The sequence below is a fragment of the Plectropomus leopardus genome, chromosome 12, assembly GCF_008729295.1.
Source record: "Plectropomus leopardus isolate mb chromosome 12, YSFRI_Pleo_2.0, whole genome shotgun sequence".
NCBI lineage: Eukaryota > Metazoa > Chordata > Actinopteri > Perciformes > Serranidae > Plectropomus > Plectropomus leopardus.
In genome coordinates this window covers 2,732,732-2,875,206 of record NC_056474.1, presented here as the reverse complement: position 1 = coordinate 2,875,206, position 142,475 = coordinate 2,732,732, and the positions used below count along the sequence as shown (strand labels likewise).

At 38.9% G+C, this 142,475-nt stretch overlaps 2 protein-coding genes and 1 pseudogene across 2 annotated transcripts in view; 1 reads left to right on the top strand and 2 right to left on the bottom strand.

The window, feature by feature from the left end:
• Positions 1–27,904: 27,904 nt before the first annotated feature.
• On the bottom strand, positions 27,905–36,623 carry LOC121951348 (annexin A13-like). The gene is made up of 11 exons (XM_042497636.1): positions 36,462–36,623; positions 34,565–34,640; positions 33,499–33,593; positions 33,257–33,427; positions 33,055–33,088; positions 32,320–32,399; positions 31,718–31,786; positions 30,093–30,194; positions 29,912–29,987; positions 29,685–29,797; positions 27,905–29,302 (listed from the first exon to the last, which is right to left on the bottom strand). Exons 1-11 carry the CDS (start codon positions 36,474–36,476, stop codon positions 29,183–29,185), a joined length of 951 nt encoding a protein of 316 aa, XP_042353570.1. The 5' UTR covers positions 36,477–36,623; the 3' UTR covers positions 27,905–29,182.
• Positions 36,624–42,789: 6,166 nt separating this feature from the next.
• LOC121951701 lies at positions 42,790–131,574 on the bottom strand (annotated as a pseudogene).
• Positions 131,575–140,412: 8,838 nt separating this feature from the next.
• Positions 140,413–142,475, top strand: part of dis3l2 (DIS3 like 3'-5' exoribonuclease 2) — a 16,191-nt gene continuing 14,128 nt past the window's right edge. Inside the window, exon 1 of the mRNA XM_042498235.1 lies at positions 140,413–140,478. The gene's annotated coding sequence lies outside the window, so the exon portion shown is untranslated. The remainder of the gene's footprint in view (positions 140,479–142,475) is intronic.

The window sequence follows — 142,475 nt, the reverse complement described above, 5'->3', positions numbered from 1 at the left end:
GGCTTGTCATGCAGCAAACGGAAAAAGTTGGGATATAAACTGTATAGATAAACCTGCATAAGGCCACCAACTCCTGCACAACAACATTTTTGTGGTATGGGGATACAAACACTCTTGGACACTTGCATGCAAAAATACACAGTTTGGACATGTCTGTCACAACTGTTAAAACAGATAAACAATATGTAAAGAGCGCTTAATCACTCCACAGAAATCCAATCTCTGTGTCTAAATACGTTTAAAGTCGCCGCCACTGTAATGCAACGTCTCCACAAAATGTCACCGCAGCGTGTGTGGCAGGTTGAAATAGTTTCCATGTTGCTCTGGCTGTGAAGTCGCACTAGCTGTTTTTATGGCCATCCAGCAGACAAATGAAGCACATACTGTATAAACTGTGGAAGGATGTGGCTGGAGAACGCAGGGCTAAATTCGCCGAATTCTGCTAAATATGTCACAGGTGGAGAGAGCAAACAAACCTCTCTGAACATGATTTAAAATCTGCATCATTTGGCTCCACATTTGAGGATACAGAATTCAAAATAAACTGCTACTTTCATTTCGTTTTGTTTTTGTTTTGCTTTTTATGCCTTAATTTCATTAGGATAGTTCACCCCCTGAAACCTGCATCGCCATACTGTGTACGCCTTTTACAAGCGTTTTAACCGCTGAACCCTAAAATCATGGTTTAGTTTCTTTCAGAAACCATGGAAAAAAAACAATCAGCAGCTTGACATGAAATGTCCCAAAACTGAGAAAATGACCTGCAGAAAATATACATTTAAGACAATTGAAATTTCTTCTGCAGGAGCCTAATCACTGAATAATCTGTGTATTACGGGTGACAGCTCAAGCCCATGTATGTCACATTCTTTGCACTAAAAATTGATCATTTCTGAAAACAGGGTTTCACCGAGATCAAAGATTTTCATCAGGCAGCACTTTGTGGTACTCAGCGTCAGGGTTTGTCCATATGGAGGCGGCAAATAGCCAGCTTTAGGGTCGAAAATGCATCTCGCATGTGGAGCGGCTTAAAAACCAAACTGAAGAATGAGCTCTGTGCCTTGTGCCAACTCTTTGAGACTGTTGCTATGTGCGGTTATCATTAACAATAAATATCTCTATAATGTAAAGCCACAGCAGCATGCACAGAAACAAGAAGCAGAACATATAAGGAGGAAACAGCAAACGTGGAGGCGGCAGTGGTTGCAAGATATACATACAGCAAGAACTTTCACATGCTTCTTGTTTGCATGTTAACCCTTTGAAATCTGGATCAGCGTCACTTTTCGTGTGCTGCATTTAGATGCCTTTCACAAGTCTTTAAATCTTTGAAAAAAAGACGGGGGGGGAAAGGTGATGAGCAACTTGGCAAGAAGTGTCCTGCAAATTGCAAGAAATTTCAAAAAAGCTAGAGGAAAAAATTCCAGAGAATTTAATGTCTAATTATTCTAATTATATATTTAAAATTATTATAATTTTTCCCATTTTTCCTTTCTTTTCTTTTTTCTTTTTCTGTGTGCAAATTTCCTGGTAATTTTCTACCAATTTCTTGCAATTTTTGGATCATTTCCTTTTAAGTTGCTCATTGCCTTCTTCTCATTATATTGAAAAAATAAAGCCATTTGTCCAGGTTTCAAAGGGTTAACATATCACTTCACGTTTATTCTGATAACTCCTATGGGATGCAGACAGTAGCACGTCCAAGATGGACATGTTGCCGTCCTGCAACAACAAAATACCTGGAAGCACACATGGTCGACAGACTGCCTCGCTGATATAAACTCTGACATTTAAACTCATAATATGGTATTTGTTTGCAGTATTTTCTGGTCGTAATAATTTCTTTCTGTGCATTTTGTGCAGATAATTCATAAACACATTTGCATTTTTTGTTCGTATGGTGCAACTAGATATAACTCGACTGTAACCATCTTAACAATTTGACACATGTTCATGCATTCTTTCTTCATGTGCTAAAAACATGTCGCCTCTGGCCTTTTTTTCCTGTATCTCATTAAGTTGTTATGTTACGTTGCACAGCTTAATTCTGTGATCCATTAACCGCGGTCCTCTTCACATATCTGAGCGCTCAGTGGATGCTGGAAACGGCTCCAACAACCCGTGACCCCGAATGCAATTAAATACATATTTAAGCTGTCAGTTTTATGCATGTTTCAGTCTGTAAAGCCAAGCCTCGTGTCTTGTTAAACCTGCATTGACTGACTTTTTGGCCACTTGGGACACATAAACACATAACTCATATTTTATTACAGATTATAATTTAATGTGGCAAACATGTCGGCAAAGAGGTGTTTATTAACACATCTAACTAACATAAGGAAACATTAGCTTTCATTTGGAGTTGTGATTCTGGTCATCTGGAAATTGCACGCCCAATATTTACTCCTCTTTTGGCTCTGTTTTTGGTCTCCACCAACTCTTGAGGGAAACATGTAGTTGTTTAGTAGCTAAGTGCTCAACTCTGTTCAGCAGCTTATTTCTTTTTAAAGTATTGTTATTGGAAGAATAATGCAAATCACAGAGCATCCAAGCATTCTTCCATTTTTTTCCCCTTGCCCTCCTGCCTCCAAAAAGAGATCATAACAGAAATAAAGGCAACAGTCGTGGCAAAACCTACAGGTTACAGTGACACCAAAATAACCAAAACTCTACAAACATAAGATAGGAGAATAATATTAAATATTTAAATGAAGATGACTGAAAAATATAGCAAACAAATGGGAAAAAAGAAAAGCAGCTAGTTTCTAACTGTGGCTGTCTACCATTTGATTCTGAGGTTTTGTTATGTTTTTCAAAAAACAGCTGCCTACTGAGGTAGCAAACGCTATGACTCCAGTAACAGGGCTTCCCACACATTCATTTACTTGTAGCAGACCGTGCTGTTGTTCATTGCACCACACTCTCAGAGCGCAGTGCATGCTGTTGGCACAGATGGAGCAGCAGAACACTAGGTTCATTCAGAGTTAAACTCAACTGTTCATTACGCCGGGCCTAAATGTTTGCTCTCACTCACTCTGCACTCTGCTTCTCCTCTTATTAATCCATCTGATCTACTCTGACCGGATCAACTGATAAATCATCCACACCACAACTAAAACTGCTGCTGAGGGGTGAAAAGTATCTCATGATGAGTTTTGCCTGCGATGTGTTCATGGACCCTGGGGCACAGAATTTAGTTTTTATGTATTTAACATTAACCTGCCATGGGACTTAAGATGGAAATTAAACTCTGACTATAAAAAATGAAATCGGAAAAAAAGAAAGATTAAAAAGATACAAAAAGATACACAAAGATACACAAACACAAAATCCCCACCCCACATAAACACTGAAACAGCGACCGCTACAGCTCTGCCTATGCTCTGTGAATCTAGGGTTAAGCCAACCAAGTAATGTTGTCGTTATGGGAGCGCTTGTCTGGACGGCACTCAAAAGGGCCAAACTTTTAGCCTCTGAAGCATTTAAACATGTGACTCATATAAAAATCCCACCCCAACACCAATTGTCATTGTTGAAATTAGCTATAGAGCAAGCAGCAAGCAAGTTAATTTCTGTTGTAAAGTTGAGTATTTTAACGAGGGGCCATGAGAGGAACTGCAGTTTTTTGCACTTCTGCATTGGCTTCATTTTTCAGCCTCGGAGGTTGCTGCTTGTAAGAAACTCAACAGAGTGGCATGAAAAACCCTGGCCTCTGGTGTTTTCCTGGCGGTGTAATCGCAGAGCTCACAATGGCGTAGGCGTCTTGCGCAGGCTCGAGCTCTGTGTAGAGCCCACGTACAACTATTAATCAGCCTGCACCTCAAACGTGGGCGACTGAAACTGACCGGCTCATGTTTTTCTCTCCATGTTAACATAGAAGAAGCAGCCAGAAGTGCATGGGAGTAAATGCAATGCTACCAAATGTCACAAATGTCTACCAAAATCACAGCTGTTGCGATTTGCATCACCACAACGTGTAGTTACATTTCTGTTGTGGTGCACATCAGGCTGCTGGCTATACTGTAGGCACACTGTGTTATGTGGAAGCATAAACCAGCCTTAAGGTGTCAGTTCTCTTTGGGCTGATCACTATAAGGAACTTCTTTCAAAAAGTCATGTGATCCATTATTAACATAAAAATATTGATTATAGCTGCATCAGTTTTATATGTTTAATAACCTTTTTTTTTATTTTTCTTAATACTTGCTGAGACAGTTTTCGATTTGGATCACACAGCGATATTTATCATCTGAGGAAGAGTGAATAAATTCTCAGAAGTGACTCTAAATATGTTGGACCACAGCAGACGTGTGTTTGGCTTTGTTTAACTTCACACTGATGTATTTTACACATTACAGCTGCAGCTCGAGGTACGCAAAGTGCTTATTCTGCTCTGTATACGCCAACTCATCTGTGGTGTTTTTGACATAAATTTGGAGCCTCGGCCCCCCGCTCGTTATCGCTCTCTGCACCACTTGGTTCTTCTTCATACACTGATATATATGTATACGCACACTAATGTGCATATGCACAAACACATACAGTACTCAGTCCTGCCTGTGCTGCTCAGTCTCATTCTGTGTTTACGCTGAGTGCTAAACAGACCATCCATTAAACTGGTGATGAGGTAGAAGGGGAAGTGCAGAGGATGGTCGTGGACTATTGCTTCCATATGAAAGTGAACTTTTTTATCAAGAGCTCTACCTTTGTGGCTTCTCGGGACTTCTGCCTCACACATGTGAAAGTCGATCCTGACTTCTGTTTCCGTAACTCTCTCTCGTACACAGGTACACCTATTTACAGTCAGTCATCCCGGGCATGTGCTCATCAAAGCACGTTTGTTTATGAATTCCATGCTCTCATCGGGCATGTCCGATGGCTGCTGCCGTCTCCCTCTGTGGTCTCACACATCAACAAAGCGGAGAACCGCCAGGAGACAGACAGCAGGCGCGGACGGGCCAAAGCCAGAGAACAAAAAGCGATTTATTGAGACTTATATGCATGAAAGGAATCAGAAAGCTTTGCCTGCTGACAGTAAACCAACATGCTTTCTCTTTTCTTGTGGTTGAGAGCTTCTTACTGTTTTCTAATTAGTTGCACAACCATCCACTGGCAGGAGGACATGTGTTTGTCCTAAACAAAGCTGATGTAGCTGCTCAACTATTTAACTCTTAAAAGGACGAATAGAAGGGAGAAGTATATATTTTACACAACAGTTTTTGATTTTAGATGAGCATATTTGTATTTTATTGATTTACTTTACAAGTGATGCAGATCTATCACGTATAAATGTCTTCAGGTCTTACCTCGTCTGTCTCTTCCACACATGGGAGCATCACAAAGTGTGTGTGAATTTCTCAGGGGGGTCAGTTTATGAGTAACCACGAGAACATGTGACTTTGTCTGAACGCTTCTGCAGATACTACGTTTCCTGTGAAATCAGGAAGTGGATTAAACTACACAAAGCAGAGTGAGGTTTACACGTCTAATTATGCTGCATATATGCACTGCTGCACAGCTACTGACCACGATGTTCTGGTCTCTTCGTTTTTGTTTCTCACACCTACAAACCAACAGTAGAGCAGCCACAAGTGTTGCCACCTATGTGGCCAATTAGACCTGCGCTCACGACTTTTTGGGAATGTGCGGGACATAAGCGGGGGACGGCTGTGGCTCAGGAGGTAGTGGTCGTCCACTAACTTGGGCAAGGATCTGAGTGGCCATACTGCGCCCATCAGTGCGTCACTGTGCATGTGAACGGCACTTTTGGTGGCCGAAAGTGTGTGAACGGGTGAATGCTGGCCCGTGTTGCACTTTAATACCATACTTTACACTTTAAATTAAAAAATATTTCTTTATTCTTATCCTGATTGATTGTCAACTTTATTCATTTTTTTTAAATTTATTTAGTTATTTTCTGTATTTATTTCAATATTTATTTTTTTTATTTTATTATTCTATTGATCTATTTTAATATTTTTTTATTTAGTTATTCTTGTGTCTATTTATACATTTATCTCCATAGATTTTACTTATTCCTGTATTTATTCACACATTTATGTGTATATTTATTTATTTATTTATTTATTTACTACTTTAAGTCACACATATTTAAGCTATTTTTTGATGTTTTTTACTTAATTTTGTCCCAAATTTGAGGGCAGTGAGATAACTATTTCAAATATATCACCTAAAAAATTGTCACCATATTTTTACATTTGGCGCCCCGTACTGTTGCACCTGTCAAGACGGGATATTAGACATCTTTGTGTGAAATTTGAGGAGTTTGTTGACATCAGCAAATCTCTTTTTCTTTGCCAGCACTTAATGTAACATCTTTTTTAAGGTGTTTCATATGCGTCCTCGGTTTATTTTACATCTTGTATCAATGCCTTTAACTGACTGATGTAGAGCACTTTGCATGGCCATGTTACTGAAAGTGTTCTGCTAATAAATTAGTGTCGCCTTAACGAGGGAAAATCAATTAGCACAAGTGGAAACATCTGTGTGAGTTTCAGCGGGTCAGCTGCAGTAATGCAGCATGTAACTAAGAGACGACCTACAGATTTGATGAAAAGAAAACAATATTATTATGACTATTGTTTTTAAATGAGCACTGCAGTTCTATTAGAAAATCATATTTATTGGACTAAACGCTCATACTTTATCTGTCATATAGGACAAAGTGACTTGCAGGACAAAGACATTTATCCTAATTAATAAGTAGAAAAGACTGGGCGTAATGGACACAAAAACTCTGTAGCTGTTATCAAAGTACTCTGAGCTAAAAGTTATGCAGTCTTATACAACAGTCCTGCAATCAGTCCCATTTTCATTTGTGGATTAACCCTTTAGGACTCGCTTCAATACTCCACACACTCGTATCCCTCCGCGCGCACAAAATGCACTTTTCAAAATCAAGCTTTTAAAAAATAATATACATTAATATTATTTACATAAAATGCACCAAACAGTCCCTGAGGGTTACACTTTGAGATAATTTTGAAGGCTGCAGTTTGAATATGATGGCACAGTTGATGTGGAAAGATACAGAGATAATAATAGCACATTTTTGAATAAAGCAGATGGTGTGAAAGGAAGGTGTGAAATCCCACAGTGTGAAAACAGTCATGCAGACAGTTTATATTACTGCTGCAGGGCTAAAAGACATGAACAACATCAGACGCTCGGACTGTGACTGTGGACACTTTATCTGGCCTCCATGTGTAATGTAACCGAGTAATAATACTTTGCTAAAGTACTTAAGTATTTTGGAGGAGCATCTGTACTTTGACTTTTTATATTTCTGTCAACTTTTACTCAGCTACATTTCCTAAATAAAGTGTATACTTCTACTCTGATACATTTCACCTAAGCAAAATAAGGAATGAAGGGATGAATGAAAGAATAGGAAAAATGGATTTTGTTCTTTAAACCCTTTAAGTTTTAACAAGATGTTTTTTCTTTAAGTGTAATGCACGCTTTATTTCAATGTTATAAGAAAATAAAGTTCACGATCCTCAGAATTCAGACTGCTTTCTCTTATTAACAACATTTACTTTTACTTTCAATACTTAAGTACATTTAATATCATAATACTAATACTTAACTCTTTGAAACCTGAGAAATTGGCTTGATTTCTTTCAAAAAACATGGGAGGGCGGCGAGAAACTGAAATGGCCCAGAAATTAGCGCAAAATTTGTAAGAATTGACAAGATATATGGTGGAGAAAAAAAAATAAAAAAATAAAAATGGTAAGTGAAAAACAAATAAGCAAAAGAAAAAAACAAAAACAAGAAAGTGCTAAAAAAAAAAACTAAAACAATGATCAACAATGTTTTCCTTTTTCTGTAAAGTAATTTTAAATATTTTAAGAGAGTTATAAATGTAGTTTTTCTCTTTTTGTGAATTTCCTGGTCACATTTTCTTATTTTTTATAAATATAAATAAATATAAATTTCAGAGACAATTCAGAGGTAAAATGGCTTTGAAAAGCTGTTTTCATATGACTTTATTTTTATTTCCTTTCTATTTCTTTTTTATGTCCCTTTTTCATTTTTTTTCTTTTTGTTGATATTATCTTGTCTTATTATCTATGGACCTCTCTAAAAACTGAGTCCTTAATAAAGCTTTGAATAATAAATCATCTGAATCAGCACAAGAAAACTGATGTTGATCCAGGTATTAAAGGGTCAATTACAGTAAATATCTGATACTTTCAGACTTTTACTGAAGTAATATTCTAAAAGGTAACTTTAACTTCTGCCAGAGTCATTTTCTGGTGAGATATCTGTACTTTTACTCTCATGGGCCTCTCTCATCCAACACCGCTGTTAAACACAGAGTTGACGTCAGCAGCGACTCTCAGAATCATGTGTGGTCTCGCTGTAAGTGAGTAAATTAGTAACCGTGTCTAAATGTGACCCTGCTATCACCTGCTGCATGTGTGCATCTGTCCTTCAAAAGCACAACTCTCAATAAAACCCCAAAGTTTCCGACTCCATTCAGTCATTATGTGTCTGTTTATAAAAAACTGCTTCTGAGAGGTGGAGGATTTACTGACCTGCATATGTTCAGTGTGTGTGTGTGTGTGTGTGTGTGTGTGTGTGTGTGTGAGGGAGTTTCATTTTGCCCTGAAAATGAGAAGAGGGGAAAACGGTTAAATGGTTCTAATGTGGGTTAAAGCTTTAATCAAAGCCATGCGGGGTCAGGGAGGGAAATGAGAGTGCCAATATAGTGTAATAAAGTTGACGTTCTACAGGGAGAGGCAGTTTTTTGGCTTTAAAATATCACCACTGCACCCTAATCTAGTAATCCAGAGGAGATCAAAGCTTTGGTGCCATATAAAGCAGAGATTTTAATTCTGACAGGGCTTGTTAAACCCCTGGAGGGCTGATCCTGTTGTTAAAAAATTATGGCAAAAGAAAAAAAAGAGAAAAAAGAAAAATAAAGAGCTATTTTCCTTTGAATAATGTGAAAATCTCTATAAACTAAATATCTGAAATTCCACTGGAGCATTTGCAGTTCTGGTAACTCATGAACTACTCATGAATGACCCACAGGAGTGTGAGCATAAAAATAACACCAGAATTGTCCAAATATCTACCACATGCACAGCTTCAATAGGAATAGTGACTCGGCAGAGTGGTATGTCCGGGAAAGCTAGGGGTTAATTTAAGACTAGGAGCAAAGCCTGTTGCCAATTAGGAGCAGTGAGCCACATGTGGGCTAGACGCAGCTACAGTATCTCCAGAAGGGGCAACGGGGGCAGAAACCGCGGTGCGCGCGATGGAGACAAGCTGAATGTTTGTGAAACCACTTGTACAAGAGCAACTGTCACTTACATGTACGACCAATAACTAATTTAAAGGATTTTTTTCTCTTAATGAGATGATCATACAAGATCAGGACTGAAGGATTGATGCGCAAAAGGGGCCGCCACTCACACGTGGCCTGATTCCGTTTTTACCGTTCAGCGTTGCAACATGGCACGTATCGCTGCTATTTTTTTACTTTGCGTAACATCTTTAGTCAGCGGAGCTGAGAGCGTGTCTGAGGTGTGCCGCGGGACGCGTTGCTACTCAGGACAGGACTGGAGCAGACCGTGCGTCGGAGCGCACTGCCAGGGGCGCATGGAGGCAGCAGCGACCCGACGACAGTTTCACCACTCCGCGCAGTCCAGACAGGGACAGGTCTACACGGGTTACCAGCAGGATGCTCATTTCAGTCATCAACAAGCCCAGAGCGCGCCGTTAGCGCCGTACACCATCGTCCAACCTCAGCAGGGAGGCTTTGCGCAACAAGCGGGCGCGGATGGCACCAGGAGGACGAACCCGAGGACCATCACGGCGGAGGTGTTCCATCCTGGCTGCGCCGGTGGGACCTGTCCGACCACGGGCTCCCAGCGCCCCACGAGCGATGACAGTGCAGCGCGGGAGTGCAAAGGCATTGGATGTAAACTTCCACACCGGATGCGCCAAAAGTCCAAACCCTGTGTCGGAGACGGCTGCGGTGCGCACGCGGGAGACGACGGGAGAGGACACTCTTCGCCGGTTCATGTGACAGACAGAGCGGCGCAGTTTCTGGATGAGCTTCCAGACTTTGGGTCGGAACGTGGCGCATGGATACAGCTGACATGTGACATGAAACCAGGTCAGTATCAGCATGTGTGTGATCAGCCAAAAAATGGAAAGAGAGATAAACTAATTTAACCCTTTGAAACAAGGACCAACATCAGTTTTCTGGTACTAGTAGCAGTTGTAGATTAAGATTCCTTTCACAAGCATTTAAAGCTTAAAAATCTGAGCAGATCAGCTGGATTTCTGTTTAAAAAACAAAATCAATGAGATAGAAATTGGCAAAACGTGAGTATAAAACGACCTGAAACATAGTTTTTTTCTATAGATGAAGAGAGAAAGTTATAAAAGTTATATATACATTTTTAATATAATATATATAAAATTCAGATTTCTGCTTTTTAGCTTGTTTATTGTTTTTAGGTGTTTTTATTTATATTTTATTAAATCATTACATAACTAGGGAAACTTACTTTTCTTTTCCTTTTTGTGCAATTTTCAGGTGGTCTTTCTTGTAAATGTTTTGCTCATTTCTTGCTAATTTTTGGGTAATTTCTTGTAAAGTTGCTCATTTTCTTCTTTCCATGTCCTTGAAAGAATTAAAGCCAATTTGTTCTGGTTCAAAGGGTTAAACTGCAGCCACCTCAGTGAGAAAATAGCTCTAACTTAAATTGCTATGTGATATTATTCTTTCTTTGGCGCAGGGTCTAATGAGCTACCCTCAGAGGACGCTCTTGTGCTGCAGCTGCAGCTGTCGAAGAGCCAGGAGAAGCTCGTTGAGGCCCTCAGGGGCCAGCAGGACGAGGTCAGGGAGCTGCAGAGGCTCCTCAGTGAGCAGCAGGGGACGCTGGTCAACCAGCAGAGAGAAATCCTGGAGCAACAGAGGAGGATGTACGAACAGATGGAGCAAGTAAGGCTGCTGTGGCTGATGATGAGGGAGACGCTGACAGCTGGTGGATGGAAAACACCTGACCCGCAGAAGTTTCCTTCTGTTAGATGATGCTAACCTCCCTGTGGAGGATCTACTGCATATGGGGATCAGACAAAAATATGTTCTGCACCAAAACCCATCTTAAACCAGGCCACTTCTGCTTGGAGCAGACTAACAGTGCACAAAATAACCCCACATTTTGCAGTTTAATTTGTGCACTCATCCACAAAGCATGACGGTCATCATCATGATCACACAAAAATGTTGTTTTTCTGCCTCCAGGTTAAAGCCCAGTACAACATAATGATGGACAGCATCAAACAAACATCTTTCCAGAACCTGCAGGGGGAGCTAGACAGTCGCATGGAGACCATGAGCGGGCAGGTTCGAACCCACCAAGCACAGCAGGCTCTGTCTCTGCACAAGGTGGACATGGAGGCCAGCGTGATGGAGGTGAGCTGCATCACGAATACAGCGTAATCAAAGTTATAATTAATAAAAAAGCTCCTTAGCATTGACCAAACATTGACTTTTTCCCACATAAAAGTTAATGCATACGATGTCAAGTTGGCAACTTGTGTTATAAAATAACGTTATCAGTGTTAGTATACTCGCCTGGCATGCTTTATAGGTAAAAGTTTGCTTGCTTGCTACAACTAATAGTTGCAGATAAGGCTGGGCGATACGGAATAAAGTCTTATCACAATATTTTTTTTCACGATATACATATACATAAAATCACTATTTCTGTCAAGCTTAAAGGTTCCCTTTGACTCCCAAGTGAGATATCAAGATACCATAAGGTTAATTTGATTTAAATATTTATTTTTGGTAATTAAACATGACAAATATACTGTAGAACAGGCATCACCAAGTGGCGGACCTAGGTCCAGTTACTAAAATGTCCTCCCAGCAAAGGTCCGAACCTCAAACCTAAAATCAATATCATGATTACTTGAACATTTTACTTCAATTATGATTATTTCGGTTTTTGCCTTCATAGTTCACAGACAGTTTCGTTTGACCATGGTGTGTTGGACTGTAATAAACTGATGATTTATTAATATTCATTAAACTTTCCAGCATTATATAAATCTGAAACAAACTTCAGGTAAATTGAAGCACATTGTGCTGATAATAGGCCAACCTCTCCTGACTGCAGGACTCTGACTTCAACTTCTGTCAAACTTCTGTGCTATTAATCATTTTCCTCAGGAATTAATAACTTTTGAGTCGGCCTACTTCTCCCATAGCTGCCAACAGCCTGCCAACATTCCCAGTTAGAGAAAAGCTGAAAATAAGGTCATGTGCTTGTGGCCCCGGGCCCCTAAAACATTACATCTGCCCCTGGTAATAATAATGAAAGCTCAGCGCGAGCGGCTGGATGAGACACGGAGCGATGCGTCCTGGTGTTTCTAAATAATTCATCCAAAGTCTGATTAAACCTGAAACTAACACAAAGTGGTCTGTAGAAGTCTGAAGAAGTCACTTTCCACCTCTGCATATCTGGCTGTTTCAACACTGTGGCTGTCAAACACTCTGCTGTTCTAATTCAAAAATTCAATTCAAATTCAAGCGTTGCAGCAGTACAAGGGTAAGTACAAGGGTAGAAAAGTTGCATGCATGAAAGGTTAAATAGAAACTAGGAACAAAATAACAGAATGTATAATTTTTTATCCTCAATTGTTGACATTATTTTAACATTTTCTGTCATTTCTGCTGCCCTGAAACATCACGTAAACGTCACATTACGATATTTCTTAAGAGCACATGAAGGCTATGTGCCTGTTTTTCTTCTATTTCTCCAAATCCTTTTCAGTTTGGAATAACTTTTATATCCACAGATTATCTCCTGCAAAAGCATGCACTCTACTATAGAAGAATTTCGAATAATTAAGTAAAGCAATAACTTTATCTCGTCTGATTTAATCTAACATATTAAATGGTTTGGACAAGTAAAACTGTATCTGCAATACCTGACAACTGGTTAGCTACTCTACAGTGCTTCTTCTAGTGGATGTATTGGCCCGATTGTTATGTTAAGTGACGTGTTTGATGCCACCAGGTGGGGCGCTCCCTGTTGGCTTGTGGGAGCTGTGGACCTGATGAGTATTGCGGCTTCAGCAGCGGATATCCTCGCTGTGAGAAATGTACCATCTGTCCTGCCGGCTTCTTCCTGGTCGACCAGTGTTCAGTCCACACAGACAGAATCTGCCAGGTTCGCAATATCATCTTTTTACTTTTTGACATTTTAACTCGTGGACATAAACAGGACTGGACTTATATGTTAAAGCAGAAACACTTTCCACTGTTTCACCACTTAATAATATTCAACTACAGTTTTCATGTCATAGCAAAAGACTAAAGACACAAATAGCAGGAGACAGGATAATAAAGCTATCAGGACTGAATTTAATTGGCCTATAAATATCACTGGACTTTGGTGACATGTTGGTCACAGTTAAAACTGCAATTACTGATTTTTGGCCAGTTGGGGGCAGCAGAAACGAGCTGTAAACACAAAACTCGTTCACAGAGTACAGACAGAAGGCTCTATTTGTTTTCCTATACCTATCTAACATCGAGCATAAATGATCCTAAAAGTTATTATTATGTGGGTTTATCACGACAAGGGACACCTTTTACATACACATCATGTCATTTGATTATAACAGCTTTAATTGTGCAATTTGTGGAGCTTTTTGGGGTGAAAGTAGCTGCCCAAAACTACACCATGAAAGTGCACCAAAACAGAAAAGTAATAAAACTTAAAACAAGAGCTAAAAGACGCGACTCCCTTTAGCCATTTTTGATATAAAATATTATAACTAAGAATTGCTTTAACAGTGCTGATTAATTCATCATTACAGGACAGAGATGAATGCCTTGAAATAGCTGATCTGTGTGGAGATGTACAGAAGTGTCTCAACACTCCAGGTAACATGAACTACTGAGAACTTTTGTCTATTTTTTGCATTTTTTTATTTCAAAGTTTTCCTTTTTAGGCATTTGTTGAACTACTAACTGATTGTTTATGGTTAGAAACAGTGCAGTTTGACATTTGAACTCTGATCTTTTAAATCATCAGGTGGATTCAGGTGCCAGGGCATGACAGAGCGAGACGCCACCTCGGGAATGTGCGGCCACGGTTACTTCTTCAACCCGGACATGGACGAGTGTCAGGCCTGTGCTGAGTGTGACGGGGAGCCCGTGGCTTCACCTTGTACCTTCCTCACAGACACCATCTGCTCCGGCCCTGCTGCTGCTGCTGCTGCTGCTGCTGCTGCAGGCGACAGCGCCCTCTCTCTGTCCTGGGCCGCAGATGTGAGCCTGCCTGGCGCAAGAGGCCACGTCCTGGCTCACGCCTTCCCCAGCGTGCAGCTTCACATCCAGGGGAGGGGCGATGCGGGTCTGGTGTCCATTGAGGACGGGCGCCTGGTGCTCAGGCAGCACGGCTTGGTGTGGCTGGATGAGAATTTGTCGGTGAGCCACGGCTGTCGCAGCTTCATCCAGTTGTGTCTGCGTCTGAACAGCACAGACAGCTCTGAAGGTCGCGACCTCAGCGGTGTCAGGATCGAGCAGCAGGAGGGAAGGTCGCTGCAGAGCGTAAGCACCAGCGCGGTAGCAGAGGTCGCCCCGGGTCACAGGATCGCCCTCTTCCTCCGGAGCGCCAGCCACCACTGTAACCAGAGCAGTGAAGGTCTGCAGCTGTATGATCCATTAGCGCCGCCGTTTAGTCTCCTCTGGCTTTCCCATGACACCGGGGCTGTTGCCATGACAGCGCAGGCTATGGTGTCTGCACACTACCACACAAACTATCGCCCTGTCTTCCGCACCACCTCCACATCGGACCCTTACGTGGTGGGGCTGACTCATGACGGACGAGGGATCCGTTTTGCAGAAAGCGGCACTGTGCGTTTTGTATTTCAGCAGGCGTTGTACTCCATGGGCCAGGCGTGCGTGAGCGAGGGCTTCCAGCTGTTGGCGTACCTCAACCGTAACGGAACCGGCACTGAGCTCTGCCGTACCTTCAAACCAGGCGTCCACTACCGGGACACATCTTTGTCTCTGTCTGGAGCGGCTCGGGTCGGCTCTGGGGACACGCTTGGCTTCGAAATCCTCTCTCCTGCTCAGTGCAACGTACGTTTCTTCGGCGATGAGACAGGCATCAGCGTCCTCAGCTTGGTTTGGGTCCCCGCCGCCATCTCTTCCTCTCTTTCTGCCGCCGTGTCTCACACCGGACTTCCCTCAGGAGCAGTTCGAAACAAGCCGCTGTTCTTCCGCCAAAACAGCGCTCAGGTGTCCCAGATGGGGCTGCTGGGGAAGGGATCCACAGATCAGGGACGGGATTTCGTCTTCAGGGAGGGCGGCACGGTCAGTGTGGCTCTGGATCTCAAACTCATTCACTCTTGCAATCTGGTCAAGGTGACTCTTCTGAGGCGGAGTGACCCCGAGGGGTCGGCAGGTGGCCGCGAGGCAGACGGAGCGCGTCCCGTCCCTCTGGCTCAGCAGGTAGGCGGTCAGATGCCGGAGGGCAGCCGCTGGGCCAGTGTCAGCCTGCGGGCGTCCTTCAAGGTTCATAATGGCACAGCGCTGTTCTTCACACTGGACTGCGTACGCGGACGGGTCAACCAGATCAGCCACCAAACAGGAAGTGGAGTGTCAATCCTCTGGGTGGCGGCGTGACATTAAGACATTCCCATGTTGCTTTTTTTATGGTTCTCAGTTCAGACCAGATGTTAATCCATTTATATGATGAACGAGTTTCATTGGTTTGATTTTAGAGGTTAGTTTGACATTTTGAAAAGACACTTTTTGACTTTCTTAACGAGAGTTAGAAAAAATTATTGATACCACTCTCATATCTGTCTGTAAATCTACGGCACCCTGTTAGCTTAGCTTAGCATAAAGTTTAGAAACAACGGGGAAAAAAGCTGTCCTATAGCCCACAGCTAATTTGACTTTGTGTAAGAAAAAATAAAATATTGACTTTAATTTAAAAATGTAGCATTATGCATCAACCATTGTATTTATATAAATGCAAGTATTAATCGTGTGTAATGATATCGACAGAAGTACAACCCCATTCCAGAAAAGTCAGGACAATGTCTAAAACATAAATAAAAATAAATTGCCATGATTGTTTTGACCTATATTCACCTGAATTCAGAATAAGGTCAAGACATTGAATGTACAAACTGATAAAATGCATTGTCATTTGTAAATACACACTTACTCAAAATATGATGCAGCACAAAAGACTCGGAAAGTAGGAAAATTCTCAAAAAACACCATTTTGGAACAATTCACTGGCAAACAGGTTAATTAGTTACCTGATTGAGTTTTAAAGGCGCTTCCTAAAAGACTCAGCTGTTTACAAGCAAGGATGAAATACAATTCACTAATCTGTGAAAAAACTATGTTGACAAACAGTCCAACAAAAGTTCTCAATTCACAATTACTAAGAATTTCTGTATTTCACCATCTACAATCTGTAATATTATCAAAGATTCAGAGAATTTTCAGAAATTTCTGCGTACAAGGGGCAAGGCTGAAAACACACACTGACACTGGCCATCACTTTGACCCCTCAGGTTGCACTGCATTAAAAGCCAACATGATAATATAAAGAATTTTACTACATGGACTCAGAAACACTTTGGAAAAGTTAAGACTCTACCATGCAAAGTACGAGTCACATTTCAACCACATCCAAAAACACAGCCGACTTGTCTGGACCTCAGCTCATCTGACATGGACTGACGCGAAGTAAAAAAGTGTCTAACAAGACAAAAATTCTAATTGTTTTTTGGAAATTATTAACATTTTGTCCTCCAGACTAAAGTGGAACAGGACCAACCAGCTCAAAGTTAAAAAGCCAGCAGCTGTGATGGTATAGTGGGAGTGTTAGCGCCCGTGGCATCATGGGTAACTTGCACATCAGGTGAACGCATCTTGAATGCTCAAAGCTGCATACAGGTTTTGGAGCAATATATGCTGCCATCCAGACTTCTTTTTCAGGGACATCCCTGGTTACTCCAGCAAGACAATAGCCTGATTCCTACAGCACAAAAAATCTGATAACAACCGCTAACATCTGGCTTTTTAATGCCATGAGAATGAGTACAAAAACCTGGGTCAAATGATTTTACAGTTTTTATAGGGTTTTTATCGGCACTGATGGGAACACAACACCCAAGTGAAGACAGAAATTTCAGCACCTAAACCACCGAGATGCAATGACGTGCCATCATTAATAACTGTCTGCCTCCACCTAAGCAACTAAAACACTGATCCAACAACATCTGCACCAAAGAGACTGAATAAGTATATAAAGAGAAGAAACCACTGAAAAGTTTTCAAAGGCTGCTGTTCCTGCTGTTGTCTGCTGTTTACCAGTTCTCCTGCCAACAAAACAAAACACACACACAAAAGCTGACAGAAAGGCAGACTCGTGCCGCAGCGGTGTGTTCACTGGCAGCGGGAATGAAGTCGATCGCCTATGTTTAGCGGCTTTACCTGTGTTTGAAAAACATGCGCGTATGTGCTAATTTTGATGGGAAAAGGGTAAATGAGACTCATTCTGCACATGATCCAACAGTGTGCAGAGACTACAGACTGGCCTGCCTGCAGTCCAGACCCGTCTCCTTTTGAAAATGTGAGGGGAATTATGAAGCACATAACACGACAAAGGAGACCACAGACTGCTGAGCAACTGAAGTTTTACATCAACCATGAATGGGACAGAATTTGACTTTTAAAACGTCAACAATTAGTGTCCTCAGTTCCCAGACACTTACTGAGAGTTGTTAAAGAAAAGGAGAAGCAGAAAAGTGGTAAACACGCCCCTGTCACAACTTTTTTGGAATGTGCTGCAGGCATCAAATTCAGAATAAGTGAATATTTCCATAAAAAAAGACAAAATTTACCAGTTTTTCACGTATCTTGTCTTGGTACCGTCTTAAACTAAATATACGTCAAAAAAAGATTTGCAAATCATGGCATTGTGTTTTTATTTACGTTTTACACCGCTTCAGTTTTTTTGGAATTGGGTGTTGTAAATAATTGCTCTAAATAATTTTCTCACGCTCGAGTTTCCTGCTTTTCGGTTTAGAAATGCCATGTGCTCCACTTCTGTCTTTTATTTATGTATTTCAGTTATTCTGTTGACACCAAAGGACCTTCGGCTCATTCCCACTGTGACTACAGCGTTTTCTGCTGTCGCCAAAAAGCTGTTCGTTCGGCAGTTTTTTTAAGAGCATGTGTTTCATGTTAGCCGCCATTTTCTAATGTGAATATCTACTGCATGCCTTGTTTAATGACCACTTTGTGCATATTATGGACTTAAAGAGATTCATGTGTTTCCCTGAGGCCCTGTTGACATAAAACTGTCCTGGAGAGACAATATGCTATTTTTTAAATATTAACACCTTAAGATATAGTTATTGTTTACTCAAACTAAACTGTAATAAAGTGTATATTTGATGTTTTATATTAAATTCAATAAAAATAGGTTTGTTTTGCCAGATATTTTTGCTGCCTTTGTGTGCAGCGTTGGGCTGCCAGTTCATACAGATCTATGTCGTCGTCTTGATTAGGCTCAGGTAACAGAGCGATCCTCACAAGATCGCGCCCCTGTCCAAAAAATTTAACAAAGAGTGAGGTCAACTTCACATTTTCTATTAGCTCACTGTATGATGGCTAATATTGGCTCATGTTATCAAATGTTTACATAGATTTTGCTGTTTAACAGATATTTGAGCAACTGAGTTAGCTGACTGACTTTTTGATTCATATCTACTTGAGCTAATAACAATGTATGTTATAATATTTTAGCATTTACCATTATTAGTATGTTTTAGCGTTAGCATTCAAAGTTGTTATTGGAATAATATCTACATTTTTAAAAAATGATTTACCGAATGCCTCTCACATTAACGTCACGCAGATCAGGATAATGGAAGCGACAAAGTCGAATTTCATGTTATTTAACCAAGATTTCACAGCATTGATGAAAGCGGTAAAAGACAATGCACGTGAGTCACGTATATCGAATGCAAAATGTTTTTTAAAGTCTGCACGACAGATTTCAAGGCAGTGGAAACAGACATGCACAACGAGAAACACAAAATCACCAAGAAAACCCGCCAACAACCGCCAGCTCTGTTCCACCCGAGTCTCTGCCACGCCTATAAAATATCATGTTTTCTCAACATTTGAAGAAGATCATCTGCATTTTTAATAGACCATAAAAGTCATGTTTTGTGTTACAATAAACATTTGGGCAAAATTGTCATTTAATTCATGGTGACATCAAAAAGTCTTAAAACATCTAAAACCAAACTTGCCAAACTTGTATAATTCTAGTTTGTTGCAACTGCAATTGTGAAATATATATGTATATAGAGAGAGTTGTGTAATGTAATGTAATATCAAAAAATAAATTTAAAAAAGGTAAAGGTTACAATAAAATTACCTAAAATTAGCAGGAAAAACATAAAAACATATACTATTAAATATAGATATACAGAGATATATAGATATTATACAGGAAAAATTCCAGAAAACTGCATTAATAAGTCTAATTAAAAAATTATTTCAAAATTAATAATAATAATAATAATTTACTGTTTATTTATATTTTAGTTTTATAATTTAATATTTCTAATAATAATAATATAATTAAATATATAAATTATGTTACAGAATATATATATATTTTCAGTGCTCTCTCAAGGATATATTCTTGTTTTATTTTTTTATTATTTTTTTTCACTACTTCATTAGTTTTTTGTTGTTGCTTATTTCAAGGATATTTTCTCTTTCTTTTTTTTCTGTTTATCACTTGCTAATTTTTGGGCCATTTCTTAAGTTGCTCGTCGCCTTCTTTTCATGTTTTTGAACGAAACCAAGCCAATTTGCACAGATTTTAAAGACTTATTGGGTGTCAGCCTGCCGAAGGCAAAATGAACTGAAAGTGACATCCGCAGTCTGACCGTGGCCCTCGGGGACCGATCATCTTCAGTCAGAGACGTTGAGTCAAACATGTTTTCTCTTGGCAGAAGCTGCCAGGTGTTTCCTATTACACATCAAAGAGCGCAGGTCCTTTATCACGAGTTTTAACAGTCGAAATTATATTAACCGGGTAGTTAACCCCCTAATAGCCTTCCTACGCACGTCCCCAGTGCGCCCTCTCGCTCCCGGTGTGCTGCTCCGCTTTGGCACAAGATCAGAAAGCATATTACGATCCCGGGCATGTGTTCTGTGAAAAGCAGTGGACCAGTACATGTTATTATTTCAGCCTTTTGAAGTCGTGACCCCCAGGTTAGTGTGTGCTATAGATTATTCAATAAATCATGACTTTTAGGGGATTAGTGCCATTAATATGTAGCTTTGTGTCTCAGAGGTGCTGGGATCAAAAGACCATTTTCACTCGTCTAATTCTCTGCAGTTCGAGGCTGTTTGACCGGACAGTCGCGGTGAAAGAAGCATGAGCAGCACAGTTTGTGAGCTCTTGCGTCTGAAGACAATGAGCAGACCTGAGTCGACTCCAGAGCTGAGAGAAAGCATGTCTCGAGACAAATTGAAACCACCTCCGGGCTGATGGATGGCTGGCTGGGTGAGTTATGGTGGGCCGACGATGATAAAACGTTTAAGGAAAAGGTCAGAGCCCCGCAGCTAGGAGGGCGGAGCTCCGTCTGGCGGGACTAGTTGCCCTTACGCATTAGCACTCGGGATAATAGAGTGCAGATGGAGAGAAAAACGAGGGCACGAGTGTGTCGAGTTGGTGTGAGTGTGTCTTTAGGCAATGTGTATGTTTGTTTGTCTGTGTGTTGGAAAAATATACGTTAATGTATATGTCCCAGAGGCATCATTTTAATGGCTTTTCAAAAACACAACATGTAATAAACCTAATTTGATGCCATAAAACTAAATGGTAACATCTTAAAAGGAACGTCAGTTAAACGCACTGATTGGTGATGTTTTGCATCACGTTAATTTGGGGAATGAACAAAACTTATTTGGGGAATAAGGACTAAATACTCAGCTTGCTTTGTTTGGGGGCCACTTTTGCAAAATGGCAAAAGGCCAGGGGCCAGTCGCAACCGCTCCATACATGTTTGTAGGATTTTAGGACATATCACGAATTTTAGGACATTTTTTAGGATTTTGAGACATTTCTCGTATTTTAAGACTTTTCATAGATTTTAGGACACTTTTCAGATTTTACCATTTTTCCAGGATTTTGCAAGGTTTCTAGGATTTTAGGATATTTCTCAGATTTTAGGATACATTCTACTTTCATTGACTTAATTTTCCTAATACCATAACTTTCATTTTACAGGACAGGTTTTTGTCATGATGTACGTATGTTTTTAGATATAAAACAACACATGATGAGCAGCTACACTGATTTTTATGCACCTGGAAATAGCATGTATTTACTCCATATGCCAAATATAGTAAAAATGACGTCATCAGGTGGAAAATAGTAAAAATGACAACTTCCGAAAGCAAAAGCCCAGAATGACACCCAGATATAATACAATGCATGTTTTTATGGTCCGGGTACGATCCGTTCATTCATTATTCAGTTCCTTCTGGAAAACTAAAACACAAAAAACGTGAGATTTTCGTTTATTTGTTTTTCCGAAAAAAACAAAATATTGAAAAAAATACGTTTTGTTTTCTCATTATCTGAATAAAAGTTAAATCAAATAAAACTAGGAAACAAAAACACAATAACAAGTCAAATTAACATTTTCCTTTATTTTCCATCAATTTCCTCGATTGTGTCATTCTGCAGCGGCTGCGCGGTTATCGTGTACCCACCAAACACGTTGAAAAATCAAGATTACATACAAAGTCAATGCAAAGACGCGATTTGACGCGTCACGCGATGGACGCGATTGCGCGGCGCGTTGGACGCAAAATTCGCGTCGCGTCCAACGCTCGAGTGAAATAATTGAACTTTTGCGGCGTCGTCGCGTGAAGACGCGCGCGACAGCCTATCAGCGTTGAGATCGTCATCGACGTTGACGTATGGACGTCCTGGTGTTCCCTTGCAAAATCTAATCAGATGCATTAGATCAAAATCTAATGCAGCGATCGTGGTTATCTCAGGCATGGTCAACGAGAGAAAGTGAAATGGCGGAAGAAATGTTGTTTTTGCGGGCTCGCGATGGACGCGATTTCGCGCGCGTCGAGCGTTGTACGACGCGCGTCAAAACTGGAGCGTCCGGCGCGACGCGATTTCATTTGAGGCGCGATGAAATAATTTTCATCGCGTTTGGTGGTGTACACAGAAGATTGGCGCTCAGAATTAAGAACATGATGATGATGATCTCAAAAATATTTATATATATTTACGGTATTACCAGAGCCGAGGTCACCAACTTTGCGTACGCCTGTAAGTGTCACTTTTGCGCACAGTTTGGTGCAGTGGAGAGCCCTTTATTCTAGTGCACTAATGCAGCCAAAGCTGGAAAGTGAAACAAGTAACCATGGTAACAAAAGCAGCACACAACCAAAAAAAGTGAAGAGGATGGCAGCGCGTCTTGAGCATCATAAAAAGAATAGTTGTGGATTTTGGAAGTGGGGCTGTATGAGATATTTATGTACAGTCTATACAGCTGGTGGTCGGCGCGCTCCCGGTTTGCAGAAACAGACGGTGCGCGCACCCCACAGGGGGTATTTTAAAACGTGTTTTAAGCACTTTAAAAAAAAGGCATATCTAAAAAATCAATAGAGTATTAATTAGGGTATGCTCTCCACTTTACCCCACCGTCAGACAGCCCTTTTTCCTTTGGCACTACTTTTCTCATCCGCCGCTATCAACCTCTGCATGGTAATATGGAGCCGTGCGCACCGGCCTCCTCACACAGTCTGACACCATTATCTCATACAGCTGAGTCTTGTTTTGGGTAAAAACTGAAACTGACCCGCCCTCACCACAACAATCATTTTTAACATTTCCTTATTAGCGCCTCATTAACGGATCCACCGACCCCAAAAACCGCATGTATGCGTGATTACTCACCGCAGAGAAGACGCTGTTTCCGGCGTTACCTCCTCCACGGATCGATAATCCAAACGGCGAACATTTTCGACCGAGTTTAACCGCAAAACTGTCTCACAACACAAACTTTCACGCTGCTCGCGCAGGATAATCCAGATTTCGTTGATCCAGTCGGACGCTCAGCGTTTCACGTGCACAAACATTTCGGCCAAAACGTTACGATTCAAAATACTTCCGCTCTAAACTGCGCAGGCGCGATGCTCGACCATGCGCACTGACGTTTTAGCCAAAATACTGTAGCGTCCACAACCAACGATGTATCCACGTTCATGACTACATCTAAAGACGTCGTGAGTCTTAAAACGCGGAAGTCCGTTAGCCTTTTAGCACTTCCGGTTCCCTTGTCTTAAAGTCTCTGGGTTTTTTTTAAAATGGGTTTTTGTTAAAATGCCTTAAAAAGGTCTGTGGTTAACACAGGCTGAAGATATTCAGACATTTAAAATACGTACGTATTCAACTTTACTCATCTTAAAAAAGGCGGTTGCTAACAAGAAGCTAAATGGGACTTCAGTGTTTGTCTGGGATGTTAGACGTCATCACACCAGACACAGAAACTCATTAAATCCACCTGTCCACCTTAATAATAATAATAATAATAATAATAATAATAATAATAATAAATTTTATTTATAAAGCGCATTTCAAAAACTCATAGACACGTGCGACCACGACGTGGTTCGTTGGTGGCCTAACAACAGCTTTTTGCTTCTGGCAATTTTATTTACATTTCAAAACACACAAAAGTGTTCGTCTGTGAAGATTATCACACTTAAAATGTGTAAGTCTCATGAACTCATGTTTGTCACAGAGTGTATTTTTTGGCGATAATCGAAAATCCCATTAAAAGATCCCATCAGGTTTTTGACGAGGGAACCTACAAAAATACGTCATCCCTTCACCGCTCTATTTGGGATGATGTTCCAAAACAAAATGGTGAACTCTATTGTTATCTATATTTATTTGCAAAATTTAACAGAAATTTGAAATTATCCCCCAAATTTGTCATTTTTTTATAATTTAATTAAAACTATATAAATGTTGAAAACTGATAAAAGGAATGAAAGCACAAAGCTGTATGATTTCCAAAAACATTTTTCCACTGTATCAAAAAACTTAGTTTATATTTCCCCTTGTGTATTGAGCTATTGATTTCATTTTGTAAATGATTACTATTATAGTTCTATATACTATAATATCTTGCTTTCTGTGGAAAATATGGGGGCAAAAAATAAAGAAATAAACCAGTAAAAGTGATTTAAAAAGAGCTGAAATCTAACTTGAAAAAAAGAGAAATATGAATATATATATATATATATATAATAAATATATGACTATATATTTAAAAGCAACATACGGAAAGTGTATATTATAATTATATTTTTTTTTTCTAGACCTGTCTTTTTTTTAAACTTTTTTTTGTTGTTGTTGCTGATTTCAGGTAATTTTCTTCTAACTTTTTATTACCTCCATGTAAATGTTTGGGCCATTTATTGTTAAGCTGATCATTACCAAATTCCATATTTTTGAAAGAAATCACACCAATTTTTAACATTGCATTTAATTTCACGACTTACAATTAAACACATGTTCTTTTGTTATCAGTTTTCAGTGTTGTCCTGTTAGTTGTTTACATTTGTTTACTTCACCGTTTGCTCACTTTTGGCATTAACATTTGTGCGTGTTGCCGTACGTGCTCTGTTAAACTGCGTGTGCATGTGCGTTCAATCAAAGAAATGTTTCAATAGGTTTGATTTCCCTCCAAAAACTACAATATACGAAGACAAATGTTTCACTTTAAGGAGTCTGACACATCAGTCTTGTGTCCACACTCTGCGTGGATTCTCCACTCCCCTCCGTCCGTCTTACACGCCTGTTATTAACAGGCATGTGTGGCGCATACGGCCTCCTCAGCCTCAGATAGGCAGCCTGCCAGCGTGCAGCACGCGGAGGACGCGGAGGCTACTGGGCTCCAGATGGCGCACAGACCGACTGTGGATGCACAGGTAGCCAAAGAATGTGCAGAAAACTCTCCACTCTTTGCCCTTGAAACAGAAACAAGCATCGTGTCGAGGAATAAGAGGAGAAACAAAGACGCAGAGCGAAGAGCGGGAGAAAGAGAAGCCGTGGGAAAGAAAGTGAGAAATGTGCTGCTCCTGTGTCGGTGCATCTGGAAGCAGTTCTCACTTGTTTTGAATTTTTCTCCTCCTCTGGAAGTCGCCCGCAGGAGGCCCACGGTCTAAATGTTTTGGGCTAGATGTTGTTAAAACTAGCTTTTGTATGGCTTTGGATCGCACAGCACAACCACAAATATTATGAAAGCAACCTAATAAATCCTCTTGTTTAACATCAGAGCAAAATATTGTTTACATATGATGCCATAATGTTTATAATGCTGCGTCTTAAAGCGTGCATGGGTTATATAGTTACACAGTATATTCTATAATTGATCTCACTCTGATTTAACCTAGTTATCTTCACCCCCACTAGAGGTCACCAAAGCTTTTCGGGGGTTAGGTTGATGTTAAAGTTTTTAACCCTCTGAGTCCTGAACTAACATCAGTTGTCCTGTGCTGCGCGCACCTTCAACACACATTCAGACCTTTGAAAGCTTAGTGAATTTGTTTTAAATACATGGAGGGGAAGCAGTCAGCAACTTACCATGAAATGTCCTGCAAATTCAAAAAAAAAAAAAAAAAAAAAAAAATCATGAAAAAAAGAGAAAGAATCATTAGAAAATGTGCACATAATTAGGGAAAATTTATTATTATTATTATTATTATTATTATTATTATTATTATTATTTTTATTACAATTATTAAATTCTGTTTATTATTATTATTAAAAATATTCCTTCATAATTCCTATTAAATTCTGTTTAAAATAAGGTTACAGGGAAAAATTATTAATTATTACTACTATTCTTGTTATTATTATTATTATTATTGTTTTGCGCTAATTTCAGGCAATTTTCTTGTAATTTTTACTAATTTGTTGCAGATTTCTGAGTCATTCCCTTTTAAATTACAGATTGCCTTTTTTTCTCTCCATATTTTGAGAGAAATTAAGAAAATTTGCCCTGGTTTCAAAGGGTTAAACTGCATCCACCTCATATAAATACAGAAATACAGAGAATCCTAAATATTAGAAAAACACATCTCTGATGCGACAGTCACAGGAATTATTATTATTATTATTATTTTATTAGGTCACTGTTTGGGTTAATTATTCACTTTTTTCTGTTGTGTCCATGAACTGTCTTATGTAATCATACATTTACTCAATTATAGAAAAATGAGTCCTTTGAGAAATAAAGTTGGGAACCACTGATTTAATCAGCTGTCATCTAATTTCACCCTGAAATGAACCAGCTTGCTTGTGATACAATCCTGCCCCCTACAGGATACAAGGACAATAACAATTGTTTTGATTCAATTAAAATTTATTATCACTGCAAACACCATTACAACAGGTTAACAATGACTTCCTTCATATAATTTAGTGTATTTATTTGCTACATGACAATATAACCGTATATCTTGGTCATATACATTACTGTGACGTTGGGTTAAGTAAAGTTATTGTAGATATATAAATCCATACATGAATGCAGACAGAGTCCATTGTCGGTGATTGTACTACAGAGATTACATGGTTTTTTTTTTAAAATACTATTATCATCTAATGATCTTAAATACACATTTATTTCAAAGTTTTACACCATCTTCATATAGGATAATATAACTGTAGTAAATTCAAATGTAGTAAATTTAAGGAGAACAGTGAGAGGAAAAAGGCAACAGTCTGATAAAGTGTGTAAATGTGAGAGGCGGGCCAGGCGCCACGATGAAGGGACTGAGGGGGCAATTTTTTATATGCAAAAAAAATGAACGAATAAATAAAATAAAAATTTAAATGAAATAAAAAATAAAAAATGATTGATTTTAACATACAATATCTTCAGAGGATATAGAGCAGAGCACTATTTTTTTAAACTTATTAATTATTTTATGTCAAAATCAGCAAAATCAGGAGTAGGTGCGTAGAATCTCTCTTTACTGTCCCTTCATTTCCAGTCATTTCTATTCTGTTTGTAAAACCAAATGTCACCAAACTAAGTGACATTTTCTGTCTGTCTGTCTCCTCTGCTCCTTTACAGCACTGTTTCCCAAACTAGGGATCCCAGCCCCCACTATGGGTCGCCAGAGTTTCACCAGGGGGTGCGAGACCTTGATTTTAAGGGGTGTAAGAACACTTTAAAAAAATAATAAATAAACAGTGGGCCCATAACTCATAATTTCCTAGATTTCTTTACAGAAATCAAGGAAAATATTTTAAATTTTTATTATTATTATTATTATTATTATTAACCCTTTGAAACCTTAGCAAATTGGTCTAATGTCTTTCAAGAACAGGGAAAAAAGGCAACAAGAACAGGAAACAACCCAAGAAATTACCCTAAAAAAGTTGCAACAAAAATAACAGAAAATTAACAAAAATAAAAGTAAAAAAACAGAAACAAACAAGGACAGTAAAGAATTGCTAAAAAAATGAAAAAATCTGTAAAAAAAAACCCAACAACAATACAATAATAATAATACATATAGTTGTCTAGACAGCCCCCCCCACCCTGCCTTTTTTTTTAAAAAAGTGTTTTCCTCATAATTTTATGTCTCTCCCGCTGTATTTTTTCTTTTTAGCAATTTTTTTCATTTTCTTGTCACATTTTGCTAATTTCTTGCAACTCACTTATTGCCTTTTTTTCTACATTTGCAAAATAAATTAAACCAATTTGCTCAGATTTAAAGGATTTAAATGCTTGTGAAAGGCATCTCAATGCAGCGCAAGAAAACTGACGTCAATCCAGGTTTCAAAGGGTTAAAAGTATAAAACAATACACAATGCAGACAGAAAAATGGTACGTAAAAAGTTGCTAAAAATATTGGGAAAACTCATCTCAGATGCAAAATATGCATGAAATGATCTGCTCAAAATTCATAGAAAAAGCTTGAATGCAAACTATTTGGGATAATTTTTCTGTCTGTCAGCTGCTCTGTGCTGGTGTTGTTGTTGTGCATTGAATTTAATAAAACATTCATTAAATATGCCATTTCACTCAATGATAAACTCGCGGTCCCTTGTGGAAAACGTTTGGAAATCATTCCTTTGCAGAACTATGTAAAACGCTGCACCTACAGCTGAGGGGGTCACGTGTATCTCGGTCAATAATTTTGTCATTTTTGATATTTTTCTAAATATGCACAGAACTTACACAGAGGGGGGCGACTATAAGCCCCCTTAGGTCCCGTCCTGGCGCCGGGCCCGGTGAGAGGCAGCATGTTAGCTGTGACAAAACACTAAAAATAGTCCGAGTTAAAAATCCCACGTAGCATTTCGGGGACGTGACTACAAAAACCCAATATTGCATACTTAAAGTGTTCAGGTTTTCAATATCAAATTCATGTATAATTAATACTATTCAGATATCAGAGATCAAACGTGATAATTCGGCACTTAAGTGTCGCTATCAAAGGCATCTTTGAGGCAAACAGTGGCGAAGTTTATGGATGATTGTGAGATAAATGAGCCAGGTGACATATATATATATATATATGTACATACATATATATATATCATTGATGTTAAGCAGCAGCATCTGAGAATAAAATAGTGAACTGAAATACAATAAGATTGTAGAGCTGCTGATTGTGAATAAAGAACTGGATCTATTTCTTTGGATAAACACGTTAACATGATGCTCAGCTGCACAAGCTCCATATAAGATTAAAAATGCTGTTATAATATTGTCAAAAGGATAATAAACAGTCAATGTACCTAAAATGTATTTCCACTGAGTGTAATTTTTTTGGCAAAACTGTATTTAAAGCCCAAGTAGTTTATCATGTGTAAAACACCGTATAATATAATAAAGATTTGGTTTTTGGTCCGTGCTGCAATGAAAACTGAAAAAAACAAACATCCACAGAATGAACGAGTGAAACTTAAAAGGAGAATAAAAAAGGAGAAGGGAGGATGAGTGGGTAGAGAGACTGTGTCACGTTGGTTAAATGAGGCCTGCAGGAAGGAGGCGGGAAGTTTTAGTGCAGGATCTCGATGAGGAGGCGTTTGAAGTCGCCTCCACACTCGGAATCCAGAGCGTCTTTCAGGGTGACGTCGTATTTCTCCAGGTACATGTCCTTCACCGTGTCCAGGTCGATCTGCAACACAACACCGCTGTTAACACAATAACCATCTTTCAGTGATTATTTTTTGTCTTTGGATTTAACATTTACATGGATTTAAAGGGACAGTTCACCCTAAAATCATATATATTTGTGGTTGTTTTGTCATTTCGTAGTCATTTATATCGGAAAGAAGGCAGATATCTCGATGGATGCCATCTCCAAGACTCATCCAAAAACTATCCAGACGTGTAAAAAACACCACAGGTAACGGGACAAAAATATCTATTTTGGGGGATGTAGATTTTGGGGTGCACTGTCTCTTTAAATTTCAGCTAGCTCACATTTAAAAGCAGTATTTCTAACACTGATCTGGAAGTTAGACATCTGGCTGTGCTGTTACGACCCAGAGACTTGCCTCAGAGCGGCTTACGATGATGCGAATGAGCGTGTCCTCATCAGTGCCCAGTCCCTTCATGGCGGCATTAAGGCGTCGGGCAAAATACAGCTGCGGGTTCTTGGCACACCTGACTATAAAACACACACACACACACACACACACACACACACACACACACATTAAGAAAGCAGGCGTTGGTCTTGATCTTGGCTTTGATATTTCGTGGCTGCTGCAGGAAAACGTACCCAGAGTAACGTAGCAGTCCTTGAGAGTTCCTGTTGCTTCAGAGTCAATGGTGTCCAAAATGTCTGTCCCTGAAAGCTACAAGACAAGGACGATGAGTCAGCATGAAGAATGTCAAAAAATGATGAGAGGCCAAAAGTAAATAACCATGGAAACAGCCGTCTTTCTGCGTGCAGTCCTCACCGACTCGTAGGCCTTAAAGGTGGCCTGAAGCTGCAGGTAGTTCCTGTGCGTCAGGATGAAGGTGAAGGTGGACTCATCGGTGCCAAACCTGCCCTCTCCTGCCTGAAACACGCAGAGAAAATAATCCCCCACCGACACTGCTGAATATTAAGGATTATTCTGCTACAACCAGCTGCACTGACATCGTTCCTGTCAGTAACATTAAGACTAGTGTGGAGGTGGAGGTTGCACATCGAAAAGACTTTTACAGCATTTTTGGGAGAGTAATATATTACCTTTCTTTATTTTTTTCATATTTTTCGACTATTTTTCTACTTTTTCTAGATTGTGAGTTTTTATGACCGGTGTTTTTGGATGATATGTGACATATACTGTAACTTTTGATTTCAACATATTCTTGTACAATACTGGTTCATTTTCATGGAGACGTGTTCTGTCTGCCATTTGGGAGAAAATGATCATAAAAATAAAAAAAAATAAATTAAAAAGACCTAAAAATTAGTACAAAAAAGACAAAAAACCCCCAAAACAAGAATAAAGCAAAAATTAATGACTTGAAAAAAGTGCAAATATAAAAACACATGCACATATTTCAGTGACATGATTTTAAACATGTCAATATTATTATTGTATTTTCTAAAAATTTCCCGAATTTTTAATACACTTTTCATCTCTCCTTTTAAAAAATAAGCAAACAAACAACAGATTTTCAGGTCATTTTTTCCCCCTTAATTTCTTACAGTGTGCCCGTCGCCTTATGCCAAGTTGCTCATTGCCTTTTTTTCAAAAGTTTTTTTTTTCAGGTTTCAGAGGTTTTAATGATGTAAAAGGTGTCTGACCGCAGCACCAGAAAACTGATGATGGTCCGGGTGTTAAAGGGTTAATGAGGCTAAAAATAACTAATAATAACTTTATTTATATAGAAGAAAGCCAAACACTTGCACTGAGCACGAAATGATGGTAAAGTAAAAGTAAAACACGAGGAAAAATAATGATGCAGGACATAAAATGTCAATATAAAATATTACAAACAACAAAAGCAAAAAAAGGGATAAAATCGCAAATAATAGGAAATAAAATAAATAAAAAATAAATAAAGTGAAATAAAACATAAAAAAATAGGTAAAACAAACAAAATAAATAAGAGAACAATATTACATAAATGCATATCGATAAAAATGTGTTTTAATGGCGATTTAAATGAGTCTTTTCTCCTCAGTTGAGGGGCCCAAAAATAACATGAGGGTCATTCTTATCTGAGCACTAATTGTATAACAATGACTATAAAACCTCATTATAATATTGTAAAAAATATTCTCACAGATTTTGTTTTATCCGTACAGTATTACTGCGAAACTTTAAATATAAACCTTCACGCCTTCAATGTGAATTTCCACAAATATCCCAGAATCCTGCACTGAAATAAAAACCCCGGGACAGCGGCACCACAAAAACAACCTTCGATTTAACCAAATCTGTGAGATTTGCCAGTCGGCCCGGCTCACGTGCTCAGACATCTAAATCTGGGATCACATTTCCCAGCAAACACTGGTTTTATTTAAAAGGGCGAACTGTGAATGAGGCCCTTTAATCTGAAGGGAATTACGCAGCATCTGAGAATTTACCTCAAACAGGGACGCTGCGTCCTGTTCGGCTAAAGCCTCGTCCACTTCATAGCCCTCGTCTCTGCCCGCCTGTGGAGAGAGGGATCAAGGAGAAGAGGGGGATACGGGGGAGAGAGGGTTAGGAGGATGGATGAAGGAGACGAGATGCAGAGAGGGAGACGGGGGAAGATTTAGCGAGTGGAGGAAAGGTCAAAAAGATGAATTAACGAAAATAATCTGGGGCATTTAACGGGGATAACAATCATCTGCTACACATCAAGGCGAAATATCAGAGGGCCCGTTTGGTCGTCGCAGCAGAACGTGAGTCACACCGTGTTTGTCTTTTCTTTCCGAGGGGAAGGAAATAAGAGGGGAAGCAGAAATGGGCGGGAGCGCTGACAAACGCTGGCGACAAACGATGTGACGTGTGACGAAGGCCTCACAGGATGGAGAACAATTCTGTGAGACGCCATCAAAGACAGAAAAAAGAGACTTTTCTCTGCTTCTTTATGGCTTCCTGCCAGAGTCAGGACTTCCACCCAAACGTCTAATCGCGCCTGAAGATGTGGTGACTCTTTTTTAAGTATCGCTAGTTAAATAAAGTTCGAATAAAGAGACGTCACCTGCAGCAGAGACATCAGCAGGTTCCTCACGTCTCCGCTGGTGTCGTCCTCAACGTCCGCCTCCAAATCACGCTCGTGCACTGAACGGTCAGAGTCAAAAACACCATTATTACTGACACCACGGAGACTCAACTCGCTGTGTTTGGGGGCCCCCAGGGGCCCTTCACAGCAGCCCTGTACATGTTTCTGTGATTTCAGGACATTTTTAGGATTTCAGGACATTTCTCAGATTTTAGGACATTTCTCGAATTTCAGGACATTTCTAGGATTTAAGGACGTTTTGTAAGATTTTAGGACATTTCTAGGATTTAAGAATGTTTCTAGGATTGAATGTTTGAATATGAATATTTTTAGTCCCATTCAGGAGAAAATTAACCTAATTTAAAAAAAAGTCACCCTACAAACTTTGGCCAAACTTTGTTTTCACACATTCTGAAGTCGTAAACGCAGGAGAGAAAACCATTTAAATCAGAATTAAAAAACACATTACAAGATTTCATTTTCCTCTCATGACTTCCACAGAAACGTGACCCTGACAGGGATAAAGTCGGACTGTATTTGTGGTCAGCGAGTGAGGAAAACATGTCTCATCACACCATGATTCACTCCTAAAACAGAAACACCCATGACATTATGACTAATATAAAACTTGCATGCTGGTTTAATTTCACTCTCCAGTATGAGGGGAACATCTGATTGTTTCTGCATGACTCAGAGGAACGGAGGAAAACTCACCCTGGGCATAAGTCTTCTTGTAGCTTATGATGTCCTGTTGGAAGTGAGAGAAAAGTCAGTCAGCTGCTGATTTTAAAGCTGCTCTCATCACATCAAAAAGCTCAAAAACACTCAGTTAGGACAGTTACTTTGTTCCCAAAATGGAGTTAAAGAGTGAAAACAGAAACGTGCTGTACCGCAGTACTTTTGCACATCCACAGACCTCATTGGTGGCGGTGCACAGGATCTCGACCAGCACGGCCTCGTCCGTTCCCGCCCCCTTCATGGCCTTCCTCAGCTCCTTGGCGAAGAAAACGTTAGGAGGCTCCAACATGGCCATCACGGCATTTTCAAAACTACCCGTCAGCTCCTTCTTCAGGACCTCCTCCAACTCCTGAACAAACACAACATTTACTGCACGAACGTGTGTGTGAGAAACAGGCGGGGTGGGGGGGGCGTACTTACGTCATCGTACTTCTCAAAGTAGGCCTGTTTGATCTCCACGCGCTGAGCTGCAGAGCGATTGGCCAGGATCTGAATAATGGCCTCCTCATCTGTGCCTGAAGGAGACACACACACACACATGCACACACACACACACACAGACACACACACACACGCACGCACACACACACACACACACACACACACACACACACACACACACACACACACAGACACACACGCACACATGCACGCAGGAGCTGGCATCAGCATCCTTCAGATTACAGTAAAAGTGCTTAAAAAGAACTTTTTTTTTCAATCTGGACTCTATTTTCCCGTGTTTTTGTGTTTGAATGACTAATGGAGACAACGATTTCTTAATTAATCCAGTACTTAACGAAAGCGCGGTAAAACCACTCTGGACACACCTTTTATTAAATGTTAGAAATGTTTCACTGATGGTGTTTTAATTCAGTCACACGATACAATAAGCATAACGAACACAACAGAAGAAACAAAATCTAAAGTCTGAGTAATGACTGAAAATGCTCAGGCCGAAGCAAAAGCTTAGAAATGCCTATCCCACACCCCCATTATTATCTATTTAACCCTTTGAAACCTGGTTCAACATCACTTTTCTCGTGCTGCATTCAGACACTTTAAGCTTCAAAATACGAGCAAATTAGTTTACTTTTTTTTTTTTGAAACACCATAAAAAAGGTGATGAGCAACTTGGCAAGAACTGTTCCACAAATTACATGAAATTAGTAGATTTGGAAAATTATTTTCAAAGAAACTAGTGGAAAATGTCCCAAATAACTATATTTATATTTATCATAATTATAATTATTGAACACTTTTTGGGTAATTTCCTTGTTTTTCTTTCATTTGTTTTTTTTCTTTCATCTGACATTTCTTTTGTTTTATTTTAAAATTTTCAGGTAATTTTCTTGTATATATATTTTTTTTTTGGCTGATTTTTGGGTAACTTCTTAAGTGATGCGGTTGGAGGGTGTATGATGGAATAAAATGATGGAAAACCTCACAGTAAACATTTGCCTGAAGATGAATGATACTGTTCACTTACCTAAACCTTTACATGCTTTCCTGATGGCTTTAATATCAGCTGTGACATCGAAGTCCTCACACGGGACGATGGTGGGCTGCAGAAAAGTGCAGGATCATTAAAAATATATAAACATTTATACAGCTAAAGCAAACATATAAAATCTACATTTTTATGATAAGGTACAGTATAATTACGTAAAGACTGTACACACAAAACAGCCTGCAAAATCTTAGAAAGCAATAAATATATAAAACTGATATAATTTTTTAATATATTTACATTAATATATTTTATGATATTATTATGATTATTATTATTATGTTAATTATTATTATTATTATTATTATTATTATTATTATTACATTATTTCCTTACTTTTTGGGGTCTGGGGAGTGTGTGGCATGTGTGCATAAATGTATATTTACTGAAAAAACATATAAATAAAATAAGTTTTGGGGAAAAAGTATAAATTAGAATCAGAAATACTTTATACAGCAGAATATTGTGATTTGTGACTGTTGCACTGATGTAAGGTATGAAATGAAAAATAAGTTAAAAAAAATAAAAATAAAATAAAAATATAAAATAAAACAACTTATGAGCGTTATTAAAAATGTAACAATGGACATAAAATAAGAAGCATGAAAATAAGTAAAAAGTAAAAATATAAAATAAATTTAAAAAGTAACTTATGTTCATTAAAAAAATAGAAAATTAAAATGCATTATGGTTAAATTCTTAAATTTCACACCAGCATTTGTAAAGATATATTTATTTAAAAGATGTATACTATTCTGAGCATGTGCCTTTTGCAATATGACAATAAACATACTAGTACAGGCACAGTATAGTTTTGGAAAAATAAATTGTACAACACGATATATACATGAGAAGTCACTAAGAATAAAGAATTATAGACGTAGAAATAAGAAGTAAGTAAGAAATATAAAATACATAAAAACTTCTATAACTTATATTCACTAGAAAAAATATATAATTAAAATGCATTATGGTTAAAATTTTAAATTATGCTTACATTTCACGCCAGCATTAAAAAAATAAAATAAAATTATGTATGATATTCTGAGCTTGTGCCATTTGCTACATGACAATGTACACACTTGTGTAAGTATGATATAGGTTTAGAAATATAAAATATATGTGCTACAGTGTACAACACAATATATGCATGAGTAGAAATAAGAATCAGATATATATATATATATAACATTTATGATGCTCTCCGCATCATAAACATTTAACAACATTTAATCACTATTTCCTCAAACAGAATAAGCTTTGAGGCTGCGGAGGATTTATTTTCCGTCTGTGGATGCAGGCCGTGTCCTCCCGCAGGAAAAGGGTGCAGCCTGCTGTGTGCTGAGTCATGGGGCAGCGGCTGCAGCAGCAGCAGCAGCAGCAGTATGCGGTCTCTCTGCTCTCCTCGCCCACCCTCCCTCTCACACAATGCGGCCTTATTGATCAGCATTTCTCTGAAATCCCCCCTCGCTGCTGCTCGCAGGGCTCACTCCCTCTGACTCCCTTTGACTCCCTCTGACTCCCTTTGACTCCCTCTGACTCCCTTTGCTCAAACTTAACTGCGCAACTTTTTGTCCCTCAGTACTTTTGCGCACAAAAACTCTGGTTTTCACCTCTTTAACACAACAATTAACCCATTATTCTCCTCTGAACGCTGCCTGTGTCACAAAATGACACTTTAATGATCGATTTCCTGTTTATTTCTAACTGCAGCTTCTGTTTTTGACATTTATCTTACCGCACAACTACAAACTCGACTGAAAAAAGTGGCTGAAAAGTGACTTTCTCAGCCCTCGCAGGCACTTTTATCAGTTTAACTACATGCAGCTGGAGTTGCTGTGTTGTTGTTTTCTGCAGAAGTTTCCGCTTTTCTTACCTGCACGTTGCCCATGATGTCCTCGAGCTGTCTGTCCGGCTCTGAAGTGTCAGATGAAGGTGTGCTGAGATGTTGAGCAGCTCTGGAGTTGATGTGAAGCGTCAAACTGAGACACTGAGACACAGAGACACAGAGAGGACGCAGCCGTGTCCGCTGCTGCAGGCTGACGTCACTGCCGCTGATTCATTTAGCAGGGTGGAGTTAGGTGTGTGTGTGTGTGTGTGTGTGTGAAACATCAACATTTCATTACACTGATTCTGATAATGGCTTTTTGAATTATGAATGAATTATTTGTTGTGCATTTACTCAGTACCTTATTAAATTGTTACTTTTATAGCTTTTTTTTTAGATGACTTTTCTGGAATATTTTCATGTCATACAACTTTACATTTATTCTCAAGTCTTTTCATTTTAAGTTTTAATTATTTTCTTAAAATTCTGTCTTGATCCTTCCTATTATTATCATTATTATTAATGTTCGATGTTTACTGCCTTTATTTTGCTATTGTATTTCCTTTAAAAGCATGTTTCTGCCTTAAATCTTTTAATTAAATCTATTTTAACTCATTTTTTTGGCATTGTTGACTAACTTCTGTTGTTTTATTAACTCTGGGTACTTTTTCTGTTACATATTAACCCTCTGAAACCTGGATTAACATCGCCGTTCTTGTGGTGCATTAAGACGCAGTTCACAAGCGTTCACATTTTTTAAACACAAGAAAAAGTCACTGATCAACTTTTCAAGAAACAAAATTAGCACATTTGGAAATATTTTTTCAAAATAGCTAGGGGAACATGTCCAGAAAACTATATATATAAGTACCACTATTAAATATTTAAAAATACTTTACAGGGTATTTATCATTTTTAAGCACTTACTTGGGCTATTCTCTGTTTGGTTTTTTTTCTACTTTTTTAAAAAAAAATTTAATTTGAGGTATATTTTTTTTACAAATATCTTGCTTTTGTTTTTCTTTTTTTGGCATTTCTTCTTAAATTATTCACTGCCTTCCTCCCAAGTTTTTCCAGGTAATTTTCTTGTACTTTCTACTAATTTCTTGTTAACTTTTGGGTCATTTCTTAAGTTGCTCATTACCATGCTCCTGTGTTTTAGAAAGAAATCAAGCCCATTTGCCAAAGTTTGAAAACAAGCTAAGAGGGGGTGTTTCTACGACAAACATGTGACTTCATTCTGGTGATTTTTTAGGCATCAATTTGTACCTTTCCTTTTTTTTGTAAATGTCTTCAATTTAAACTAAAAATAAAAGTCCTCTGCAACTTCAATGTCTTTATTTTTTTATTTACTGAATCCAAAAAGTAGCTAAACTAGTAGTGGAGCTGAAAATTGCAACATTTCCCTCTAAAAATGCCATGGAGTAAAAGTAGAAAGTACCATAAAATACTAGTACAAATACCTAAGATACAATACTTGAGCAAATGTACTTTGTTTTCTTCCAAAAATGTCTAAAATGAACATGAAGGGTCTCAGTCTCCACATGGTGGCAGTGTTACACAGACGGCAGAATTACTGCTAATTTACAGAGAACTAAAATGTATTTAGATGAACTGAAAATACTGCAGAAAGAAGTACATATTTTAGGGTTAAAAGAATACAGTATATGCTGCATAGTGATAAATAAATAGATATTTTACCTTAATAGTAGTAGGTTAAAATAAAAGTTTGTATTTTAAGAGTATTTTTGAACAGGTTGTAATGTTTTGCTTTTATGCTTATTTATATTTCTCTTGTAAATTTCAGCATTTAAAACCACAAACAAACAAATGTTAAACAGAACAAAGAAGTACACAGTCCTAAAAGCGTGCTAGGCTTTTATAGAAAGATTTAATCCAGAACTGAGATCAGGGTATTTACTGTATGTACATGCAACACAATATGAATGTACAATATAAATACTCCTGCGTGGATGCTACAGCATTTTGCAACGTTTTGGAGCAACACTTTACAGTATAACAAGCATAAAATACATTTAGTGGGCAAGTTACAACATTCCAATTCAAACAGCCGAAAACCATCTGAAAAAACAAACGTGTGAACGTTAGAGTGGTGGGTCATGTTTATTCATCAACACTTTATAGATTTTATGAATGCTTGATGAGCAAAATAGATTTTTTTTCCCCACAGGAAGTTCTTGATAAATACATGAAAACATCTGACATCTATATTTGAAAATCCCACATGCTCCTCAGTCCTCTCTTCACAGGATGAACGGTTTTTTTCAACCTGGACTCCATTTTCCCATGTTTTTATGTCAAGGTGAATAATGGGAAAATATTGAGTGAGAGAGCTGCAGCCAGCAGCTGCAAACTAGGCTGCGATGTAACCACTCAGAGCGTGTTCACAGCGTCAGCGTACGTGCCTTTTTTCTGTGTTTTTGGTTTACGTTGTTGTTTTAAGTGACAGAGACAGAGCTCTTAATCAAAGAGCACGATTCTCTTTGTTTAACCAGAAACCCTGAAAATCACTTCCCACAAACCAATCTACCTTTAACCCTTTAAAACCTGTATGGACATCCGTTTTTCTTGTGATGCATTCAAATGCTGTTTTTAAGTATTTAAAACTTTGGAGCCAGAACAAAAAGGTTTAAATCTCTTCAAAAACATGGGAAAGGCAATGAGTAAATTGCAAGAAATTGGCATAAGGTGATATGAAAAAACGCCTGAAAATACATCACATTTAAAAATAGGAGAAAGAGAGAGAGAAATGATTTTATTTACCAGGTCATTTCTGTGTTTGTTTATTGTTTGTTAATTTATTTTTTGCAATTTTTGGGTAATTTATTGTTGAATTGCTCTTTTTTTTTGGAAAAAAATCTAATTGATTTTACTCAGGTTTCAGGGGATAAATGAAAAGTATTTTTTTTTCGTGTATAGAGCCAGGATATCTTCACACCTAACTGAGTGAATTAAGAGTTTACATCAAACAACTAGAGATGTCATTGTTCGAACAGTGGAAAGATCAACTCAGATGGTTTGTGCGTGTTTTATTTTTTTCCGTCGACTTTGAACGGAGCGTGTTTTCTGATGATAAAATGAGTGATTATCTGAATGGACAGATCTCCCAGATCAGGCCTATCTGTCGCCATAATGACAGTCCAATGGTGTGCAGACTCGGCTGCCTCGGTGCACCAACAGCAAACTAACGTTGCAGATATCGGTCAACAATTTTGGGCCCGTTTCTGGTTAAACAAAAAAGACCTGGTGTCTATCTCTGTAGGAATCCTCCCATAAGCAGTCGGACACCTATAATAAACAACCTGAGCCTGTCAGCAGCAAAACAAGCACTTTTAGTGGACGTATACTGAAGGTGCACAACTGCCCTGAGTGGTTACATCGCAGCCCGTTTCTTCTCCTCAATAATGGACCAATTTCAAAAGTTGTTCCTTTTGCGATTAATTTAGACAGCAAAACATATAAAAACAGAATCCAGGTTAAAAAATACAAAAGTTATCCTTTAAGCAGTTCATCAATGCTTTTTTTATGCCTCCTGGTGAATTTGAGTGTAACATTACTCCTGTATTGTCACTGTCATGCACACACAGCCGTAATGAAGCTGAACCGACTACCGTGTGCGACTGCGTTTCATCAGGTGTCGTTGGTGGGAGGCTGATCACAGGACAGAAAGGCTGACTGTTGTTGGAGATGATGTTGACGTGCTAAATTACTCATCTTCTGTTAGCGAAAAAAAAAAGCTTTGGTCATGCATAGTCGCGGTTTTAGCGATTGAATATGTGCAAAAATTTGAAAGAAGGTGCATTCAAGCAGATGCAAAATGGGCGAATAAGTGACTGAAAAAAAATGCATTATTCACATCATCCACCCTCGTCAGGCTCGATTTGGGCCCTGAAAGATTTCTTTTAGACATGTGGAAACGCTGCAGCCTCTTTTGAGACGGGACATCCAGAGCATGAATGTCAAGTAAACAGTAAATAAATATCAACAGAAGGGAGAGCCTCATGGATATTTTAGTACTGCGCAACTGTACTGCAAGCCATTTGAAATGTGTATGTACATTATTGATGGCAATGCACATCATTTCAAAAGCATCACATGGTACACGAGGAGACAAATACCATAAGCAACATCAAAAGTTCCACTGTCATATCTGTGTACAAGGTAACCAATGAACATTTTGGATGCCACATGCAATGGCGTTTTAGAAAAATACATCCTGTATACAGAGTATTTTTACTGAAACATATACCGTTTTTCCCATTTGGAAAATGAAGCCGTACTACAATCGTTTGTTATTCCCATGTTTCACTAATCAAACACATCATTTTTGTGCCATGAATTATGCATTTGGCCTAAAGCTAAGGCATCACATCTGTGTCTGGGGCTTTGGTCCTGCTTCTCAGAGCTCACATCCTATTTTTCCCTTCAGCCTGTTTTCCCTGCCGCCTGCTTGTTTTCATCATCAGCATCTGATGCAGTTAGTCTCTGCTGGCTTACTGCGTAATGCAGAGTATCATCAGCGTAACAGGGAAACGCATTAATATTCAAGCAGCTCCAAGCTAGAGTTGGGCCGATGTAAAAATGTCCAAACCAGTTTGATATTAACTGGCAGCATTTTTTCTGGTACTGTATTCAGATGTCTTTCACAAGCATTTAAACCTTTAAAATCTGAGCAGATCAGTTTGATTTCTGTCAAACACATGAACAAAAGGCGACAAGCCAGATTTTGATAAAGCGTGAAAATAACACAACCTGAAAATTATGTTTTTTTAAAAGAGAGATAGAGAGAGAAGGAGAGAAAAAAATCAAAAATTGTAACTAAAAATAGGTAAATGTTTTTATATATGATGTTTGATATTTAGATAATCAAATTAAATAAATGACTTTTGTTAAATTAGTACATAACTTGGGAAAATATCAAGAAAACTGTTATGATTATATATTTAAAATTATTGACAAAAATATTATTATTATTGTTGTTGTTGTTAATCAATTTCATCAGGTTTTTTTCAGGTAATTTCCTGTTATTGTTCTTTTACTTTTCTTTTCCTTTCTGTGCTAATTTCAGCTAAATTTCTTATAGATTTTTACTAATTTCTTGCTAATTTCTGGATAATTTCTTATTAAGATGCTCATTGCCTTCTTTCGATGTTTTTGACAGAAATTAAGCCAGTTTGCTCCAGTTTCAGAGGACTAAACCAAACACAGGACTGGATCAGTACACCGAATTTTACCAGGTGTTGAGCTTGATTCAGCTCCTGAATGGAACATAATCATACTGTGTCCTAACAGCAAGCGAGCATTCATTACATTGCATCGAGTAACATTGGAGCTGTTCACACAGAGTCAATTAAATATGCACTTTGCAGTTGCAGGCATGATTGTTTGTCATGTAAACAAAGCAGTAAATATCAGCTGTGCACTTGAGATCAGAAGAGAGATGTAACCTTTAAAAAGATGGATGAGTACTTGCTCTCTTCCTTCATTTGTAATGTTACTTTTTTAAACAGAAAGCTCTTTTTATGTATTGTGATATTTACTGGAAATGACATACAACGTAATCAACAGCAGGCGGATTATTATTAGCGATCGTTATTTACCAGAAATGTGCAGCTCCCTGGTGATCTCCTACCAGCCAGCTGACGCCTCATTTACATTTTGGTGAAAAAAGGTGTCTATTGTATAGATAATTCAAGAGACCAAAAACTAAAGTCTGCACATTAGACTATGTTCCCATAAATATTTAATAAAATTACCACTGGGGTGACGTTTTGAGCTCCACGCTCTAAATCAGACGTGCGTGAAGCTCAAAACGTCCCTTTAGTGGTAATGTAATCAAAAATTTATGAAAGCAAAGTCTAGTGTGCCGACTCCAGCATCTAATGTTCAATGTCTGTATGTGTGTGTTTTTGTAAACTTATCGCATAGATAACTCCGCATTTCAACTTCACAATTCAGACATTTATCGTCTACCGTGACGCTTTCAAAGCAAGCGACAGGAATAAATAAAATCGACGACCGACAAAAGTTCAGCTCAGTGTCATTTGAAGCCAGTTATGACACCTCTCTTGTCAACTGCAAATCCAAAATGTTGCCATATTTGGGCACTTTTTGTTTTCTTGAGAGACTAACTCTGCCATGTCTCATCTTGTGACTTCAAAAAACTCAAACTTTTACGCAAACAAACATGACTCCCACCTCTACTGAAAGTCTATCTCAACTGGCCAGTAAATAAGACATGCTTGTCAGACATTAGTGGCTCCGTTAGTCCATTTGTAATGGACAATGTGTTAATCACCTTGTCATATTTTTTATTACTATTGCAACACGAGCTGGATTTATCACTATTGGCACAGGTTGCTGATGTAGGCTACTTTTCAATTTGTTAGAAAGTGTCATAAAGAAAAACGCTGGTTCAGACAGTTTGCATAAAATTAAACCAGTTTAAGCTCAAACACCAGACCGGACCGACAAAACCAGCATAGATCCAACTTCACTCGTAGCCTTGACCTTGTTTGTGACAAATGATTGTCTGATCTGCTGGTAAATACAGGTATGATTCATTTTTAAATTACTTTCATGTAGTCAATGTGATAAAACATACATACGATGAAAGTTTGACAAATGTGCAAGCAAAAGTGCAGACTAAAAATTCCTCTAAAGTGACTTCAAGGTTGCATTCTCTGCAATGTAACGACGAGATGTTTTCTATTTCTCCGACGGTTTGGATCGCATCAGTGGACAGCAGGATAAATGTTCTCTTTGCAAAATCTTTTTTTCACCTTGAGAAAAACATTCTTATCAAATGCAGTGTTACATCTTTATCGTTCGCTCGTCTTCTGTGCTGTCAGTCTGTGAATACAAAAAAATCCTCACACCAGTCATCATGCCCTCCCCCCAGAGTCCTGCTCCTGAAAGTCCCAGGGGCAAACATCGGCCACCTTCGGCGCGCTGATGACCGCAGGTTTGTAACTAGTACTCAGAGAGCTCTCTTTCTTCTTCTCTGGTGATTTTTTAGTCTGAGCAAAGCTGGTGTGTGAGGACTCGGTCTCCCTCCTGATCTCCATCAGCTCTGGGTCTCTGGTGGAGCTTCTCCGCCGCTCAGAAACCGGACCGCTGCACTCTGACGACTGGCTCACGCGTCTCCTCTCTGACGCCGGCTTACTGGAGGAGCTCCGCCTCTCTTTGCTTTTCTCCCGCGCTTTCTCCTTCTCGGCTTTGTGGTTGGACGAGCAGGAGCCTTTCCGCTTCTTCTTGTGCGCGGTGGGGCTGTTGCACGACTTCTCCTGCTTAGGCGAAGGTGGGCTGGTGTAATCCCACGGACAGATCTCCACCATCAGCGAGGGAGGCTGCAAAAGGCTCCCCGTGGACTTGGAGTGGTCCGAGTGGAGCCCTTTGGGTTTTCCATCGGTGGGCGTGACGCTTTTCTTACGCCTGATCCTGTCTGGGGAGATTGAATCCGAATCTCCTCCCAGCATGGGCTGCTCGTCGAACTCCCACGGACAGACGTCTGGCTTGAGAGGGAGAGGTGACCTGGGTGGCCGAGATTTCCGCGCCTCCCTTCCTTCCTCCCTTTCTCCTCCTTTATCTTTGGAGCGACGTCTGTTCGAAGGAGACTGTCCCGCTTTCTGCCTCTGCTGGGACCGGCTGCCTTTGCTGATTCCAGAGCTGCTGCTGCCTCGCCGGCCTGTGGTGGTTTCTCCAGGAGCGATGGAAACATGTTTCTGGGTCTTCACTTCAGAGGGAGTCTGAGGTTCCTCCATCTCCCAAGGACAAACCTCGGACACGTCATACAGGTTCCTGCCGGTCTCGGAGCAAATGGATGGCTGGCTGCCGCTCACCTGTTGAAATCAAGCAAGAAAATATCAAATCTGTCAGTCACTTGCTGTGTTATATTTTGATTCTATTTATTTGGATGGAAAATATTACATTCATAAATGTAAAGAACTCAAAAGGCACCAAATCTACAAGAATTCAAAATAGAAACAGGACATTAAATCCAAACCATTATGCTCCTGTGCCTCCTGATTGTGCTCCTAATGGCATCCAAAAGAGTCACAAAAACAACCAATCGGAGCCAACGACTCTCTGTCAATCACTGCTCGTGAACTGCGGTCACGCTGTCAAACTAGGCAGCGCTGATGAAATATGGATCACGATTCTAGTACTGCATTGCAGTAATTATGGTATTTACAGTTTGTTTTGCTGTCCTTAAGTGACCCAAAAAATCCATTCAGTCTGGCCTTTGCGTCTTTAAACCAGCAATAATTGCTGGTTTAAAGACTCGAAGGCCAGACGTTCCAACAGCCGAGCCGCTTAAGGAAGTCCTAATGGGATGCTTATGGTACTCCTCGTTGATTTATCAGCTTCCACCCTGGTCTAAAATCCAGGTGGGGGATTATTATCCACCCCTTGTCCTCAGTCACATCAGTCTCTTTATCCTCCTCTAGAGTAATAAGATGTGTTGCTCTTCACAGGAGGACCTCCATCCAGACGAAGCTGGTAACTGGAGCTCAAGTTAAGAGTTTGAGTTTAAAACTACTATTTAAGTTAAGCACACATCTGAAGGGGATTTTATAATTAAATGACTTATTTTTAATGAGGCATGTTGAGGGAATACAGATGAAATGGTATCAGAATCCTGTTTATAGTGACCAAAATTCTCATGGTTATCAGTGTTATGGCAGTATTGTTTAAATGTGCTGACAAAGGTCCAAGAGGTTCTGATACACACTGAAATTAATTAAACTCCCAAAAAACACCCCCCCCCTTTTTTTCATAATCTCATGAAATCTCATCAAATCAAATCAAATCTAAAAACCTAAAATCAAATCAGCTGTGCACTTTTTGATGTATACTGGTAACCATTAAAATGAAAACATAACCCATATCTTATGTAAAGATATTACAACCATATCAATGTGCATAAATTAACATTAAAGATAGCCTGTCTTAAAACTCCTCGTGTCTGTGTTTTTACTGCTGCACGCCCACTCTGTAAACAAGGGAATAACAAAACAAACCCACGCTGCAGGCTGAGCCTGCGTCTGGGAGACTGTTACTAACTTTGGTTTATGCTGGACAGTTTTTATTTACAAAGGACGGAAATCAAACATGGCTTAAATCATAATTAAAGTCTTAAATGGTAATACAAATCGTCAAGAATATTACCACGGTTTTCCTAAGAAACCAGTATCCACTTCATCCCTACACGAGAAGCAACAGTACTGTAGCAAGCTGAAGCCAAAATTCGTAAAACCTGACAGTATTACTTTTACTTTTTCTCCAGCACTGTAGGTATCAGGGATGCAATTCTTCCGGATCTCATGGGGAACCATAAACGCCTACAAGTGGTCTAGTCTGCAGTTTAATGCCAAAGAAAGACGAGCATTTACCAGCATGAAAGAACAATAACACATGGAAGATGGCAACAAGTGCAACTGCAGCGACAGCTCCACTTTGACTTGTCGAAACGATAAAAGCATTTTTTTCCTGAAGCCAGTGTATTTTGTTTATTCTTTGCAAAGAGAGTGCTGCATATTTACACAGAGTCTTTTGCTGCAGGTTTTGTTTTTTTTTTTTTTGGTTGCCGAGAATTGAAAAATTTTCAACTTTTTGGGTAAAACACTGAGCTCTTCATTGTCTCTTTTTAACCAGCCAACCAATCACAGAGTGGGAGACGTGGTACAAACAGTATTCCACAAAGACCAACTATCTTACATGTACAAGTGCTTAAAAGCAACAACAATGGAGGAGAAAGATGTAGTCGGCAACTTGTGTTATAAAATAACGTTATCAATGTTTGTGTACTCGCCTGGCATGCTTTATAGTTAAGTTTGTTTGCTTGCTTCAGCTAATAGATGCATAAACTAAAATGTGCAATACTAAAAGTAAATGATAGCTACTAGGAACAAAATAATGAAATAGAAATTTTTTTTACCATCAACTGTTGACACTACTGCCATTTCTGCCGCCCTGAATAATCACGCAAAGGTCACAACTCGGGTATCATCGAAATTTTCCAATTTGCCACTTGTAATTAGAACTTTGGAGGGCCGCTCATGTGCTCGTAACTTGCAAATATGGTAAATACGACATTTCCAAGGAGCATGTGTAGGCAGCATTGGAGTTGAAATGTAAAGATTTAAAAGCGTACCTGTTGTTTCATGATGCCCATCTTCATGGGGGTCTTGGAGTACTCCACTGACTGGCTAATAATCATTTTGGGGTAATGCTCAGGCGTCTCATCCACCTCAGAAAGCATCCTCTCCTCCTGTCCCTTCAGACCTTTCTTACTGGCGTCCTCCACGCTCTGCGTCTTGTTGGTCAGCCCGGGCATCTTCTCCTTGGCGCTCGCAATCACACTCAGAGACTTCTGCATGATGGAGGTCCGCAGGTGGACGGGTTTCTTCTCGTGCGTTAAGTTGTGAGCGCTGGCTGATTTCCAGAACAGTGGGACAGACTCGGTGGACTCAGCTGGTTCAAGTCTCGGTGGGGTTGCGGCTGGTTCCAGCTGCTTCTTTGTATGTTTCCGACCAATCAGGGAACCCAGGAGAGACCCCTCCCCACCACCTCCAACAGGAGTCATTTTGTCCCCTGCAGTCGAGCCAGTTTGGCTCCCAGTTTCCTCCTCCTGGTCGCAGACATGATCGTAGCTGAGCGACTTCTTCAAGCCCATGACTTTGTTCTTCAGGGAGTCATCTCGAGGTTTTCCTGAGACATTCAAACAATCAGAATTACCGCCTTGTGGTTGTATGCCATCACTAACCCAAGTTGCAGTTTACAGATACATCTGTCCAGACTCATAAAATATATGTCAGATGTTCTTAAAGTCCGGACTCTGGTCCAAATCCAGATCGGACAGCAAGTCAATCTGGGCCCAGCCCACACCTCATATTAGGAATGCAATAATAAAATGTAATCAAGTGCACTTTTCCAACTTTGAAAAAAAAGTTTTATATTTATCAATAAATTGTTAGTTTTTTAGAATCTTATTTGGAGATTGTTTCAGTGATCCCGGCCTGAGATTAAGACTTAAATTTAATTGTTTCCCTGTTGGACATTGTCATGACAAAGTTGACAGCCGGTGTGATTATGACATTTAAGTCATCATGTGTCAGAGTTCAAGGGTCGGCTAAGGGTCCACTCTTTTTTTTTTTTTTGACCTGGTACACCCAAACATGAGAAGATTGAACCATTTTCTCTTGATATGTCAGCTATTTTTGTAGAAAAGTTTAAAAAAGAGTTTTACAATAAAACCTCAGTCTTGAAAAACGGTCATTTTAGACAGAAAAACCTGCTGGCCTAAACTAATCTAACAACTCAGTGCTAAATTCTGAAACTCTGAGAGAAATGATCTTCATGTCTATGCTGCTGTTATCAGCATGCTCAGATTAAATAGGTTATGTTACCATGGTGACTTGGCTCAAATGGGTTTCTCCTCAGGGTGCTGCGGTTGCTACCGTGCTCGCTGCCGTCCTCACGACTGCACTGCCGGTGTATGTGCATGGTCTCTGGGATCTCCGTTATCCGTTTCATCAGGGAGCGACCCAGGCCTTTCTTGGAGTTGCGCTTCTTCTGTAGGTGAGGGTTGTTGGCGAGCATCTTCTTGCATTTGTAGACTTCCAGCTGGGCGTACAACTTCTTCAACTCATCCTAAAAATGAAAGAAGACTTTAAATGTACTGCAGCTCTTGAATAATTTCATCTTGCCATGATGTCAAATGTTATTTTACCCGTATGTCTTCGGGGTCCAAGCTGTGCTCGCTCCAGGCCGAGGTAATGCTGCTGTTGAGGTAGGAGCCGGACCTCCCCATGTCCAGTTCCTCCTCATAGGCCTCGGTGGCAATATCGTCCCTGGCCTGAGTCCCTTTGGACAGAAACTGAGACAGATGGACAGCAAATGTTAAAGAATGGCATCGCCAAGTCTGCTGGAAGAGTGAGAAAAAGATGTAAAACTGGAAATGTAGTTTCTCAAACAACATTACTCTGACTCACAGGATGCCTCTGATTAGATTTACTGTATGACAGAATGAATATTTTGGATAAAGGGGTCACTGGAGGTGAAAAACATTTTCTTGCAGCAAAATATTTACTGATATAGATCTTATGAAAAGTTACTTTCCTGCACATGAAAGAGTTTGTTAAACAAATGACTGCCAAAAACCACAGATACCTCCGTGCACCAGTGCAGTTTCACTTACAGTTTAAATCCAATGTTTCGCACACGTCTCCCCCCGAGCAGCACAGAAGATCTCCACAATCAGCAAAGTTTCAAGATAGGCACCCAAGATCAGTGTCACAAATTCAGTATCTGACCAAATATCTCCTCTGTTCTGTTCCTGAGATATGAGGTTGAATAATGGCCAGAAAAGTGTTTTTGCTGATGTCTGATTATAATGTCACAGTGAAGTTGACCTTTTTGATACTAAATGTCATCACGTCATCATCATATCCTATCAGATGTTTGTGTGAAATTTTGTCATAATTAGCGTTGGAATTCTTGAGTTTTGGCCAAAAACATGTTTTTTGAGGTCACAGTGACCTTTAACCACCAAATTCGAATCAGTTCATTCATGTGTCCAAGAGAACGTTTGTGCCAAATTTAAGGAAATTATCTCAAAGCTGTCTTAAAATGTTGCGTTCAGGAGAATGAGATGGATGCAAGGTTACAGTGACCTTGACCTTTAACCATCGAAATCGAAATAGTTCATCATTATGTCCAAGTGGATGTTTGTGCCAAATTCGAAAACATTTCCTCGAGGTGTTCCTGAGAAATTGTATTTATGAGAATGAGACAGGTCCAAAGTCACAGTGACCTTGACCTTTGACCACCAAAATCTAATTCATTTACTCTTGAGTTTGAGTGAATGTTTGTGCTAAGGTGCTTCAAGGTGTTTATGAGATATTGCATTAATGAGAATGAGACAAAACAGCTCACAACTAACACACTAATAACTTGACCTTTACCACCAAAATCTGATCATTCATTGTTAAATCCAAGTGGACGTTTGTGCCAAATTAAAGAAATTCCCTCAATGAGTTCTTGAAATACTGTGAATGGAAGAATGGAAGAGACGAACACATGGACAGATGGAGGAACAAACCAAAAAACATATTCTTTTCGCCTACAGCTGCCCTGGCCGTAAGGGCAAAAAAATGTACTGCAAAACAGGAAAAAATGAGAGCTCTAGGAGATTTATATTTTTCTATATTACTTATTTGCTGCATTCAATTATTATCACTAAATATTTGTTTAACTCCAATTCAAAGTATTGTTAATTCTCCATCTGTTGACTTTCCAAGAGTCTTATTAAAATGGGCATCATGAAACAACAGGTACACCTTCAACAGAGCAAACAAGGTCAAACCCAGCAGTAGAAACATTTTTTTTTTTCCCTAAAAGGATCTGATATCACAATTAAGAGCCTAGTAAATACACTCAAGTGTATGTTACCCTCCGAAAAAGGTGTCATGAAATTGTTAAATTCAATGCAACTGCACAAACTGCATCTAATAAATTCAAATTTATGCAGCTTAGTTTTCTCCGGCACTAATCTCCTCCTTACTTGGAGAGAAACAAAAGGTGAGACGAGGTTGCGTCATTACAATAACACATTAAACTGAGAAGTGATTTTGACTTTTCATGGCTGTATTATTTAGCTTAAAAAACAAATCTGGAAACACAGAGAAAGCAAATATTTATTCCGGATTGAGGAACAGACGCTGTGTGAGATTAACGTCCTCCCATTGTGCTTAATTATCCCAGTGTTCTCGACTGACTCGCACTTCTGAGGTGCCTAATTAAGAAAGAATGAAGGAACGGAGAGTGCTGATGGTGTACTGCATTTCTTACACAGCAGGAGAATTAAATGTTTTCCATCAGACTTGAGAGATTGCACATAAAGACACCCGCGGGAGTGCTTAGCTAAATTACAGAGAGCACTAACCCAGTTTGAACGAGTTTAAGGTAATGGTGGCAAATGTGGCTGCGTGCATCTGTGTGTGTTCTACATTGCTAATATCAAATGAACTTAAGATGATTAATGGACTGTTGTGTGCACAAGCTACAGTACAGCAGTGGTCATTATGGAGAACTCTCTGTACTCAATATAACCTTCATTTAACCCAGTCACCAGAATACATGATGGCATTGCACATTTCTGCAAACCACGCATACATTACATTTGCACATTATTATGTAGTAGTTATGTTATGCTTCTTTACATCTTAAGGTAAAAAGAAACATTTGGTTGTTTAAGAAAAATTATGTTTTGGTCTAAAATATCTGGTTTTGGTGTCACAATCCCAGCAGAAAATGCAGTGATGTCTTGGTTAAAAACAACCACCTTTCTAGGGCTGTCCTGAATGCAAATTTGCGAATCCTATGACAGCGAAGGAATGACCTAACCTTGCCCTACTCTTCCTATGACTAAATACTACCAAAGACTGAATATAAAGATGAACAACATGACAGCTTCCCCAAAGTGTAACTTTTTTTCATCTTGATTGCCCCCTGGTGTCTGTCTGCAGTATAGTTCATAAAGCCCACCCCTCCATATTAGTTCAATTGGACATAGCTCAAACTAAAAACTCAAAGTACACCAAATAAAGTCTTCGTAAAGATGGTTTTTGTCACTGAAGGTAGTTCTCATCACCCTGATGTTTGTTCATGTGTTTGTTTTTATGATAATTTTGGTTTTAATGAGTTATTCAATTCCAGAAAAAGGGGATTTTCCACCATGATTGACAGCTGTGGCAGTTAATCCGTGTGCTCGTGTTCAATGGGGTTGCTACCGATTGGTCGGACGGGTGTTTTGGCGGGAACTCCTCCACTGCTTACTACGCAGACTCCGGCCCTGAATGACATCACCAATGCAAGATGGCAACGGTTGTATGCGGGATATTTTAGCTTCACCTAAGCATAGTGGAGGTAAGTGGTTGTCCATCTTCATATGCAGTTTGCGGATAGTACTCATTGGATTGGCGAGGTTCAGCAGGAAGAGTGGGATTAGTTGGGGTAAGAACAACAGGGTAAGCCAATCACAAGATTAGTAAGGCAGAGCAAGGTGGACCAATCCTTCGCTATCCTAGGATTCGCAAATTTGCATCCTGAATGCCTGTTTGGGAGCATCAAAGCTTCATTGACAAATATTTGCAATTAATCAAAGCTTTGAGGGGCTGTGTGTCAGTCGTTGCACCTGAAATAACGTGACAGTTGGCCACTTTGTTTGCCTCTATTTGTTAAGAGTAAAGAAAGTATTCAGATCCTTTTCTTCAGTATACATACAAAATTTAAAAATACTCAAGTACAAGTAGATTTACTGCGTTCAAAATCTACTCAAATGTTACTTCTAGTAACAATTCAGAGGTATAATCAGCAAATTATACTGATAAAAGTGTAAAAGTTATAATAAATATATATATTCATAACATTAACTATAAATACTTAAAGTAAGCAGTATATGACCCTTGCAACTGATATATTATTGTATATTACACAATTAGGTATAATACCTATGCATCCATTGTAGCATTTTCGTGTTGCAGCTCGTTAAGATGGGGCTTAATTATCTCCTTCGGCACAGTCTGGTAGTTTTCTCCACTGGTTTCCAGGGTTCACATAAAAGGCCACTCATTGACAGTCTAGTAAACTAATGACCAACACGGTTCATGACCCACAGGTATGATGTGTTACCTTTGGAACGAGCAGCAGGCCCAGAGTCACAGTCACAGTCAGATGAGTGTGAGCAAAGAACAACATGAGCATCCAGTCAGGGTGCAGCCCCGGCACCAAGGAGAACCTGCAGAAAGGGACAAACATCTGTTCATTTACCAGCACTTTATTAAAGTTAATATTTGAAAGACAGGTAAACAGAGCACTTGGTATGTTCATGAGATACGCTCAGGCACATTAAAAGCAGCCTTTGTGTGGACGAGAACAAAATGTACAACCCTGAAGCACTCTCCACTTCGAAACCTGTAAACAGAAACATAAAAGGCAAAACGAAGGGTAAATTATAAAAGTAGCAGTTTATTGGAACCAATACACTGCTCCATCTAAAGGTTGTGAAGGATTTCTTCACCCACGCTTAGTTGTGAGTGACATGTAGTTATTTTGTGCTGAGGCAAGATGCACTTTGAATAGACCTGCTTCACACTGTAGAGTCACAGGTGGCTGCCAAAATTTACCTTAGAATACAAAACATGTTTTTAGAAGAATGTCCTTCCCCTTGTTAGTACAAACAGCCAATACTGTTTACTGTTTAAAAGCTGTATATTGTGTGTTTGGTTGTGTGCAGGTTCAAACACGTATGTATGTACACATATTATGTTTAATATTTAGGAATATGAATGTATGTGTAGGCTATATGTGTAGATTCAGTAGGATAAAACAGTGTGTATGTTCATGTATGTATATGATATGTGTGTGTATGTATTTGAGAATGTGTGTGTGTAAATATGCAGGTGTATGCATATATGTTAGAGATGAAGTTCAGAAATTAACTGATTAGCTAAGAAGTGGTAGGAAATAATAACCTTATACCTCCTTCTTCTTCTTTTCGAACATTTCTTGTTGCTTATTTGAATCTATTTGTTGAGTTTAAGTTATCATCCTTTTTGTTATTGCCATTTTGTTTTATTTTTATGTATAAATGTATTTTTATGTATATTATGTGTAGTATAAAGTGTTGCAGGAAAGAGTCCTAAAACCCGGAAATGAGTTATCCTTTTATCAATCCTGGTTCCTATGTTCTAAAGTCAATGGGTTTTTTTGAATGAAAAGGGGTCTTTGGCTGAAAATAAATACCTCCCTGTGAACTCCTAAGCTTTAATGTTGCTTAATAAATGGCATTTGCTAACAAATAAATCAGACTACAGGACGTCATCACTCCGAAAAACAGCTTTACAGCCTCGTCATAGTGGCAATTTTCCTTGAGTTAAGAACCGTCCACACCAAGAACGAAAACTATAACCATACTTTAAAAAAAAAAAAAACGGTGGAGTCCACGCTACATCTACAACAACAACCAAAATTGGGAGCAATTTCATGAACGATACAAATACTAACAGCCCATCATCTTATTTAGACATCACTTCTAACATAGATTCTCACATCTAATTTGCACCACAAAATGTCTGTTTTCATGTTGAAAAACATGTATGAAGCTGGGGACTATTTTTTTTATCCCTGTGAATTTAGTTATCAATAATTGATAAGTCCTCCTGACTGTACCAGACTCTGGCCAGAAGATGGTGGTGTTAACTGGAATAAGGAGATGAAGATGAAAGAAATAAATCCTAGACACCACCTTAAAATTATGATTTATAAGCTACATAACAAACCTTGAATTTAGATCTAAATCCTCTGAATTTAAAGTGTTCAATCTGGGTGTCATCAGTACATTTCAGGGCCATTTTTCTACAAAATGAAGTTTCAGGAGAGCTAACAATATTGACTTCTTAATTGTAGCTAATTGTTGTCATTTAGGATTTAGGAACAACTTTTAGCTTGGTATAATCACTTAATCACGGACTTTAACGGCTATTCTTGTAATAGTGTTTAATTCTCCCATTTCCTGTTGTCTGGAAAATTTTGTGAATCTATATCTGTCTAGTTTTCTGTTTCTCCTCAACCTCCTCAAAATATACAACAGTAGCAGCTCATCAACATCCATTTTTAGCGGAGTGCGTAGCGCGTTCTCTGCGCCACTGTTTACAGAACGTTATTGTCTATCATTGTGTATGCTCACATCGTTATCATAATCATTATGGTAATGGTTATTAGTGATTGGTGTGGATAGCCCTTGATACCTGGATTCTTTAAAGTGAAAATATTGTATACATATCCTCAAAAAAGATTATCCCAGATGATTGTATAATGAAACTTAATGTAGAATATAGACTGGTGTGATTTTGTACATTCCTCACTGACTGATGACTTTAAAATTAACTATATTGCTGTTATGTTAAAGTTTGATTTATAGTTTGTTCACCATCTACCAGCCTGAAAGCTTCTTGACACACTCTGGTAGGCAGAGGATTAAGTATGTGTCCCCTTTTGAAACATAAAAAAAAAAAAAAAAACTATTGCGTTTTTCCAATCATTATTTAATCATTAATCATCCATTTGCTTCTGCTTCACCTTATTCATTATTTCATTTCATTTAAACCATCTGTTGCTGATATTTTTTAATTTCATAGCAATTTGTCACATCGTTTAAAAAAAGAAAGTGCCGCATATTAAAGAAAAAAGTTTAAAGACCCAAGCAAAGATGTTGTTTTCTGCGAACATCAGCAAAACACCAAATCAAATAATTTTGCACAAAGGAATCGTGTCCCATTTCTGTCACCACTGAGTCAATCCAGACACGAGCAGAATCTATGTCAAAGCTCACAGCAGCAACTTTAGTAGCTGCTGGTTTCTTTTAAACATTTGTCATCATTCCCATTATTGTAGCACTTTTGAATCACAGTTTGTATTGTATTCAGGAACAGCAGCACAGGTAATAATCGCTCCAATTATTGCTGCAGAACGTGTACACAAAAAAGTACACAAAAGCCTAAGTGGGCTTTGATGAGCGGCTGCATTTTGGCAAAATCCAGACACCATGACAGATAAATCAATGCAATCATTAGGAAGTAACAAGCTGAGGGTTATATTGTGCAAAATCAGTGAAAAGATTCCTCTGTGCCAAAATGCTCCAGTGTATATGTGTGAATCTCTGTGTGTGAGTACTTGTGTTTGCCACATAGTGAGGACCACAACACATTTTTTACTCAAGTGGGGACATTTTGGTCAGTCCTCACTTCTTCATAGGGCTGTTTGAGGGTTAAGATTAGGTTTTGAGGTTCAGGTTAGAATTAGGACCCTGAAACACCAAGCCTGGGGTTGGCACTTGGTTAATATCGGGCTGTTGATGAGTGTCTGGCGCCTTGGTGTTTTGATGGTCTGTCCCACACACGACATTAGTTATCCTCATGTTCAAGTTCAGCTCAGTGCACGAGAAGAGAAACATGAGAGAGGAAAGTAGGGTCCCTGAAAGTCTGAGGTTCAAATCATAAGTCAGAGTCCCCTCAGTTGGCTGAGATCGCTTCAAGTTGAGGAGACTTTTTTTTGTTTTTGGTTGTTTGTAGTGTACTTCTGGGAACATTCTCGCCTGCAAATTTATTTGCAGAGTGAGCAGCTTTCACGCTGCTCTTTGCTACAAACAGCAGCGGTCATGAAGGCAGCTGCCTGTAAAAAGAGAAGATTCGGTGGTCAGGCTCCAAGTTAATCTCTGCCTCCTGCTGAGAAGTAATGAATTTATAGCTCACAGCAACTAAATATGACACAGTCTCTGGCTTTTGTTTGATATCTAGTGTCTGCAAAAAAATGTTGTCGCTCATCATTAGGATGGTTGGCTTGGCTACTATGTCACATTAATTTCACTGTCTTACTGATTGTCCCATTGAGCATTGATCATACTTTTAAACTCTATATGTTAGAAAAAAAGGAACACATAACCAAATATTCATAATAAACAGCCAAATTCAATTTGACTGATATAATTCTGTAATTCGGGTACAGCCCTAAAGAAAAGACAACAAGTGGCTAAAGTCAAGAGTGTGTGAGATAAAAAAAAAAAAAAAAAAGTTATTAAACTAGTTATAAGTTGTTTTTTTAATTTACTCTTTTTTAGCTATTGAGCTCTTTAGCTAAAACAGTTTGTAACTGTCTTATTATTTGCTCGTGCTAAACGGTTAAGTAGCATCTTGGATTTGTTCTGTTGATCTTTCAGTTTTAATATTTCTTTTTCATGATGGATACAGACTACTACTGCCTGCTGGTATAGAGCGTTACATATGCTCATGCATATGCAAAACGTACATGCTCGCCGGCTTTTGGCTGTAGTGTTTGCAGTGTGTTCAGAGGCCACTTTTTGGCTGGGAGACAGGCGACACGAGGCAATGCAACGGTCGGCCTTTGTTGCCACTAATTGTTTGATGTCACTTTGGTATCTTTAGGTTAAGGTTAGAGTAAGGGGCTACGGGATGCTTTATATCAATGAAGGTCCCCACAAAGACAGAAGCACAAGGATGTCTGTGTGAGAGATGTTTTCTCATTGTTTGTCAAAGATCCACCAAGGTGGCTGAGAGGTTGTTGGTCCTTTGTCATCACTCCCACTAATCACATTCACATTCATAATTCACATTGGATATCCAAAATCACAGTGTGTGTGCGTGTTTTCATCAACCCTACGACACATACACACACACACACACACACACACACACACACACACACACAAGTCCAGCCTTATCTCTGGGCCGCAGCGGCAGACCGACTCTGTCAGCTCACCAAAGAAATGCCTCTCTTTTTTTTTCCCTCAGCAAGCGAGAACAGCTTGATTTATAACAGTTTCGCAGCACTGATGAAGGTGTACCCATCGGACTTTTCAGTTTCTCAACAGATTAAAAGAATGTGATCTTTTTCTTTTTATCCAACTGAGCACAATAGGCCACTGCCAAAATGAAAGAATATTCAATCACCAACAGTTTTATCGGCGAAAGTGTGACAAATGGAATTTTTTGCCCCAGGCGCCTGCGGGCGGACTTAAAAAAACACCTGACCGGTTTTATTCCCGCTGCAACAGGACTGACAAAGTATTCGTTGCTTTAGGAGTCTTTTAAAAATTTGTATTACCGCCAGTTTGTGTTTTTTCAACTCAGTCAAAACCCACATTCAGACATGGGCACATTAAAAAACAGCTTTAACTGTAAATAAGCTCCTTCCAGGCACATAGGAAAGCAGAGTTTTCAGAATTCAGAGTCGAATCGGATTTTACAGTTCAACACCATGATTCAATCGTTTACAATATCATTCACAGGTGAGGCAGTAATGCATTCTTCCAAATCTCCCACATGCATTTAATGCTAAACAATTAAGTTTTTCTTTTTCCAAACACCTCATCTGTGTTACTACCAAACATGACTATAAGATTTACATGTACTGTAAGACACATGAAAGGATGTGTTGTGCATTTCAATCATGTTTCAAGTCTCTGCAAGCTGATTTTCTTGCAGCACAAACATGAAAAAGCTGCCTGAAGGTAGAAAAATCACATTCATCAAAGCAGCCTCAGGTCTCCTTTGCAAAGCATCTGACAAAAGTTTTCAGATGTGTGATAAAACGAGTGCATCCAAAAAATGTTTAAGACAATGAGCTTAATCTTGAATCAAACTAAACTTGTAAAACTTTGTAGCCCAGGCTGTTGCTGCATTGTTTTGTGTAAGACATGACACATGATGGAAAACAATGGCAGCAGATGAATATAATCTTTTTGGGCTAAAAAAGCTCAAAACACAAAATTGGGTTTTTATCACATTTCATTTTTGTCATGGAAAAAGTATTGGCAAACAGTTGCCTAATTATACATCTTGCAGAAATGTGGGACCATTATCTTTCATTTTGAATCATATTTCTACCCACCAGTCAGTCCCTCCAGGAATTCTCGGGCTTGTTTTTGTGATTATTGCGGCCAAAAATTCCTACTCTGACATCAGCTTTTCTAAAAAACTGCAATGCATGTTGTAATATAACCTATCTATAATAATCATGATATGTTGCATTGTAAGAGCCAATAATCGCATTAAATTAAATTAAAAATGCAGCAGGAGCTACAGGAGCTGTTGTTGCACCACATAACTCCTTACTTAAAAAGTTGAGTGGATCATCTGCAAGTTTTCAATTAACAATTCCTCCGTGAAATTGTGGACTATCACCTCCCAAAAATCCCTCATACTAATGCAGACTGACAATATGGTTAGGTTTAGGCAAACAAGACACACAAAAAACACACATCGAAACGGGAAGTGAACTTCAGACTCCCACATGAAAATCAGTTGTTTGTGAGACCCATCCACCTACCTGCCCTGTAAGCACACTCGCGGTCCTTATATTATGTCATTACGGCAGCATTATTATCTGACGCTGTGCTTTAGGGTTTTATGCCCATGTGACCGGTTCTGTCAAGTGACATCACCCATGCCAGTTGCATGTGGACGCACCCTGTGCTGTCCGGCTGTCCGCGGCCTACAATAACGGCACTACCGGTTCTGTCTGAGTATGTTCTCATATAACGATGTATGGCGGTGTTCCCGTTGGGTGTGGAAAGTGGCTTTTGGCATCACACTCGTACGCCAAAAAGCACTGACAGAGCAAACATATTTGAAGAGTTCAGATTGAGAACGGGCTGAAAATACTTGATTGTCAAATTAACGTTAAGGCTGATATTTAGTCTCCTTTTAGCTCTATTTTTGGTCTCCACCAACTCCTAGGCTAAATATTAAGTGGCTGTTTAGCTGCTAAATGCTCCACTATCCTCACAAGCTATGACGACTACACAAACAAAAACACACTGAAAGGTTGTCTGAGTACGTAACGTTATTCACCACCTGTGACAGAAAGGCATACAGTCAGTTACAGGAGTTTATTTTGGGGATCCGGCACAGTAAATCTGTGCTGCGTTTCTGCCAGGGAAGACATTTTTTATTAACCTCCTTTGCACTGGCTCACCCAGGCGCTCTGCTGACACTGTTCATTTCCCTGATGAAGGAGGCGGGTGAACTCGCTGCCTTTCATCTGACATGTTCAGCTCTTGTAAAGCCCTGCACTAACACGCAAATATTCCTATGATTTTGATTAAACAACAGCTCGTGCAGCAAGAAGCGGAGAAGTCGTCTGAGCCCCGTGCCACCGTTCACACTACTTCCTCATTACTGTCACAAAGAGGATTTCATCGTTTCACAGTCTTAGCTCCGTCTCAGGTCTCTATTATGTCTTTTCCTGTCCCCTCTCTCAGTCAGCATACAATACAATTTAGCCGAATCACTTCTGACCACACATCTTTTACCTTTCACACCCTCTCGACTCTGTTTCACCCCGTTTTCCTCACCCACCTGATGATGTGGAAGATAGCCGATATGAGGAGCTCATTGTAGATGGCCACCGCCATGTAACGTGGCTCGTGGAAGGCCGAGGGCACGGTGCGGACAGCGTAGCAGAGGTACACCCCCCACAGCAGGAACAGGAACTCCGCTAAACAAAAGAAAGAAAAAAAGATCACAACGAGAGGACTGATTTAAAGTCTTTCTTGTGTTTAATTTAATTTTAATAATTAGGTCTTTAAATAAGTCTCTGTATACCCCTCAAGCTGGGACAAGCCTATAAAATCCATAAAGTAGTATTTTTTTTTGTAGTATAAAATGCCTCCACTGAGGCTGTAAACTTGTGTCTTTTTTCAAACTCAATCTAAAGTTTTAACATTAAACTTTTTAAGAAAACGCACTAATTTGTTTTCTTTCTGAGGGTGAGATGAGAGGATCGATAACACTATCGTGTCTCTGAGTGAGCTGGGAGGCGATTTGTTTAGCGTTGCATAAAGACGGGAAGCTGGGGGACACAGCTAGCCTGGCTCTCTCCAAACTTACAAAAAACACCCACTAGCACCATTAAAGCTCAATAATTAAAAATCTGTATCTCCTTTGTTTAATTCATACACAATGGCAATGTACAAATGAAAATATCTGCCCAGCAAACAAAAAAGCAGTTGGTAGGCACTTAGTTTACTGCAGGGCTCTGTACAGGCACGACGATGGTACCAGACTGTGACAAGAAGGCTCTGAACTTTGCTTTTAATTGTTTATTATAACTTTCTGTATGGATTTAACAAATGAGACAGACGTTAAAGTCAATTTTTGAGTCCATTTTCCCTCCAAGCGTAGCAACTATCAACAAGACAGGACACACTGCACTGTGTTTTTCACTGTTACCTTGGTTGTTCCCACATCTGCTGTTACTGCTGGTTATAGTGACAATAGCAAAGAATGACACTGATATTCTTTGGAAACTGATAACTGATAGCTACCTGGAAAACAAAAGCCCTATCCTCTTCCTGTGTTGGCTCAGCAATGGTTGACATCTTTTGTGCCGAAAGTTTAGACTTTCTGGTTTTTAACTTGTTTTAATTGACTTGTTGTTGTTTTACATTGCTTTATGATAATTTATGATTTTTTAAAAATATATATATTATTTTCTTTACTGGTATTCTGATGTATTCTGATTGTTTTATGTTTTTTATCGTGTACTCAGGTCTCTCTTGAGACCAAAAATCAATCAATCAAAATTAAGCTTTTTTTGAACAAATAAATACACATTTTTTTCATGTTAAAATAGCATTATATTTGGTGACGAGCGCGTTATGACATGTTTTAGACTTGAAACTCAGAGTTTAGACCTTGGGACTTGACTTGGAACTTGTCTGTCTTGACTCAGGACCTAAGCACTAAAAGACTTGAGACTTTCTTGTGACTTGAAAATCAATGACTTGGTCCCACCACTGTCAGACAGAACCGAATAGTGAAACGAGGCTTATAGGGAACCAAACTACACACTGATTGTTCTACAGCCACTAAATTGTGTAATCAACACTTAGTTATAAGTTTATTTCGACTTTAAAAAGTGAGCTTTAATGGTGCTGGTAGGCAGTTTGACCTCTGGATGGAGCCAGGCTAGTCGTTCCCACATGTTTACAGTCTTTATGCTAAGCTAATCACCTCCAGGCTCCAGCTTCGCACAGACATCAAAGTGGCATCAATCTCCTCATCTCAGTCTCAGAAAGATATCTATCCCCCCAAATGTTGAGCTATTCCTCTGAGCATTGAATTCGTCTCTGTTTTATTTACATGCTAAATGAGAGCAGCACTGTTGCTCTGACTCATACTGAAAATCTGCAAAACTGAGATGCAGAGTCACTGAGGAAGTACGCAGTTAATCAACACAAACAAGAAGTTGGAAGAAGTTGTTCCTCCATCTTTGACCCCGCTTTGACGCCGGCTGCTGGTAGCGCTCACGGCAATAATGTAGATTCAAATTAAGCAGCTCCAAATTTAGCAACAGTTCCTTGTGTTTGTGGTGTTTTCCCAGAGTGAGGCAGCTGCTTCCCCAACAGTGAGATGACACCTCTCCTGCTATCGTCTAATCGCACCAAGGTCACACGGCCCGCCTGCTGTTCACAGGGAAGATGTATTTTGTTCATATACTGTGCAATATATGTGCACAGAGAGCTCATTATCATCTCACCGGTATAATGACATTTTAAAGAACTGCAAAAAAAAATCAATATTAATTATCTTGGCTGTTATGAAGAGGATTCCTTTAGGGTCACTGCATTTTGGAGGTGTGAAATTATGTCTTGAAGCAAATCTAATTGAATTTAAATTTGGTGTACACTCTTATAAATAAAGGTGCTTATTAAAATCTTTGTTAACACTTTCTATGAAGAACACATCTATAATGCACTGTAAGATAAGATAAGATACTATGAGGTACTTTAAAAAATAGTTACAAATATAAAAATATTGAATAGTAAAAAAACAAGGTGCAAAAATAGCACATAAAATTACAAGGTGCAACAACTCAACAGTCGAGAAAAATATAAAACTAGAAAAAAAAGAAAAGAAAAATATGTACAAACAAATATATATAGCTATTGCACATGGACAGCATTCATAGTGAATTATAATGCACTCATAATACTTTATGACTACATTCATAAACACACATAATGATGCACTATATCATTTATGATGGTCATAAACCATTATAAATGTGACTTATAATGATTGATAAGTGACAAGAATCTTACAGAAGCTCTCAGCTAGTTAAAAACTAGCGGGTGACTGATGGGTCCTTATGTCACCCGTCAGGGGGAGAGTTTATTGGTCCGGTTCGATGCAGTACACTCTGGTAGTTGAAGGTTTTCTACATTTTGGGCAAAAACATCGCCTTTTCTCTGTTTTCTCTGGTCATTTATCACCAATTTTAAAAGTATCTGTGTCTTTATATTGAGAGACAGCCTAATTTTATGAGATAACCATCTTTCTAGCAATGAAACACTTCTTTAATGGAACTTTTAGTTTTACAAAGAACCGTTAAAAAAATGTTCAAAAATAGCAACTGGTTTTGGGCTGAACCTCAGCCCTTCAGGAAGAACCCTTTGGGAGCCCCTCTTTGAACAAAGAGATGATGCCTCTTTTACTGGAAAAAAGTTTCATGTTTTCAGATTAAAAATCCTTTCAGTTGTTACAACACTGCGTATAAAAATTCCAAATGAGCATCTCCAAGTCAAATCGAGCTATATGAGCTTGTTGTTATGTTTGCAGACAGCAAAGAGCTCCAAGAACCCTGCCAAGGACTGTGTTGGCATATGAGCCCATAAAGTCTTTACGGTGATTACAGTCCATTAATATTCATGAATGGGCCTCGTCTATAAATCATCACTAATTACTTGGTACTTAGCCCCTGAATCAGGATGCATGGAGAGCTGCTTGCAAGAGGGAAAGGATAACAATTCCCACTAACGCAGATTAATTGCGGATTCAAATGAAATGCTTATTGTTGACATTGTCAATACTGTTTTGGTTCAACTCTGCTTTGTTTTGTGTTTCCAGACAAAATGGGATGATTTATTTCTTTTTTTTCAGACCAACATGTGTTCCTTTGTCAGCATTATAACAAAACAAGCAAAAACACACAAAAAAAGCAATTAGATTAATTTTCACAAGCATGACATGCTCTGTTGAAATCCTCCTCGGCAGCTTCGCAGGGAGCTTCCTGTCCTTCAGTGTAGCCTCGACACACCACCGTGTTCTCACTGGCTGTCACAGCGAACAGCGGGGATCCCTCGTTTTCTATTTCGTCTTGAGCGCACACACAAATCCACACCGACACGCACGGATGTAAAAAACTCAAAACTCAGGGACTGCTGTGTTCTACGTGTTTCATCCCATTTACTGCGTTTGTGGGAAGCTGTCACGGCACAAACATGCCGTCACTTCCTCTGAAGATGCAGCGCTCCTCTGTCGCCTCTCCAGAGTGTCCTTAGCTGTCCTCCCTCTTCTTCTTCTTCTTCTTCTCTTCCTCTCAAGTCCTCCCTCCCTCCCCAGCTGGTGGAAAACTCTCTCTGCATCGTTTCCCACATCCCTCCGAGCTTCATACTTCACAGGCTGCACTCTTCTTTTTTCACTGCCACTTCTGTCTCTCTCTCTCTCTCTCTGTGTCTGCCTGTCCGTCAGTTTTCAGAGGCAGACCGAGCTTCTCTTAGGGAGCCATCCTTTGCCTCTTTCCAAACAGGATTAGTCTCCCCTGCTGTCAGACTGGCTTCAGTGAGGTGCCCATCACTGCCTCCTGCTTCAAGAGTCTGTCATTAGGAAGCTACTGTAACACACACACACACACACACACACACACACACACCACACACACACACACACACGCACGCGCACACACACACACACACACACACACCACACACACACACACACACACACACACACACACACACACACACACACACACACACACACACACACACACACACACACACACACACACACACACACGGCCCTCTGGGTTCTCACCAGACACATGAGGGACAAAACCTAAAACTTCTCACCAAAACAACCACAGTTAATGCCTGTTAGCGTGACAGAGGAGCTGGGTGTTGCTACTCAATACCTATCAACTGAGATGACTCAAAACTAAGTAGTATCATAACTTCTCCTGTCAAACAATAGCTGATAAATATGGTAAAAAAAAAAAAAGTTTAATGCTTTCATATGACTGGCTCACCACTGCAGCAGCTACGGCCCGTACCAGGGGCAGTGTTTTCCCTACAATGTGCACCACAGGGCCAAAACATTTGCGAGGTTTGCGTAGGACGCCACAGTACCCTGTATTTTTTCCCCTTAGGAGGCAGAAATCATGACCCACCCTACTCTGCCTCTGATTGGCTAGTACTCTGTGCCTTCGTCAGCTTTCTCACCAAAATTAGCTTTCAAACATGGATAAACTCCTTAAAGACTGCATTCACACTGCCAGTTAACACCACACCAGTCTGTCTTTCTGTCAGCTGTCGGTAAGTGTGTGTGTGTGTGTGTGTGTGTGTGTGTGTGTGTGTGTGTGTGTGTGTGTGTGTGTGTGTGTGGGTTGTATTTTTGGTGTATCCATGCGACATGACAGACAGGCAGGAGAACAGGTGAAGAGCAGCAGGAACAGAGGTCTTTGAAAACTTTTCAGCGGTTTATTTTCTTTATATATCTCTTACTTATTCAGTCTCTCTTTCAAACTGCAGATGTATTTGGATCTGTGTTTTAGCTGTTTAGGTGGACACGGACAGTAATTATTGACGGCACGTTATTGCATCCCACTGGCCGGGGAGCTAAAATTACCGTGTTTACCCGGGAATTGTGTTCCCATAAATGCCGACTGGAGCTCGACTGCAGATTTTTTTGACTGGGGTGTGAATGCCGATCACATGCCTTCTGATTGCATTAACAATCCAGATGTTAGCAGGTTTTTTGTGCAGTGCGAATGAGCTTTTAGAGACAGGGCAGTGTGTTTATGTGTGAGTTCTTGAGCAAAAGCATTAGAGTGCTTGATTATCAGTGAATGCATCAGAGTATACGGAGCAGAGCAGAAAAACGCGTCTTTGCCTAGCAGCAAATGTGCGGTTTAAATCACAAGTTACGGTCAATAAATGCTGCTGCTTCTCAAGATCAAGTGGAGCAAACGTGTTGCTGCTGGTTTAAGTAAAGGAAGTTAACCCCGAAGTTACTTCAGCTCTGGAGGTAAACAAATCTCCGCTGTGCTCGCTGACTACGGTCGGGGAACTGAAACAGTAAAAGTTATCAACTGGTTAGGTTTAAAAAATAATCGTTTTTCGAGATTTTCCAAAGTGCCTGGATTAAACCCTGATGGTTAATTGAGTCATTTTGCCTCGATTGTGTGATGCTCAAAACAATTTATCAACCATTTTAGCGCGAAAATCATACACTGAAGCCGCAGCGAGGGAGAGGCTCGCAGGAAGTCACAGACACAATGGCAGCGAATCCTGTCAATTTTCAAAATAAAACACTGTGCAGGTGGTTTTGCTTTATTAAATCAACTAGGGCGAACTATAACATATGAACAAGTGCACGTGTCAACAGTGTTTTTGCCAGAAAAGGGGATTGCAGGTTTAAATTCCTGCAGCAGGGAATCAAAAGAAAGGTGGGGTAAAGTTGCAGTAGGAAAAAATGCAACAAATTTACATTAAAAGTTATTTAGTGAAGCAATTTGTTTCACTTGAGTTTAATAATGGCTACAGATTGTGGCAAGTCACCGCCTTCTCTATTATTCTTATTTTATTCTGTGATAGATTATCGTCCAGTTAAACTAGATGAGGTTGTCCTTTGGAGAGTCCTTAAGGACAACACTTGAGGTGAAGCGCTGTAGAAATAACTCAGAGACTTGGTGGCACCTCCTGCCCTCTGGAGGTGTTCTGCTTTAATGCTGGTGGCAGCCCAACACACTGTACGAGCAGAGTACTCCATCTTGTTTATCAGAGCATCCCATTGTTACTTTTATGCCCAGCACCATCCATTAAACTGTGTGAGCAAACCCCATCAGGGAGAGAGAGGTGAATCAAACAATGGACGCTATCATCAAAATTCACAACTGCATCCATTTAACCTCCAGTTCAGAGCAGGGGTTCTTAAAAGTGCTGCTTGGAGGGCAGGCCACTGAATAAACAGGACTATTACGGCACAATAATGTCTTCTGCTGAGCGGGCGGAGTGTTGTGGAGGGTTTTATGCCTCCCTTAAAGCGGTGGCTCTATTTATCTTCAACACGAAACCCGTCAAAGAAGAGGAGTTTATCACATTTATACGAGATTCACCGGCCCGTACCTATTTATTTCTGTCTGACATGATTTGTCACTTCAACTACAATGGACGCATTGTGCTTAAGACCCGCTGCAAATTTCAAGATGCAGTTTAAAGACTTCAAACAGTCCCTTTTATTTATGTGCAATCTATTTGCTGTCAATGCCATCAGCTTCTATCAAGCATCGGAAAGGTCTGCACTGTCAAAAACAAATGAGTCAGATATGGTGCAGCTGTTGAAAACTCAGTTCTGTGATTTCTTTTTGCCATCCTGTATCCGTCAGCTGGTTCCCATTAACCCTCGAACTGCACAGATTGAAATTGCGACAATAAAATACACCTAATGGAAACATGTCAATTTCGAAAAAACTCACAAAAAGTTTTTATGCTCCCATGAGGTGGTATTTCAGGCAATCTGAAAAAGCCATATTTTTCAAAACTGCAATGGAAACACTTTTTTGGCTTTTATACATCACAGGATGCTATGGCTATACGCTCGTCTGCAGGAGCTGGCTCCCTCAGGCATGACGCAGCAGGAGCTACAAGACGTGTTATTGCATCACATAACTCTTCAAAAGCTGAGTGGATCATCCAGAAGTTTTGAATCCACAATGCCTCTGTGAAATCGTGAACTATCACCTCCCAGCAATCCCTCATACGTGGCGGCTCCCACATAAAAGGAGCTTAAGTCGCACTCGATTGGAAATAATGACGGCTGGTGTGGCGGCTGCAACAGAAATAAACCTGCTAATGTTTTAAGCATCCATCGCCATACTTCTTGGAATTTTATTGCAAGAGGAGAAGTTGCATAACCTCAGTCAGGGGAACTGCAGTCATCTCGCAATTTTGTTTTATCGACATCTCGAAAATATCTGCAAATCTGTCGTGGAAACCCACCTACTGTGACCACACTTTCACTAGAGCCTCAAGACGTTAAAGCCTCTGGGAACCCAAACCACCAAAAACTAGCCAAGCTAGTATGTAATTTAGAGTCTTAAATGTATATCTAAAAATTCAGGTGAAAATCGATTGTTTTTTGAAGGAGGGTAGTTGTACATACATCACGTAGATGCAAGGCTATAAAAAAAAAAACCAGTGTACATTAGGGAAAAAAATAACAACTGCACACTTAATTCATGCCACACTATTTTTTTCAAGACATGTTGATCCTTCTTAGATCTTCATCAGGTCAAAGTGCAAACTCTAGTGCCATCTATTTTCAATTATATTGGAGAAAAGGCAAGTGTGATAAACAGCACTACAGGTAAGAGGAAAAATGTGTTGAAAAAATGTGTTGATTTTGAACTATCCCTTTAAGTAGAAACTAGAATCAAAACACTTGTTTCTTATTCTGTAAACACAGATAACACACACACACACACACACACACACACACACACACACACACACACACACACACACACACACACACTTACCGACACCCATCATGTAGTCCCATCGATCCAGCAGGCACATGCTGAACTGCAGCCCCTCCGGGGTGAGGCCCGCGGCGATCAGGGCGCGGCTCAGCTCGGGGTTCTGGCACACGGCGGACGTCCAGGCCACCAGGAACCACAGCACCACCAGCAGGATCACCACCAGCAGCCGCAGCACCCGCCAGCTGGTCATGTAAGGCGTCCTCTGGGCCGTGCGGGACAGGAACACCTTTAACACCCTGAGAGAGGGAGCAGAGAGAGGACAGCAGGAGGCTGAGCGCTCGAGACAGCTGGGTGAGATCATGATGAGCAGCGCAGGTGAGTGAGAGATGCTCCCGCTGCGATTGGCAGCTCACGCCCCCGGCTGCTGCTCTCACTAACATGCTCACTTGAATTAAGAGGATCAGAGAGGAAAAGGCTCTGTTGTTTCAATCATTCATGTTGGTTGAATTCATGTGGTAATGTCTCCTGTGCTGAGAGAGGAAATAAACGAGGGGCAGGAACCCGTCTGAGAGGAGAACAAGGTTATTCTGCTTTTGACATTTTAACAACTCAAGAGTTTTTTATGGGTGTCAGTTTTTTAGTTTTTCAGTTTGGATTCGGTCCAATGAATAGGACTGAATGCATGCAGAGGCAGTTTATTTATAAGCTGCACAGTACAGTATCTTCGCTGCGTGCACACAAGACAATACCGCCTCTGTAAAGGGAATTAAAAATGCAACACATCAGCCAGAATAGTTTTAGAGCGATCTGATGCTGGGTGAGGAGAGCTGCGTGTGGACAGAGAAAGCTGTTACAGACAGAAATCATACATTACCAACATCATTACCAACTTTTCCATGACTGTGAGGCAAATTTGAAATTCTCTGAAACGACCATCGATACTCCTTACCACTTCTTTATCATTAATATATAATAGTTTTTTTAAAGTATAACTGATCTTAAAAAACAATGAATGCAAGACAGTATTAGAAGTAATTATTTAAACATTATGTAAGGACTGTTTGTTATTTATAAAGTAGGGTGGTGCAAAAAGTTGAATTTTTGAAGCACTGGGGGGAATTATGTTTTTTATTTTGGCAGTAGGGGAAGGACATAAAACTTTAAATGGCTGTATTTTATAGTTATTTTATGGCTGATTTTTTAAAGAAAAATGCCCTCTAAACCCCTCGGGTTCACTGGATTGGAAGGCACATTTTCTTTTTTTTTTCTTAAAAAGTTTAAGCAATTTTTAAAGAAAAACATTTTCATTTTTGTTTTTTTCATGAACATTTTTTGGTGACTTTTAAATAAAAACAAATTTGGTGATTTTTTTCCAGTTATAATTATTGATATTTTTTTTAAACATTTCTTTAAGGATTGAGGATTTTTAAAGAAAATTGTTATCATTATTTTTTTAAATTTTCATTAAAAACTTGATGATTCTTTTTCCTCTTTAAAAATATTTGGTGAGTTTTAAAGAAAGCATGCCAAAACTTCCAAACCCGCAGGGCGGCAGCTTTGGAAGGGATATTTCCCTTAAAAATCACCAAAAATAACACCATTCATCACAGCCAGAGACTGTAAAAACAGAAATTATTGTTGGATTTTCACATTTTTGATGGTCTTTGAACACATCATGTGTTATAACACAGGATTGTGAAACAAAATTCTGTGACTTTTCCAAAACTTTCAGGGTGCATTTAACTGCTATTTACAAAATTCATGACTTTTCCAGGTTTTTCAGGACTGTATAAACCCTGTATATAAAAATTACCAATGCAGACTTCCTCTCTGTTTGCTTACGTCTCTGCTCTGTGCTCATCTGCTCTTCTCCGACCAGACTGTGACAAATCTATCTTATCTCTGATATATTCAGCGAGACCGGGCTGTAAGAGCTTGGCCCTTGGGCACACTTCACACCCAGCGAGTGCGGGAAAAAATCTAATTGGTAATTTTGCCAAGGGAACACTCTGGCCGGCCTTTGACCCGCTTCTACCGTATCGGCAACACTCGCTCGGAGCTGAAGAGCAGGAAGTGAGAGTGCGTGTGAATAGATACTTCGGGCAGGCGAGAGCAGATAGACTGAAACCTGATGTGAAATTCAAATGTGCTTATTGGCTGTGTACATGTGTGTGAGCGCAGACTGAGAGGGAGCTGAATTATTGAAACTGAGAAAGGCTAACTCAAAGGAGAGGAGAGAGGAGAGGAGAGGAGAGGAGAGGAGACAGAAAGAAAGGAAAGGAGGGCAGGTAGGAGGTGAGGAAATCAGCAAGGTGAGGAGAGGAGAGGAGAGGAGAGGGAGAGGAAGAGGAAGAGGAGAGGAGAGGAAAGGGAGAGGAGAGGAAGAGGGTAGGAGAGGAGAGAAGAAGAGAGGAGAGGAGAGGAGAGGAGAGGAGAGGAGGGGAGAAGAGCAGAGGAGAGGAGCAGGAAGAGGATAGGAGAGGAGAGGAGATAGAAAGAAAGGAAAGGAGGGAAGGTAGGAGGTGAGGAAATCAGAGAAGAGAACAGAGGAGAGGAGAGGAGAGGAAGATTAGAGAAGAGACGAGGAGAGGAGGAGGACAGGAAGAGGAGAGGAGGGGAGAGAAAAGACAAGACGAGGAGAGGAGAGGAGGAGGGGAGGAGAGGAGGAGATTAGAGAAGAGACGAGGAGAGGAAAAGGAGAGGAGAGGTCTATAAATCAATGTTGCTGCTAATCTCAGACATATCCTAGGCTGTGGTATTTAAAAAAAATCTACTTTGCAAGTAGTATATTGAAAATAATTGATTTTTTTTTTTTTTTTTGCATTTTTTTTTCACCTAAAACAATAGTAGCATCAAGGCAAAACTTTGCATTTAATGGGTTAAAATTCTGAAAATTGAGTATTTGATATTTATGATTAGGACTGATGTTGGTTAGAAAATTAAGTCACTGAAAGAAGAAAATCATATTAATGTATAATATTTTTAAAGCCTGATTGTGAAAAATGCATTTTATGTGCAGAGCTATAAGAGTGTGTGTAACATTAAACGGAGTCCAAAGGGTTACTAGGGCGTGAACACAACATGAGAGGAGTATCACATGACGGTTGTGACTCCGGTGTTTGTGGTGTGACAGTACCTGTACAGCTTGAGGATGACGGTGCCGTACATGACGGCGAAACCCAGCAGGCGGACCCACCTCAGGAGGACACAGCGAAACACGCTGGGATGGAAGTACAGGATCATCACCTGTGGAGCGGAGCAGCGGCGTTAGCCTTCACACCGACACACACTGATTATATATATAAATATAAATATCCCTCTGGTGTCACACGCCTCTCACATGCACACACAGGAGGAATCAGACACGAACATGTGAGGAGCAGAGCTGGAGGCAGATTTGGCCTCGCAGATATCCTCCGCCCCCAGAGCTCCCGCCGACTTCTCCTGACTGTATGTTGTTCACATGTCAGCTGCCTGAACACATTAGATTTGTGAGTTTGAAGAGCGAGTTCTCATGGTGGTATTTAGCAAACATCCCCAGTATGATTATGGTAATTTGTATTTACAGCGCGCGGCGTTTGCGTTTGCAGCCCAGGTTGTCGTGTTTGGAATAAAACAGAATATTTGGCATATAAAATGTCAGCCTTGGTGTGCTTATTCGCACCTATTACCATTAAAAACGAGGCTGCGACAGAGGACGGGGTCTCACATCCCTCGCTGTAAAGATCACAGCTTTCATTTGCACACTGGCACGGCGCCACATGTCAAATCTCCAGCGACCCGAGTGGAGCTGGAGATCCGGTGCAGTGACTCTGCGCTCGTTTCCACCGGAGCAAAGAGAAGCTGCTCCCTCACTCACCTGCTGGATACACACCATCCAGGATGTTAAAGGACGACTCCTTCCTGAGTTTAAAATGTGCTCCGCTTCAGTTCACACAAAACATACACGGGGACTTTTAACCTTGATGATCACAGGCTGCTGAAAACCTCAGACCATTTTTCCACATGGAAGTCATCTCATGAACAAACATAATACTGATGCTACTTTATATTCTTAAAAGCAAACTCAACATCTACATTTTTAGTTTGGTTTTAATTGAATTTTATTTATATATTGACTATTTATTTATACATTTTAGTCTGTTTCTGTTTCTACTTCCTATATCATTTTATTTAACATACAATTTTACCAATTTACAAAAACTGGATGTCCCACAAATGTGGAAATTTGCCTTTAGTTTTACCATGAAAAAGGGACGTTAGACACCATCACAGCGGCCACAGAAACTGTGTAGATTTATCTGTTTATAGTATTTGTTGATTGTGTAAATCAAATCACAAGTTGAAGGATTTGGGTGTTGACTTAAGTTGTGCGACCACGATGTAGTCCGTGTGTAGCCTAACAACAGCTTTTTGCTTCTAGCGATTTCATTTACGCTTCAAAACACACAAAAGTGGCGCAACAGCTGATGCGCAAAACTTCAGAGTAAACATCCGCCGCAAAAAAGGGGTGTGACAATGTTGTGGCCCATGGGGGGGTTACATGCCATTGTGTTTTGCATTGTTTATTAATGTCCTGATATGCCTCACCTGTGGGCGTGCGTGTGTGTGTGTGTGTGCCTCCCTCTGTGTTTCAGGTGCAGATCATTAGTGATCAGTGCCTAACTGCACTGATCGAGAGCAGCTGTGAACAGAGTTTATATCAGTGGCTGCATGACCTGCTCACTCTCTCCAGGACATCTTTTTGTTGTGTTTGGTATTATCATTTTTATTTGACCTTTTTGTAAATAAATGTTTTCTTTTTGCATCCTCCTCCTATGTTGCGGCATTTGAGCCGATTGTCGTAACAATCTGTGAAGATTATCACGCTGAACAAAATGTGTAAGCGTCATAAAAGTGTGTTCGTCACAGAGCTTATTTTTGGTGCTAATCGGACATCCCATTAAAAAATCCCATAAGGTTTTTGATGCGGGAACAAGTGCTAACTTCCTCGTTGGCCTACAAAAATACGACATCCCTTCACCACTCTATTATAGTGGGATTTTATATTGTTGAATGTTTGCTTTACAAAAATCCATCTAGTGGAGGTTACAGTTAACCACATGTCCTCAGAGTATTGTGTATCATTATAGACGCAGCGTAAACGCATCCCAGAGGAGAACAGCACAGTGATTCACTCTTACCATGCGTTCAAGAGACAGCAGCTATCCGGAGTAATTAAGCTTAAGCAACAACAGAACCTGTAACCTCTTTTCCTCAGAAAAGAAGCAAAACATCTGCAGAAAACCCAAGAAACCAGCCAACCCTGCGGCTCCAACAGTCTGCCTAAAAAGAAAAGAGAAACTAGTGTGTAACAGTTTACACTCTGCGTGACCTCCAGGAGCGCAGGGTAAATAGTCAAAAGACATTATGACAGCAATATAAAATCTGTCTCCTGCTTTAATGATCCTAATTTTCCGTGTTTGTTTGTGTAATCTAACACTGACAGGATCATTTTCACCCATCCTGTCAAAACGTGGCTCAGTGTGCAATTAAACTGTCACAACGTTCCCGTTTCCAGCCGTCTGTCCGTCTCTCGCTCCTCCTGATTAAGAAATGTGTCACACAAAGGTGAAGCAACAGTTTTCTTCCATCCACAATCCTCATCAAAACCTCGCGCTGCCAAAGTCCGTCATTGGTATGCTGGTCATGAGAGAGCGGGCAGCCGAGTCCATTTTATACCCGAGAACAGGAATTATAGCTGTTCCTCTTTAATGCTCCGCCGCCAACTGAGAGCCACTGATGCAGCTCAGGAGGATCTGATAAATTAGTTGGTATATGGTATTATAAGAGAGACTTTCTTTTTATGTATCAATTTTGGAAAGAAATTGCTACCCAGAATGAATCCAGACGAAGTCACATTTTCTAAATTAAAGGGATTTTGTGGGAGGCAGTCTGACTCACAGCTTTAATACCAATAGTGTGTATCTGTGTGCATCTCCCTCCAGCAATTTTTACACGTCAGTGTTTCCAAACACACCAGATACCGTGTGAGCCAACCTCCCATTTATTGGGAGGGGAGGGATGTCCTCTCCAGGGACAAATGACTCCGCAGCAGGTTATAATCGGCTCAGCTGTCAATTGGCACTGATGGAAACACAACAAACATCGTTGTTAACTTGTCCTCGTCATCTCGGCCACAAAGTTTGTCTCCGTCCCAGCAGCGCTCGCAGATTATTCTTAACGATTCACTCAACTCACGATACTGGGCTCACGATACGATTTTCTCAAGATTTTTTTTAAAATACAAAATGAGATTACAGAAAAATTAGGACTGAAAAATATTCTGTTAATTATTTCAAACAAAAATTACACTAAAAGCTGCGTTTTCTCTTCTTTTCCATATCAAATTAAAGAATCCTTTATTATTTCTGAGGTACAGTATAAATGCAAAATACAAACTATTCAATGAATGCATTTCTGGACATCTACAATGTCCCCTGCTGTTAAAAAAAAAACTTCACTTGAGACAGAGGTGTCTGATGTGGAAAGGTTTGCTTTAGAGGGGAAAGCAGGGAGGGCGAGTTTGAAGAACTAAGTTGGCCATGTCCCACTCGTGGGCGCTAAGCTGGGCTCTCTCTTTGGCTCTTGTACTTGTTTGGGCGAGCAGGGTTGTAAATGCGCTTGTCATGTAGTCGTCGTTCAGGAGTAACGTACGTAGGCGGGGCGGGACCTCAGCCCCTGATGCTGCATCATGTTAGCTGTACGAATCGTGTAGTTCAACACCCTCTTGCAAAAGTTTTGTGTTGTCTTCTCACCTCTATTTCTTTCTGACTTAAGGAAACTCAAATGCCGACACACTTTCGATTTGAAACTGCAGGATGCATCTTCTGTTCCAATATTGCCTGTCGCGGGGCCTTTGCTTCGTCTTACTCACGTTGGCGAGGTCTCGGACAGGATGTAGGACACTGAACAAGCAAAAGGCATGAGTGGATTACGCTCTCTGCTGTTCAAAAAGAGTATCACGGTTCATTTTTCATTTCACCGATTTGAATCTCACATAGTTTTTATTGATTTTTAACTGCTTTGAGATGCATCGTTACATCCATATTCAGCACTGACGTTTGAAAAAGAGACTAAAGAGAAAACAGACCTAAAAAAGAGGTAGTCATAATTTTCCCTCACTCACTCACTCTGGTGTGTATTAAATAGGGAACTAAACAGGGAATAACCGACATTTCGGTTATCGCATTGCATTGAGGTATACGGGAGTAAAATATGGGGTACATCATATGTACACTTAAATTTGCCATGCATTGTGGGTATTTCATAGTGCACTAAAAAGTGGATAAAATTAAACGCTGACAATTCAAACACTACTAAAAAATGGCGAATACACTATATAGTGCGCTATTTCCGTGATAGGTAACGGTTTCTAACACAGCTAGTCTAATAAATGGCTGAATGACTTTAAATCTTTGGGATATTTTTAAAAAATGAAGATTTCTTTGTGTTCCTACCTAGCACAAAAGGGGAATAAATGACCAAAAAAAAACAAAAAAACATCTGTATTGGCCCAAATTTTGGTGGGAAAAGAGCACAATGGAGCAGACGAATACACAAAGAAAAAAAGTGATTTGAACAGATAAAGAGAACAAGAGAAAGACCAAATGTGGCCAAACGTTGTCAATAAATTCACCCAACACTTTCATTCTCTGTCTTTTTATCTTTTTGTCATGTACATGTAATGAATATAAAATATGTGAAAGTTTACCTTTTGAATTGAATTATGAAGAAAAATTAACTTTTTCACGATATATTTTTTTAGATGCACCTGTATTTTTTAAGTTTTGCAATATTTGCTTCTTACAAACTAAAGAGGAATAAGGAGAAATGCATGTCTCACTCTCATGTTGACCTGTGTTTAGGATTAACGTCCTCCCTGGCACTTTCATCTCTTTTCCTCGTGAGCAAACATCTCGCTTTACAGCTCTCTGGTCCTCATGACGGACCAAAACAATAAATCACCTCCACAAACAAGAGGTAAAAGTAGGCCACTCTGTTTCCTACACCCACATACATGAATGCAAATCCATGCACAAATGCACATGCACCACAGTCGCAGGAAAATGCGAGGATTTAAAACCACTCCATGCTGCCTTTAAACACTCTGAAACATACACAGAGAAGACAAGCAGACACAAACACACCCTTTCTGCAGTGCTACCCATGTGGACTACAAAGTCAGCGGGGACTGCACAATAAAAAGCCACATTTTTATATCGCCCAGAAGAGAAGGTGGCCCTCCTGGTTTGCGTCCAACCTCCCATGCCTCCTCCATCAATTAATCAGCAGATGTATTTTTAAAACAAGTTGTGCTAGAACTTGATGGACTGTTTAAAAATGCATCGAGCACCAGAGCGGAGCAGCTGCGCCAAGCTTAGCTGAGGAGGCTTGTGGTGGCAGCAACAACGAAAACGGCAGCGCCAACAAACGTTAAGAATGCGGGAGAGGAGGCAGACACAAAGGTGAGACGGCGAGAAAACACGCAGAGGGGGTAATGAAAGGAAAACACAGAGGAGGGGGGGGGCAGGCGGGCGAGGTGCTGAGAGATGCAGCAACAGAAAGATGGAGATACAGCAGAGCAAAGGGAGGAGGAGACCCTCTCTTGTGCACATAAGAGAGTGGCAGGATATTTTTGGGGAGCTATTTTTGGTGCTTGAGTTATCCTTGGGGTGAATGGGGGAAGAGGGTGGATGCAAAATCCATTTTTGAGCATCACAGCAGAAATATATGCAAAGTGTGGTCACATAAGGACAAACCTACGACACCTGCAGCCCTTTATCAGCTGCACCAAAACCACCGAGCCTTTCTATTCTAATGCAAATGTATTTCTCACAGTAACACTCCAGTAACTTCAGAATAAGAACAAAAACCTTTATCCTGAGAAGTCAGCCGAACGCTCTGATGCTTTTTCTCCTCAACAGATTGTTTTTTTTTCCCTTCCTTAAAAATGGCCAACATCCAGCCATCAGGCCTTGTGTTTGAGCAGAGCAGTGGCTCGCGGTTGGCAGTCTGTGCAAGTATTTGAAGGGAGCGAATTCCCCGGTTACATCTGATCTCCCTGTTATATGGTGCTCCGGTTTCTTCCATCTGTTTCCCTGCTAAAGATGGGATTCTGACGCAGCACCCCAGGTGCACTGTGGGCCGCGTGCGCAAGTGTAAATACACACCTATACAATGCACGCTGGCACTTTCCCACCTGGACTCGCTCACACGCACAGACGGCGGAGAGGCTGCCAAACGCACTCGCACAATAAGACACACTCGCACTGTACATGCACGCTGACTGTGAAGTCGAGCTCTTTGTTTTTGTGCAGACAATGATCAGAAGTACAGTACTATAACTGCATCTAACTGCAACTGAAGGAATCAGGAGACACAGTTTACTGCCTTATTTACATGCTAATGTGTTTTATAATGGACAAAGGGAGCTGGAATCTCTTTTTAACAAGAAGTTAAGACATCAGTTTCTCTGTAAAATTTAGAATTGAATTAATCCCCCCCCATTGTTTTAACGTACAATCCTTAAAGTTCCAGTGTGTAGGATTTAGGGAGAAATATTTGCAGAAATGGAATACAATATAATAAGTCTGTTTTCTTTCTTGTATAATCACCTGAAAATAAGAATCTTTGCGTTCTCCTCACCTGAGAAAGAGTCGTTTAAATCGACATTAGGAGGTTCTAGTTTACAACGTAAAAGTTTTACCTACAAGGCATTTAAAATCGATATATTCCATATATTTATTTATTATCTTTAATTATTTTAGCACTTTTTCAGGTCATTTCATAATAATAATAATAATAATAATAATAATAGTTATAATTATTATTATTATTGTTATTATTATTATTATCATATGAATTGTATTAATTTTTATTTATTAATTTTTTGATAATTTCAGGTACATTTCTTTTAATTTTTCACTATTTCTTGCTATTTTGGAGGTATATTTCTTGTTGTTTTGCTCTTGCCTTTTGTTTTCTATGTTTTTGAAGAAGAAAATTAAGCCAATTTTACTTGGAATAAAGGGTTAAAACGATTATAACTTTAACGTGAAGAAAGCAGAAAACTGAAGAAGGGGGTAAAAGACTAAATGAGCAAATTGTTGGTGTCGTTTAAGATTAGACGGCAGACTTACCGGAAAGTAGAGCAGTAAACGCCCCAATCAAGATGGCTTCCAGCAGAACGAGACCAGATGTGCGGATGCTCTGTTGATGAGAGAGAAAATCAATCAATCAATCAATTCAATCAGCAGCAACAAGAATAAAGTGAATGTATGTGTTTGTGTATCGAGGACAGTTGAAAAAATGATGGTCTGTACCACCGGTTTTAAAAGTCGTTTCTCATCTTTGGCATTGTGTCAAAAATAAATGCATCAAATGCTGCTGCTGTAAATCCGACATCACAGTTGTTTAAACTGAAAACTGTGAGGAGAAAACAAACGCAAACAATAAATCAGTGCTCCTTTCAAAGCAAACAAAACACAAGATGGAGCTGAATATATATAAATATACGCACTAATGTTTTACCTTCCCCCAAAAACAAGAATATAAGTGACGGCTGCACCTTTTCTGGGTTGGATTTAATTACCCGCATTACCTCCTGGAGGATTTTCTATGTTTTTTATGTAAATTCAAAGGGCTCCGGGGAACATTTCTTGTGAACTGAAGAAGATGTAGGAGATTTTGAGGCAAACAACACGATGTCTATAAATAGACACCGGGGGAAAGATTCGACTGAAACTTTGCCTGAGGAGGGGTTGTAATTATCTACACAGCAAGGATCTCATATTTATTTCAACTTTATTCTATTAGCTGAGTGGAAATTATCCAACCACTTTGCTGCAAATCTGTGAGGAATTCATATCGAGGGCTCAGGTGCAATTGTGGGTTGATTATCTCAATGTTCATTAAGGAAAGTACTACAAAGGATGAGATGATGGATTGGCTTTAATTGGGTCTTAAAGGGATAGTTCACCCCAAAATTAAAAATACATATTTTCGTTTCTTACCTGTTAGTGCTATTTTATCAATCTAGATTGTTTTTGGTGTGCTGAGTGTTGGAGATATCGACCGTAGAGATGTCCGCCATTCAAAGTAGTGGTGCTTCATGTAGGGCTGCATAATTAATCAATTTTTAAATCCACAATGGCTTTTTTTTGGCTTCCCACAATCAAATGACCATGATTAGGCTGCGATTTTGACATTTTAATATGCTGCATATCAAATTAAGCGCTCCCTCCAGCCTCCACTTTGGGGGGAGCTGGCGTTGCCGTTACTATGTGCACCTGCTTTGCAGCAGCCGACTGTGAAAAACTTACTTAATGTTCCTGAGAGTACAGACGAGCAAAATGCAAAATCATGTGTTCAACACATAATGCACTCACATCCTCCTCGGAAATATCAGATTTACAAGTTAGGAGCCCATGAACGGCCCTCCAAAGTTGTTAGTAGGAGAGGGGAAAATTAGGAAAAAAAAATAAGAATAAGGAATAAATTTCATTATTTTTTTGTTGTATGACTTGGGTGATGATAAGCTGAGAATGACGTTCATTTTTTTTTTTGCCTTTGTTTTAGATTCTGCTGATTTCACTTGGTTAAGATGATTATGAAAAACTGGAGTTGTGCTTCAAGAAGGGAACCTTTTTTGTTGTAAAGTAATCTGTAATCTTTGTAATGAAATGAATGCAATGAATTATTTGACTACTACAACTGTAATTTTGGTGTCTTACGAACCTATGATGTTTGGGCACTTTGTTGTGCATGACAGCGAAAATACAAGAAATCAATCAATCAATCTGCCTAGTAGCTAGCTGAGAACAAAAGGGACATAAAGGTAACTAGTTAAGCAATATTTTTAGCTCATTTTTAATAATTTTATTTATTTATGCTTTAAATAATCAATGAAATTAAAACGTCATCTACATCTACCTGATGTGCATTCTATGTGATTTTTGATTCGTTCTGAAGTAAAAACAATCACGAATAAAAATAACAAAAAAACGTTTTACTTCTAGCGTCCATCTTTGTTCCTTTGTTTGACTAGAGCACTTCTTTATGAATGCGTGCATGTTGGTTTGTAATTACGACTATTTCTGAAAAGCTGTGAAGGCAGCATTAATCATTGGTGTTTTAAAGTTTTTTCAGGTTTTGGAGAGAACAAATCATATGCAAAGCAGTGCATCAGACTTGTGTGTGCGCCACAAACAAACAACACAATTAACCTGCAAACTGCAAAACGATGAATGCACGAAGGCCTTGAAGAATAATATCACAAACGTCACCTCAGTGAATCTCCTTTCTTAGGCAACTTCAACTCATACATAACGAGACCCAAGAGCGTCACTTGTACCGTGACTGCTGTAGAAAAAATTATACAGCGGTTGAAGATGTATCCATAGAGGATGCTCTGAATTCAGATGAATTTATTATTGAATTATTTTATGTCTTTTTTATGTCTGCAAGTTGTTAACACTTCGTAAGCCCACACTGCTTCATTGAAGCTGCAGGGGGGAAGAATTAAAGCATGTGAACTTGGTTGCCAGCCAGTGTTGTAAATTTCTCCCAGATTTTAAATCATATTTCTGAAAGTAGTATTTTGGTTTCAAAGCTGTTATTGTTTTTTTTTTGGTTATTGACAAATGGTAGAAAGTGAAGAAGGCTATTGCTCCATTACAGTCCCCACTGGCTGCCGTTAAAATAATATTCTTGACCTCTCTGCACTGCTCATTGCAAAAAGATTTCCTAATTAGCAGGTATGAATGTAGCACAAAACCTTTAGCTTCCTGACCTCTACTGGATGCTTTTATAAATTTTTATTCATCTGGATTTAATGCAGTTTTTATTGTGTGCAAATAAAAAACTAACACAAACTAAACTACAAAGTAAGAGGAAATTTAATAATTGTAATTTTTGTTTTAGGGGTGAACTGTCCCTTTTAAATAATAACAGTAGCCCTTGTAAAAAGCTTGATATTAAATAATATAAATTTTCTTAACACAGATATTACAGAGAATTTAACGTGCATTGTATCCAGGCTTGCTTTCTCTAACACACTGAAAGCCAGTAAAGAGTGTTAAATCCACGAAGCCTTTTGTTGGAGTGCAACCCTTGTGTGAAATAGAACTGCTGGAAACTTGTCTAATTTTACCACCATTTACTGCCGTGAGCCGGTTGCATGGAGAGGGATTTGTTTGCCTTTCATCTGTAATTTAAGTCCTGGTTTAATGTTTGGGAATTGTCTTGTAATGCTTCTGGGGCACTTTCTGCACCGTTTTCAAGCAGCGGCGGAGGACGCGGGGAGTGGCTTGGAATAGGGGGAAATGATGGGTGAAGCCGCCCCCGCCACAATGGGCTTCCCGTCACCACAAAGCCGTCATGTAAGTCTCAGCTTTCACCTATGACCCTCCGCCTTCTTCCAGGTTAATGGCAACACATATTTTACAGTGAGAGAGGTTTTTTCCAGCTACTGTTGGTATTTAAATTAGTGCTCTTTTTGGATTTAGTAAATGCATTTGGTATAAAAGTTTGGGGAGGTTCGAGAATTACAGGGGAAAAAGAAGCTCAAATAATCAAAACAGCATAAGGTGAGATATTATGACTTTTATTGCTTTGTATGGGTCAAGCTCTGAAAACTTTGGGTCCTACGGTTCCCATAATGCATCTATTATTGGCTCTTTGTTAGGGTCGTTTCTTATGGTCAGATTAGTTTCCCATTCTTGTACTAAAGATGTGATATCATGGTTATAATGTGGGTCAAAAATTAAAATTTGAGTAGAGTGATTGCAAACTGTGATTTATTATTTGAACTTTATTGTGATGAAATTAATGGCCTTTTACGGGATTCCAAACAGCCAATAAGTGTTTCTATGGACTGAATGTTCACCTACACAAGGTCATAGGTGAACTACTGAAAATCCACAAGAGCCACATCAAGGAGCTCGCAACCACTACAGGAGATGCAATGTTTAAATTTGTAATGCCATGTGACTTTTTTTTACTGGTAGATGTCCCTCATACTGCAAAATCCACATTCCCAAATTTCAATTGTATACTTTTTGTCACAAAACTGTCTTTTAAATCTCTTCCACAGCCATTAGACAAGTCGTTTATATCACCACTTTTTACAGGCTTCTCAGCGGGTTAATCAAACTTATGTATTAGAAACCTTAAGGGGATTACTTCACCCACAAAATGACAATACCTTTATCGATTATCTCACTCTGTGTGTCACGCTGAATTTGTGAAGAAAAACTTTTATTTTGTTTGCATGCCTCCACAATTAAAATAAAAAATCTATTAAATGGGAGATTATTGTTGATGAATTTGGGTCATAAGATCTTTCCAGTCCAAACTAAAATTTATATCAACTACTGCAAAATGCATTTTTGCTGAAATCCTTCTCAAAACACTTGAGTGCATGTTACTCCTCTGTGTGTGAGACTGCGTAATGTGGGGGAATGTGTTTTTTTTTTTAAAACAGTAAAAATTTTAGCAAAAAAATGCACGTTTTGTGAAGGTGTAATGAGTTACTGAGCACACAACCGGGATAAATGAGACCTATTATATTGCAGCGAGTTCTGTGACAATTGTTAAGTCATGCTTTGAAATAGGTCTGTGCTTTGTTAAATGTGGCCCTCTTTTACTTCAGTTCAACGTTTTTTTCTTTTTCTTTTTCATTTTTATTTTATTTTTTTTCCCCGTTGTACAAACTAGGTGTGTGTGTGTGTGTGTGTGTGTTGTGTGTGTGTGGTGTGTGTGTGTTGTGTGTGTTGTATAAATTTTATTAATATTGCAAATACAAATAAATGTATGAGAACAATAAATAATTTGCTTTTTCAGTCCACGAGATACTTTTTGCAGCAAAAAACTATTTAAGTGAGGGCAAACTGTGTAAATAAAAACGTTATCTTCTATCTTATTAGTTTTCCCTTATTTTGCAAGAGAAAAAAAGTACTAAATCACAATATGTGACCATTTATCTAAACCCAAATACTCGGCAAAGAAGAAAAGAAAGAATTGGGTAACTGAAAAAGAAATGGCCCAAAACTTAATATGACTATACTATTATTATAATTATAAGAATGTTTTCATTTTCTCATTGATTTGGTCTTTTTTTATAGCTACTTTTAGATATATTTAATTTTTTTTTACTAATGTTTTTTGACAGAAGTCAAACCAATTATGCATCACAATTTCAATGGTTGCCTCAGCCACAAATGATCATTTGGGTGTTGTGTTGTGAGGTCATTCCTTTAAAGGTAATGTGTAAAATTTACTGCAGCTTCTGTTTAAATCATCAGCATATTTGCTTTGTATCCAGCACACAGTGACCTCTTGTGCGCTCCTCTCACTCCACTTCTATCTCCTGAAGTGATAGACCACCACCATGCTGGCCAGGTCCACCACCCATGCCACAGACCCTGGAAGGAGGCCACAGCGAGCCGCAGGACGCCGTCCTCCTGCACCAGCAGGGCGGTGTCGTCGTCCATCGGCAGCAGTAGGGGCAGCCCTCGCGGCACGGCAGGCACTTATTGGACACGTTCGGACGTCTCTTCTCTGACGGTTGCCCTGCTCCTTACCTGAGGACACGAGATAGCACTTTAGTTCACATAGAGTAAAAGTTATTGCAGAGCTCAAAGTATATTTGTACTCTTCTAAACTGATGAAATATTTAATCACAACTCAGAATACCATGTCTGATTTACTGTAAGTAGTGTTTTCAAAGGATTATCATGATGTAATTAATTTGGGGTTTAGCTGTCACACACTTGACTTTTTCTCATTAAATGCTCAGTTAATCAATTTTGAAGGGAACTGAAAGTCAGTAGTTAAATCATCAAGTCCAATAAAAAATCACAAAGCCTTGGGGCTGATATATTACACGTAACACAGCCTTTAATTAGGCAGCAGATGAGGGAATAATGAGAGGAGGGGGGAGGATAAAATAGTGTGACACCGCTACTCTTCATCAATCCAGGTCTGCGTTAATTGTTGATGTTATACCAGCATTGTGGCACACTTAGGTTTGTGGTTCAAATTCAAATCTGTCCCCTGAATTACTTTGTCTTATATCTAATTTCACAGTGTTCACATTAGCATGACTGGATGTGTTATGTTTTTTAGCGCATTAGAAAACCAAATTGAATCAATAACATGAAGGAAAAAAAAAAAAAAAAAATAATTTTATAAGGCCGCCGATCTTGCAAACATATTGTATAATTTTTCATTCATTATTGTTTAATTTTATTCTCACAATATGCTGCCCGCTGGGTGTCGAATAGTCCTCCATTTCTGCCAACAACACAAACACATCACACTCATGCAGCTCTTCTTACAGCATTGTAATTCCTCTGTCCGTTGGGCAGAGTCTCATACAGTATGCGGACACAGTGCTGAGGTTGCACAGTGCTTCAGTGGAGCCTGATTGCAGAAGAATGCGCTAAAATGTACCGGGTTGGGGTGGTGATGGTTGAGGTTGTGAAACAAGTGAAAAAAAATGGAAAATCGACTGGTACATTTATAGGCCATAATAACAGACGTGTTGTCGAATTAACACACAATTTATCAAGCAGTCATGTAAAATGCATTCACTTATGTAAGAATTCACACAAAGTGGGGTTTGTTGTGTCCAGTTTGTCTCTCTGTGTTTAAGAGTTTAAAGAAATGAAGGGGAAGGAGAGGTGACCGTGAAAAGTGTGGGTAATGGTGGAAGAAAACAAATGAATGTGATCCAGACTCTCACTGTCCTTGTGTTTTTTTTCTGCTGTAAATACCAGAGAAGCTGTTTATCTTCTCTGGTATTTATCACTGACATTCACAATTAGGCTGCTGATGAATGCGCTGGTGGAAGTAAAATTCGGAAGTAGTTAACGGGCAAAAGTTTTGCATAATGAGGCAGGTTTGGGTGGTGAATGGGTAAACGAACAGGACTTTTTGCCCCTCAGAGACTGATGCTCATAGATTTTTATTTTAAGGTACGTCCCATCACCATGTTTTTCCCACGTTTTTTTTTCCAAAGCAAACGTAACTTGACGTTAAGTGCCTAACATGACATGACATTTCATAATGACTAAACTTGTTTAACATCATATGAACCATTGTATGAGACTCCATTATCTTTTTTTTTTTTTTGTGTGTGTGTGTGTGTGTGTGTGTGTGTGTGTGTGTGTGGGGGGGGTGTGGGGGTGTGGGTGGGGGGGAGGGGAGGGGTTTGGGGTGGGGTTGGGGGGGGGGGGGGGTTGGGGTTGATGTAATTCTACTATGTATTTAAAAAAAAGAAATCTGTGTTTGTATTTGTAATAGATTTTCCTATTTCAGATGTTTTGTACTAGAAGACTGTAAAGAGATTGTTTGGTCTGTTTCATTTTCCACAACAATATTTTTTTCTGCTGCCATTTAAACTTTTTTTTTATTTTTTTATTGTTTGGATTTTTTTTTTCTTTTTAATTTTGGTGGATTTTTTTCCTTTAATATTTTTTTGGATTTTTAAAAATTACTTTATTTTTTGTTTGTTTGTTCATTTTTTAAGTATTTATTTTGTTACATGCTATGTAATGCACTATATATGTTATGAATACATTTATCTACAAGTTCAGCTGCAGACAAAATATTTTAACCATGAACCTGAATACATGAAATAATAATACATGATTTGCATTAAAACCCCACCTCAAAAAAATAGAAATATAAAAGACTAAACTGAGTGTGAGGATGTTTTGAGGATTGATTCGTACAGTGCCTGAGTATGACTGCCCACCTCTCCACTCTACCTGCCTCTCAGCTTTCACATGAGTTATGTCACTACATACTGGACTTACGTCATCATCTACATGACATTTGCTTATTGTTGCTACAGAGTAGAAAAGAGCAAGATCAAGCCCAAACAATGGAGTCGACCTTTGGATTACGCCTACTGTTGTTTACATTTTGGAGACAATGTCAAGAACAACCCTCTCGCCTGCCTTCCTACTTTATCTGCCATGACCATGCAGTTCAGAGGATATGCAGATTTCGGAGGACACCGGCGGCATTGAGAAATTCCTTTTCAACTCTACTTGGCATTAAATAGCAGTCCACTTTTGTGTTTTGCAACAGCTGCTGATGCAAAACGTCCCCGTGTACACATGAACTGTATTCAGGAGTACCTTTTAAAATAGACCAGGACCCGGAGCGACGTATCGTGTCTGGGTGTTGCACACAGTGTTCACACTAATCAATTTAAAGTGGACTTTGTGGTCAAGTGTACTCAGATCTCAGAGCCCGGGTCCCTGATGTAAAAACCCCCTCAGCTGTGTGACGGCATGGTCTGGCTGGGTGGAAATCAATAGTTGAGGGATCAGGAGGTTAGTAAATTAACATGTGAGAATTGCTTTAAATAAAAAATCTCTTGATAAAACATCTAAAATGCTCCCTTAGCCCATTCTGAATGCACTTTTGAGACGGACGATTCTCAAATGCATGAATATTGGCTATCAAGTTTTAGCCAACAGCCAAATATTGTTGTATAAAAAATCTATTCAGACCTGTGCATATCTAAATAGTTTATTAGTTTACTTCAGGACTGTCTGTGTGAGTGTTAGAGGGGCTAACTGGTGTGCTTTCACACATCCAAGCACACAGACTGCTCTGTAATTCAACTTCTGATGGTCAATATTATTGTCTCAATGAACTGAGAGAGGAAAAAAGAAAAGGACGGAAAGAGAGAAAGAAACCCAGTGACTCTTTAATTTCTTTACTCGGTTTCAAACATCTAGTTCACAGTGTTTCCTCTCTTCTCTGTTTGGGGTCAGTTGTTTCATCGTGCAGGCAGCACCGCCATCAGATTACCTATCAGGAGTGATCTTTAAGAGTTTCTAATCGCAAAACAAGTTTCCAGTCATTGTAAGTCTTTTAAGCTGCTGCTTTGGTTTTGTTCTGATGCTTTTTTCTGCGCAAATGTAGTTGCACATCTTCTAATAGTTAACTGTAGTTGTAAATGTATATATAAATACATGTTTTTACCATCTTCTACACTATCATACTTTAGCAATTTCTTTATATTTAATTCACAGATTCATTCATATTATACTGGACAGGTTGATCAGCTTCATCTTCCGTTTTAAAAACAAAACATGACCAGTATTCCCTCAGATATCGCAGATATGAAATGATAAAGTACACGTTATAGAGAATTCATCATCTTTAGAAATATATATTACATTTAATTCATGATGTTTAATTATTTCTGGATGTATGTACATACATATTTCATTTTTACTTTACACTTTGTGTGTTCTGATGATTATGATCCTAATGATCATTTAGGAGCTTTTTGTTTGGAACATGTCGTCAGTTCTTGGCCTCACCTGATGCACTTTTTTTGTTTTTTATTTATCTGGATTTTATGTGGTTTATAACTGTGTGAAAATAAACTAAAAAAAGGAAAAACTCTGTGGATGTATGGCCTGACTTTAGCTTTCAATTAACCCCAACCCCTGAGACAGCAGAACAACACAAAGTAAGTATTAACAAGTATTTTATAGGACAACTTTTGTAAACCTCAGCTGTACCTTATGGGTTGATCTTCTTACTTGGAGCTCAACATAGAAAGTTGGTTTTGTACTGTAAACTGCCAGAATCACAAAGGCAGAAGTGAAAAAATAATTATCCCAAGAAGGAAACCTCTGGCTTAGCTCAGCATGCAGAGTTGGCTATTAGCTCCGGCGACCTGGTCAGAGTCCGGGATTTTAATGAGGTGCAGAGCGCTGCAAGCTGGAGGATAGCTCTGCACAGAAACGCTTGTTTTAAGGTCAGACAGCTCAGACTGTTACTACAGCTGCATGTTTATGCCCAAAGTTACAACCCTGATTTTTTTGCTCAGTATTGAGATCATAATTATTTATCATGATAATTAATTTTGTGGGAGGACAAAATATTTTCATTGCAATTTAATATTTATATAAAAAGAGCTGCTTTTACTTCAGTGTTGTGCTGCATTCCTGTTATTGTACACATCTTTGATTAAATATAAAATAAGGTTTTTCTTCACCTGAATTCAGCTCATGTTTAATGGATACATTTTTTGTAGGCCGACATGGATGTTAGCTTCACCCTGGTGAAAAAGCCGGTGGGATATTTAAATTGGATTTTGGATCACGGCACACAATAAGGTCTGTTGCAAACACAAGTTCATGATGCTTACAGATTTAGCTTAGCAAGAGAGTATTCAGAAATGAACACCACTTCAAGGATTTTTGAAGCTTAAATACATTCTCAAGTTCATGTAAAAAGCAAATGTTGGGCGATACATTAACAACACTGCCGCTACATGATCCAGGTTCGCCAAAACCGCCTTCGGTGTGGCTCGGTGTGATGACGCTCTGTAGTCTCATTTAGCCACTTAAGTTAAAATGCAACGCAAAACATATACATCACATACATTAAACCTGAGCAAATTGGCTTGATTTCTTTCAAAACCATAGTAAGAATGCAATGAGCAATGAAAGAAGATTACCTGAAAATACCTGAAAATAAAACATGAAAAAGACAGTAAAAAAGAACAAGAATTACAATATTACAAAATTCTAAACATTTTGTAACATAAATTTAAATATGTAATTTTGGTAATTATATAGTTTTTCCTTCGCCTAAAAACAACAAAATAATTTTCCAAATATAAGTTTCTTGCAATTTGTGAAACATTTCTCACTAAGTTGCTCACTGTCTTTCCCGATGTCTTGAAATAAATAGCACCACAGAAGCGGAAAAAAGTGTTTCCATCATAGTTTTACGAAATATGGCTTTTTCAGTTTCACCTGAAATAGTGTAAAAACATTTTCACGATAAATGGGAGTTTTTTGTAAATAAATTCTTTTATATTCGCAATTTCAATTTGAGCAAGCTATCTTTCAATCTATGTTGTTAATGGGTTGCCACAGCTATCAAGATGACTGTTTTAAGATGTGATTGTGACATTCAAATCAAATGTCATGTTTCATGGTGCTCTCCTGCACATTTCACAATAAGTCATTTGTTATTACATGCTGTGTTTTTCTCCCTCCATCCTTCCTCCCCTTTGATATCTGTCCTTTTGGCCTGTTGCTAGGGAACAATACAAAATCTGTCTCCAGTCTGGTCTGTTTTTCGGGGATACAGGAGGAGGAACACAAGGGTTCCAGGGGGGGAAATCAGGGTCGCCAGCTACTGCGACCCAATCTGAGCCGCAGAGATTTTTAATGACGGGGTCTGCGCGGGGGTTTGGAAGATGAGTCTCTTCACAGGCTGAGCCGTTTGACTGCAGGCCTCATCACGCTGCATTACAAGAAAGCTCCAGCTTAGCATATCATCCCCCTCGGGGTGCTGTATTGTTGGAGTCAGGGATGAAAACCACCGCAGTTGCTTGATTATCTCGCTCATCAGGGCCAAGCTTTCCGCCCGAGGACACTGCAGCGCTTTCAGTCAAGGTGTCAGAAAACTGGCATTCAAATCCAGAGCACGAGCAGGAAGGTAAAGTTAAGGATATGCTTGAAAAATCGCAAGGGTGGTAGGAGAAACATCAATGGAGGAAAGGTCCAAAGCCAAGATATGCGTACATGTACAGATTTTTAAGTTTTTAGCCTCATCGTGTCGAACATCTGAATACAAAACAAATAATAATGGAAAATGAGTCTGTCGAGTCTGTTGCCATCTAACGGTGTCAGAAAGGCTCGTCTCATATCATTTTATTTAAGCCTATTGGTTTATTATTTTGAGGGAATTAATATTTTCATTAATGTGTGTTTGATGTATCGATGTAGTTCAATTTCATCTTTATTCTCCTTGTTTTGTGCTGATATGAGAGCATATGCAAAGTTAAACGTTATATTATTGTTAACTTGCAATTACGTGACAATGCATCTCAGGTGATGTCACCAGAGAAGCAAAAGTAATGAAACAAATATTGCAACTAATTACTTTCTACAGGGAGTAATCATGTAAAGTAATGCATTACTGTTTCAAAGTTTTAGCCATGGATGTATTAAGACACCTGGATGCAGCATTCGTGGCTGGGTCTCATTGATTGTAGGGTTGTCCCGCTCACGTTTTTCTACCTCCGATCAGAGTCACTGAAGTATCTGCTGATACCGAGCTCCTATCTGATACTTCTATTTTTCTAGATAATACAGTTGCATAGTGGACACTTTGAGGAGGCTTCTTAAAACTTATTTAAATCAGTCCAATATATAGCCGGAGCTTGACAATACGTATAAATGAATAGTACTGCAATCCATTAGCCTATTATTGTTATTATTATGACTATTATTATAATCATTTTACAAAATAAATTATAAAATGATAAAGCCTTCCTTTAATCTTTTTTGCCTGTCTCCGGGGACTGTCTGTCCCTTTCAGAGAGTATTTTGTTGTGTTTTATTACCTGAATGACCTGTATTCCACTGATCATTTATTTTCGTTGTCCTCATATCTTTTGGGTGGATTATGTTTCATTAATAAATGAGCCATGTTGGCTTTTTGTTTGCAGAGCTCACATACTTGCAGTGGTCAGTGTGGTTGTAGTAAAGTCGGCACTGCTTCTGTCTCCTCTCAGAACCGGGTGGAGAAACACCATGCGCTAAAAGGCGAAACTTAAAATAACGTAAATATAAAGTCTCATACTACTATTTTGTTTGTGGTGTATGGTGTTTCACTGTAGTCGGGGCTCAGCAGCTGCTCTTACATACACATGGATTTTAACAGAGGAGAGAAACGGAGAGAAGAGAGCGGACGAATGGTGCACTTTGTGCTGCTGTGCATGAAAATAAACCACCTGTGTGACCGCTGACACAAAACAAAGGATCGGGTCGCTCTATATGCTAAATAATTACAATCCTGATCTGTCAAAAAATGCCTTGATCAGCCCTGATTTGATGTTTGAGATCAGACTGGTCAGCCTTGTCAGTTCCTCTGAAACTGTTTAGTGGCGCATGAAACCAAACATCCACAGAGCAAGGGCACTCGTGATTAAAAGCAGCCGGGTGCTATCGAGCGGCTAACTTCCGGTTAAGCGCTCTGCTAACTTGCAAGGGGATAAAATTACATAATCTTGCCGCTCTTTAAGACTATTGAAATGTACCTGGATCAAATGGATCAAACCATGATGGTTAGACAAGTCATTTTTTAGGGCCCTGATGTTGTTATCAAAGGCCTGGTTTTAGCCCATAGCATTAGCTTAGGCTAGCTAGCTGCAGCTGGCAAAGCCTGCAAGGGACATACGTCATTTCAGAAGACAAAATAATTTGCAAGAATTTCAAATCAGCCTTTGTGCGCCATGAGGACTGAAAGCTTGACAGGTGTAGCAACAAGAACTGAGGGTTTCGGGGCTCAGTGAACATTTAATTAAAGGGTGAGTAATCTTTTATTCAAGTTTTTTCCACCAACATGTGTTCGCTGTCTGAACAGCCACCTTTTGATCCAACAGGTCTGTGATTCAGACGCCACCTGTGGCTCCCACCAGAGCTCAGAATAGAAATATAGTATTTCCACAATAAGAACAGTCACAAAATCCTTTGACTGAAGCTTGAATTTTATAACCTTGCAGGCCCCAGGACACCCATTCAAAGGCATAACAAGTATTTCAAACAAAATGTGTGGCTGTCAGCTAAAAAAAAAAGAAAAGATGTTTTTTTTTCTTTCCGAAATCCCAAAAGCTTGCTTTTGAAAAATTCAAAGTTTTGATCTGACTGCTCACTGCAATATGTATTTTTATACCACAGAGGGACTTGTAACCTACTTTTAAAGCCATTGAGGGCCACTCGGCTTGGATGGTAGAATCCTCTCCTGCACTGGCACTTGTACTTGTCCAATACAAATCCATGGCCGACGATGGGAGTGCACTAGGAGACAAAATGCAGAGACAGAAAAACCAGAGTTGGTTGTTATCAACAAGAATATCACAAGCGTTAGCTGCATGGGGGCAAAAGTGAGAATCTGAAGAGGAAATTATATGTAAAATGTGCAACAACGGGATGGAGGGGGATGATCGGGTGAATCAGACAACGCAGCTTTGTTTTGCTTCTTGAATCCAAGAGCAAGTGGGAGTGAAATGATGAAACCCTTTGTGGTATAAATATCACAAGACACAGAAACAACAAAGTGTTTTAGGCTACAAAGGTCTGCAACAACGGGCCTCGTGCAGCAACATTCTCTTGAAATTTTCTTATATTCTGTCTTAATTTTTAATGTTTCATCTGGAGCTGAAACAAACTTGCTTTTATCCTGGAGTGCTGATTGATGAATCCCATATTGTAAGTTACATTTTTGCAAAGGCAACACTCCCTAACTAGTGGTTCCCAACAGGTGGGTCACAGTCCAAAACTGGGTCATTGGTCTGTTCTGAATGTGCCACAAGTGACTCATGAATGTGTCAAGTATGTAAAAAACACACTTTATTTTAAATTACAGTAAATTTTAGGCACAGAGCCTTTATTTTGAAATGCTTTTTTGTATGTGTGCTAAGCCTACATGTTCACATTTTGTGAGGTAAAATTGAAAATGTGGCAATTCATATAAACATTTCAACAGCCCTTGTATATTTTACCTATTTTCATTTTACTTCAGTTATCAAAGCATTGTAATGGTGTATAATACTTTCCTCTGAAGTGCAGTGGAGTAGACGCATAAAGTGACATGACATTAAAATACTCAAATAAATGTACTTCCAATTTGTACTTTAGTATAGTAGTTGAGTAAATGTACTTTGTTTGTATCTTGCATGAGGTCCATTGTTACAAAGAAAAATCTACGATTTAGTTATCATAGCAAATTTAATATCTGAGGAAGTCACATTAGGCTCTTGGATATGCACTATTTTCTGAAATTTTACAGTCCAAATTCAAGAAAATACTCTGCAGATTAATAAAAAAAAATTGATATTTGCAGATTTACAGTCATAAAGACAGCCAATTATATCATCCACAAATGAAAACGAACCACAATGGACGTCAAGTAAACACAAGGTCGAAATCATAGCAGCTGCAAAGACATAAACACTGATTGTGCTGATTGTTCTCTTCACGCATTCATTAATAATTTAACATTCCTGGCTCTACATTACGCTTCAAAATGCCTCTTGAGTAAATATTTGCATTTGGAGGAAAACATTGTCAAGATCTGGATGATTCTTGGGACCCAACAGTGGGATTACAACAGTTTACCAGCGGAGAATGATGTAACAAAGTGATTTACTCTCCGTGTATCACTGAAATCACAGAGCTAATGAACTTGTTTCAATCATGTTATTGAGTCTCCTACATCCTGCTCTTCTGCAGCGTGCAGCAGATGACGCCCCAGTTATAAACATGCGTGGTGTCAGGGGAAATCACGGGGCTTTGCCAAGCAACAGGGAAACTAATTAATATCTAAATTAAGAATTAAGGGTTGTTTGCAGAATTTAAGAGCGTCTGCATAATTCCAGCTTGCGTGGAGAACTGTGGGAGCTACACGGGCTTATGTGCCATCTGGAGCGAAAACACACTCAGCGACACTCACACACAGGCACCAGTGTGGATTCTGTACCCTCATGTGAATGCACATATCCCTGTACTAAAATAAAGCTGCAATAAATTTGACATGAACATTCATAAATAGTGGATTACGTTGCATGCGTACAGTAAAAACAGTATATTTCCTCGGGGGACGGCTGCTGTGGAGAACTGCAGGACTATATTTACTTATATGATACTCGCTGATGTTTTTATTTTTCTGTTATTCAAAGCGGAGTTCATGTTTAAGAGATAGTTTGACATTTTTTTGTGAAAAAAGTTTATTTCCTTCCTTACTGAGAGTTAGATGAGAAAATGAATGCCATTCTCAAGTGTGTGCACTGACATTTTCACAGTTTGTTTGCAAGCGTGTAAGACAAACTAAAGACAGTTTTAGGCTATGCTGCCTTTTCCTCAGTTTGTCAGTAGCTGTTTTTTTTACTGAGTCCGTCTTTATGACACATTTTTTAACCTTAATGGATTGTGGGGTTGGGGGGTCGGGTAAAATATTCTTTTTTAAATTATTTTATTTATCTTTTTGTATGAAAAGTGCTATTCAAATAAAGTTTATTTGATGGACCTGACTGATTTTTCCCTATGGCTTCAAGTCTTTATGCTAAGCTAACTGGCCCCTCTTGTTGCACACAGTGGTGGAATATAACTAAGTACATTTTCTCAAATATTATACTAGGGTAAAAAATTCAGTTACTTGAACTTTATTTAATTCTGTTGTTTTCATGCAATGTTATACTTTTACTCTACAACACCTCATTAAGGGAAATATTGTACTTTTTACTTCACTACATTTATCTGAAAGTTTTAGTTTGCATTAGAAAAGTTTAGAAAAACCTTTTTTGTTAATAATTAAAGAATCCAATACTTAATACAAGTACTGTACCTTTGAAACTGTACTCGAATTAACTGCAAATTCATCAGCAACTTTTTTTAATTCAAGTCAATTTTAATTTATTTTTGGATAAATGTTTTATTTTTTAATGTATTCATTTGAGATTCTTCTGGACTGGATACATTTACTTTTAATATTTTAAGTACATGCTCCTGATAATACTTACTTTTACTTGAGTAAAATCTTGAATGCAAGACTTCAACTTGTAACAGAATAATTTTACAGTGTGGTAGTATTTTAGTTTCAGTAAAGGATCTGGATACTTTGTTCACCACAAACTATACTAAAGTTGGATTTACACACAGTGTTGGCAGAAAGGGAAGAGCAAGTAAAAAGTCCAGCTGTCATTAACTCTATCAGGGCCATACCCCCAAAATCTTGGTTGCCCATGTTAATAATTTCTCTCCATTTTGGATCATATTCCTGCCAGAGCATGTCTAGTTGTGTAGAGTTTGGTTCAGGAGATTTTTTGGTGATTTTCACTGTAAAATGTGCAGCTAGACTCTTTTACATTTTTTCCCCTGACTTCAGTGACAGCGCAAAGATGCCGAGATATACAGGACCCGAAAACGGTGACCGATCAGAGCACAGTGGACGTTTTCTGGATGGGGACTTAAAGAGACAGGCGCTAAAACGCAGCTTTATGTTGCTTCGCATGAAATCAGACAGACAGAAAACAACCTCAGGACAATCCGGGACTAACAAACAATTGGACATAATTCCAGGACGGTAAAATAAAACAAGGTTGCGATTGTGATGTCCTATTGTTTCCAAAAAATGGAATAAAATATATTAAGGAAGGAACTAAACAACATTTGGGTGTAAATTCTGTTGCAAAACACAGCTAAAAATTAAAATATTTTCACTTTTGAAGACTGCCGGCCTCATCTAATTATACCGTCCTGCTCTTGTCCATTAAAATGATGCAGTTTTCTGTCTATCGTCTGCCTATTTCTATGTGAAAGCAGCTTTAGACAGAGGTTGAATACAGGTTTTAGAGATTATTAAAGCATGTAGTATAGCCTTAATGTTCTAGCAGAAACCCAAATTACAAATATGAACCTGAAAATGAGCATAATAGGTGCTGATGTAACTGCTGGCGATAGTGGCTTTGCACTGATTTGTGGATACTAATGTGGTCATTTTTACCCCGTGTGAGATACCATCACTGTACGCGCTGTCCAGCTTGGCTGCTCATAATTACATCCGAACGACATGACATGCATGTGGCATTAGCATGCAGACATGAGAGTGATATTTATCTTCTCATCCGACTCTCGGCAAGAGAGCGAATAACCGCAGTTCTCAAAATGTCAAACACATTCTTTAAAAAGCAGAATGAGATTGCTTTTTGGGGGGGGGTGTGCAATCAACTGGAATGTGCAGATTTGTAGAAAAAGCCTGCTGCTAATAAAAAATGTTACCAAGAGGATTTATTTAAAATATCATTTTTATATTCGGGAGTTTTTTATTCCTTTATCGCCACTAAAGTGATGGCAAGAAATGACAGAGGGAGAGGCGAAAAAGGTCCCCAGTCGGACTCCAACTACAGAAGTTGTGGTTGGTGTCTCACATAATCCTTTTATCCGACCAAACGGATTTTGACCATAAAATATCCCCAACATAGCAGACCCACCACTTCTGCTGCAGCATAATATATAAAATATATAATAAATATTGATATTTTCCCGCAGAGCTTTAGTGTGACATTTAAAAGCAACAGAAGCTGTAAACATTTAAGAAAAAAAAAACATAAATCCAACGTACAACACATCTGAGTTTGGCATTTCAGTGGTGCTCTCCTTTAACTCCATGTCACTTTTGATACGATTTATTTTTATGTCTTTATTTTTCTCAAGTGGAAGACTTCATACTAAAGCTTCCCGCTGAACTTCTGCACAGATCAGTTGTTTTTCAAAGCTGACAAACAGCCCCAAATCTCTAAACTGGGAAGCAGCAGCAGGAGGGATGAGCTGAAGAGGGTTTAAGTGTCTGAACTGAAGTGCAAATGGCTGACAGAATAAACAGAGGCGGTAAATCATTGCTCCAGTATTGCACCAGTGAAGACAGGCAGGCCTGGGAGTTATGATGCATGTTTCCATTTTTTGGAAGAAGGAATGTTAGTGTAACAGCTTGGAGACTTCAACTTTTTTATTTTGCATTTTTCCTATGAGGTTTGTGAAATGTGATCTGTGTTGGATGGAGATAGTAAAAGTTATTTTGGGTAAAAACAAAAAAAATGCAGGAGAAAATATACAAATGTAATGTTTGTACAGTGTTAAAAAATATCAGTCACGTTTGTTTATGTGCTTCATCTGTTTTGTATCAACAGATATAAATTCATTTGAACTTTTCTGCCTCTTTTATTTTTACCCTCGTTTACTGTAAAAAAAAAAAAGACAGCTGATAATCAGGGTTGTGATTACATTTATAGCCATTGTGAAGTTACTGTAAAGTTTGTGTATTTATACCATAATCAACCACAAAGCAAGAGAACACATGTGAGAGCATATCAGATTGGGGTTTTGAAATATTTCTTGCATTTCCACGACAAAAGCACCTCATACAAACCAATCAGCACTGTAGCATATAGTCTTATTTGCCCACTGACTTTAACCCTTTGAAACTGTCTTGTGCTGTGTTCAGACACCTTTCATGAGCTATTTGACCCTTTGAAACCTGAATTAACTGGTTTGATTTCTTTCCCTAACATCGGGGTAAAAAAGTAACCAAGCAACTTGGCAAGAAAAGTCACACAAATGGCAAGAAATCAGTAAAATGTGACAAGAAAATTACCTAAAAAAACTGTTTTCAAAAATGGAAGGATTATTTAATCTAATTTATTCAGTTTATTGAGTTAGGACAGTGCACAATAATCAACACATCTGCAGTAAGCATCAATGTAAATATACCGGAATTAGCGTAATTTCAACTGTAGCCCTAAGTCAGGGAAGGGAAAGGGAAAGGATTATAAGAAAATTATTTTTAGAAATAGTTAAAAGTGTCCTTAAAACTATATTTATAATTATAATCCTATAATAAATCATTTGACAGCAAAAATATAATAAAATAAATACATTTAAACTGCTGTGGATAGCCTTTTTCTTTTTTTTTCTGTCGATTGGGTTGCATTTACAGCATATATGTGATGATGCCACAGCAAAATATGTAATTTTCATGCAAGCCTTCTCATTTGTTAAACCACATTTTGCATAAAAACATGAACTGGAACCCAGCAAACAGAAACAGCAAGCTGCAGCTCATCCACGGCTGAAGCAAACCTGTGCATCTGCGTGTGTGTGTATTATCTGTGTGTATTCTGTCTCAGGAGATAAGCATACCTGTGAAATTAAAGTCTACAAAACACAGGAGAAGGGCACCGATTCCAGCTACAGCCTGATCATTTTTTTTTATCCCTTCAAACGAGGATGAGTCTGGGTCTGGGCCAGGATGTTTCCACCTCTCTGAGTGGAGGAGCAGGTGGTGAGCCGACAACTCAGCCTCCCAGAGAGCCCCGAAAACACTCTGAGCCCAACTCTGAAACTACCAACATCTGCTGAGAGCCAGAGATGAGATGGACGGATAGAAAAGTAGGCAGATAGATAGATAGAACGATAGCACGATAGATAGATAGACAATGAGACAGACAGAACGATTGACAGAATGATAGATAGATAGACTAAGCGATAGAGTGATAGAACAATAGATAGATAGATAAATAGAGCAATAGAAGAATAGACAGACATCTGGATAGATAGAACAATAGATAGACTGATAGAACGACAGAATGACAGAACAACTGAACAATAGACAGATAGATAGATAGAACAATAGCACAATAGATAGATAGACAGATAGATAGAAGGTTAGATAGACAGACAGGCAGATAGACAGAGATAGATAGATAGAACGATAGATAGATAGACAGATATATAGATAGAATGATAGAACGATAGAACGACAGACATAGATAGATAAATAGACAGATATACATATAGACAGATAGATAGATGATAGACAGACAGACAGTTAGATACACAGACAGACAGTGAGACAGACAGACAGTGAGACAGACAGTAAGACAGACAGACAGACAGTGAGACAGACAGTGAGACAGACAGTAAGACAGACAGTAAGACAGACTGACAGTAAGACAGACAGTAAGACAGACAGACAGTAAGACAGACAGTAAGATAGACAGACAGTAAGACAGACAGACAGTAAGACAGACAGTAAGACAGACAGACAGTAAGACAGACAGACAGACAGTGAGACAGACAGTAAGACAGACAGACAGTAAGACAGTAAGACAGACAGACAGTGAGACAGACAGACAGTGAGACAGACAGACAGTAAGACAGACAGACAGTAAGACAGTGAGACAGACAGACAGTGAGACAGACAGACAGATAGATAGATCGATGGATAGATAGATAGTCGATGAAGTGTCTGGGCTGATACAGACATAAACACGCAGCAGCAGTGTTTGTTATGAACGTATTTTCGGCTCGGTCCAAAGGAAGCTGAGACTCATTAAGATGAGACTCACCCAGGACCACTGAGGTGGGCAAGGATGAAATATGATGCCTGTTTCACACCGTTATTGGGCTCTGTGCATCCCAATCACTGCATTTATTAAACCTGTCCGCGCTATCACAGCAAAAGCAGTTTTCGCTTCCCAGGTGCATTTTAAAGTACAGCAAATAAGAGTGTGAAGTAAATAAGTGCACACGACTTGAACACCCCGAATAATAACAAGCACTACATTCACAGAGCGCGTTCTCACTGTCGATACCTCGGGTTCGTATGGAGTTTGGAAAACGAGCCTTCATGTATACAGCTGTGTATAAGTGGAATTTCCTGCAGAAAGACTTAAAGCTGCACTCTTTGGTTCCTCGAGGCTTTGACAGCCGCGAGGAACCAAAGAGTGCAGCTTTAAGTTAAGCTTTAAGCTGTTTCAAAGCACTCTTGCAGGACTTTTGTATGTCATCTTCTGCATGCCAATGTCAGGGTGTGTCTTAGCTGGTCTTTCAATTGTCTTCTTTTTAGGGTTTATTTATTGCGTATATTAACAAGGGGTCAACAGATTATCGGCCTGGATGATTATCTGAGCCAGTACGTGTCTGCATTTTATCTTAATGATTGCCTATAAAATTAATTTCTAAAAAAGTGTGTGTATTTCCCTCAGCCAACAGCAGGGACGGCAGTTTGCAATACATGCAAAGAAAGCATGAGAGGACCTTTTACTTTGTAAAACTTCAGGGAGCTATTTTATTTATTCATTTTTTATCTAACTTTTCACTGAACACAGAAAAAAAAATCAATTTTATTATAAATGCAAATCGGTTCCAAATACTGGTTATCGGTCTCATTAACTACTAATAATTGGTATCAGTATCGGCCCTAAAAAACAATATCGGTTGACTCCTTGTTAAAATACACATACATTTCTTTCAACGAACATGTTAAACACGAATTAGTTCTGCTCACGTTTTATGAATGAGACCCGTTATCTTTTCTGACATGAGCACATTACTCGAGCTCATTCGTCTCTCAGAACTAGTTTAAGTGCAGATCCCACGAGTATAATACAGGAAACATGCACGCCACACAGCAGATCGACAAGGACCATCAAAACCAGATTAATGTCACCCAATACCCCCGAACTGCCTCACTTGCACGCCGCTCCATATGTCGTCCATCACCAGTGCTGCTTTCTCCAGCAAAAAACACACACTCACGCAGCAACACACACACACACATCTAAAGGCAGGGGGTTTAGCGGTGCCAAGGCCAGCCTCGCTTTCCCTCAGCCACTATGAAAGGGCTATGAAACGCTCGTTTGACGTGTCTCCGTTTGATGGATCACCTTCATCAGACCGCTGGCTGAAAGTGAGAAAGTATTTTATAATTGCACCTTACTTTGGATGCAGTGGGGGCTTTTTAATTTCACGTTTTATTCTAACACTCGGCTGACGGGGCTCAAGGTTGCATTGTCAATCACAAAGAGCGCTGAAGACTTATCTTTTCAGCAGGGCAGCCCGAGCAGAGGATGTTTGATTATAGAGCCAAGACCTGATCTTTGCATTTTCTCAGACCTTGTTTGTTTAAAAGGCACGATATCATTAAAGTGCTAATTCTGGGGGTGAAAGATACCCTGGTATACTTTAACAATGTGGTTGCAAATGTAAACAGTTTGAGATGGTTTATGCATATGCTCTGGTCTTATTATATTAAGCAAACTCTAGGCATTAAAAAACCACACAGGTGCTCAATTTTCCTGAAAGCTTAATGAAAGCACACACATAAAGGAAAAAACAGACTAAATTGCCATTTAATTTTTCATCAGTTAGCCTGATGTTGAGTCTGTTAGTCAATTTCTGTTGTCAGGGTTTTTGTTGTTGTCGGTGGTGGTGTTGTTTTGCTCTTGCCATTTGGCAACATTTAACAGTGCAGTAGAGGTTGTTAAAAAGATTCATATCAAATTAAAGCTCCAAGCAGCGATGAAAGGGCCCTCGCACCCCCACGTATGTCGGGGTACTGATGGGACACCGGCTAAAGCGGCCGTTCATGACTTTGAAAGTTGGACAATGCATGCAGCGAGCTTGGACCCTGGAGTGAGCTATTTCACATGGTGTAGTACTTCAAGCGGCAATTACGGTGGCAGAGGAGGGGACACAAATTCCATGTCATCTTGGTGTACATAATTATTAGACCAAACCATGAAAATCAAATCCAACGATAATCATCTCTCAGGGCTTACTTGCTCTTGCCAGTAGGTGGCGCTATTATGACTAGTGAATACTGTCATACAGATGTGTTCAGAGTGGGACTCTTATCAAACAAATGAAGTTTCAAGCAAATTGGACAATGTACACTGAAGTTACAACAATTTCCTGTTTTATGGCGAGACATCAAAATGTTACGCTGCGTCAAGGGAAAACTGTAAAAGTTTTGCACGGACCTTTGATAACTTTGCAAAACCCATTTCTTTTTTGTGAGTTGTCTTGTCTTGTTGCCTCTCCTGTCTACCTGTTGTTTCTCACCTTTGTACCAAAGCAGATGAAATTATTTCACAATCGCTTCCACTTCCTAACTGGACAGATAGATATCGCAGATTTTATAAAGACTTGGTGTTATACAGAGATATTTAAGTGTGCCTTAATTTAGCAGTGTACATTTTTGCTGCTTCCTGCATCCACAGCAGCACGTTGCTTAGCTTCTGTGGCATTACTCGACTGACGTGCTGACCGCCATCTATTGGATGTAATACACTGACTATGGATAAGTGTCTCAAACATCCACACTTGAAAAACTCCAAACTACACCTTTCAGACCACCATGTTTTTTTTCAAACTGTGGAAAAAAAATCAGAAAAGTTTAAGTGATTCAAAAGTGTGGACCCACTTGGGTTAAAACTGCATTAACGCATTAGCACAGTACCTAAAAAGTCTAGTTGCTGCATTGCATTATGGTCTTAAGAAATCACTGTCAATTCTCGCTTTTCTGGGATGGACTTCTCTTTCTATAATAAATGAATGTCTATAAAATGATGAGTCTGGAAAGATCCTGCTGCTCTTTGAATCCAAAGGAGACACTTATATCCAAACTATACGGCATACCTTCCAATTATTCTTCAAATAAAGTTTATTATGGTGGAAATATTTACAGTGTCTCTGAAATGTGGATCGCCATAATTTTTGTGCTGCTTTCAGATGCCTTTCAAAAGTATTTAACCTTAAAAACCTAGGGAAATGGTTCAAATACTTGCAAAAACATGAGAAAGATAGGTGATGAGCAACTTGGTAAGAAATGTTCCACAAATGCAAGAAGAGTAGTAGATTTAGAAAAATACAAAAATAAAAACAAATTAGGGAAAATCACTATAATTATTTAGAATTACCATAATAACATATTTTAAATTGCATTACAGAAAATTATCATTTTTAAGCACTTTTTCCAGGTCATTTCCTTGTTGATTTGTTTGTTTTTTACTTTTTTTAAAACTATTTTTGTCTTTGTTATTTTTGGGGTCAAATCTTGCCCTATGCCTTCCAATGTTTTTAAAAGACATAAAGCCAATCTATCAGATTTCAAAGGGTTAAAGATAGTCTTTAAGAACGACTTTCCCTTGAAAAAATTTGGGAATTAATCTTCAATGATACAAATAGTAAAATGTTAAAACAACAGCCCTATAAAAACCAGCGAGCAACTGCTAATCAGTCAAACAAGTAGAAAACCACAGAGCTCCCAGCAGAGCACCACATAACAATATCTCTTGATACCATCGCGCAAAGTGCAAAAACATACTTCACATGCGAGTGATTACAACTTGTTCCGCAGACTGAAACCTAAAAATGAATTATCTGAAACTTTCACGTCGAGGCCCCTCATGTTTGGACTGCAGCCTGTGGTACCTGTTTTAGGTTTCTCGTCGTACAATTTGATAAAAAGCTGCGAACACGACACCAAGATGGGAGTTGGCAAGAGGAGGAAAAAGGAGGGAGGGAGGGAAGGAGAGAGAGCTAGCACTCTGCGTCCCTCAGAGATCTATAAATACCCTGAAAGCATTAAACCCTAAAAGCATTACAATCACTCTGTCCCCTGGGTGTGGAATCTGCCTGCTGCTGTTTCACAAGACGACCAACCACTGAAACAGCGGATGTCTGAGGAGAGGAGACCTTGGACTTGCGCCTGTCTGGAATTTCTCCATCAATTTAAGAGGCAAAAACTGCGATTATATAGCTGCTTATTGATTGGTGGCTTGTCGCGGTTACAGGGTTGTGACTGGAGAGGGCTGAGCTGTCTGCAGCTGCTGGGCTCCCTGCATCCCTAAAGGACGTTAGCTTTTTTTCTGTATCTGTATCTGATTAACCAACTAAATTATATGTGTCTCTGTCTGTACTTGTAAAAAGCGGGATTTACACCAGAACCCACATAAGGATTTTCCTTCATCAGCCAGTATTGATATAAAAACATTATTTGAATGATAGAAGTAAATTATCACACTTATGACACTCATTTCATCCGAGTATTTGGCTCAACCCTAATTTTCCAGTTAGCTTAGTTTATTTTACAAGAAGTTAAATCCAGCAGTAATTTAGAATTACCACCTTGCAGTTGTATGCCCTGTGAACCACACAAGTTGCACTTAAAGTTTTCAGTTGTCTGTAAAGACTTGAGACACGGATGCTTCAAACACATCTAAACAAGTTCTCAGTTAATTCTTAAGTTCAGATGGATGTTTGTGCCGAAATCAAAGCTCCATAGGTTCCACTTTGATTTATCTAATTATAACAATACCTATTTTAACTTTAGTTCACAGTACTTCATATAACATTATACTTTGTTTTATTAAATTTTATTGTGACAGTTGTTTATGCAACTTTATTCTATGGCAGTTGCTACTTAATTTTTAACTGTTCATTTTCTAATTTTGTATTTTAATATTTTGCAGTACTGTGGAGGAGATTTCAAAATATCGAGATATATATTGCGTATCGTGCTATAGCCTAAAAATATTGTGATATTATTTTAAAGCACATTGGCCAGTCCTACTCGTGGTCCTCTTGAAATATTCATTCACGAGAATGAGATGGACGCAAGGTCAGGTGACCTTGACCTTTGACCACTAAAATCTAATCAGTTTATTGTGAACGTTTGCGCAGAATTTTTAGAAAATCCCCCGCGTTCTTGAGATATCATATTGACGAGAATGAGAGGTCATAGTGACATTAACTGTTTGACCTTTGACCACCAAAATCCAATCAGCTCATCGTTGAGTCTAAGGAGACGTAAGATATTCACAAGAAGCAGCAAGAGGAAAATTCTCGACCACAACATGCCACATCCAAACACAGCAACCCACCCACGGATATACATACCAGTAAAAAAAAACCAATACACACACATATATATATATATATATATACATCCATTTTTAAAGAAACCTGATTTCAATGTGCAAAAAGACCATGATCATATTTGGATATGCTCTCTAGCAGCCTCTGTTTGACCCTTTTCTTAAAGGCTTTGGAGTCCTGCATCTCCTTTATCGCAAGAGGCATTTTGTTTCGCTCCGCAGCACCAGCATAGATAAAAGAAACCTTACCCATCATGGTTTTGCGTCTATAAAAGCTCAGGTAAGCTACTCTGGTATTGTGATTATAGACTTCTCCTCAACTGGGAGCTGAAAGAAATGCAGGTGATAGGATTGTAAATTCAGTAATTTAGGGCTGTGATTTATATAACAGTTAGCTGAGGGCGAAAACTGTTCAAAACGTTACCACTGATTGGCTGTACAGTGTTGGGAAATATGTCATAAGTGAAAAGCACGTCTCACTTGGCATTTTAGGACTTGAGAGATGAGATGAGCCCTCAGTTTTCCCTCACAGACATGAGGGTGGGTGGTCCCCAGCTCCCTGCATGGACTCGACTGGGAGGCCGCACTCAATTAAGATCCAACTGCTGCCGCTGACTTGACAGGCTCTTACATTTGGCCGCGGCAGCCGCTGAGCTGCAGGCAACAGATTAGAGAGTGAATGGTGTTTTTCTGTGGAGGATGAATCCTCCCCAACGACTGTCCCTCTCCGCTGTCACTCCTCATCCCTCCCTCCCCGTCTTTGTCCTGCTCTGCATCCTATATGCATCCTTGTCCTTCCGCTCGCCTCCCTCACTTCATGCTACAATGCATCATCAGCCTAATTAAAGATCAAAGGAGAAATATGCTGGATTTGCCAGAAAATACTGCAACGCATATGCACTACCTGCCGTTTGATAAAAAGCAGTCTAAGTATTGTCTACTTTATATAATTTTTACATTGATAATATTTATAATGGTAAATTGTTACAGTTAAATAAGTGTAAAGAATTTTCCAGAAAGCAGGAATTTACGGGCCTCTACAGCACTTCTGTTGGCTATATTTGCACATTTCCTTGTAACTTGACATTTTGGGGACCTACAAGAGTCAAGTTTAAAGAATGTCACTCATTTAGGAAGAATTTTTAGCGAGAATTTTGTTTCCCCAAACATCTGGACGATGCAATACACCCTGAAAACAACCATCCAGGGCTCAGCAATATGCCTTTAAAAAGATATCACAATACTTTTAGGTTATATAACAAATCACAATATATATCTTAATATTTTGAAATCTCTTTTAAACTAATGTAGACTATTCAAATACAAAACTATTACATAAACAGGTGCAATAAAGTTAATTAAAGCAGCTGTTGCTAAACAATTAGGTTAAATAAAGCACTGTTGCAATGAAGTTAAATGAAATCCTACTATAAAATAAGAAAAGTCCGTCCGTCTGTCTATCAGCATCCATTTCTCTCCACAATGGGTTACCAAATCAATCTGAAAATTGCACATAAGCATTAAGAATTGCCATAGGTAATGACTGCCGTAGCACTTTCTCTCATTTACCCAATGCCAATGCCCATTTTGTATAAAAATACTTCATAAAAATAAAACAAATTGTGATCAAAGGTGAAATTGCAGCTTGAATTACAGAAATAAAGCGCTATTTTTTCATTCTTTCACAGTGGTTAAAAACATACAATACAAAGCAGATTTGGTAAAGTCTGCAACAACATATAGGTCTGTGGTCTGCATAAGGTTGTGGCGCATATCCCTGGGTATGGAGTAGTATTGTAATAATTTAATAAATCAAAGCAGAACCCATTTCATTTGAAGTACCTGGTTTGTCTTAGGCCGGAAGTGTTGATGTTTTTGTTTTGGACTGGATGCTTCTGATCAACAGATGGATGTTAGTGTTAGCAGAGTTAAACTGTTACCACGGCACTGCTAAATGTGAGGATGTATTTACTGTAAGCTGCAAAAAACAGACCTTTAGTTCATATATTAATTGTATCTGCAAGTCATAGTTGCTGATGCAACCACGGTTGCAAAATGCAACGAAATAGTCAATGTCTGGAGCTCTGCAAAAGCACCGCTTTTTGTGTGTATCAGTGAGAGGCAGAGAGCAGTAAAAGAGAGGGAGAACAGAAACGCTGTAGCCAGTCTCATGCCGGTGGCTTAGAGAACGAACATTTTATATATCTCAGGTAGAACATGATTCATCAAATATATTAAATATATTGCCCACAACTTCAACCATCTAACTGTTTAACAGTAATGTCATGTCCACCCTGTTGTTTGGTTCTGAATGCAGAAACCAAAGCTGATGTGAAAAGGATTGAAACATTCCACAATGAATTCCTGAAAAGTGTATCAGTAGTATCCTCTGATTTAACAAGACCACAACCTTAGAGCTAAACAAAAAAAAGAACCTCCTCACAGAAATAAGGCAGAGGTGACTGTGATGGCTCAGCCTTGTGCTTTGAAAGGAGACAGATTGCATCTCAAAGTGTTCACTGAAAGGACTCGAGGCAGAAGAAAACCTCGACGATCAAAAATGACCTGGTGCAGAACTGTTACAATGTGTTGCCAGAGATACTGAACAATGGATGGAGCTCATTGTGGCTTTATGTCTCAAAAATACAACTTGACTGGCCACCCTTCTCTGCCATCTCTTTCAGACTTCATGCCTAGAGTTTGTGACCCAGGTTTTCTTTGGAAAATGTGAGACTGCAAGTCTAAGTGAAAATAGCTCCGGTAATGTCATAAAACTTTGAAAATAAGACATTGAAAAGTACCTCCAGACAAAAAGGACATTTTACAACTTTTTTTCCTGGCCGTGCACTTTTATCCATGACTAGTTTTGATGAGCTAAATTGATGAAATATTTCAGATATTAATTTCACCAGTTATTTTTTTGGCCAGTCATTGCTGTGTTTACTGCCTGCATAGTGCTGTGAATAGCAGCCGTTTTTTACCGAGACATCATTACATTTCCTGCCAGGCTAGAACCATGAAAAGTGGCTGTCATTTACAAAAACATTGCTGCAATTTCTGCCCAGACAATGCCATGAAAAGCAGTGAATTTTTACCAAAACAACACACCATTTCCTCCATTTCCTGCTGGTATTGTGCAGCCAAATGCGGTTGTTTTATAAAGACACATTACTGCAGTTCCTGCCGGGATAATGCCACCAAAAAGTGATTGTTATCATTATGTTACTTGATGGAATTGTGCCCCCAAAAGCGGCTGTGTATACATAGACATGGCTGTTTTTTGCCTGGTTAGTGCCACAAAAAGTGTCTGTCGTTAACAAAAACATTGCTCTAATTTCTGTCAGGATAGTCTCACAAAGAGAGATTGTTTTTTGCCAAAACATCGTGACAGATGTGGCGGATTTGTGCCAAGACATCATGCCATTTCTGGAATTGTGCCGCTAAATGTGGTTGTTTCACATCATTTCAACATAACGGCAGCTCCTGCTGAGATAATGCCACGAAAAAAATGGCTGTTTTTTTTTTACTGAGACATTTCTATGTTACTTCATGGAATTGCGTCACCAAAATTAGCTGTATTTACAGAGACATGGCCGTGTTTCCCGCCAAACAGTGCCACCAAAAGTGTTTGTGTTTTACCAAGATATTTCCTGCCATATTAGTACCACAAAAAGCAGGTGATTTTCATTTTACTAAAAAAAAGCCCAAAAAGCAGACATCACTATGTTTTCTTCTGGCTTTGTGCCACCTAAAGCTATTGCTTTTTACAGAAACATCCCTGTATTTCCAGCTGGGACAGTGCAACAAAAAGCAATGGATTTTTACTTAGACATCACTATGTTTCCTGCTGGGATTAAGCCACCAAAAGCAGGTATTTTATCTGTTGTTAAATACAAATCAATAATATTTTGTCTTTTCAGGGTAATAATACAATTACTAAAGATTACTGTCATTATAGATTAATAAAGTATAAGTCTGTGAACTTTGAAAGAGTCACTGACACTAAGAGAGCTGAGACATTTGCCTGCAGTATCTTTCCGCTGAGTGTTTTATTAAAGAATAAAAATATATTGCAAAATTCCCTTTTTAATAAAAAGTGTTTATGGTCAGTGCACCAGTACTGAGAACAAGTGACTATCATAAAGCTAAACTATGTGTGGTGTTGTATTATTGATGTGGTTTTTGTAATAACAAAGGTCAAGTAATAAACCCCTCCTGGTAAATAGTGCTGCTCGGCTTTGATCTAGACCGTGTCTTCAGTGTATGTGTGTCTAACTGTGCACTACATGAAGAAATAACCAGTGACCCTGAATTATAATGAACACCTTTTTCTGGATGCTTTCATACCAAGCATTTTGCAGAGGCATGGGTGTTTTGCATGAGTGGGCCCATTTGGAAAGAAAGCCCTCAGTGTCACAGTCATGGCGGCACATAGGATCACTCCAGATGGCAATAGGCTTTATTGGATACGGTACTTTATGTTAATTTACAATGTGCATTCATGCTCTGTTGTGTGCGCTTCCCGCCGCCCCCAGATGAGAAAAGTCTTTTTGAATGTAGATATACATTTTCACAGCTGTACAGTAAAGCTCACCTCATTAAATTGAGGGTTTATTTACCTCGGTTTGACCTTTTTTGTAAACCCAGCTCTGAATATAAACACTAATGGTTTCTTTGATGATGGAAAAAAAAACCTTAAACACACACATGCATTGCCAATTGGTGTACAGAAGCGGTTGAAACTGTAGAGCTTCAGACTCCCCGAGGAGAGACGGAGAGCCCCTGGCAGAACAAAACAGAAAGAGGAGAGAGCGAAACAGGAAAAGATGGAGCAGAACAGGTTATTTTCTGTCTCCTCTGCTCCTCAAGTCAACTTTTTTTCCCCCCCAAGATAAGGCAGGTAAAAAAAACAGCGACCGTCTGCTTCCCTGACAAATACAGAATGACATATCTTCGTAGAAACCTCAAATCCAGCATATTCCCTCCACCTAAACACCCATTACTGCTAACACTCTGCTCAGGCTTTTTCAGTGTCTTATTCAGTTGGGTATCCCTTTCCTTACATGCAGTATTTATACTGACTTTAAGACTTTTGAAGCTTAAATCCTCTTCTTTCTCCGCAATGTGCCAGAGACGATAAGAACAGCAAAAAAAGACACACAGTAAGGCAGAAACAAATAATTTATGTCCCTTTTTTTTCACCCCATACAGCCCGAGACTGCAGAGCCTGGTTTCTTGCAGCGGGCCAGAGCGGGGCCACATGTGTCCAGGTAATTAATTTTTCAGAACAGAGAGACATCACTATAAACAGTAGCTGAGCTGCAGCTAGAAATAATGCAGCTGTTGCGGCATGGCGCTCTGTGTCTGCAGACATCCACAAATTTGGAGTTTTCACGCTGCACAGATAAATGCAGAGGTCACAGATTCATGCTGAGGAGGATGTAGCGTTTAGCGGAGCAGAAGAAGGTGAAGAGCAGCAGCACTCTACTTGCTTTGCTCGGGGGCCACTTTTGCAAAATGACAGAGGGCCAGGGGCCAGTCGCATGTTTCTGGGATTTAAGGATGTTTCAAGGCTCTTAGGACCTTTCTCGGATTGTAGGATGTTTCTAGGATTTTAGGATGTTTGTAGGATTTTAAGATATTTCAAAAATTTAGGCCATTTCTTGGATTTAAGAACATTTCTCTGACTTTTGGATATTTCCAGGATTTTAGGACATTTCTTGGATTTTAAGACATCAGGGGCTTAACTTGGACCTCTGTCGGGCCTGCAGGGTACTTTTTTGATAAACATTTTAGGACATTTTCAGGATTTTAGACCATATTTCAGATTTTAGGACCTTTCTGGAATTTCGGGAAGTTTCTAGAACTTTAGGACATTTCTCAGAATTTTGGGACGTTTCAGGGATATTGGGCACGTTTTAAGATTTTTTCCTGTATCAGGACATCTAAGATTTGGGGATATTTCTTGGATTTTAGGATGTTTCCAGGATTTTAGGACGTATCTAGGATTTTAGGACGTATCTAGGATTTTAGGATGTTTCTCAGATCTTAGAATGTTTCTAGGATTTTTGGGGACATTTCTCAGATTTCAGGACGTTTCTAGTATTTTAGGGAAGTTTCTTGAATTTTTGGACACTTGTCAGACTTAAGGACGTTTCTAAGGTTTTAGGATTTTTCTAGGTTTTTATAACATTTCAAGGATTTTAGGACATTGGAGGCTTAGGGTGCAGGGGATCCTCCACTGACACTTTTTTGACAAACAAGCTCTATTTTGATGCTGTATTATGTGCTTTGACACCTTATGTACACTAAGTACAATCACAATTCCCAGTGTTAACCACTTTATTTTTATTGTAAATTAGAAAATGGTTAGGGGAGTATTTTTAAATTATAACTTGGTCAGTTTAGATAACGATTTAACGTAATTTAATATAGACAGATGGAAGGATAATTTCTGGCTTGTCTTTCTGCCCTTCTCAGAGGAGTTAATTGGCTTTAAGAAAATGTAGACAGAGATGGGAGTCAGGGTGATGGAGAGGGCCAAAATGGAAAACAAGAGCGTAAAAGAGAGATGAGGAAGGATTGATCGCCAAAGATAGATAGAGGGATTTGGGAGGGTGTAAATAGCCATGGAAACAGAGCGTGTGGAAAGGAGCAGGAAGAGGAAGTGTAGCTGATTGAGGAGAGAGAGCGAGAGGAGAGACAGAGGGGGTAACCCTCCTTGGCTGTCACAGCAGTTTACACTCATTAGCAGAGCTCTTCCTTTGAAGCCCTTTATCTCCAGCGGCACGTTTCACAGGACGGGCGGAGAGAAAACACACACACACACACGCATATGCAAACACATCGCACAAACATTGATTCTTAGGCTACTTACATTTCAAAAGCACACAAAAAGAACAAAAAAAACATATAAACCTACTCAGATGCATCCAGTCACAAATCACCCACACTAATCATTCCCAAGTCCTCGTCTAATTATATAAGCAGAGGCTTCTTATGTAAGATGCTTCCCCTACGACTGACGATCCATAATGCATGAAGTCTTGTATTTGGTTCATGGTGACACATTCTACCTTCCTCCACAGCCTCGCTGTATCCGGGCAGACCAGAAAAAAAGGCCAAGAAGAAGAAGCTGAGAAAAAGGGTGCTCATCCATATACAGGAAATGTAAACACAGACTTATAGTTAAATGGTTATATTGGTTCCTTAATGAAACCAAATAACTTGGGTTTAACGCCAAAATTATTTTTCAGTTGACCTAAGCTCTTTAAAGGTATTAAATGGCAATCCACAACAAGCATTTATATATATATATATAAAATGAAGCTAATGGTAAGTGCCAAAAACTGCAGTTCCTCTAACAGCCACTTGAGGCTGGCTCCATTAGCCAGTCAGTCTTAAAAGACCCCAAAATTGCCTAACTTGACAGCAGAAATACAGCAACCTTCCTTCCTTCACCTCTACCAATTCCAACAATAAGCCAGCATCTCGTTCTTTGTATTGATATTAGAGACTTAGCAAGATGTTCGGCAAATTTGTTTGATATTGTGTTTAGAATTTAGCAACTTTGTTAAGATGTGTTATATTCATTTTAGTATTTTTGTTAATGATCTGTTAATTTGTACACTGTAAATATGGAGTGCCTAACAGCAGTTTGGTAGGAGTGAGAAGCCTTTTTTGTTTTTGCTGTTCAACATTTTTCTCTTGTTCTTGGGTACAATCTCAGGTTAGAGACTTCAGATGCTGTTTTTTGTTCAGGAAGTTTAAGGTTTTAGCTCCTGAGCTTCTGTTTGTTGTTGTGGGCATTGCACAGCTCTGAAGTTTGAAACTGTTTTCTTTGAATTTTGATACATACTGTGAAACTGGCTTTTCTTGGGAAGAGTGGGGAGTCGCACAGCATGTTATGTCTAGGTTTCCTCTAGACCACAACAGATGGCTTTGCAGCCATTTTGCCACAGGTTTGTTGACACTTCTGTTGTTCTCTTTGCCAACTGGGAAATATCATAGCTGTTGGAAATTTACAACAATGAGTTGGATATACAACTAGGAGGCTGAAGGGGACCATTTTTCCCACTTGACTGATCATAATTACTGTCTAGACAACATACACATAAACTCACAGCTCATTGTTTTGTTTTGTTTTTCCCACAAAAACTCTCAACAACCCACTTTTCAGATGCAGAATAAAAACTGCTGTGTGCTACCTGCCCAAAAGCAAACTGTTTGTCTCCAAAATATCTGCATAAAGGTTTATGCGAACTGGGGTTATGTTACATTTGTACATTATTTTGTAGCACTGAAACTTTCTCAACAAGGCTTTAGTAAAGTTTATTTAGATTTAGGCACAAAACACTTGATTATGGTTAAGAAAAGAACACATTTTGGTTTAAAACATCCAAGTTTGGTGGTTTAAAAAGCACAGATAAGGGACAGGTGGGTGAGACACACTCAGGTTTGGTGGCTCAAAATCTGCTGGAGAAACACCAACAAAAACACCCAGGTTCGGTGCCACAAACGCCACCAAGTGTCGCCAAAAAAAAACTGGTGATGATATTGTGCTGCCAAATGTGGGTGTTTTTAGTGACACATCGCGGTTTTCCAGTGGTGTTTGTGACCCCAATCATGGGTGTTTTTTTTAGCAACACATTGCAACATTTCCAGAGGCATTTGTGCCACCAAAAGTATTTTTTTTAGCAACACATCACGATGTTTCCAGTGGTGTTTGTGTCCCCAAACTTGGCTGTTTTTAGCAACACATTGAGGTGATTCTAGTAGTGATTGTATCACCACACGTAGGTGTTTTTTTAGCGGCATATTGCAGCATTTCTAGCAGCATTCGTGTCCCCAAATGTGGGCGTTTTTAGCAAACAGTCACTGCTTTTTTAGTAGCATTTGTGTCTCCAAATGTGAGCGTTTCTAGCGAACAGTCACCGTTTCCAGCAGCTTTTGTGCATGATATTATCCTACCTATAACCAATTTATTTTTGTGCCTACATGTTAACTGCAGTGTTGTTGAGAGATAAAGAAATGTAAAGTTCTCCAATCGCCACTTAATAAGTTGATAACGTTATTCTCGTTGGTTTAGCAGGAGCCTTCTAGCCTATAAAGCTGATAACCCTATTAAAGCCTATATATTACGGTCATAACATTAAAGATGAGTTATAAAGAGGTGTTACATTAAAGTGAAATAAACAAATTAAGGAAAAAATCACCAGACATTACCAAACCTCCTCAGGTTTCATTAAACCGCCTTTACAATGAGGGGCGGGACATAAAACAAGCTGTTCACCATCATACAGAATAAACAGAGTTTAAAAACACAGAGTTTTTAACATAAAGGTTTTTTAAGTACAAACTGAGTCATTACAGCATAGTAACAATGAGAAGTGCGTGGTTGTGGTAATACTCTGCTCCGTCACATTACTAGAGTCTGTCTCGTTATTATCTGTCTCTCAGAGACAGGGCCCCGGGGTGTGTTTGTTCTCAATGGAGAAAGCAATGAGCCTCACACTGACTTTCCACAGCCCATTTCCCAAAAAATGTATTTAGTGAGATTTAGAAATGAACAGTTTTTTAATGGGGTCTACGGGACAAAAGGCAATTCTTTTCTTCTTGGTCTGTGATATTAAGTTAAAAAAAAACTATTTTTTCTTTTATTAAAGTTTTACCTAAATGTAGTATTGTGTGTGTGGTGCACTGGGATACTACTTCAGCAGCCAAATAATTTTTTCCTAGAAGCTCTTGACTGCAGTGTTTTCAGACTTTGATTTCAACAAGAAAATTGAGGTGAAGTCCCTAAAGTATTACACAAAAGTGTGGGGAATGGGCTGGCTGAACAACCGCAATAAGCAATTGATTACAGCAAGTAGGAACGAGCTGGGAAAAGAAACGAAAAGGGTGAATTATTGAGAGAGACGTAGCACAAAAGGACAAATGACGGAGGGGGAAAAAGAAACAAGACACTGAACATTTCCCATCCTAAATTTAAAACTAAACCGAAATGTCACAGAGCACTGTGATCATCAGACAAACTGCCTGTATTCCCATGTGTTAATTCTTTATAGCCTGTTATTTAATTATATTTACAATAGATTCACTCACTTTTTCAACATTATGTCAGCTCTATCATTTCCTGTCATACACAATAACTGATGCTCATCTCTCTTTATATAACAGTGATTAAAGTGACAGTCTGCAGATATTACAGAGGCTGAAACACCATCAGCTCTCATGCCTCGCCACTTCCTTGTAGGTAAAATGTGCTGAAACATTTTGCTCCACTAAAACTCTTACTTTGCTGTTGCAAAACTGTTGTTCACATTGCAGTAGCAGTAGCTGGGTTTCCATTACAGATTTGAGCAAAACTTAAGCAATATTTTGAAATTTCGATAAAATACAATTGCTATTGACTGCATTTCCATTGAGGGATATTAAGCCACTTCTCTCGCGATGTTACGTGACTCTGGCAATAACATTTCAAGAAGCACAGCGATGGATTTCCAAAACATTGGCAGGTTTATTTCTATTGCAGCCACTCATTAAAGCCAATCTAATATCGCCGTGATTTCTTTGTCTGGTATAAGAGTCAAGAAGATCTCCGTCACTCTTCCCTCCACACATACCGAGACATGTTTTATAAAATGTCATTTGACTTTGTTGTACTTCTTCTTCTTTTTTGTGTTTTGTGGCTATTGGCATCAATAAAGTTACATTACCAACATCTGGTGTTGCACATCATATGAGCTATAAAAGGGTCTCCATTGCAGTTTTGTGATATATGGCTTTTTCGAATTGCCTGAAATATCACCTCATGTGACTTAAAAACTTTTTGGGGATAAACGGGAGTTTTTTTCTAAACTGACATGTTTCCATTAGGTGTATTTTTTATTCGCAATTTCATTTTGCACAATTTGAGGGTTAATGGAAACCTTCCTAGTACAAATTGGTAGTATTTTGCATTTTCTTGTTGTCAGTTTTTCATGTTTGTGGTGTTAAACTGCTATTGCTGCTAAATCCGAAGAGACTGACCTTACATATAGAGGACAGCTATCTACATTCATCCTGCAAGAAACTTCTATTCCAATTGTTGATTGGTTGATTGATTTCATTACTAAATTAAATTATACACAGAACAGAAGGACAAGATTGATGACACTTTGAGAAACAGATAGATTTTCACAGTCAATACTTGTCCCCTCTAACAAAACACTGTAATGAATGAACATAATTTAGAGTTTCAACTCGATACTGTTTTCTTAATTCCTGCTTCCAACATTTCCTACATCTGAGACAAATAACACTGCTGATTCAAGATGGCACTGAGTCACTGACTGCCGCCTGGCCAAATATGGTGTGTGTGAAAGAGAATCACCAGAGGAGGAGAGTAATGAGTGGTAAGCTCTGTAATGATCCCCTGAAAATCTCCTCTAATAAATGTTCCATGTTCAGGTTTGATTTTATTTACAGCACAAGAGCAAACGTTCACACGGAGAGCATTTGCAGAAATCTCCGTACACAATAACGTACTCAATTAGAACCAAAACGCATTCACTCACACAGGAGAAACTCCGCTAATTCAAAGCATTTCCATGAAAGTGGTCTTGGACAGACAGGCTGGAATGGCCTTGGTAACTAAAAGGCTGTCTCTGCCCTCCACTGTGATGATAATACAGACATCACACACCATCTGCACACACACACACACATCTGAGACCAGAACTACAGCACTATAATCAGCACCATTCAGATTTCACCAGACAGCAGCCATGAAAGAGTTGCTTATAAAAATGAAACCAACACAACAGATCAAGACGAAAATGGAGACGAACATGTTTCCCCTGTAGTCCCCCTCCATGACAGGCCGAGAAGGGGGGGGGGGGGGCACACAGACAAAGAGCATGGTCAATTATTCACCACATCTTGCATCAATCCATTACACTGCATTTATAATACATCACATGGCCAGCGACATGCCACGCAAGCCTGAGCAGCCACTCTCCCCTGCTGAAGAAAGAGAGGCTTCCTGCAATACATCACGTAAAAACTAACGCTTTGGCGCTGACACTAACGCACAGCCGAGCCCCCACACACACACCGACACACATGCAACCAGCACACAGGAGCTTTAATAGATACAAACATGATGTATGGCTGCTGCCAGTTCCATCACAGTGGTCACACAGGTGGAAGCACCACGGAGAGGACACATACACCACCACCGTCACCTACAGTCATCATCACAGACACCCTGCGGCACTCAATGAGGTCTGCACACACCGGACTACTGTCTGAGGTTTTGGGGTTTTCACACAATCTACCACACAATGATGACAACAATCCCTGGGACTTGGAAAAAGAGATGATGGTTTCTCTTGATGCTGAAATGTAGATGAAAACAGAAGGTCAGGCGCTCGAGGAAAACAACGGGATACAGATAAAGGCAAACCAGGAGCTCCAAAAATATATATAAACGAGAAAGGAGGTATTAAATGGCTTTTACTGTGATTTGTGATAATGGGCTTTATAAATAAAATTGAATATTATATTGGCTAAAATATTAAAGGCGCCAACATGTTTCTTAAGCTGCAGGTTTTGGTCAGGGCTTAAAAACCCTTTCGAAACTAGGGACAAACATCCATGGTAACCAAAGGATGAATCTTAACTTTGGTGATGCCCCAACCTTTCGCCTGGTGCCATCAGCAGGTCAAAACTTTTCCCTTATCCAGTGAAATATCCCAACATCCTTTGGATTGATTGTCACGAAGCTCTAGACTGAAGTTCATGGTTCCCAGACGATGAATCTTTACGACTTTGTCAATTCCCTGATCCCCACTACAGTCTGATTCAGACACAATCAATCACAGTCTGATTGATTGTGTCTGAATCAGACACAGCCCTGAAAATGCCATCGCCATACCAACAAAATTCCATTCAAATAAAAACTAATTTTATAATCACAATACACCATTCATTCAAAGTCAATAGAAGCAAAATAAAACTCACGAAAACTGTCTTGGTTTATCTTTCCATTATTCCATCAATCAGCAACTCTGGTTTGGTTGAAATAAACCCTTAATTCACCCAGTTAGATGTGAAAATATGCTAGCTTCATACACCCTTAAATTACTATATATTTTAATGGAGCCTGGTGTGTTTGGCAATGGATATTTCAGGGCTCTTTTTGGAAAAATGAAAATGATCCTATTCTTTTTTTTTTTTTTTTTTTTAAAAAAAGGTCTATCTCTGTGGGGATCTTTTTAATAATGTTTACATACACTCACATAATCTGATCCTGTCAGTGGTTAAAACTTTTAGTTGACATAAATTGCTGGACTTGCACAAATACCCTGAATGGTTACATTGCACCCTGTTTCTCGCTCAATCCTAGACCTCCATTAGTCACTTAAACAAAAAAATGGGAAAATACGATTGAAAATACTACTACTTTTAGACCTTTTCACACCAGGTGCATTTTTTTTTTTGTGCGTGTGCAATTACTTCACACGTCAATTTATAGTTTTTCGATCTGGTGATTTTGTCATGAGCGCTTTTCATGGAGATTGTGTATGCTGCACTGCTAAAAACGCACCTTTTTTTGTTTGTAAAGCAGACGATTTTTCTGAGCTTTTGCACTGAAAATAAAAATCAAATCACACTGAACAGATGTCACATCACAACAATAGCACACCTGTTGCAACTGTCACAGATTTGCATTACTGAAGGTGTGGATAGTTGTGATGGGAAATATTCCCATGCATAAAAGATTTTAACTTTTTAGTGTTATTTGTCACACTCCCAATGTGTAAAAACCTTTAGTTTTGCTCAAACTTTTTTTGCCATATTGAGTGAGTCAAAAAACAACTTTACTCCTTCAGTTTTGGTCAGTTAGCTGATGCCCAAAGAGCCTTGCGGTGAGTAGGCAGCAAGGACCCTTTAATAAGAAGTCTGGCTGTGAGGGAAAAAAAACACTTATATCCAACAAAAAGGGCTCTTATCAAATGCCTCTTTTAAGTTCTGACTTTTAGATGTTACATAGCTATTGTTATTTCTTCCACTTGATGCACATTTAATTGCTTTGATCACAATATTTCACTGCATTTTTGAGGAAATAATGATCAGACTGAAAGGTGTGTGGGTGAAAAGATGACAACATGGAACCAGAATGACAAGACAGAAGAAAACTGAAGTGATATGAGATGTTTTTTTCTGTCATGCCTGGCTAAATGACGAGTACTTTAGAGCAGACTCACTTCCATACTGGTGAGATTACAGCGATGAGTCCCGGCGAACCAGCCACTGGTTGAGCACTGGTCAATGTCCACGTCCTGCAGGTTCACATCCACTCGAACCACACCCCTGCAAGACAGAAAGAAAAATAAGGGGGAACATGTTGGAGTGATGAGGAAATAGTGAGAGTTAAATCACATGAAAAGATGGTGCAATTACAAGAGAAAGTTAAGAGCGAGGGAAGAGATAAAAGGATGGGAACGATAAGGAGGCAAAATTAAATTAGGAGGAGGGAGTGCGGCAAAGAATTTAAGTAAAAATGTAAGACGCAGAATTAGTAGATGGGGATAAATGACAACAGAGAAGTGAAGAAGAAAAGAAACACATTTTGTGAGGATATTAGAGAAGTGAGATTGAAGGAAAAGGAAGGTGATAGACAGGAGAAAAGATGGGGGTCAGTAATGTAGAAATGATAGACATGGGAGAAAGGGAAAGAAAAGGGGAGAGGTGACAAGATTGCATGAGGGTTAAGCAAATCGGAGCGATGGAGAAGAGGGAGGAGGAGGAGGCGGAGAGGGAGACGGACAGAATGAAAGAGAAGAAAATTAAAAAGAACAGGAAGAGCGATGCTCAGGGGAGGTAAGGTCGAGGGTGGACGAAGTGCGGAAAGGGAAGGTGGTAATAGAGAGGAATGAATGAAATAGATTGAAAGCGAGGAAGAAATTAAGAGTGATGGGAGTGAAACAGAGAGGAGAGAGAGAGAGAAGCAGGTGGAGGAAAAAAAAGGAAATGCCAGGTTGAGATTTCAATACATACTTAAACAAGGTTACTGCTCTACAGACATCAAAGATGCACTGAGATAAATTTTGTTCTGTTTTGGTCACCAGAGGACAAACTACAATATCAAGTTTTCTAACTTTTTTTAATAAAGGAAAAATTGCCTCTCATAAAAGAAATGAAGGATTTGTTTTTACTTTTTATTATTCATTTAACTATGTTTTTTTTGTTTGTTTTTTTAAATACCCATTCTGGAACTTAAAACTAAAACAAATTAAAAACAAAAATTAAAAATTAAATATAAAAAAACTAATAAAAATACAAAACTATAACAACTCTGACTGACTATTGTTGCTTTCACAGAATATGCTAATAATTAAACTGGGAGATTGTAGATGAATATAATCAGTAATGTGGATATAATGGTTAAGAGGGTAAAGGCACAGGAATTCAGAAAAGTACAATTCCCACTCAGACTGTTACCGCAGCGCCGTAAAAGTGGATGATTTATTCACTGTAAGATGGAAACAAACTAACATGTCTCCAGTTCATATATGTATAGTATTTGCAAATCGCAGTAGTACTCCATCATCGCAAAATGTGGCTTAATATTTACAGTCTAGTCACAACAATGGCTTATAAAAATTATGTGACAATTTATACTCAATGCTTGCAATATAGTCATTTGATATATAACACATGCCGTGATACCTCGAGTATATCCGATATATCACCTACTCCCACTGTAATGCAGCCTTTAAAAGCAGGAAAAGACAACACTTTCAATATTACAATATAAAAAATAAAACACAATATCTAGTGTCATATCATCATATTTATATAATATCAATATATGCCCAAGCTAGTTTCAATTTAACTTTTAAAGATTGTAATTCATGGTGAGCCAGATAACTGAAAGTCCCTTGTTGGCCAAATTTGTGCATCTTGGGTATTTATGCAGGTGATTTTACAACCTGGAAGAATGACCGTGTGCTAATAGACTTGAATCTCTTACAAGCTAAGAGAGCAACAGCTATGGGATGGAAGGATGTGAATAAACTGAGTATAAAGCAATATATTAAGGATTTATCAACACATGTTTTGGAAAAACTAATATATATTGTTAAAGAAAAGCTGGCAGTTTTTGAAAATATATGGGGGGGGGCTTCATGGACTTTCTGAAGCAAAATGTTGATAAAGACCAATATAACCAAAGATGGGAGTGGGGGTCAGGGCAAATAGAAATATGATTATATAGTGTTTTAGCCTGTGTAATCTTCAAAGTTTCTGTACAATTGTTTTTCAACTCTGCTTTATTATTATTTATTTTATTGCTGTTTTTGTTGTTGTTTTTGTTTTGTTTTGCCTTTTCATTTTATGATGTACCATATTTGCTGCCAAGACTATATTATTAATAAGTAATATCTGTTATACTTGAAAACCCCAAGAAAGATATTGGTAAAGACCATAATTAGACATCCAGAGTTCTTCAACACAGCAGACGTGATGTTTTCCCACCTAAGGTGAGAAAGAATCTCATGTTTTCTCTCTGCTTGCAGCCCCAAACACCTCTGCAGGGCACTGATGCAGTTCAATATACTGAGACAGCTGCAGCAGTGAGCCAACACAGATCCACACTGTGGACTGAATAAGTTTAAATACTGTTCGGGGATGTGACTGCAATATAGCATTAGAGGAAAACTACCTGGGACTTGTGCTGCCTTGCTTTTAAGTTGTTACCAGCTCACCGTCCCCTTTAAGCCAGAGGTATCTGACCACCTCACTCTTTGTTCATTTAACTGAGTTTTCGGGACCACTAGAAGCCAGCTACCAGCTCATAACGAGCCAAAATATATTAGCATTAATTAACAGCGTGCTCCTTACTTTGGGTCGGGGCTGGCAAGCTGTGGAAGGTACCAGCGTGCTCCTCGGAAATATTATATTTATGTGTTACAAGCCCTCAAAAGTCCTAATTACAAGTTGGAAATTGGGAAATTTCAATAATACCTTAGTTGCCCAGTTGTGACGTTTGCGTGATGTTTCAGGGCTGCAGAAATGGCTTAAGGCTTGGAAATAGTGTCAACAATTGATATTCCTAGTAGTTATAATTTTCTTTTAGTAGTTGCACATTGTAGTATATGCATCTATTTGCTGTAGCAAGCAAGCAAACATTTAACTATAAAACATGCCAGGCAAGTATACTAACACTGATAACAATGTTATTTTATAAAAGGAGTGGCCGACTTGATGTTACAAATGTGTAAACAAGGCGATCAAAAGTCAATGTTTGATCAATTGAAATAAAGCTCTGATTAGATGTTAAGCGTATCATGGTATTAATGTTAACTGCTGTCCACTTAGAGTACTTAATTCAATATAAAAATATATATAAAAAATACAATAATATGTAAAAAATTAAGTTACATATTTTCTAGGGATCCCTTCTCAGTCACGCTTCCTGAGGTTTCTACCTCTTTTTTCCCCCTTAAAGGGTTTTCTGGGGGGAGTTTTTCCTTAGTCGACGTGAGGGATGTCGTACAGCCCTCGGCGACAAATTGTGATTTGTGGGCTTTACATACAAAATTGACTTGACTTGAAATTGACTAAAAAAAGTAAATAACCTTGAAACAGCTACAACCTCTTGTTTAAATGTTCTTAGTATTAAAATACAACCCACCTTATTTGTTGCTTTCATGTCGCCACTTTACAACCTAAAACCACACGATCACAACAAAGTCGGAAGAACGGCCTCCTGACTCGGAAACTACGACCTTCTAACATCAGCATTAAACCAGTGGAGAGAAAGTTTGCTTCAGCTGTTGCCGTGTAGCTTTCTGTGTCGAGCATTGACTCGCTCTCTCTATCTCTTACACGCACATGTAAAACATGCTTAAGTCTTCTTTTATTCACCCCCTCCTACTTATTTCCTCCACCAGCCCATCGTACAAGCTGAACATTGACATGCATCCTCTCTCTCCCCTCTGTGGTTCGGTGGATGGGCCTGACACCCGTTATTCCCATCTGGCTGCTGGGGAGCGGAACAAACACGCACGGAGAAAGGCTTTGGCCACCAGCTCTCTGCAAGTACACAACCAGGCGGAAAGAGAGGGAGGCGAAGGTCCTGATACCTCTGAGTGACAGAATGCATGTGTGTGTGTGTGCGTGTGTGTGTGTGTGTTTCAGTCTGTGTTTACAGGTCAAGTGCTGACAGACTGACAGAGCCAGCAGAAGGATGCTATAGATGTTACATCTGAGAACCATCTGTGGACTCATGCAAAGTAACACAATGCACAAATTTTGAGCAAAAATAAAGTCGGCATAGATGCTTAGCGATATTTTTAGTCAGGAACGGTTGTTAATCTTTAAGACCATGTTAAAATGAATCCGTATTTGTCACAAAAAAAGTCATTAGTCATTCATTTTCATTCCACCACCTGCTGTACAAAACTGTCAACAGCATTATGTGCTCTGTTTTGTTCCTCCATAATCTGACCTGAGCGGAGGCTGAGTCTCCATAGAGATGGTGTCATCTGTTGTTGCATTGTGATGTCTCAGCATTATTTTGGTTGTGATTTTTAAAAAAAAAGTGATACCTATTCCACCGAAGGATATCAGTTTCAGTTAATTTTGCTTTCAAAAGCCTGATATCCATTAACCGCTAACAAAGAGGATAATTTAATTATGAAGCTCCTCTAGACTTAAAAAATGCTTGTCGAACTGAATGGATTAAATCCTGACAATGAAACAAGTAATTTCACAAATTAATGATTAACCTTTGACATCTTTATCACCAGCTTCAAACCTACTGTAAGGCAAGGCAAATGTATTTATAAAGCACCCTTCAGACATAAGCCGACACAAAGTCATTCTGTGAAAAATATCCTACAACAGCCCAATATGATGTGAGGTTTTTCATGTCTTCAAATAATTATTTCTGTCCTCATCTGCCTGTCCTTTCTTATTTATCTATTTTTATTATAGCCTATATATATATATATATATATATATATATATATATATATATATATATATATTTTTATTATAGCCTATATATATATATATATATATATTAACAATTTTGTAATTGTTTTTGATCATAGTTAAGAGACGAAGTATGCAGTGATTTATAGTTTTGTGGGGAACCTCACTTGTCAAGCCCTTTGAGGATTTTCTGGGTTTCCCCTACATGTCTCCTTTTCTTGAAATGTATAACATTGTAATTGTCAATATGTGCTAAATCAAACAAATCAAACTAAAATCAAATCAAATCAAAGTGATTTACAGGGGGGCAGAAATCTGCGAAATACAGAAAACATTGAAATTGCATTTAAACATTTAAAGACAATGAAATTAAAATAAAAAATAAAAATAAAAAATAAAAAACTGTTATCAGAAAGCCACAGTAAAAAAAAAAAAGTGTTTTAAGCCCTTATTTAAATGAGTTAACCATTTCAGCAGACCTTAGGAATTATGACTTTGTTCCACAGGTGGGGAGCACAGAAACTAAAACCTGCTTCTCCTTTGATTCAGTTGAGAAAAAAACGAATGGCCTCTGTTGTGTCGTAGTAAAAGCCACCACCAGAACTATCTGCACCGGCCACAGAGAGAGTTTTAAATTGTGCCTTTGAAGGACAGTAAGAAAGGGAAAAAAGATGAGAAAGAGTTTGCTTTGAGGTAGAAAGTCGCAGACATGGTGGAACTGACTCCATCATCTTCACTAGCTTATGCTTTTCTGTTCGGAGCCGACCAGCTCTATTTTTAGAAATGTCATCAGACGACTGAGATGAGTGGGACAAGTCGCAGCAAAAGTTGCGGACCACAACTCACAATGACAAGAAGTAGAGTGAGGAGGAAAACAACACGCATCCGGTCTGAAGCTGCAACCAATCGTTACATTCAATTAGGGGGTGAGGTTTGTACAACACTCTGGTCTGGTCGAACAAGCTTTTTATTATGTTCCCTCTCAGCTCCCTCTGCTGACATCGTTACTGCTGCTGGAAAAGTCAAAGACACACTCAACTGTGTCTTTCTGGAGCTTTCCACTATAAGACATGGTCTTCATCTGCAGGTGCAATTTTCTCAGATGTCTTGAAAATCTAATCTGTTCACATGTGAGCTTTTTAGGACATTTCTGGGATTTTAGGACATTTCTCAGATATTAAGGCTTTTCTCAGATTTTAGGACATTTCTAGGATTCAGTAAGTTTCTAGGATTTGGGGACATTTCTAGGATTCAGGACATTTCTGGGATTTGGGGACATTTCTAGGATTCAGGAAGTTTCTAGGATTTGGGGACATTTCTCAGATATTAAAGCTTTTCTCAGATTTTAGAACATTTCTAGGATTTTAGGACAATTCTAGGATTTAGGAAGTTTCTTGTATTTTGGGATATTTCTCAGATTATAGAACATTTCTCTGATTTTAAGGCATCTCTCAGATTTAAGGGCATTTCTCTGATTTTTTCAACATTATTAGGATTTGGTATGTTTCTTCGATTTTAGTGCATTTCTCAGATTTTAGTGCATTTCTCAGATTTTAGGACATCTCTAGGATTTAAGAACATTTCTCGGATTTTAGGACACTTCTTGGACTTTAAGATGTTACTCGGTCTTTCAGACATTTCTAGGATTTTAGTACATTTCTAGGATTTTGGGACACTTCTATGATTTTTTAGACATTGGGGGCATATAGGACCTCTGTCTGGCGTGTAGGGCACCCTCCACTGTCACTTTTTTGATAAACAACCACTATTTTGATGTTGTTTTAAGCACTCTATCGTTTTATCTATACTAAAAGTAGAATAACAACTCCCAGTGCAAATTACTTTATTTTTATTGTAAACTGAGTATTACTGCCAAAAGGCACAAAATTGAGCTTGATTATCAAAAAGCTTTGGATAAAAACATGAACCAATTCAATAAAAAAAATAACTCATATTAACATATCTTACTGCCCTCCTAATTCAAAGCAGTTTATAACCAGGCCTGTTTGGACATGACACCATTGTATTAATATTTTGCTCTTTTATCAATCCAAGCTAAAGTCAGTGATGCAGTATATCATATTACTAATACATGTTGCTTACCCTTAAATTCGGGGGCTGTGTCATGTTGCTCTCCTGTTGTTCCTCCATCGTTTTCAGGTTGCGGTAGTACTGGCGGGCCGTGTTTCGGTTGTTTATCAGACTTCTTTTGCTTTTTACCGTCCAGCCTCGCGAATTTGACTTCCGGTTTCGTTAGGCTAGCACGGTTAGCTTTAGCCGGGCTCGCAGCCGGTTACTAGCCTTTACAGTCTGGTAGCTCTGCGGGGAGGAAGGACCGGCAGACGACGCGATAACGTTGCTTTAAAATACGCTTAACTTGTCGTGAGTGTTACCTGAGCTTCACTTCCTGCGGACTGTTAGTCAGACACCGGTGCCTGGAGGCCTCCGGCCGGTAGGGGTCCTCCAAACCCCACCAACTGTAGCATCCAGCCTCTGCTTCTCTTTAAAAAATAATAATAAAATACAAAATAAAATAAATACGTAACTTTATGCTAGCATCCGTGTTGAAATATGAATAAATTCACGCAGTTACTTTAATTGATAATAATAAAAAAAACTTTGCCGACGTGCCTGTGATGATGACGATGATGAGTCACGTGACCGTGAAGGCGCCAAGACCGAACGTAATGGATTAAAAAATGGCGGACCGGTGGCGCAGCAAAAAGGAAGGCGAAGAGAGAAACGGACAACAGGGAGCTTAAAATACGGCGCCTTTCTGGAAAAGAGCCTGCATTTTTTTAGCCTAATGGACACCCAAGTTGGCAGGTAGGCAAACCCCACAATTAGTCCTTTGCTTATCTATTTTAGTCATGACAGTTTTAACTTACTATTTAAACCATCAAGCCAGGCGCCATCCAAAAAAAAAAGAAAACAAAAATCATGGAAATAAAATTTCATATTGTTATTTATTTATTTTCTCTTCTAGGTCTAAATACATTTTCCACTTTTAAAAAACCCACTGAATAATTAACTTAAACTTAACTAATATTTGTGTCATACATCTATGGCCTGACGGCTTGTCCTCTAAATTTTGCCAAACCTCATGTTGCGTGTCTCGACCTGCCCTTGTTGGCTAGTTATGTACTACAAACCGTAAAGTGTCGGAGGAAAAAAGAGAATTTAACAGTGTGTAAAAAATATTAAAATATTAAATATTTGTTTGCTTTAACTGCCAACTCTAGAAAGTTAAAGTAGCAAATAATCATGAGTAGCTCACTGTAGAGTAGCCACACCATTGTAAAACATATCAATAAATACTTATTTAGACATATAATGTTGAAAGAGTTATTTAGACTTAATAGGCAGTGTTACGTTAACTATAAGGCTCACATATGTTTTGCGGCCCCAGACAGTTTTCAAAAAATTATTTTTGGTCAAATGATTGCAAAGGTTGCTGACCCCTGGTCTAGACCTTGTTTTTTATTGAGTAAACTAAATATGCTTATGTTAATTATCTAATTAATGTTTAAGCCTGAGCTGCCTCTCTGTCAATTCTCCTGTCAATGTCTAAAAAATACTCAAAAAATTAAAGATAAACAATATTGCCAAAAGGTTTAAAGAAAAAAAAGTTTGTTTTTTTTTTTTTAAATTTAAAAGAAAAAAAAACAAATCGCCAAAATGTTCTCTGGGCTAAGCTCCCAATGTCCTCAAATCCTGGATATGCCCCTGGTTTTAACAAATTGCTCTGTCTTCTAGCAATGTTTTATTTAGTTATGTTTTAAGCCCATGTATGTGAAATAACATTGAATATGTGGTAATTTCTCTTATGTGCGGACCCTGAACTAATGACTAAGGAGAAATCTGGACCCAGTGGCTGGACCAGTTGGGACCCACTAGCTTAAAATATTTGACTTTTCTTCTTCTCTCACAAATCACAGTCACTTGTAAAATGTCACAATCATCTCAACACTCTCTCAAAAGGCCTCTTGGCGTAGCTCGAGCAGTCAGTTGATTAATTATGAATTCTTCTGCAGAATTAATTCAATGAAACATAACATTAACAGACACTTAGGGCAGCTGGCACAAGCAGATCCTCTATTTCTCTCAACTAAACATCCTCGTCACTGATGGTTTGATGTCTCAGACAACAATCTTAGACAGACGATAACTCATTTTTGGAGACAAATGGAGCATCACAGCCAGAAATGTGAGCCGTTACAGTGAATTGAAACTTCATAGCTTGCTGTGGCAGCTAAAAATGAATGATGATTCTGATCAAACTGATTTCGTGGTAACTCCAGAGCGGCTCCTGGACACATCACAAGCTCCATAACCCGGGAGAGTGACTGTCCCTGTGGTGATGCAGCACTTTGCTCAGGGACACGTCAGCAGGGTGGATGTCTGCCAAAATCACCAGCACGACACAGAAAACTACAATTCTGTATCTTTCACATTTAATGTCACCCACATTAATTTGCCCTATTTACTCTCTAGTCGCAGTTAACTCTTTGAAACATTTTTGTCTTTCTTTTTTTTTTTGCTGCATTCAGTTGCCTTTTAAACCTGTTTAGCCCTCTGAAACCTTAGCAAATTGGTATTATTTCTTTTGAAAACATGGGGTTAAAGGCAAAGACCAACTTGGCAAGAAACAGTGGCGTATCTAGGGGGCATGGGCCATCCCCGAAATCTGATTGGCCGCCCCAGGTGCCATCCCATTATTATGGGCTATCTGCCCAGTCAGTCTGAGCTGTTTGATAAGTGACATGAATTTTTGTTTTTACAAGTGTAATTCAGTCTTACATCTGAGAGGCAGTAATGTGCCAGATTAATGTCTAGCCTGAATAATATACCATACAAATAACCTGATACATCTGGTAAAAATTTTATACAAATATTGTATTCTTATACTGCTTTATAAAATCATAAATAAATGTTTGAAAAAGGTAGAAGTATAGAAACTTCATTTTACATTTGTGAAGTGCCACTCTGTTGTGTTGTACATGATAAGTCTATTTATCCTTTAAACTAAACTATAAACAGGACACTGCAATGTAAGTATTTAAAGACGGTATAGTATGGTATGGTTAATTAATGCATGTGCCCATTTGGGCCACATTAGTAGAAAAAAAAAATCTGGACACACCACAGGAAATGTCCCACAATTAGCATGAAATTAGTAAAAGGTGAAAATTATCAAAAACTAGGTGAAAAAATATTTATAATCAATAGAAATATATGTTTTAATTATGTTACAGAAAAATAATTTTATTATTATTTATTTATTATTATTTTCAGCACTTTTTTGGGTCATTTTCTTTCATTCTTTCTTTCTTTTTTTCAGGTCATTTTCTTGTAACTTTTAAGTAATTTCTTCACAGTTTTTGTGCCATGTTTTATTAAATTGTTCATTGCCTTCTCCCCATGACTTTCAAGAAATCAAACCAATTTGGTTTCAAAGGGTGTGGGTAGAGTTTAATTATATGTTGCTGGTGGTGTAAATAGATGTGTGTTTGGCATTTGTAGTCAAATTTTGGCTCCAACATTCGAGAAAATGTCTTCATAACGGGTTTCCAGCTGAGTGATGATAGTATTGAACGTCTTTGTGTGTGTGATACATCTCTACTTGTCGGATGTTGGGTGCACCTGAAATTCACACTGGCTTCACATTGCAGTTTGTGATCTTTCATTGTTTATTCATGATTTAATTGATCTTTTCGGAGCCCTGATATATGAGATCTTTGGGTGATTTTAAGCGCCTAACTGCTGCAGATGCCAGCTTGTATAGATCCCCTCACTAACAACTCACAGTGTTGAGCTTGCAGTGATCATTAGATAGTAGGCTGCAGCAGCAGAGATGCACAGCTGTGCTTTGACAGGCGAGCATATTAAATGAGAAAGGTCTACCTATGTCTGTGAAGCCTTTTTTACACCATCTGTTTGTTGCATCAAGGCTGCAGATCATCAGCATCCATATTTACATTCAGTCTCAGGGAGGGTTATTGTCAATCAAATGCTGGATACTTAGTTCAGCTCCACTGTTCATGATAATAAGACTATATTTTTATTACTTATGAAGCAGTATGACTACAGGGACACATCCCCCCTGGTATTCCAATATGCTCAAAATGCTGTAAAGTTGGGCATTTTAACACGGTGGTCTATGGGGACTGACTCTGTTTTGGAGACAGCCTCAGGAGGCATTTGATGAACTACAGTTTGTGGCACTTCAGCATTGGCTTCATTTTTCAACCTTTGAGGTTGCCGCTTGGTATTACCAGCCCATTCTCACTCCAAATTTGTCAAACACGTACGTTCTGTCAGTGCTTTCAGCATACAAGCATGACGCAAAAAGCCATCTTCCGCGTTCAACCAGGTGCATCCACATGCTACGCACACAGGCGTCATGACTTGAGATCGCCGCCGGATGGAACGGCTCACATGCATGAATGCCTGAAGTATAGCATCAAGTAATAATACTGCCGGTAACGACATAATGTAAGGACCAAGAGTGCACCTAAAGGGCAGACAGGAGGGGCGGTGGACAGGTCCCACAAACAAGAGACTTTCATGAGGGAGTCCAGAGTTCACTTCCCCTTTGGGGGAAGTAAGTTTTTTTTTCTACACCTTACTATGTGCCTCTTTTGATTTAACCTAATCATCCGTGACTTTCGAACTAATTCGAACCATCTTGACAGTCGTCATTGGTTGTCATGTGCTGTTGTATGAATATAAGGTCTGTGTTGCTTCATCCCACAATGTGTATTTGTTGACATCACAATAATGGCCTCATGGAGCACTATCAGCTGATGCAGAAGGATACCTAAAATGTCATAAGAGTTCTGCCTGTGATTTGTGCAAGTATTTGGCGTGGGCAATATTACTCTATACCAGGGTATATAGAAATTCCAAAGGCATGTTTTTCAAAACTGTCATAAATACAGGCACTCCTCTTTCTTTTTAAGTCATTGTATGTAGTGCACAGCATGCACCACCTAACAGTGGCATTTTGTGTCTTTTAAGTTTGAATGAAGTGTGTTTTATGATGAGTTAATACAGTAATTAAGCCTCGTCAGTCTTCAGCAACAGAGAGAAAGTTGAATTTAAAAGGTTGTATTTCTCTGTTTAATGATGACAATAGGTATTACTATATTAGAATATTATTTTCCTTCACATTTGTAGGTTTCTATTAAATATTTTAAGTCTGAAAAGCTGAAAGTAAGTAACACGCTCACTGGGGGTGTTGGCACCGCACACTTTCACCGTCAAATACCGTATACCCCAGTGAAATTTCAGGAAGGTAGAGGTGTTTCTGTACACAATGCTAGTCACTTGGTTATGGCACTCCATGTAGGCTGTACATGCCTGCATCATACCCCCTGCTGTTATGTGCTGGACTGCCTCTAGGGCATCTCTGCACAGCCTGCACCTGGGGCTCTGCCTGGTGAATATATATGTGTGTGTATATATATAGATATATATATCTCTCTATATATACACCTTGTTTTTTGGGTTTTTTGTTTGTTTGTTTACTTAAAAAAAAAAAACCTTTTCTCCTCTTTTCAGGTAACTTTCCTTTAACTTTTTACCAACTTCTTGCTTATTTTTGAGCCATGTTGTTAAGTTGCTCTGCCTTCTCCCCATGTTTTTAGGGAAATCAGTGCCATTTTCTCATATTTGAAAGGGTTGAATCCTTTTTTTGTATTGCTGGTAAAGCGCTTTGAATAACCTTCGTGTATGATAATGCTTTATAAATAAACTTGCCAGTACTTGTACATGTTAATACATTTTGTGGACAAAAACTCCCTTCACAAGACTTACCAAACCCAAACATGTTCTCTCCTTCATACACTCTTCCTCTCACCTGAACTCCGGTGCAGAGTTGCTCTTCAGTCCGTAGAAGCCCGCAGACAAGGTCAGCAGCCAGTACGGCACAAACGCCCCGTGTTCACACTCCAGGTACGGCGCCGACCACTTGATCTGGTTTTTGTCCAGCAGGTAGCTCCCACTCCCGGTGCCCGACGTCTCCGGGACTCTCCTGTGCGCGTGCGGTCTCCTCCCGTCCCTAAACTCATTATACCACTCCGCTTCGGGGCTCCTGCTCCTCAGGTGCCGGTGCGCGGAGCCGGACAGGTCCTGCAGAACCACCTCCTTCTCGGTCCTGGTCGCCTGGAGGAAAACGTGGGGGCCCGGCGTCAGCGCGTCCGCGTGGAAGGTCACCACCGCTCTGTGGATTTTAGGGTCCCCCTCGAGGATGCTCTGGACCAGTGCGTGGTACCAGTGTATGTCCCTCCGCGCGGTCTGCTCCCGGGACCTGTTGGCCTGAAGGATCATGTTGAGGAAGTTTGTGGCGTGCGCTACGGTGTCCAGGATGCTGTGCAGGGAGTAGTGGGAGGCGACGTGCAGGCCGCCTCGCAGGCTGCTCAGCTCGTACCTCCGTGAGCAGTTGACCTGCCTCAGCGCAGAGGAGTCCCCGGTGTGCAGGAAAGCGGTCACCACCCTCGGCAGGTCCTCCTCAATTTTGTGCGCCACCACGGCGCGCTCGGTGGCCGGCAGCGGGGAGAAGGTCGGGTGGTGGGGCGGCTCCCGGTTGATGTTTTGGGTGCTGAACACCGGTGGGTTCTTGTCTTCGCGCTCATTATCCGACCACTCCACGTACCCGTAGTTTGATCCCAGCACGAGCCCTGTTTGCAGGAGCAGCGGGACGACCAGGAGAGCCATATCGTTTCTCTTTTTAAAGGCACAGAGAAGAAACCACTTGGCAAAGTGAGGCGAGCATCATCAAAGCTCTTTCTTCAGCTCGATTAGAAACACTTTAAGAAGCACAAATCTGAAAATCTCACCATCTGTCCACTTCTCATCCTGTGCATTGTGCAAAAAAACACACACTCTCCGGATATTTTTTACACCACTATCTGATCCTCCAGCCTCCTAACTCACACACACTGACTCCTCATCAGTCCGCAGTCCATTCACGCGCAGCGACGTTTATAACCGCGGTCTCCCGTCTTTTACTCCTTCCCGGAGAAATCCATGTGAGAGGAGTAGGATGACGAGGAGCGGTGCAAATTGTTCTTGAAGTTCCGTCCCTCCCAGTGAAACCCTAATAGGCCACCTAAGTGTCGCCCACCGGAGTGTGTGGCTGATTCCCGCTGCCAGTCTGCACGAGGTGGGCGGAGCGTGGAGCTGTCCGGTGCTGAAAGTAGCGCCCGTAGGAAGAGGAGCGAGGATGGAGGTGGTGATGGAGGGGTGTCAGTGACGAGGATGGAGGAGCAGTCTGTCGATTAGATTCAATCCAAAAGTAGAACAGAATGGTGTGAAGAAAAAAAGACGAAGAGAAAGCCCTTCTTACAGTTCGCAGTATGGCCAAAAGTATGTGGACAGCTAAACAGCTCCTTAACCCTTAACCCTTTGAAACCTGGATCTACATCAGGTTTATTGTGCTGCGTTCAGACGGCATTCACAGGCATACCTGAGAAATTTGGATTGATTTCTTTTGAAAACATGGGGGAAAGGGCAATAAGCATCTTGGCAAGAAATGTCCTGAAAATTAAGAAGAAAAAAAAGGTGAAAAGAAAAACGACTTGAAAATTAGCCTTGGGGAGATTATTTGATATTATCCAAAGAAAGGAAAAATGTACAAAGTACTATTTACTATGTTTACAATTCTATATTTAAAATGATTTCACAGCTCTTTTAAAAATTATATTTTAATTTTTGCACTTTTTAAGGTATTTTTCTTCTCTTTTTTAACTTTTCTTGTTTTGCCTATGTTCAGGTAATTTTGTTTTTACAAAGTTCTTGCTAAATTAAAGTTCATTTCTTTTGAAGTTGCTCAGGGCCTTCCTCCCATATTTTTGAAAGAAATCGAGCCAAAGTTTCAAAGAAATAATGGAGCAGCTTGTGTAAACACAGCAGTGTTTATTTATACTGTAAATGCAGCAATGTTCAGGCAGCCAGAAACAAAAGTATATTCACCTTCAGCTGAGTTGGTGCAGAACTGACAGGATGTGGAGGAGTTACATAAAGGCGTGCATGATCAGAAACCTGGCCGTTGTTGTTGATGGTTTTGGTTCATGAAGCTGACGTATGTCAAAACTTTGTGACTATATTGGTGCATATTTGTAGCATTTCCAATGTGAAGAATGTGTAAGTGTAGCATGGTGTAGCTTCTGCTGCATGATTATGAAGTTTTGATTTGACTGGCCGAGGATCAAAACAGTGTTAGACTAGACTACAAAGTAAATCTCTACAATGAAACTGAATACTAAAAGCAGCATTATTTTTTATGCTAATTGTTCATTCAAACCTTTATTTAAGACTCATGAAATCAATTCATGCCGAGCACGAACAAAGGCATTAAAAACAATCAATAAGCAAACAAATAATATTAAAATAGAAAGAAATTCAAGCAAAATAACAAACAATAACAGCAGTGTAAATAGCTAAAAAATAAAAATACAGGATAACAAACGTGTAATGTGTCGAAGTATAATTTAAAACATTTACAATCAATTAAAAAAATATCTGAAATAAAGCATTTGAACAGCAGTAATGGTGGAAGAGTGTCCAAGTTATAGCTCTTTTGCAGATTATTTCATGTATAAGGTGCACTGTAAGAAAATAACATTTGTCCTAGTTCAGTTCTTATTTGGGGAATGTGGAACAACAAGCTATACTGCGAATGAGTCACAAGATTATGTGAGTGAAGAGTTAAAAGGCATGAAATATAGTGAGGGAGCATCTCTTTCAAAGCTTTATAGATGAATAAAAATGTATATAATTTATTGAAATTTGATTTCGAACTTCATAAACTGCAAGAATCACAAGACATGCTCTGTTAAGTTCTTTCCGAAACTAAAACATTTGTTAAGCCTTTTTTCAATGGAACTATGGGACCTAGTGTGAAGGAATGCACATACAAGAATAGAGGTGTCCACTTACTTTTGGCCATACAGTGTTGGCCTATATATTGTATAGGAAGACACAGTTAAAGGGACAATTCACACCAAAATGAAAAAGATATTTTTCTTCTTACCTGTAGCGATGTTTTTGGAAACAGCTGTTGTGTTTTACAAATATACTTTTTTGGGAGTGAAATGTCCCTTTAAACAGGCAAACAGTGAGTATGGGAAATGTGAGCAGAGAAGTTAGAGGAACATTTGTGTGTCACCTGCCTCTCTTACTCATTCACACTGGTGGAGGTTGAGCATCCCACTCTGTGTAGATACTTCATGACTCCATCTGTTGTTGATCATTAAAAAACAAACGCGCAAGCATTGTTTTGTTGTCGTGCTTGAGTGTTTATGTGCACGTGTCCGTCTCGGTCTGCTCTGACATTCTCCAGGGAACATCAGGAGTCAGTCCTGGACTGTAAATGGACGTTGTGGTGTGCGGGCCCGCCCGGGGTGACTCGCAGGCCGTTGCCATGGCAGTGGAAGGTGACGACCGCAGAGATCTCCCCATGCTGCAGCCGCTGATGAGGATGTAAGTCTGTCTGCAGCCCTGCAGCATTTACAACCACATATTCACACACTGATCAATCTGAGCCAAATCAGCTTTATATTTGGACATGATGGGGAGAGATATTCATGAGCAGAACACATAATACTGACAAGAAAGTACCTCTAAATCACATAAATCTCTTTCATTCATTTTGTACATTGGCTGAAATGACTAAGCAGCCTCAGGGCCCCATCTTAAAAAAAAGGTGTGTGTGTGTGTGTGTGTGTGTGCTGGAGATGGTGAATTAGGCAAAGGAAAAGAGACAAGCAGTGCGAGAGCATCAGAGGGAAATTGAAGCAACTGCCTGCCCCATCTATTTCATCGTCTTTTACAAGCTGCACTGCCTCCCCTGGCCCGATGAATATTTGATAGGCATTTGCTGCTTCATCTGCATGCTTTACAACTTGAGTCCGTACAACCGCAACAGTGGTACAGAGGCTGCTGTACCAGCCGTTCTGTCACCCACGCTCTCTGTTCTCCCAGAGGTTCCTTTAAACTTCCTCAGAAAAGAGCAAAAGAAGAAAAAAGGCTCATGAGCAAAAGGGTTTCTCTCCTCTGATTCAGTGTTTTTTTGTTGTTGTTGCACATGCAGGAATCTGCCCTGCTGCCGCACCCATGCAGGGAGCTGCGTTTGAACTGAAACAAGTGAAGTTATTGAGATAACCAACAGGAAAGTGACAATGTTGTGCTTTTAGGGCTGTTTTTTTGTAATGATAATGAAGGCATTGTTTAATGCCCTGAATCTTGAGTTTCAGGGGCTTAAAGGGACAGTTCACCCCCAAAATCAGAAGTTCATAGTTTTCCTCTTACCCATAATGCTATTTATCAGTGTAGATAGTTTTGGTGTGGGTTGCAGAGTGTTGGAGATATCAGCTGTAGAGATGTCTGCCTTCTCTTCAATAACTAGTTGGCATTTGGCTTGTGGTGCTCAAAGCATCCAAAACCAAATTTAGAAAAGTCAACAGCAATGTCTCTTTCCAGAAATCATGACTCCGTGCCTCAGGATAGTCCACAGATCTTGTCATGAACAGTTTTATGTAGGAACTATTTTCTTGTATTGTCCATAGATGTATGCTTCCTCCTGTGTGGTGATACAGTTGGCAGGTTTTGTTCAGTGAAAAGGAAAATAATCCTTCATGAAACTGCTGAAGATAACCAACAGCCCTTGTGAGCAGTTTTGTGTAGGAACTATTTTCTGTCTTCCAAACTTTACCCATTAACCATATTACCATGTGGAAGGAACATGGTTTACTGAACATGCCTACTGGTAGGTGCAAATGACCACAAAGAGATGCAAAAGAACTGCAGAGAGACTCAAAATGACCTAAAAATTACATAAAACAACCACAAGGAGAAGCAAAACGACCACAAAGAGAGGCAAAAGAACTGCAAAAAGACTCAAAATGACTACAAAATGACATAAAACAATCACAAGGGGACACAAAATGACTAAAAAGACAAAAGAAATACCTCAAAAGTGCAAAACCACAAGACGATGCAAAACAACAAAGAGACACAAAAAACACCACAACCGCCCGTCAACAGTAATGTCTCTTTACAGAAATCATGACCCGTTTACTCAAGATAATCCACAGAACTACTTGTGAGCAGATTCACGTAAGAACTATTTTCTTCCTACAAAACTACATCCGCCAACCGTATTGCAAAGTTTTATAAAACCACCATGGCATAAGAAATTATGATGGAAACATTAATAATGGACCTTATTTGCAGTTCAAGGTGTCCACAGTTTTAGTGGACACCTTGAAGTCTCTTGGTCTATGAGGAAATGCTTTTTGGGCTGCAGGGCAATTTATTTGCTGCAATACCACCAGTGACCACGGCGAAAAATGTGACGATTGCCCTCGACTTCCATCATATTGGAGAAAAGGCAGACATTTTTTATAGCAGATATCTCCAACACTTGACATCTCACACTAAAACAATCTAGACTGAGAAATTGCACTGCAGGTAAGAGGTGTTTTCAATTTGGGGTGAAATGTCCTTTTCAAACTTTCCACAGCTTTTATGGAGCCATCTGTCTTGACGGGATTTGAATATTTATGATTCATGTTGTTTATGTGCTCTTTCACCGAGAAAGTTTACTGTCATAACAGCATCTTCTGATGTTAAAAGCTTCGGTTTCAACCACAGCTCTCCATCTGTGCTAATGTAGAGGCTGTCAACAACATCAAAGCTCCTTAAGTGGGAAATAATTTTATATTTCGGTTGTCGTGCAGCTTCAGGAAGTGCCGTAAGAACGTCAGAGTTTATGGTTATTGACTTGGTTTTCTCCAAGTTTGATGGAGTAATTTCCCCTTTAATTAAGAAAGAAAGTGGTACAAAGTGAGACTTCACTATTGTCAAAAAAAGACAAATGCCAGACTAAAATAATCATGAAAGAAAGGAAAAAAAGATTTCCTTTGAACTTTTTGAAACCTGGATTGGTGTCAGTTTTCTTGTGCTATGTTCAGATGCCTTTAACAAGCTGTTTAACCCTTTCTTAACATGATTTGAAAATTGGTTTGATTTATTTAAAAAAAACATGGGGGGAAAAGTGATGACCCACTTGGAAAGAAATGCCCAAAAAATAGTATAAGAAAATTACCTGCAATTTCATTTTTAAAAAGAGGGGAGTATTGATAGAAAATTGTTATTTTTCAAATATATATATATATAAACTTTTACTGATTTCTTGCTAATTTTTGAGCCATTTTCTTGTTAAATCCCCATTTACAAAGGGGGGAAGGATTAATAGAAAATTCTTGGTCATTTTCTTTTTGTTTTTGCTTTCCTTTTTTGGTTTAATTTCAGGTAATTATCCTGTAACTTTTTTTTACTGATTTCTTGCTCATTCTTGCTGATTTCTTGCCATGTTTATGAAAGAGAGAATATCCATCTGCTCAGGTTTCAAGGGTTAAAATTATCTGTTTAAATCAACTGGTCCATTTGGTTTGGAGATACATCTGCAGATAACTCGTCTCACAGTAAAAATCTCCTGAACAATGAAGGAATCTAAAGTGGGACTTTGGGTGGTTGCAACCTGCAAACATCACCACCAGATGCCACTAAATCCTTCAGACTGCTCCTTTTATTGGTCTCCTGCAGATTTAGCGATGAAAAATGTCGAGTGTTGCTCTTGGTAATAATGTCCAGTCATACCTGGCATCAGTACCAGTGCCTTGGTCCAGTACTAGTCCAGTATTAGTTCAGTTTCTGTTTACAACAGCTGTTATACTGACATCTCTCAGCTGGAAGTACTGTTAAAACCTGATACAGTCTGTGTCTAATAGAGCAACAGCAGCCTTAATTAAGTCATGCAATTAATCCAATTAGAGCCTCATCGCGTTTTATGTTTGTCGCAAACTGCTGCACAGGTGAGTTATTATCAGGCACCAGATGTTTGCACGGACAGTCTGACTGGTTTTGTTGAAGTTTTTTCCATTTATTTATTTATTATATGTATGCATATGTGGTATATATACAATGTACAAACTAAATCAGGCATAAAACAAATAACATCAACATAAACAATACAGGATTGCTGATAACATCAGTCGCAATGAGAGACAAATGACATTGTTCAAAATAATTATACATAAATATATATAAATAATATCGACACATAAATATCTAGAAATTGCATCATAAATTAAATGAGACCGAAATACACAAAACAAAAAATCTAACTTTTATGAACTTCAGTGATATATGACAGTGACAAAGCAGCAAAGCTTTTACTGTTTAACCCTTTGACACCTGGATCAACATTAGTTGTCTTATGCTGCGTTCAGATGTCTTTCACAAACATTTAAATTTCTGAAATCTAAGAAAATTGGTTTGATTTCTTTCAAAAACACAGGAAAAAAAACATAATTAGGAACTTGGCAATAAATGTTCCATAAACTTAAAAACGATAATAGGAGACAAGGAAATGATCTGAAAAATAACTGGGGGATTATTAGACTTTTTTTTTTTTTTTTTTTTTAAGTTTTTAAAAAAAGTCCAGAAAACTGCATTTATAATTTTCTTAATTTTTTCTCTATCATTATTTTAAATATAATTTTTTTTTTCTTGAGGTCATTTTCTTGTTTATTGGGGGATTTTTTTTTTTGGTTTGTTTCTTTTTTTCTGAGTGCATATTATCAGGTATTTTTTTTGTAACTTTTTATTAATTCCTTTTTTATACTCTTTATACTATTTGTTAAAACGAGTCCCTCACAGCAGTTGAGCTCCTTCTCGCAGAAAACAAAAAAACAAAAATGCCAATCTCTACAATTGCCACTCTATGTCTTTTTAAGAAGTTCTTGCTCATGTTTGGGTCATTTCTTGTCTCCTTCCATCTTTTTCGAAGAAATCGAGCATATTTACTCAGCTTTCAAAGGGTTAATGACAACCACGCGTGAAGGCTTGTATCTGTATGCATCAGTGCTCGTGTGCGTTTTGCAGGAAATTATGGGCCTGTTTCATGGTGAAACATGACAACCTCACCTACGTTATATCCTCAGATGTCTGAAAGGCCCATCTGACTGCACACCTAGCCAAAATCATCCCCATATAAACCATCCCTGGAGAATTATTGTGTGTGTGTGTGTGTGTGTGTGTGTGTGTGTGTGTGTGTGTGTGTGTGTGTGTGTGTGTGTGTGTGTGTGTGTGTGTGTGTGTGTTTTTTTTGAAGGAGGCTTCATGACTTGTCTTGTACTATGCAAGCAAATCCAGGATGAACAGACAGGTGTGAAATCATCCTGTCAGGAGAGAGAAAAGAAAATATCCTGCGAATATAGGTGATAGCTGAGGACTATATTCATCCTGTAAGATAACACGTGCCGTCACACACTCACATGCAGAAATCACAGACACATGTCTGTCTGTCTGTCTGTCTGTCTGTCTGTCTGTCTGAATGTTACCTTCCTCAGATCGGTGTGATCAGACAGGATGGGCCTCATGGGGCTGGATGGGCCTCAGTCTTTGCTACCCTCTAGAGGAGGCTTGTGTCCCCTCTTTAGTTTCCAGTCAGGCCCATCCAGGAGTAAAAATGCAATTATATCCAGTAAACTATATTCATAATTATCTTAATTACATATCTTAAATTAGTTTACAAAATTATTATGACTTTGAAGATTTTTTTTCCAGGTAATTTCTCGCTTTGTATATTTTTTGGTCTGTACTTTGTTGTTTATTTATTTAGCGTTTTGGGGGGCAGATTTCTGGGTCATTTCTTCTTTTGTTGCTCATAACCTTCTTCTCCATGTTTTTAACACAAAAGCCAACTTGGCCGGGTTTCAAAGGGCTTAATGAATACTTTGATTGTATTCTCATCTTTGCTGAGCAACAGTTTTTTTGTGAAAGGATTAAAAGCTCGTCCCATATCGACGCCTGTCCCAAATATGATGAGGTCAGTGATATAAGCAAATAGTAGCCAGGCCTATTAATTGAGTTTTCTATTTTTTATTTATTTATTTTTATTTTTTCATCTTTGTCTCTGTCTCTGTTTAATCTATATTTGCACACACATATATATACAGTATATATGTATATGTGTGTGTGTGTGTGTGTATATATGTATGTATGTATGCATGTGTATATATATATACGCAACATATATATATAATACATAATATATTTAAATAAATAGTCTTTGTTACCCAGATAAGCAGTATTTGTTATCAGTTTTGTTAATTTAACTTTTTGTTTTATAAATGCTGAAAAATCTTTTTCCATTGTTTTTGTATGCATATGTATTTATTTATATATTTTTATCTTCTTTGTCTCTCTTTATTTACACAAACACACGTATACTATGTATATATGTAATGTAATTTTTTTTTATTTGTTTGTTGTTGGATTTGTGCATTTAATGTAAAAATATGTCAGAAATGTAATTTGAATTAAGTTAAAATTTGAATGTTAACTTTATCTTTTTCCGTCGTTTTTTTTTTTTATATAAATTTTTTAAAATCTTTTTTTATTTATTTTTTGTGCGTCTGTTATTTTCCGACAGCACTCAAACGCAGCCTGACTGTAACCGTTCATGACGTCACAGGAAGTGGATGTAGCAGTTAGCATCTCGCTCTGAACTGACCGGCAGCAAACTTACATAACTTTCACGCAGATAATAAGGTAATGTGTAAAAATGTTAACTTTGACAATCTTTCCGTCCACTTACGACTCGTCTATGGTGGTCAAGCTCGCGGTCTGTGTCACATACAGGTCGACATTTAACGTCAAACCGACGCCTGTCGTTGTAAATAGTTAGCATAGCTGATGCTAGTTAGCCTCTGCTAATAACTGTTAGCTAACGTGAGTTAACTGGTTTCAGCTCGGTTTTGTTTTAAAAAGCAGTCTGAGTTTTTCGCGATGTTAAAACCGAATGAAAATAGGTCATTTAAAGGTTGTTTTCTCGTGTAATCACCATTGCAACGACTTTAGGTAAAATTTGTTAATTTTATTCATGTTTACTTTTGTAATGATGACTAAACTAACCACATGATGTAAGAGGAGCAACACATCAGCTGCTGAGGAGGAATTTTGGGTTTAATTTAAGTTCTCATGTTTTTAATTACTATAACATCAATCATGATTTTACCTTTAACGATTAAGTCTGATCTTACAAGGACAAAAGTAACAAATATTTGAATTATGTTGTTACTTTTTTTTTTTTTTTAATTTTAATGGGGATTTTTTATTTTACCCATAAACAAAAAAATGAAGGTTCACATCCCCCTTTCTATTTTGTCTTAAATAATTTCAACTTTTTTGTTCAAACAAATTACAAAAATAAGTAACAGATTTTAAACTATTACAAAAATTATCCAGTAAAACCTCAGATGTGATATGAATTTGATTTATTTTGGTTTGCTTGCTTTTCTTTCTGTCACTGTTAGTTTTTTTTTCTTTAATATGTTTTATTGATTGTGTCAATATTATTATTATTATTATTTTTTTTATTATTATTATTAATTATGCTCTGTGTAAAATGCCAATTATCTGTGCCCACATGTATGTTTTTGTTTGCCTCACATATTTAGTATATATTTTAGTCAAGTAAAGATGTGGGGGGAAAAAGTCAGCTGCTGAGGAGTAACTTAAATTTTCTTAAAAATGAAACTTAGATAAGGCAGTACTAGACCCCACCACTTTTATTAGTATGAAGGCCTGGAAGTATGAATGGGGTTTGTATCTTTAATGTTGTAGGAAATTACACAGAGATTGAATGGAGAGTATAGAAATGAGAATACTATTAAAACTGAAAATCAAAAAAAAAAAATCAAAAATCAGTGAAAAACCTTTATATAGAGGTTGTTTTCTCATGTAATCATCATTGCAGTGTATCTTCATGTAATATTTGATAATTTTTTGTTATATTTGCATGTGTAATTGTGACTAAAATAAGCGGTATTGGTATTTAGCTTGTTCAAGATTAAAAATCAAACCAGTAAAGCAAAATGTGTAATGTGACGAGTGTTAATATGGAACCAAGTATGCACATATAAACTGTTTCTTTTGTACATTTGGAGATATAGGTCATAAAAAAATAAAATGTTAACACAATTGCCACCCATGAAACTCAAGATGTGAAAATGTATCTGTAAATGTACCTTGCATTGTTTAAACTTAAGTTAGTCTCATTTCTATACCCTCCATTCACTCTCTGTAGTTTGCCACAACTTAAAAAATACAAACACCATTCCCACTTCCATACATAAATTAACAATCAATTTCTTTGATGAACTGTAATTTACAAAAAGTTCAGTGTAATATGCACACTTTTTTCATTAAATAACTCTATCAGCGATCATTGAAATATAACACAGATACAGATAATCTGCAAAATGCCAAATATCAGATCCAATAATCCAACAGGCTGATATTCTGTTGATCCCTACTGGAAATTAACCAGTATTACCTAAAGTTACATTAAAATGATGACTACACGAAAAAACACTGTATCCCATTTTCTGTATTTTTAAAATCTCAAGATTTTTAGACAACCATTTCCTGTTTTTTGTCTATTTTGAATGCACTGAATTGCAAATAATGGCACCTAATTTAAGCCACCATTCCTGAAAGTTGCGTTTAATGACTTGTCTGTTAATTGTAGCTCTTACAGCAAATAC

Coding starts and splice junctions, on each gene's coding strand:
- LOC121951348 (XM_042497636.1), bottom strand. Junction 33,428..33,498: donor ACTTTGAGAAGTACGATGAC/GTAAGTACGCCC, acceptor GTGTTTGTTCAG/GAGTTGGAGGAGGTCCTGAA. Junction 29,988..30,092: donor CCTTTAAGGCCTACGAGTCG/GTGAGGACTGCA, acceptor CTTGTCTTGTAG/CTTTCAGGGACAGACATTTT.